The sequence below is a fragment of the Opisthocomus hoazin genome, chromosome 2 (genome assembly GCF_030867145.1).
Source record: "Opisthocomus hoazin isolate bOpiHoa1 chromosome 2, bOpiHoa1.hap1, whole genome shotgun sequence".
NCBI classification, from domain to species: Eukaryota; Metazoa; Chordata; class Aves; order Opisthocomiformes; family Opisthocomidae; genus Opisthocomus; species Opisthocomus hoazin.
In genome coordinates, this window is record NC_134415.1 from 120914046 (window position 1) to 121052078 (window position 138033).

At 42.7% G+C, this 138033-nt stretch overlaps 5 protein-coding genes across 9 annotated transcripts; 1 reads left to right on the top strand and 4 right to left on the bottom strand.

Annotated features, from left to right (window-relative positions):
- Positions 1–17358: 17358 nt before the first annotated feature.
- LOC104332041 (uncharacterized) lies at positions 17359–35329 on the top strand. Of its 3 annotated transcripts, none has more exons than XM_075414884.1 (24): positions 17359–17486; positions 18618–18710; positions 18805–18863; positions 18998–19090; positions 20726–20853; positions 22208–22354; positions 23176–23247; positions 24197–24364; positions 24457–24553; positions 25417–25634; positions 27278–27431; positions 28263–28471; positions 29696–29813; positions 30694–30899; positions 31533–31650; positions 31732–31898; positions 32021–32121; positions 32204–32325; positions 32446–32496; positions 32591–32774; positions 32857–32980; positions 33985–34081; positions 34294–34395; positions 34912–35329. In XM_075414884.1, the coding sequence occupies exons 2-23, from the start codon at positions 18682–18684 to the stop codon at positions 34374–34376; spliced, it is 2745 nt and encodes a 914-aa protein (XP_075270999.1). In that variant the 5' UTR covers positions 17359–17486; positions 18618–18681; the 3' UTR covers positions 34377–34395; positions 34912–35329. The 3 variants fall into 3 exon arrangements, with proteins under 3 accessions (XP_075270999.1, XP_075270998.1, XP_075270997.1); XM_075414883.1 differs by lacking the exon at positions 17359–17486 and adding an exon at positions 18174–18569 and having other exon boundaries at positions 18641–18710; XM_075414882.1 differs by lacking the exon at positions 17359–17486 and adding an exon at positions 18174–18534.
- A 3703-nt stretch (positions 35330–39032) lies between these two features.
- TTC32 (tetratricopeptide repeat domain 32) lies at positions 39033–41490 on the bottom strand. The gene is made up of 3 exons (XM_075414885.1): positions 41392–41490; positions 41152–41312; positions 39033–40249 (listed from the first exon to the last, which is right to left on the bottom strand). The coding sequence occupies exons 1-3, from the start codon at positions 41481–41483 to the stop codon at positions 40122–40124; spliced, it is 381 nt and encodes a 126-aa protein (XP_075271000.1). The 5' UTR covers positions 41484–41490; the 3' UTR covers positions 39033–40121.
- Positions 41491–43663: 2173 nt separating this feature from the next.
- Positions 43664–90460, bottom strand: WDR35 (WD repeat domain 35). 3 transcript variants are annotated; one of them, XM_075414887.1, is made up of 28 exons: positions 90286–90460; positions 89599–89716; positions 88803–88874; positions 86570–86662; positions 84913–85041; positions 84561–84694; positions 82952–83117; positions 82716–82855; positions 80405–80530; positions 76987–77172; positions 76369–76401; positions 73443–73503; positions 64023–64167; positions 62706–62775; positions 61904–61957; positions 59975–60084; positions 58190–58400; positions 57514–57594; positions 57247–57383; positions 53577–53780; positions 51582–51728; positions 50239–50371; positions 49388–49498; positions 48136–48300; positions 46934–47074; positions 45972–46128; positions 45080–45320; positions 43664–43980 (listed from the first exon to the last, which is right to left on the bottom strand). In XM_075414887.1, exons 1-28 carry the CDS (start codon positions 90307–90309, stop codon positions 43833–43835), a joined length of 3537 nt encoding a protein of 1178 aa, XP_075271002.1. In that variant the 5' UTR covers positions 90310–90460; the 3' UTR covers positions 43664–43832. The 3 variants fall into 3 exon arrangements, with proteins under 3 accessions (XP_075271002.1, XP_075271003.1, XP_075271004.1); XM_075414888.1 differs by lacking the exon at positions 76369–76401; XM_075414889.1 differs by lacking the exon at positions 57514–57594.
- Positions 90461–96797: 6337 nt separating this feature from the next.
- MATN3 (matrilin 3) lies at positions 96798–117530 on the bottom strand. The gene is made up of 9 exons (XM_075445141.1): positions 117487–117530; positions 117243–117307; positions 113998–114567; positions 109737–109859; positions 109173–109295; positions 107832–107954; positions 105461–105583; positions 99112–99219; positions 96798–97261 (listed from the first exon to the last, which is right to left on the bottom strand). The coding sequence occupies exons 1-9, from the start codon at positions 117528–117530 to the stop codon at positions 97206–97208; spliced, it is 1335 nt and encodes a 444-aa protein (XP_075301256.1). The 3' UTR covers positions 96798–97205.
- Positions 117531–118928: 1398 nt separating this feature from the next.
- Positions 118929–133390, bottom strand: LAPTM4A (lysosomal protein transmembrane 4 alpha). Its single transcript, XM_075414890.1, has 7 exons — positions 133186–133390; positions 125509–125629; positions 123217–123293; positions 122994–123116; positions 121684–121779; positions 120221–120319; positions 118929–119706 (listed from the first exon to the last, which is right to left on the bottom strand). The coding sequence occupies exons 1-7, from the start codon at positions 133282–133284 to the stop codon at positions 119632–119634; spliced, it is 690 nt and encodes a 229-aa protein (XP_075271005.1). The 5' UTR covers positions 133285–133390; the 3' UTR covers positions 118929–119631.
- Between the last annotated feature and the right edge of the window lie 4643 nt (positions 133391–138033).

The following is a 138033-nucleotide window of genomic DNA, read 5'->3' on the forward strand; positions in this document are numbered from 1 at the left end:
GACTCCACAGCCTCCCTGGGCAGCCTGTTCCAGTGCTCTGTCACCCTCAGAGGGAAGAAGTTCTTCCTCATGTTCAGACGGAACTTCCTGTGCCTCAGTTTGTGCCCATTGCCCCTTGTCCTGTCACTGGGCACCACTGAAAAGAGTCTGGCCCCATCCTCCTGACACCCACCCTTCAGATATTTGTAGGCATTTATAAGGTCCCCTCGCAGCCTTCTCTTCTTCACGCTGAACAAGCCCAGTTCCCTCAACCTCTCCTCGTAGGGGAGATGCTCCAGTCCCCTCACCATCCTTGTAGCCCTCCGCTGGACTCTCTCCAGTAGCTCTTCATCCTTCTTGAACTGGGGAGCCCAGAACTGGACACAGTACTCCAGATGAGGCCTCACCAGGGCAGTGTAGAGGGGAAAGAGAACCTCCCTGGTCCTACTGGCCACACTCTTCTTGATGCACCCCAGGATCCCATTGGCTTTCTTGGCAGCCAGGGCACACTGCTGGCTCATGGTTAACCTGTCGTCCACCAGGACACCCAGGTCCCCCTCCGCAGAGCTGCTCTCCAGCAGGTCCACCCCAAGCCTGTACTGGTGCATGAGGTTGTTCCTCCCCAGGTGCAGGACCCTGCACTTGCCCTTGTTGAACCTCATCAGGTTCTTCTCTGCCCAGCTTTCCAGCCTATCCAGGTCACGCTGAATGGCAGCACAGCCTGCTGGTGTATCTACCACACTTCCCAGTTTGGTGTCGTCAGCAAACTTGCTGAGGGTACATTCTAACTCTTCATCCAGGTCGTTGATGAAGAAGTTAAACAAGACTGGGCCCAGTACTGACCCGTGAGGGACACCACTTGTCACCAGCCTTCAACTAGACTCAGCGCCGCTGATGACAACCCTCTGAGTTCTGCCATTCAGCCAGTTCTCAATCCACTTCACCAACCACTCATCCAGCCCACACTTCCTCAGCTTCCCTAGGAGGATATCATGGGAGACTGTGTCGAAAGCCTTGCTGAAGTCAAGGTAGATAACATCCACGGCTCTCCCTTCGTCTACCCAGCCAGTCATGTCATCGTAGAAAGCTATCAGATTGGTCAGGCATGATTTCCCCTTGGTGAATCCATGCTGACTACTCCTGATAACCTGATTAACTAGGACTATGTTTATGATGTGTTTGGGGAAGGAGTACTAATGGGTATGGAGATTTTTATAAATCATATCACTTATGTTTTGCCATCTCTATGGAGGACATGTTTAGCTGCATAATAACTCACTGAGGTTTTGTCAGGATCAATTTACATTTGTCAGACACTCTGCAGTCTTCAAACAAAAGTCATAAATAATGGCACTGCACCAGTATTTCATCTTCTTAAATGTTATGATTTATAGCCCATAGAATGGGAAGAAGAGGCAGTGGGGTGATGTATTTCTCTCCCAGTTGCAAGCATTGATCTTCTTGGGAGAGGAATCAATGTACAAAACCCAGTAACATCTATCCCCAATACCAAAATAGAGATCGAAAAACCCCTCCAAGGTGCCTAAATGTCTGTATCTAATTTATGCATAATTTACAATGGTAATAGACTATATAAAAATGCATACAAATTTGTAGCCCTGCAGATCAGGGCAGATAGATAGTTTAACTACAAAATAATGAACATGAAGTGTCTCTTGTGAGCTGCCAGGTAGACATTTTGATTGCCCAGATTTCATTAAACTCAAAGCAGAAAGAGCTTGAAGTCTTCCAAACATTCTTTAACTCTATCAAGTGTGTCGGTGCTCTACAGCCGATGACAATATATTTCACCAGAGTTGCCAAAAAAATGTTTAATTTTAAGCGATGCCTGTATTGCATTACTTTTTACAAGTTGAGCCAGCATGTAGGGCACAATCAACTCCATAGAAGAAGAAATTCATCGCCAATGTTTTCTTTCCATTTGAAAAACCAATTTCACACAGCCATTCCTTAAAACAAGGAGAAAGACAATAAAAACAACAATAAAACCCCTGTTGTGTCCTTCCCTCCTCTAGCCCCCAAGCCAGCTTTGCTTTTCCCAACTTTGCCAATCAGACTCAAGCGAGTGAAGAGTTACAGAGAACGTCTGTGCTGCCAGGAGCTATTTCCAGTGGACTTTGATCAAATGATGCTGTAATCCCTAATGGGAAGCATACTTCATTTATAAGGTATTCTTTGGTGTCATTCCCAAGGAGCAGGCACACGGGTTTTCGAGCAGCAAAGCTCTTTCTCTGCAGAAAGCGCTACGTTTGCGAGAGGGTAGCGCTACCATGTTCAAGGCGGGCGTACAGGCCTGTCTGGAGCAGTGGGCTTTCGGAGTCAGTCATTGCTGCGGTCAGAAAAGGCAAGAGGTGGTCAGAGGCGAAGCCTTCATGCTAGAATTTCTTAAGCCACAGCCCTTTACCCAACAGCAGCGACTAGCACACGGCACTGTTATTCGTTCTTATCATTTCCAGTGAGGAACACGACAGCAGGCTGCTCTGACATTTGCACTTGGTTGCAACTTTGTTGAACTTAAGAGGCTCGGGTTATTCAGAACAGCATTTTATTTGCCCTGAAGTTGTATTCCAAGACCAAGGACAATTAGCTCACATTTTAACAAGGAAGCAATTGAAGAGCATGACGTTCATAAAAATGATTTATTGTGCTATTAAATTAGGATGAAAATCGTCAAAGTTCATAATAGCCAAAGAAAAACAAATATAAATTATCTTCGTACTCAGTTTGTACCCCGATGCTTATCAGCCTGAAACGCGTGTATTTACTCTCCAGTGCTGCTGTGCAATTTCTGTCATTGTATCTCACTGCTTGGAAAACTCTCATTTTCATTCTGTGCTGAATAGCAACCTTTTAAACTGAAAAGGTTTAAACAGCCCTATCTGCTTAACACTTCCTCTGAAAACAGGCTAAACCTCCAGAGTAAAGGCATTTTGGGTGCCCCGAGGCAAACTTGCTGGAGCCAGGTGTCTCACTGGACACGAGGAGAGCCTCTTGCCCAGCAGAACCCTCTGCTTCTTCCGTCTGCCCAGCTGTCTATGCATTTATGAAAATGTCTGCTATCAAAATATTTTCCTTGTGCTTGCACTTATTTTCATCAACCTTTCCACTGTTTTTAGACACAAACAAAAAGGATTTAAATGTTTTTACTGAAATGGCAGTTTCAGACTAACATGCTCAGCTCCCATTTTCTTCCCCAGTATATTTTAAAAAACCACAGGTACCTATTTATTATGAGATATAAATATGTTAATACCTCCACAAGAAAAGAAGCAGCAATGAGAACACTGAGTCCCAGTGGCAGCAGTATAGAACCAGAGATCAGAAGTCTTTCTACCCCTGGCTGCCTCTGTTACATGAGGAAAAAATGGTTTTTGTGCCTTAGTTTTGTCATTGAAATAAAAACTCATTAACTTCTTCATAGGACACAGCAAAACATATATAAAGAAGAATTATGTCAGTCAGACTGACGTAATTATGTCAGACTGACTCTTAGTCAGCCAAGGTTTTCCAAGCAATCGGGGTTTTCCTTTCATACCAATACACAGAAGCCCCTTTCAGCAGCCTTCTGCTCTTCACTAGCATCTTTCATAAGGATGCTTCCCGCAACTCACTGCCAGCCCCTCATGTTTTGACTAGAGAGCAGCCTTCAAAGCCTGACAAAAGCTGCATCCCTGCAAAAGGTCCGGTTTGCCCGGAGTTTAGGGACCCTGCCATGCTATCAGAGGTTTCAAGTCTGTTAGCCCTTCTTGATGTTACAAGGTGATGAGAAGATCCACCTGACTGAGAATTACAAATAAGCCCTCCTGAGCAGTAAAATTGTCAGGAAAATTCTGTCCCTGAAGTTAATAGGGAAGAGCCAATTCAGATAACCTGTGCTCCTGTCCAGGACCTAAATTTGAAGCATGTGGGCAAGCAGGTCTCTGAAAGTGAGTGCCTTGCTTATTAACCGCTGGAAAGATTCCTGGTTGAGATGTTTGAACTTCATGGCAGTGACGGAGATCATTCTACATTTAATTTAAAGGAATTGTTCATCAACTGACTACATGTTAGATTGATTTGCGAATTGGGACCTGTGTTTTAAAGTCATAAGAAATCTCTGTTACTCTGGACACTGTTTTTTTTACTATAACTTTAGATAAACATTTATTTACTAAAAATTTGAACTTTACAATTTGTGAGTAATTTTTATAAGTTCCTTAAAAAGGTTCATTCATGACTTGGAAACTCTCGTGCGTTATCACATGAGTGCAAAGAAGGCTAGTAAGACCTTAAGTACATCTGTTTTCTGGAAAATAAAATTAAAAAAAAAAAATAGTGTTTCCATTTCCCATTTCCTTGGTAAATGATCCTTACTTATTTGAAAAAGGAAAGCATTAAATGCTCTGCCTCTATGATGAGTTTTAAATAGATATTTTCAATGAATTATCCTGATTGAGCTGCCTGTCAAGATAATGGTACAAATTGCCCCTTCAATCTACATTTACAAACTGATTTGAACAGCTTCAGTAAAGACTCAGACAAAAGTTAAAGGAATCTGATGTAAATCAACAATGAGATTAGTGTTCAGATCTCCTTTAAGAGACAGGCTGTGCCGCAGCTGAACAGACTCAGGTTTCAGTTTCTTTTCTGTTTTGCTTTAATTTCCCTATTTCGGCTCTGTTTAAATTTTAAAAGTGTGAGTGACAGTCTAGAAATTGTGCTCTGAGACAGATAATGAAATATTTCCAGAACCTCAGGTACTGCATCTCAAAAGCTTGCATGCACCAAGTCAAGGACTGACATCTACGTGCTGAAAACATGTTCAGATGTTGAAACGCCTGAAAAATCAGGATTTTAAAAAATGGGGATTTTAGAATGCTTTACATGTGATATGGACTTAAAAGGCAAAAGTATTCTTGCTCTTATTAACAAGTGTCCATCTCATATAGAAAATGTTATTTTTAGCTTTTCACTTCCCTTCTATAAAAAAAAGGTTTTTCTTGCTGTGTTTAGTTTAGCTTTGATCACTACAGCAATCCCCATTTTATTTTGTTTGTAATTAAGAGGATTTAGGTGTTCTAGTACCTTTTAACAGCATGTTCCAATTGGGTTTTACCTTTCAATTACTCTACAGCCATTTTTAGAAGAAAAAGGAACAATGATAATTGGATATAAATTTGCAGTATTCATGTTCTGAAAAATGATTAGAAGCCTTGAAACATGTTGACATACCTCACTATTCTGTTTTGCTCTGTTTTAAATATCGGTGTATTTATTAAAGCTGGTTGGAAAATTTAATCATATATAATATTTTTGGTTTTCATCAGATTTGAATTCTTTCCAGGTTTTTCAAGACTCTCATCTTTCTACACGTCTCAGAAAATCTGTATTAAATGAGGTAGGATTTATTCCAAGTTATCCAGTGCATATCTTCAAAGAAGTATGTTATGTATATATCTTTTACAATAACTTATTATGTAAATAGTTATTAATACAGAATAGCTGGGAAAAGATTACTTTAAAAAAATGTTAGTCTTACAAAATGCTGCGTGAGAGAGATTTCAACAAACTCGGGGAATATCTTGAGTTATAGTTTTTGCAGTATTTTATATTCAGTGCTTTTAACTCTTGAGGTTATTTTCTACTTTTTTGTTGTGGATACGTGTTATCTGTTATTTTCCACAGCTAGATCTTAATTCCTGAAGGGCAGGATTTTTGCCTTTTTAACTTGCTGCGTGATACGTGTTTGTTCGGTGAAAACAATCTGGTTCGTACGTGTAGTGCAAAACCGTCCGCGCGGAGAATGTGGATGCTCAGACTCTGATCTCACAGCTCTGGGCACGGAGGACAGACGGCTGCAGTCACCCACAGCCCCGCTCGAGCCCGTGGCTCTGGTTCAGGACCCACACAAGGAGCTGCGGCAGGAGCAGGACCAGTTCAGCAACCTCCAACAACCAGTTCAAGGTCAGGAGGAGTTTTGGGTGCAAGGGCTTTAGTAATAACCTTATAGGTGGTTCTTAGACATTCAGACCTGAGGGTATCCCCTTCTGCCCCTAGCGTTAGGGACTTAACAGAGGAGAGTTTCGGAGCCCAGCCACTGTAAGTTCACAGTACGATTCCAGAAGAAAGACAGGCTTCATCACTTCCAGAGCAGAGCTGAGCTAAGATCAGACGCGATGTCCAGAGGAGGTGACCACTTTCTGTTGACTGTTGTGGGAGTGCAACCTGAGGAGGTGCTTACTTAGGCGCTTCAAGAAATTTCCTGCAGCTCGGCAGAACGGATCCAGGAATAGAAGTAGTGCAAGAAAAGTGGCACAGCTGGGTCACAGAATCTGCCAAAGATGCTTATTGTAAGACTGTTTATATAATTTAAGCCTGGAATGAAATTCTACTAGACATATGCTTCATTATTTTTTTTTACTCTCTGAACAGGTTTCCCATCAATCTCCATGGTGGCAACCCAAGGTAAAGCCCGGTCAAGCGCTGCGTGTAAACACACGTAAGTTAAAGTGCACCAGCAATTCTTCTGGAGTCAATGGGCTTGGCTTACTAAAGTGGGACTATTCGGCATGTTTGTAATGAGCAGAACTTCAAAATGGTGATGCCCAAGCAAAGGCCAAAGGCTTTGAAGGGAGCAAGGCAGGAAGCAGGAGCAGTTCGGTTCCTCTAGGTGAGAGGAGTGAGAAATGGTTATAATTACTGCCTGAAACTGTTCTTGCTAACCAAGGAGCTGCTAACTACCTGTCATCGCCTGAAGCTGCCCACATTCCAGAGGTAGGGGGGACCACGGCCAGTATTTATAGTGATTTCTCCCTCACCAAGGGAACTGAGCTGCTGAAGCTTCACGTGGGCTTATTCCAGAAGAGCGAATATTCTCAAACTTCTCAGAAAATTGCTCTGAAATTTTGTTTTATGCTGGTTTTAGGGGAGAGTGAAAGGGCAAATCATGTGAGAAAAAACAAAAGGCCCACTCCAGAGGTGCGAAGAAGGAAACAATGATGATCAAGGTCTCAAAGTCTGGCCAACACAGCTGAAACAGTTTTGATGCAGATCTTGGATTCAGTATGGTACTAAGTGCAAGTAAGGGCAATCTTGACTGAGCTAGTGTTAATTCCAGCTTTAGGCATGGCTGCTTCCGAAGGCATTTTCCCCAGGTTTTGCCGCATCACCAATTTCTACGGTGGGTTATCCCTGAGCATAGACTAGGCTCACCCTAGTAAAGCCTGCTCCCTTTTTTTCCCTGTGTTTTACTACTGCAATTACAGTATACTGAATATTCCCCTTGACCTCTTTTTATTGGTTTCTTTTCTTCATACATGTCACTTTTGGCCTTTCAGCAGCACAACTGTGTGGGCCACAACAACAACAGGAAAAACGCCGCTGACAGCTTGCTGTTTTCATCTGTGATTTAACATCAGTCCTGCCCAGGCTCTGAACTGTTCCACATTGCTCAGGAACCTAAATCAACTCACTAGGCAATCCCGCCTCGCGCTGCAGCAGGCATCCTCCTTGCTCAGGGCAACAGAAGAACGTGCTTAAGCACACCGAGGGGGATAGACTTAAGGACATACTGAAGTGTTTCTCTGATTTGCAGCCTGAGGAAAGCAGCTTTACAGTAACAACATGGATCTGCCTACTAGTTTGGTCAGTCCGGAATCAGCGGTAAAAACGAAGGCAAAATGAGGTCAGACACCACAGAAGTAATGAGTGTGTTAAGAGGTGAAGCAAGATCATGACTGAAGAATACAGGGAAAGCCTGTAAGTCGAGGACATGATCTAAACCACTTCCAAGAGACAGGATGGGGCAAAGCCAGGGATCGGAGGGAAAGTGGGATCAATGCAGAGTGCATTGCGCAGGGACGTATTGCGGGATGGGAGCAGGTACACCTGAAACAAGCTGTTGAGAAGGCAGAGGTCGAGGAAGACGGGATCAAGGCTGAGGATGAAGTCTAAGACGCAGGGGTGCAGGGACAAGTAGGGCTAGGAGCCAAGCACGGAAATGTGTTTACTCTAGTGAGGTTTAGCTTTCTGTGGTTGCATCCATACCATTAAATACTCTTAGCTCTTACTGCAGATCTCCTGCCTGCCTGTGCTAACCTCCAGACTGTACCTGGGAAATGTGAAGTGCACAAATTCACCCATATTGTATCATCGTGAGAGTTTCACTTTGCAGCCTTAATATCCTTCTAATACAAGAGGTTTCATGCCACATAGAAACTACCTTGTCCATGCACTTTTCTGGCAGCAGGGAAGATACGTTTGTCACTTGTTTGCAACAACTTGGTGTTGAAATATGACGGGGGGCCATGGGGGAGGAAGGCCATCGAGGGACGGATCCCACCTCAAGGCTACCAACACCTTTTTGAAGCATCTACAGTTTCTGTAACCCACCTTCCTCCAGCCTGAGGAAGGAAACTCAGCTTGACAAGCATGTTTCTCATCAGGCCATTGGGGTGTTTGTTAAGTGACAAAACCAAACAATCCTTTTTCATGGAGGGTTGTGTTGAAAAGTGACTTTGCTTTAATAAACTGGCCCGAGTCTCTCTCAGTCATGTCTGTGTTCTATGTGTGATCATTGCAGGGGAGGAAGGGGAGTCAAAGTGATTCAGCGCTTGGAGCCTCGTCCAAGACTCTGCACAGCTTGGATCACCGTCCTGTTGGGAAGCGGGAGGATGACAGGAGACTCTGCTAGCAGAATGACTCAGATTGTTTGTCCTTGTGCTTCATCCACTTTATGCTTCCTCTCACACCAACACTAGCAGCAACCAGCAGCTTTGAGACATTGGAGTTTTTGTGTAGCTCTTGCACGTTACTTTGCTTCAATTTTTCCTCTCAGTGTCGGACATTTTTTTTTCTCTTTGTGGTGGTTATGAAAGGTGTGCCTGTGAAAACAATACTGACAAAGGATTCAGTTCAGTTCATTGGGGAATACAGCAGGAATTACACTGAAGGTATCCAGCTATTTTAAAGTCATGGAATAACTTAGGTTGGAAGAGACCTCTGGAAGTCATCTGGTCAAAACTTGTGCTCAGAGCTTCAAACTTAGATCAGGTTGCTCAAGGCTTTGTTCAGTCTTGTTTTGAAAATCTTCACGGATGGAGATTGCACAGCCTCTCTGGGCAACTATGCCAGTGGTTAATCACTGATTGTAATGATTTACCCTTATATTCAGGCAGGATTTTTCCCTTGCTGCAGATTGTGACTATTGCCTCCTGTCCTTTTGCTATGAACATCTGAGAAGAATCCATTTCTATCTTCTCTGAAACCCTCCTGCAGGCAGCTGGACACAACTGTGAGATATCCCCTCCACCCTTGTTCCTCTGGCTGAGCAAACCCAGATCTCTCAGCCTCTCCTCCTACCTCATCCTGTGCTCCAGACACCAGCCAGCTTGGTGGCCTTGGTTGAACTCATTTCAGTTTGTCCATATCCTTCTTGTACCAAGGGGCCAAAACTGGACACAGTACTCTTGCAAACAACAAATAGAAAGGAATAATCATTTCCATCAACCTGCTGGCTATGCTTTGGCTGATACAGCCTAGTGCACAGTAGCCTCATTACCACAGGGGCACACTGTGGGCTTCTGTCCCATTTGGTGTCCACCAGGTCCCCTAGGTCCTTTTCTGCAAAGCTGCTTCCTAGCAGTCGGTGCCCAGCCAGTATGGTGTGTGGGGTTACTCCATCTGAGATGCAGGACTTTGCATTCCTTTTTGTTGACCTTCCTGAGATTCCCGTAGGCCCATTTCTTCAGCTTGCCACATCTCTCTGAATCGCAGTCAGATCTCCAGTGCACTCAGTGCTCTCCTCAGCTTGGCATCATCCACTGAGGTGCCTGCCATCCCATTGCCTGGGGCACTGGTGAAGGTGTTGAACACTCTCCATCCCAGTATGGGCAGCTGAGGAATGTCACTGAGCACTGACCACCAGCCAGACTTCAGCTCGTCAACCACTCGCCTCCAAGCCCCACAGTCCAGCCAGCTTTTCAGCCACCTTGTATTACACGTCTCCTGGGTTTGGCTACAGCTACGTTACCTCTCTTTCTTGCAGACATTAATGTTCCTCCATGGGGGAGGAAGCAGTTGGAAAAATTTGAGCACAGAGATCAGAGGCAGGAGAGCTGGGCTCTTTCCCAGTCTCTGCTGTGTGACCTCCGGTAAGTCACCCAAGCCACGGAGACCAGATGCTGCATGTTGTTTAAATAAGTCAACCTATCCCAAAGATTATAGATGCAGCTGCAGCTGGGGCAAAACTCTGCTTGTGTGACAGCTGAACTGACAGCACTGCCAACAACAGGAGCTGATGCCCAGAATTATTAAATAAATAAAAATCAAAATAAAATTTTAAAAAAGACTTCCCTAAAGATGTGTCACTCCAGCACTCAAACCTTAGGATAGTGTCTTAGTCTTAAGCTTAAGTCCTTCTGTCTACAAAATGGTGACAATATGACCTAAATTTGCATGCTGTCGGAGTGCCAGTGGTGCCACTTCAGCATCACATGTGAATTAAGAATAAAATAATGAAATCAGCTGTAAAACTTTTAGTGCCATAAAAATCCCCATGCAAGGTGATTTGCAGATGAGTAGCAAGCCGTGGCAGTGACTAGACGATCTCTGTGAGAGATGCAGCTTGCAGGGTGCTGCACTGCTATTGCCTTCACAACCTGCTGTACGTCGAGCATCAAATAATACTGGATAAGGAGAAACTTGTGTCCAGAGTCAAGATGCACTAAATTTGAATTATTCTAGATAGCTCTATCAGATGTCACAGGGGCTACACAGGGACACAAACTGATGAGAGCAGAGGCAGGGTCAGAAATCCACTGCAGAAAGAGAGGCAAAAGCCTCACAGCCATCTCATTGCTGAAAGGGCCATTTTCTCCCCACATAAAGGCTCAGAATATCATTTCCATCATCTCACGTTAGGATTCGAAGAGGGTGTCAGACACCTTCGTGCTTAGCTTGCGGTCAGGCATCCTTCTTTGCATGTGTTTTCTTCATGTACCTGTAACACAGGGGAACATCTTAGGTCCCAAACAAGCAGAGCAGACAGTATCTGGGACAGCGGAACAGTCCTTCTCTAAGCCCTTCTCCCATGTTACTGGCTTGCTTTCCTGACACCAGAAAACCTGGGCTGAGCCTGAAAATCCTTCAAGGTGCATTTGGTGGAGCTGCAAAGTAAGTTGTATGGCTACTCAGCAGTTTGCCACTGCCTGCAAACGTACCTACCTCCTCAGGCAGGGATGCTGGCTGCCCCAAGCCACAAAGAGCCCCGAGGAGCATGCTGCAGCAGGCTGGGAGGTGGGAAAAGGGGGGATCCAACCCTGCACAGCGGCGCTGGCGGCAGGGTCCCACTCCCTCGCCCCACCAAGGAAATTTCCTGCGTGAAGATCCCGGAGAAAAATCCGACAGCGTGGCCCGAGCCCAAAATTCCGCCCCGGAGGTAAAGGGAGACACCGAGTCCCGGTGAGGTGACCACGGCCAGAACATGCAGAGCTCCAGCTTGTTCACTGGGAGGAGAAGGGAGACACCTAATGGGAACAGGCCAAAAGGCACCCCCGGCACCAGCGCACCCGGGACGGGAAAGCACGGGTGGGAGGCGCAGACCTGCGACCTTGGCTGCGCTGGCCCAGGGCTGTGTGGAGTCATTTGGGAAGGGGTTGGACAGCAGCCCTGCACAGGTTCCGATGCCCACGCTGCCTCTTGCAGCCACGGTGGGGGCTGGCCAAGGGCAGCGCAGATGCAATTTCTGCGGCAAAGCTGCTCCTCGCCTGCTGCATGCAAGGAGCCCAGCTCCATGTGCGATCCTTCCCACACCCAACTCCTCGGCGCTGCTCCGAGGGGCAGCCCTGGCATATGGGCAAGGGGCTCGCAGGCTGTCCAAGCCCATGCCACAGATGGCCCACATCATGGATAGCCCATGCCATGGATGGCCCACATCGTGGATGGATAGCCCACATCATGGATAACCCACACCATGGGTGGCCCCCACCATGGATGGATAGCCCACACCATGGATAGCCCACATCATGGACAGCCCACGCCATGGATGGCCCATGCCATGGATGGATAGGCTGCACCACAGATAGCCCATGCCATGGATGTCCCACATCGTGGATGGATAGCCCACACCATGGAATGTCCCTACCATGGATGGCCCCCACGACGGATGGATATTCCACGCCATGGATGGCCTTACACCATGGATAGCCCATGCCACGGATGACTGTCCCGGCCAGCTGAGGGGCAACACTGCTGCTGTGGCACTGCCACTCTGCTGGAGGGTCCCAGCTGCACGAGGGCTGCAGTGCCAGGAGAGCAAAGAAAGAGAAGGAAAAGGACCCTCAAAGCTACAACTATTGCTCTTAAATCTACTCTTTGGCATATGGTCAGCCAAGGTAGCTGTTGCCCTACCCCTGCACCAAAAACGTCACAGCTGCAGGTGACAGCAGTATCATGCATAAGATCAATGTGGATAACCGGGGACAATCAGTGTCAAAATTGTTTCTGACAGCAACCCAACAGGCAAGGGAACAAAAGAGGACTCTGCATCTTGCTCTTTCCCTCGCTGTTGACCACGAGGGCCAGGTCCTGCTGAGAGGAAGGGAAGTCTGACAGGTCCCATGAAACACAGACAAAGACCCAATTCCTTTAGCGCAGCACCAGTTTAATTCACCAATTTCTGCCCATAGAAAGGGCACATGAGCTGCCAGTAATATGAGGCAGTGACTCCACAGGTCACCTTCCCTAACAGACCTGTGTTCACAGGGATCCTAAGCCTGGTGAGTTACAGCTCATCTCAAGTCACCCTGCAAACACTCACTTCTAGTTCCTCATAATTGTCCCCAGGAGCAAGCACTGGTCCCATTTTACAGATTTTACACCCCTCGAGGGAATGTGGGGGGCTGCAGCTCATCAGGGTGAAGGAAACAGCACACGCGCCCCCCCCCAACAGTGAAACGACAAGAACAATTAGGTGGTGAGGCTGAGCGGCAGATCACCTCTGCAGCGAAACAGGCAAGCATGGAGATCTCACCAGAGAAGAGAGCAGCCATGCAAACCACCGAGCGGAATCAGGAAGAAACCTCACAGATCACTGCTAATGACAGCTGCTCAGTAAGGAACAAAGTGCTTCATACTGGTCATGGGCCGAAGCCCATGGTTGTCCACGCTGGCCGTCATCTTAGACAGATGTACAGCGTTAGCTTGCCAGGGATTTCAAGATTTTGTAGTCCTAACGCCTGTTGCGGTAACCCGAGATAGGAAATAAAAAGCGACTTCTTGCCAGCATTCCTGGATGCGCTTCAGGGTGAGAGCTGTCTGCTCCTCTCCGGCCAAGCCGTGCCTATAACTGTGTGACTCTCGGGAAGCACACGAGCGTTTTTGTGGTGAAAATGTGACTCAGCACGTTCTGCACTCAGCTGGATCTTGGAGGCAGCCGTTGGTGTCTGCGACGGAGGTGAAATACCACCAACCGGCTGATGATAGCTGGCCTCCGTGGGAGGCAGCCGCCCGCCCAGGCTGCAGGCAGTGCCGGTGCGAGGACTGGTCGCAATGGGACCGAGGGACGCTGCGTTACGAAGCGGACAGAGAGCCGAGAAGCTGTGGAGAGAGATGGAGACGAAGAATATGGGTATTAGGGGTAGTCAGGGAAAAGGGTCTGGGAAAGGAAGGCGCACAGGGCTCCTCTGCAGAACAGGAGAGGGGAAGAACACATCAGGATGGGGCGGCTTAAGAGTGAGCAGGGAAACTACGTTGAAAATAGATCGGTATCTGTTGTGGCACTGACTGCCGTAAGCATATCAACAAAATATCTAACTCTTTAAAAGAGCCAAGGTGTTTTTCTCGGTTCTTGCTAGTGAAAGGCTGGGTGCCCTCAGCATGGGACACCCAAGGCAGCAGGCAGGGGAGAAACCAGTCTGGGCTCTGCATGGCCAGGGTCTGGAAAGGGTTTACTTGCATTTAAATCTTACTGAAATAAATGAGATTTAAGCAAGTCTTAACTGCTTAACTCAGTAGAGATGCTTTCTTGAATCAGGCCCTTCATCAGGAAATGTCAGTTAGACGCATTTCCTTCCCAAGACTTCTGCCTGTGAGGACAGTCTCCTCATCTCTGAGGTGCTCAAGTACATTAGTGACAAGGTTACATAGACACCTGGGCAGGGAGAGCTCTGAACCTCTCAGACCCCAGTTCTGCCACCAGTGCTCATGACAAATAGTGTATTTTTTTTCTCTGAATTAACCTTCAGCTACTTTAGCAAGACTGCTGCTGAATGCAGGACTGCTTCTCACGAGAAAGATGACAGAATCCCATCTTGGATTGCCAACTCCTTCACATCAGGACTTTACAGACAACTCTGAAGACCACCATGATCACTACAGAAATGCACAGTGGATGCTCCACCTTCTCCACCTGCGCAGAAAAAAAAAGTCACGTGCCTTCGGCGGAAAATAAACCCTTGCCGTCAAATACCAGAGCGAGGTGGGGGAAAATCCAGACAAATTAAATAGATGGATCAGATTCCAGCACGCCCCAAGGTCACTCCATGCGGGGTCTGCCGGAGGGAAGGTGGGAGCCGCGTTGTTCCTCCAGGGAGGAAGCCAAGCTACCAGTCCCTTGTCGATTAATCCTGGGGAGCGGGAGGTGGTGGAGAACACCCTGCCAATTGTAAATGTGGTGATGGGGCATTGGGGGCATATATACGCATCATTAGTCATCCGCAAGAATTTTGTTTTTGTAACCTCTGCATTTTTATCTGTCACTTCGAGCAATAAATATGCACTCCTGCCAGTGATTTGACATTACACTTGCTTTGGATGGCTGCCTTTCCCAAATATTAATAGTAACTCATTGTGGACACAGCATTGGTATTTAGTTAGATCAGACCAGCTTCTTTTAAAAAACAACTTTTCGTATAAAGAGAACAGATGTTTTTAATTTACACAAAGAACAAAAACAAAGTTCTATTGTTCAGTTACAGTGAACACAAACATTACAGGCACACAGAAATTAACACCAATAGCACGTTAAAACAGAATTAAAAGCCCATCATTATACAGGTCTGCTTATTTGTGCTTTTTCCACCACTTTAACGATTTAGTGGCATGCAATGATAGCAACTGCTGCTTTTTGGAATTCATATGAATTTGAGTGTGGCATATTTTAAAGTTAAAAATGACATAAATAAAAGTACACTTTATAAACACATATTATACAGACAATAATAATAATAATAATAACAGTTTTATATTAGCAAACAAGGAATGTAAACCCTCACAGCCCAGGGCATAAGCCAACTGCTAGCTCATGGGGCAGGAAGAAATTGCCTCTCTGGGCTGATTATTCTACAGTTGTTCCTTACAGGGTGTATTTTCCTCCACGCCACCTGCACACAACAATAAGGCCTCAGCCCTGTGAAACACAAAGTGTGCATGCAAAAACGAAGACAGCATTTCAGTTTCAGCACTGAGGTTATCTTCTGGTATGGTATGAAGTTAAACCGGAACTGTCCTTATGCGCTATTTATCCCCAGGGATTTAAAAGTGCTTTGAGTGCACTCACAAACTCCTGGCGCATGCGGGTAAGAGCAGAGCTCAGGCACAGCTCCATGCCAAGGTGATCAAGCCCTTTCCAGAACAGGAGTGCTACCCTGCAGGTGAAGGTCACTTGCAGCAACCTGTGTCTCACAGACACACACCCTGAGAAATCGTTTCCCAGACATAAAGCTTAGTCCCATCTCTCACCTGCTTGACCCACAACCTGGGTATCTCAGCTTACTCCAAGGCATAGTTCTTCCCATGGAGAAGCGTCTCTTCTAGCATATCCTTCCTGAAGATTTCCTAGTGGCTCTCTCTAGTTGGTTGTCACACCTTAGGCTGCCTTCCTGGGCAGCTATCTCTATGTTCAGAAATACTGACATACCAGTATTTCTATCTCTATTTCAGCTTCACCAGTCCTGGAGCTTCAAGAGGACAAGGAGGGCAGGGATTCCTTATCTTGTGTTCTCCCATCTCTATGTAAGCAAAGATCCTGCTTTTGGTACATTAAAACCAGACTTCACTCTATTTCCTTTCCTATTGTTCACTAGTGGTTTTTTTTGTCCAATAATGGGTGCCATTTTACTCTGTCCCACACTCTGACAAGTATCAAATTATGAGGCTTACTTAGGATCATCACATGGGACATCTAACGAAAAAAACCCACCTTTCTTGAATTTTAACCAGTTGGAAAAATAGTTATAATTAAAAGACTTGGGACAGAGAAATTACAAAGTCTTTTATTGTAGCATTCAGGTAACCTGAGGATTTCAGAGCCACAGAAAACCAGAAAGACAAACACCATGACTCAAAAGGCGGAAGCCTTTTTCCACCACTAAAAGCAAGCCTCACTGGGAGAGGTGCTATGTGTGTGCTGCTCCAAGTGGCCGGTTGTAAACTTTCAATCCCATTATATAACACAAAACCCAGCCCCAGACCCCTGCAGAAAAAAAAAGAGAAACAAAAACACTGTATTTGTACGCTACCTTTCAGCTCGAAAGAACCCAAGCCATGAATCATCTTATCCACCACAGACAGCCATCACTTCAACGTCGAAACGCAGCAGCTGTTTATTACCCTACAAGAACATTGAGATGGGTGCTCTTCTGCAGCCAAAAGAGCAAGGAAAACCGAGTAGATAAATACAATAACCTGGAATGCACAAGCTTATCCTCCCTACCTTTATAATGAGTACCAGAGGGACTTTAGGGACCCCAAGCAGACGATGCTTCCAGCCACCCAATGCTAACAATGCTTTCCGCAGCACTTAAGCAATCCTTGGAAGCCAAAAGCATTTGACCTGGACTTGCTTTGCTTTGCTTGGTTGACAGCGACACCAAGAGCTGGCTATCGCACACTGACCACAACTGCTATGTCACATCCAAAGTCGTTTCTGCCACATTTACAACCACGATCAATGCCAGAAACAGAGTAATCGCGATGCTCTGAGTTGTGCAAAGATCTGGAAACTCATCTCCTCACTGCTTGTGCAAAGAAGGCAGCTAATTGCATCGTGTACCTGTCCTGATGGTTGGCTGTTCATTAATAAATTGCAATCACTCTTTCTCTAACATGGCTTCCTCAGACCTTGACTCTCAGTATCTCAGAGAGATGCTACACAGCTCTTGGAAGTGGCTTATCAAAATTGGAACAGTTTGCTATCCAAATATACTGAAGTTTTCACTCAAAATTCAAGATCTGATTGTTACACCACACTCATCACTGTGGTATCTGAGCACCACCATTTCCAGCCAAATTCCAGCCCCAGCTGGATTCAATGAAGAGTCACTCTGAGTCCGGGGACGCAGAGTTAACACAGGTCAGGATCATGCAGCGAGTCCTGCGCAGGCTCATGAGAAGTTTGTTGCAGAAGTTGGACTTCAGCTCCTGTTGAATGCGAAAGGGTCTTGTGGCCAAAGGACATTACTCAGGAGACTGCTAAAGCCCCAGGGCTCCGCTCCAGAGCATTCACACAGGTATGCCACCAGCTCCCTATCGTATAAAATGTCTGGCAGGGAAGTAGTGTGGGTTCTGCTGTTCCTGCAGAGGTCCTCTGAGAGAGGGGGACAGAGGAGGACAGGACACTGGTTGCCCTGTGTCCTGTGAGTGGACGTGCCCTCTGGCTTTTTTTTATCCCGAAGCGGTGTGAAGTATACTGTAAAAACAATCTCATCTCTACAGTACAGCTCTGCTCTTGCATGTGAACCAAAGTCAGGTAAGAATGGTTGGGTAATGCCCCAAAATAGGGACAAAAAGGAGATTCAGCCCTGGGTTTCAATGGCTAAAATGTCAACGTAAATGTCCTGTACTTCTCACCCCACCACAGCTCATGAATGCCACACAAGCTGTATTTTTACCTCGCCAAACCTCTCAGCCATTCTGCTTCCTGGGGCACTTGGAGTCCCAGAGCCACAGCTCCCACCAGGCGCAATGACTTTCCCTTCCCAGGCAATCTGTTTGGCCATTTACAGACCTGCAACATGGTCTGACTGATCCAGAGATATCGGAGTACTTCTAAAAACAAGATGTTTTCACCAAAACACTCTCCAATAATCAAACAAATCAAAGGGCGACTTAACTGGATCCACAAAAGCGAAATGCGTAGCTGCCAAAGAACTGCTGTTATCTCTGGCATGGCTGGGTCACTGGGACATTTCACAGAAACAAAAATGTATTTCCTGTGTAGACCCAATTAAAATACCTCCGGGGAAATGTTTCATGTGCTCTTAAGACCTGAAGCCAAAGCTACCCAACTGGCTCGTAAGGAATGAGATTACTTCCCAGGGGTGGATGGAAAGCACCGAGCACCCTCTGCTGCACTCAGTAAAATCAGGCTCAGCAGCAGCGTCTGACCTTGTAAATACCTGGCAGGAGGGTGCTCTGCCCTCCCAGCCAGAGGCAGGCTGCCTCCCACCGCCAGCAGCGCAGATAACCTTGGAGGGCACTGCAGGATTCAGCCCCTCCACGACAGGATTCTGTCCCTCCACGACAGAAGCCACTGGCCTCTCCTGATTCACACACAAGGTTTGGAGAAGACGGCACAATCTCTGCTGTAACAGGTCAGCGATACCTTTCCTCCTGGCCCTGACCAAGTTCCCTTTCCACAGCTGAGTCAGCTTTCCTTCTAAAGGAGGAGGACTTTGCCGCCCATGAACAGGTCTCTGGGGACAGATGGAGGCTGTGGGTTACTCGCTGTGCAGGTAACGAGACTTTGGTTGCTGCCTCATTCATTTTCCATCTTGATCTTTTTTTCCTCTGTTCACCCCATCATTTGTCCATGTACTTATACTGCAGGATCTGGCTGGTTTTCTTGCTGTTCTGGCTGGGGCAAGGGAGGCAGATGGCTCCCCCAGGTTGGTGAAACATGATAAAAGGATAGCGGGGAGAGGCGAGGATGAGAACTCGGTTATTCTGCTTGTAACAAGATGCACCTCTTCTCTGCCCTCCGGTCCTGCTGGCTCATCTGCTCTATATGTGCTCCCACCAGGTTTTGCAGAGAGCTGTTGCCGCTCCAGGGTTTTTTGGATGAAACTGAATAAACTCTTGCTCCAGGGAAAGTTCTTCCAACTGGAAATCACTGGTGAGTCACAAGTGGCTGCCCCGAGTACCACGTAGGCTGGGGAATCACCTAAGTGATCACAGTGTCTGTGATCTGGATGCTGCTGCCAGCCGCGTGACAGTTGGTAACTGACCCCAAAGAACTTGCAGAACATTCTTGCCTCTCACACCTCAATTTGGCCAATACTCCTACCGATGAGTAAGGCTTGCATCTACAGCCACAGTCCCCTTTGCCCCTTACAACTAACATGCTGGGGAAAGGAGCAAGGATGGCCTGAGGAGGAAGGACTGACATTCGGCTTTCCTTCTGTCCTCTGCTGAGCCCTTACAGATGTTGAGCAAGGAAAACAAAGGCGACATTGCAGCTTGGATATGTCCTGGACAGCACAAATCACAACAGCAGTGTAGGCTGGGTAACACCCGGAAAACACACACTCTGTGAGGATTTATTTTTAATTTCCTTTTTATTTAACACCACAATGGCAGTTAAATACCCTATTTCTGCTTGAACAAAGGGTTTCCATTTTGCTGAGGAAAACAAAAAACTACTTCACCAAAATGAAAACCAGAAAATGTCCACATCAGATTGCAAAAAATATGTGATTTTACCCCAACCAGATTTCTTTCTGTTGAGATCAGTCCACTTTTTCTGGGTTTTGGGTTTTTTCAATTGATTTGGAGGCAGAACTGAAAAAGTCAAGCACAGCAAGGGTGTGAGGAGAAGTGATAGCATTTACAAGAGCAACTGATATCGCTGGAAAAAACAAACGAGCCTTCAGGCACAAAAAGGTTGTTTGTTTCTTCCAGCTCTATCAGATGGTCTCATAAAAGCTATTCCCTCTTCTTCCAAAATTCTTCTCACTTATCTCCTTAGTCTATCCTGGCTGCAAGAATACATCTACTGAAACAGCAGTTATTAGTACCGTTCAACATATAAAGATGACAGACGAATCTGGACATTACAATGGCAGCTAGTTAAACCCTATCTATTTGTACAGATTCTTGTTTCTAACCCAAGACTAAAATAGTTTCTTAATCAGAGGGCAGATAATTGACAAAATATGATTTTATTAACTCTACCAGCATCAAGAGTTGAGTGCAGCCAGCTCCCATCATGCCTGTAACTTGGCTCCCCCATAAGCTGAACAGCACGCAGTGCCTTGCTGAGCAGAGACGAGCAGCAAACTTGACCAATCGGTAGAAGTGCTCATCCATAAAATCGATCTGTGATTGCATCCTTTGACCAGAGTGAGCAGCAGATTATCACAACTTGAGGATTTTTAGAAATGGATGGGCTTAACAGCCCATAATTCTTTTCTAGAGAGTAAAATCAAGAAGGGAGAAATGTATGTGATGCCACAGAGAAACTCTCTGTCATAGTACTTCAAGGCAGCAGTGGCACAGCTTCTGGACACAAAGAAATGGGCATTAAAGTAAGCATAATGTAGGTGAGCTTGAGACATGCCAGGCTGTCTCATGCACTCTAACACGTATCAGCACAGCTTTGCCAGCTTCTTAACAGCACACGTTACTGGAGAGGACCCAACCCAAGTGGACCTCTTCTCAGAGGAGAGTTGCATGAGGGGACCTCAGCACCGCTCTGCCCTGTGACTTGCCCTGAGGTTTCCATCCCACACGTCATTCCCATTCTCTGTAGATCCTTATGCTGGCCCCGTTCTGCTGGATGAGAAACTAGCATCTCGCTGTGGCTATGTCCTGTCAGAAGACGTGTGGGGCAACCCCATCTTCCGTGCGTCAGTACTTGGCTGTCATGTGGCCAACGAGGTAAGACTGAGAGATGGGCTTGAAAACAACTCAGCACATCCTCTCCAAAAAGGCAAGATGGAGGTGTTATATGGCATTCTAATGGCATGCTTTGAGAACTCCAGAAATAGTGAACTCAAGGACTTAGTGTTGATGGTGTGTAGAAATGAACAGGCAATGGCTCTCCAGTACGAGGTTTGTTCAGTGTGACTGACATGGGATTTCCTCTCTCCATGAAATGACACTTAGCCTAATGCTGCTGACTAGCTGCCAGTTCTCAAGCATATCCGTGTAGCTGCTGATTTGCCAGAGAGTTTCTTGAAAGCCTCTCTGGAAAGAAGTAGGCATCTGCTTGAAAAAAGCAACATTTGCAGTGTGATTCTGGCAGATCATTTCCTGGCTTAATTTGTGTGGTAATGTGCCTGTTAACACATGCCTAGGAGTGTAGATCACACACATCTATTAGACCCAGATTTGTCTCATGTAACTTTAGCCATCTAAAAGATAATGTCTAGCCTAAACTAGTTGATTACGCTTCCACAATAGTCAATGGAGAGAAACAGGCATCTCCGGAAGGTGATTCACCCCTTCCTAAAACATGTGTAAAAGTGTAGCCTGGATTTCTAATTTTTAAACATTAGTTGAGATGAAATGTACCTAGAAACAGAACATATCAGAGTTGAAAATTCATTGCTTGTCCATGTTTAGTCTGGTTGGTTCTGGAAGCCCCACAGAAAAAATAAGGTAAAATTCTCTGGGCAGAGGTTATGCTAACAAGAACGGGGGGTGTACAGCGTGCTGTGCAATGACCAGGATTTCCAGACTTGAAATTTCTCTGGAAAGGTTTTGCCTTCTTCTGTAGAAAAACAGACATCCATGTCAGATAGAAGCACAGTACTTGGCTCCCGGAGAGCTGAAGGACCAAAAGGAGCGCTTATTGAAGCTGGTCAAGATAGACAATAAACAGCATTTGTAAAACAGATCTGAAATACCTACATCAAACTAAAAGCTCCAGTACTTTCTCTCCATGAGGAGGCACATAGCAGTCATGAACGAGAGGAACGTGAACCACATGGTGAGATTGGGCAGACCTTCCCCCGACTAGCTGCTCCTTAATACTGTGGCAAGAACAGTGCTGAGATGTGATCTGAGGCAAAGGCTGTAAGTACTGAGGCAACATCTCAGGCTCTGAAAGCCCCGGCACACAAACCACTTAAGACAGAGTGGTCTGCTGGAGGAACTGTCATTACAGCTCTCAATCTGTTCTTGTCTCTATGCAACACTCTCAGAAACAGGATGCTGGGCTGGGCGGTCCCATGCAGCCGTTCCTGGGACCTTCCACACTACCTGCCGAATCGCCTGCTTCTCTCCCCAGGCAGATGAGCTGTTTTCACTGACTGTGAACATCAAGGTCTCCTCATTTGCAAGCATGAGGGCAGCTGTGACCTACACCTACCCTATGTACTGCTCCTATTCTTCCTGGGCTTCAAGAGAAATTGTGTGTGAAGAAAACTACATGGAGGTAAAAGCTTTCCCACTGCAAGCTCCCTGCCAGGCACAGCAACCTCCACAAATTCCTGCCAGAAGTTGAATTTACACTATGTACCATGCGTAACAGTGACCTGCTGATATTCGGCAGAAGGTTTAACTGTAGGTGCTTATTAGTAACACATTTACATGTCATGGGTATTTCAAATGCAGTGAAATTCAGTTAACTGCACAGATGATATAAGTCAAGCCACTGCAACAAAATCGGAAACCAGGCAGGCCAGCCTGAGTACCTCTACGTTATGAAGTGCTGCAGCATCTGTCAGAACGTCATCCTTATATTTGAAATAACAAATCCTAGAGCTTGCAGAGCGGCACCCCTGCTGCGTCATGCAACTCGCAGGGCATCATTGTGAGACAGAACACGGGGATCCTGCATTTTCAGGTGTTCAGCCTGTGGGGGAAGAGGGAAACAGTCCTTTTAAAGCCAATAGCCTGCTTCCCTGTACACTGGTGGAGACACCCTGATGCCCCTGAAAGTGTCCAGAGCGGGATCTAGTTTACAACTTACCAGATATGAAACAGGACTTTTGATTTACCTGGTTATACACAAAGTATTCCCTCCCTGTACATGCACCACCACAAATGCTATGGCTTTAACTTTCATTTTAAGGCTACTGAAATCGCCACCATCAAGAACCTCTTCAGAAACAGTTTAATTACTTCCAGTAAATATAAATTGCTAAATCCTGACAGAGACTGGAGCAGAAATCTGCAAGCCCTCTCTCTGCTCCCCATGCTTGTAATAATGTTGAAAATTTGTTGTCTCCCAAAGAATCTCCTCTGTGTCCCCAGGTGTCAGTGAAGACCGATGTCCCTGCAGTTTCCAATGACTACACCGTAGCGTGGATGTCAGCACTGCCAGAGGTATGACGGGGAGTCTTTCCTAACAGTTCCTAGCCTGCTTCTTCTCACTAGTCTCACGAGTCATTTGTGGGGCACAGCTCCATCTCTGTCAAAAAAAAGGGAGATGGCAAAGACGCCATCAAGCGCTGAAAAATCCCTCAAGTTTTCTTAGAGCTCTAGACTGCAAGCAGACATTTAGGTGGGAGAACAGAGCCGTATGCTTGTTACATTAGTGAAAACTGAGTTCAAGACAAAGGTAGGCGGTTCTTCGCACAATGGGTAGTGCATCTATCAAACTCCTTGCCAAAAGGTGTTGTGGCTGCTGAAAGCTTGCTTGATCTGAAGGAGAGTCTGGAAAAGTTGACTGACGAGAAATCCAGTAAGACATACAAAATACAAAGAAGCTACAGATAGCTCAGGAGTCGCTGAGCTGAAAATTATTTGAGGCTGGAAAGTATTAGGGGGGAATATATATGCTTGTCTGCTTTTTCTCATGTCTTGCTCCTTGTGCCCAATTTTTCTTTCGACTATCCTCCCATACGGTGATCATTTCAGGAGACTCTGTTCTAGACCAGTACAGACATTTCTCTCTTCTTATCTTTGACTCAGTACAGTTACATACTATAAAAGGTAGTCTGTCATTTGGCCTCGGGACCGCTCCAGCAATCGACAGACATGAAGGCAATCATTTTGTTAACAGCACAGGCATTTAGTCCAATGGGATTTGTCCAAGGCCACCAGTCTAAGTTTCTTCCAGGGCTGCTATAAAACTATCTCTAAAAGTGCCTTAAAGAGCTACAGAATTCCTTCTCTTTATATACATCAAGGGTATTTCTTGCCTGGGGTGAACTAGTAGTGTACAGTGCCACTCCGGTTACTCCAGCTTCTAACAGGAAAACTGGTGCTACAACTAGTTTCTTAAGAGACTTTGGTAGACTTAGATCTGATGCAGCTCATTTCTCTCTTGCAGACTCAAAATGTTGCATACCAGCTATGGCAACTGATGTTTGTTTCTCCATCAGGGAGAAAGAGAATAACGGTAAGCGATGCAGCAAAACTGGGCTACAGCTTCAATAACACGCTGTCGCGAGTGTACCTCCGCGCGCCCTATCACAGCAACGAGTCTGACGTCAGCGCGGTGAGTTGTTGCTCTCAATCGGACACAAAACTGTGCTGTTTCCACCGCCTCTCTAGAACATCAGTCTTCTTTTTCTGCCTGCATCCCAACAGGTCAGTGGTGTAAATATGAACATGGTCACTTCCACTTCCATGTACAGGCAGCGGTGGCTGCTTTTGCTGATTGACACAACTGTCTCCTGTCCTGTTGGTAAGGATTTCTTCCTTGCTCACCAAAAATAACCGCCTAAGGAGTAGAAAACACAGTGTCCCCATTTCCCTGTGACCTAGTCTGTAAGAGAAGAGGTTTACAAGCTGCCCGCAGAGCAACGTGAGCTAAGAGTCGATGGCTTTAGTCCCTGCTGTGACGCTACATTACTTGGGTTCCCAGTGCAGTGTCGTGCCTTGTCGGTGGTTTCTCAAACTCCCACATTAGATGCAGGGAACTGGAGACAAGTAAAACTGCTGCACAAGGGCCAGGGAGCCTGTCCTAGACTCATCTCACAGCCTTGGCTCTCCCCTGTCACATAATTCCACACAGGGGATGCAGTTGTGCATTCTTGGGACTCACCTAGTCCTTTTCTCTGGAGAGGCAGAACTAGCCTGGCTTTTTGCAGAACAGTGCTGGCTGCACCTTCTGCCTTTCATAGATCAGTGTTAATTTGAACAACTGGTGAGGAAGCAGGAGGTTTTAAGTCCTTGTGATCTCAAAGACAGTATTTCAAGGTGCAGGTCCAAACAGGGGTTCTGTGCCCCACTGCTTTTGCCAATAAGGCAACACTCCTGGGATCAGAAGGACAACAGAACAGCTATCTGGGAACACGACCGTCAGTGCTTCCGAATAAATTAATTAGTCACCTGAAACTGGTGATTCAAGTCTACTTTGAGCACCAGGGTTTCTGGGACAAAACAGCCATCAGTTGGCAAATATCCTACCAGATGTTTCATTAGCGCAAGCAGCAGAGGTACCCTGGTGAAAAGCAGCCAGGGAGAGGCAGCCATTGCAGAGTGCGGACTCACTCCCTGCTAACTCCAGTCACATGATCTTCTGGAACTGTCTGCCTAACTCAACAGATGGCATCAGTTTCACTGATACTACGCTAACATGGACTGTGCCAAGTGTTATCCCCACATTAGTGGTTCAAGAATCCACCTTCCTGTCTAAAAACATTTTAATGGGAGTCGATGGTCGAGTCATAGTAAACCCGGAGGATAAGAACTACTTACTGGAGCACAACAAGACACACATCAGAATAACCATCCCTATTGGAGCAGAAGGAGGCAAGCTAAAGGTTAGTACAAACCTGGACACACTAACCCATTTGAGGGCCTGCACCATGGAAGATGTTTCTAAATCACGATCATTCCAAATCATTCCAAATAGGGATTGACTGCTGCTTAAAATACTTAGATACAAGAAATATTTCAACACCTTGATGTTACTTCACTGTGTTTTGAAAGCACTTACTCAGAAACTAAGTATCTCTGGTTACAAAACATGATAGAAGCAAGAAATTCTTCTTTACTAATAATCTATAAACTACACTAATAAAACAAGAGTGAAGGGATTCCTGAGCACTGGAGTTCAATTCTCCGTGTTGTTACATTATGAAAGTGGTCCTGGTAAACTCCTGGCCTGAGTCAAGGAGTAATTTCCCAGACAACTTCCACGCAGACAGCATGAGTTAGCATGAGACAGGTTCCCAACATGTAGTTTGGGTGCAGCCACCTGCTTTGGACAGAGTATATTCCTTGTCAATCTATAATTCACAGGTACGGAGGCAGTGTCAAAAGAAATGTTGTATAGAACAGAATAGAATGGTTGGGGTTGGAAGAGACCTTTAAAGGTCATCTAGTTCAACCCCCCTGCCATGGGCAGGAACATCTTTGACTAGATCAGATTGCTCAAAACTCTGTCTAAGCTGGCCTTGAACACTTAGAAAGGAGCTGGCAATATTCTCACAAGGCTCTTTACCAGTTCCACTTGTAAAGATGATATTGGTGTGATTTTTGACTTATCCCCTTTGGAAGTTCACTTTTTTTGTGTATCGGTGGACACTCACATCACTGTGTATTGTAACACCAAGAGGCTTGGTCTGAAGAACTGTTGGAAGTACTGACAAACTTTCAGAGTGAAACGGGACAGAATGAGAGACATGATTGGTAGTCCAGGGATTGTAACAAAATAAATGCAGATATGGTTACTTGCTAAACTTAATGAGGACCACCCCACCCCCCCCATGCCCCCAAACCTGGTATTTCCCCTCACTACAGGAAGGTGCTGGAGCGTGCCCAGAGAAGAGCAACAAGGCTGGTGAAGGGTGTGGAGAGCAAGTCTTATGAGGAGTGGCTGAGGGAGCTGGGGCTGTTTAGTCTGGAGAAGAGGAGGCTGAGCGGAAACCTTATCACTCTCTACAACTACCTGAAAGGAGGTTGTAGTGAGGCGAGTGTTGGTCTCTTCTCCCAAGTAACTAGCAATAGGACGAGAGACAATGGCCCCAAGTTGCATCAGGGCAGGTTTAGATTAGATATTAGGAAAAGCTTCTTTAGTGAAAGACTGTTCAGGCATTGGAACAGGCTGCCCAGGGAAGTGGTAGAGTCACCATCCCTGGAGCTATTCAAAAAATGTGCGGATATGGCACTTCAGGACATGGTTTAGCAGGCATGGTGGTGCTGAGTTGACAGTTGCACTTGATGACCTTAGAGGTTTTTTCCAACCTTCTGTGATTCCTTATGGAGAATCTCAGCAGTATTTGAGCCAAACATGGACCAGACAAATGGGCCAAGCAAACAAACAAACTCCCCTAGCAAAATCCATCCCAGACTGTACTAGAATATCATTTTCCCTTTCTAGTGTAAGAATTTTAACGATATTTAGTCATTCCTTTATTGAGCTATTGAGAATTAAGACTTAATCACAAATTTTACCTCCCAGAGCTCCATATCTGGTGGTCTATATGGAGTCATTTACAGTATTGACTTGTTCTTGGAGCACACATGGACAGATGCAGATTGGCAAACCACGAAGTATACTGTCATGAAATCCATCACCACACCTTTCATGCCACAAATACCAACTGTTATCAACAGTAAGTCTTCCTCTCACTGACTTTTACCAATCTCTTGCTTTTGCTGTGTTATCCATGGCCACACATCTACATACATCAGAAAGTTCTGAACTCCTACTTCCAATTCCCTAGCCAAAGTCAAGATTGAAGGTATTATAAAAACCCCAAACCTTCAGCCTTAATGGATGTACCATTTATCACCTGTCATTATGGGATGAAATTAAAATTATAAGTTGCTGACAAAAGCATAAACATTTCTTTCACACTAACATCCAGATTTTTCCAGTGAGCACTGGCTCAAAGGTTTTATCACACTGGGGAGAAGAATTGTCTGAGGACAGTGTTCATTGATGGCATTTTCTCCCCCAAACTGCCTGCATTTGTTGTGTTGGGACCATACTGAAATCATTATGCCATCCAGTGTTGCAGAAATGTTTTTTAACGATATTTTCCAATGCATTAAGACACTAAACATCTCTGAAGCTGTCTGATATAAAAAGAAAAAGGAGCCTCTTAGCATGTATTATGATAGATTTTCCATATTCTGTGTGGCTGAACTAGATTCTAGATTTCTTTATAGGAAAGCCATTGCACAACTTAGCACACCTCTAGAAAGTTACTGAACCCACTTTCTATAAAGTTGTATGTATTTGTTGTTAATCTTCTGCAGCTTGAAGCAATTCTCATGTACTCAGAGTATTTCAGATCTGACTAGAACACAAACACTCATTAATCAGAGTCATTAAAGAGATGGCTGTTGGCTAAATTTCCTGGAACTTGAATGGGAGGCCACCCCAACCGTCTTTGTTACTTGATCCACACCAGCAATAATTTGATGTTCTCTCCCTACAGATACTCTGCCAGAGGAAAGGCTATTTAATATTGCATTTGGACACTTTCTTCCTGATGTCTCTCTGGTGGCAATCGCAATAGGAAACGTGCCATTTACCCTAAGAGAAGCACAGCACCATGGCTTTAAGATTTATGAAACTCCTTTTTCTAATAGAACAAAAGGATTTATCCTGGAAGTCTCTTTTGATGATCCATATGTTCTAAAGGAGGTAAGATACAGCAAGTCACCTCAGCAGCTGAGAACAGGAGGTAGGGCAGTGCTTTTTGAGAACGTGGTCTGGCTTTTACTAACCAACAACTGTTCCTCGACCATAAAGGTGTCAATGAGTCTGAGCTCATCTGAATTAAGATTAGAGGCTTGTATGTCCCCACCTTGCTCTCCTGAGGTCTCTGGGAAACATTCAGCATCAAGTGTGATGAGATGGTATGACATACGAGTTCCTTTAGTGTCTGTCAGCATGGCTAACGCCCAAATGCACGCCCAGCAGGAAGAGGTTTGTCAAATAGCTATTAAATGCTGTCCCCTGAAAGAGGAGTGCCTTGTAAAAATACATCAATTATTGCAATCCTGCAAACACCAGTTATGAACATCCAGTAATTCCTGAAGCTACCGTTTATGCAGAGCCATTTGACCGCAGGCACAGGCCACGCACCTTGCGAGCACATACAGACAGGCTCAGGGTATTCTAAATGTAATTTTGTTAAGCTTCAGACCATTTGTAATCTAAATATTTCTAACAAGTATAAACTCACCGAGGGAATTCAACCTTTCATTTTAGCGGAAGGATGCAGAAATGCAAGTCCTCTACCACTGTTCCGACCAAAGCATGCAGAGCTGCGATGTTATTTTCTGTCACAGGGAACAACACTGTGAACGCACAGAATCAGGACTTGTGCAAATAATTTTCAGGCTGCAGTCAAAACAAAGTTAAATTGCATTAAGGATCAAAGCAAGCCAAAACTTTTCAGCAAAGTTAAGTATTTGTTTCAGGTTGAACAGCAGGATTTACTTTGGGGGCACTTTTAGTGAGGTAAAGTAGGATATTGAGAGGGATCTCTCACAGCATCTCCTCACACCTTCTGTCTTACTGATAACTCGCTCTCCTGGGTTCAGCCCATATTCTGAGTAAAGAAGAATAAATATTTGGATCCAGATCTCCCTCTACGAGCTCTTAGGAAACACCATTGTGTTCACTTCTGTCTCCATTTTCTGAACAGGCACTACATTCTCCACATTTATGCTTGGCCGAAAAAGCTGTTGAATCCAGTCCAGATTTCTGAATAGTTTTAGGCGAACTGAAGCGATGTTTTTGGAGACTATTTGCAGGGGAGAGGAGGGTGTTGGAATAATTATTTAGCGCTGCTCAGCATATACATTCCTGTCTGTGCTAGAAGCCATTGCTACTGCAGCCTTACACATCTCTCTTTTTCAGTATGTGAATAAAAATGAAACGAAATATACCCTCCTCATTAACTACACTATAAGTGTGGGTCCGGAGATGACACTCTATTACCATTCTGCAGAGGTGGAGTGTGTGATTGCTGATATCGGTAAGCTTTCCCCTGATATTAACTGGTTTGCATCAACAGCATGGATCAGATTTTCATTGAGATCGGCGAGAAAGGCTTGACGCTGAGGATGAGAGCTTTTGGGAAAACCCCACCCTTCAATAGCTCATTATTGGTAACATAGCCAAATTGCTGCTTTTCTGATGGCAGCTCTTCTGCATACTGGCAAGACAGTCTGCCCTCGAGACACTGAGAGCAATAAAAACTAGTGTGTAGAAGAAGTTGGCTTGCAAACTCAGCGAACAAGATGCCTCATAGCTTGAACATACATCTACTGGCAAAACTTTCAGACATTGCTACAAGTTTCAGTTTGTCCTCAGTGCGATTCTGCCTCTGCGTCCAGGGCAGGACTCAAACAAATTGCTGCAAACTCCAAAGACAGCATGTCTGTAAGGAGACAATCATCCACTGAGAGCGACACTTAGCAGGTTATCGAAACACTCAGGAGGTCTGATTGGTATTTTCTCAAACTTCTTACATTTTGGATGCCACAAAGGTGACAGAGTTTCCTCACTGTCCTATTTTATCTTTTAAATAGCTCTGGGTTCAATGCAAAGAAGGCTGACCAAAAAAATGTATTTTTTACATACATAGCTCTGCCTTGCCTTTCTGAAACAGAGAGTAGTCCTGGAAGCAAGCTGGCAGGCCACCACTAAAGCACGAGGATTCCCGATCCCACCATTTGCGAGCTGCTACATCCACAACACAGCCAAAGCCCTGCAGACGATGCCAGTATGCATGTAAAAGCACTGCTGCAGTGCCAGTGCAAAATTTACCCGTGACAGAAATCCCTGCCTGGGCCAAACATCACCGCTCAAACCTTCCTTCATTGCTCACTCTTCATCCCTCCTTCTTCCCGCAGAACTACCAGAAGCAGTTGGTTACTGTGACGAAGAAAACCTGTATCTAGCCATCCCTACCTCTGGCTTGCACCAGTATTGGAACCTGTATCTTGGTAACAAGCTCCTGAACCGGCACGTTGCGCTTACCAATGGGTATCTTGCAGCTACCAATTCTACCCACCTGATCTTGCAAATACCTCTGTTTGCTGTGGGAGTTATCTATGAGGTACACGAACCATACAGCAATGCCTTCTTTAAAGCATGTAGGACTGTTTGCTCCTACAGCCACAGTCCTACGGTGACAGTTTGTAGTGCTGCAGTATTAAATGTATTGGAAAACCTCCAGAGGGGAGGACTCCAAGCCAGCGCAAGTAGGACAAGAGGTATCGGGCATGGACCCTTCTGGTAATGCCATGCATTATGTAATATGCAGTGCTAAGTTGTCTCTAAAAGATATGCACCGAGTCTTCAAAAACAAACTCCTCAGCATATTTAGTAAGATGAGGTAAAATGTCCCATCTGCGCTGAGCCAGAAACAATATTTCAATATAGCTTTTATGAAAGAAGCTCTTTTAAAGGAACATTTTGTAGAAATGTTAAGACATGGCAGGGGAAAACTGATGCTGTAATAAACATCTGAACTATTCTACAATAATCAGTTGAAATTTACCTCTGTGACAGTGACCAATTAATTTATACCAGAAAACTTCTGCCCCCATGTTGCATCAAGCTCGAGTCTTCACACTGACTTAGCTCTTTTGACTTGTTGGTATTCAAGTGGCACAAGCTAAAGAGCAGAACTTTGCGCATACGGATCACATGCCTTAACAGGAGACCTTTTCCATCACCTCCTTCACAGGAAGCGTCCTTTCAGAAAATCAAAGCAAGGTTTGATGTTGCCCTAAGGAAAGTGAGAACTATGGAGACCTTACAGATGTTCTCCGTTAGCTGCAGTTTTAATTCTTCAGCATTTATAAGTAAGTTATACAAGTGATCAATCAATAAAAAGATCTGTGATTCTTTCCTTGAGGTCATAACCAGCCCTCTGATTTTCTCAGTATGCCACCCAGATGGTACTATAACGGTATCTGCCCAAATGAAGACAGTTCCTGCCATTGATATGAGTAAAACCAAACTAAGGGACAGCTCTTGCAAGCCTAGAGAGTATGATGAAGGACATGCCTTCTTCAAGTTCCATGTCACTACCTGTGGCACATCAGCAAGGGTAAGCCCATGGCCAGAGCAGGTGCCTCTGCTGGAAGTCTGTCTCTCCTGCACTTTCTCTTTTGTTCCCCTGCCCCAGCTCCTGCGAAGATTCAATCTTTAACGAGCTTCCCATATGCACAGTTTGAAGGTGATCACATTATTTATGAAAATGAAATCTCTTATGAAAAAGAGACTCTTCCAAGACGGAGTGTACCGACAGTCACAAGAGACCCAGACTACAGGTAGGAGCTACTGCTCACTGACACTGGTACCGCTGCCAGAAAGTGAAAGCCAACACAAAAGTTATCCTTTCTCCTATTACAGATTAACAGTCTCGTGCTACTACCAAGCAAAAGAGACACTAGTGCTAGGTGCCCTCTCTAGGGATCCATCCACATCATCTCCCTTTGGCTCTGGTACGATGGTACCAAGATCAGCTATTGGAGGTAGGCAATTCTCTTCCTCCATTTCTCATGTTTTCTGTGACATTTTCAGTTGTAAGTTCCCTTGTTACGACATGCCCTGCTTCCTACTACAGAACCTCACTAATATTTCCTTTTCTGCAGTATACAGAAGGGTAAGACAAGCCCTGAATGTAGTCTCAAGAGTGTCCAAAGGTAAGTCTCCTTCTAAGAATATCAGAAAATTTCTAAATCTGCTTTAATTTAAATAAAACTAAAAAACAACAAATTCCCCTGACATTTTCTTGAGATGAATCTTTTGTGGAATTCTATGAACCCAACGTGGCAATACTCAAGCATCCTGCGGAGCCTGTGTTTCTCGAGGTGGAGCTGAAAGATGAGAGCCCCAACGCTGAGTTATACCTGGAAAGCTGCTGGGTAACTGGGTCTCTAGACTTCAACAGCACCCCAAGATGGAACGTCACTGTGGATGGGCAAGTAGTTACTGAATGACCAATGCATTCATCAGCAAAGCCCTGATTTATTCTAGATCTGTTGATCTGCTCTCTCAAACAGGTGCCCGATTAACAGCAGTGAGTATGTTGCAGAGTTCTGCCCGGTGGCTGTTAGCCCCAGAGTAAGACATCCTTCCCACTTCAAAAGGCTAGCGGTAAGGACCCTGGCACTTCGAGTGGAAAAGGTAAGATGAAGTCAAAGGCTCACCTCCCACTCATGGACCTTCTCCCCTGAGCCTCTTAAGACCATTTAAAAAAATAGCCGATTTAAACACCTCGCAGACTGAAGACCTAGCCAGCATTCAACCCAAGTAGCCTCACTGGTGTGCAGCTTTAATGTAGCTCTCTTTTCAAATCTGCTCTGCAACTCAGTTTTGAGATTTGACTAACTGGAGTAAACAAAAGAGTTTGATACGTAAATATAATTTTTATATGGTGTTTCTGACTTCTTACAGGATCAGATTCATAGCTCTTCAACTCAAAATGTCTAGAACAGAAAGGTCAACTTATATGCCATAACATCCACATGAAGTTCAGCTCTGTTGTCTCCTATCTGTCCCAGCCAGGCAGCCATCTCCTCGGATGCCAGCCCAACGGGCAGGGAAGAAGAGGCACGCGGGTTTGGCCTTAAACTTTTGAGGTTCTGTCCTCTTCTAACAAGTCTAAAAAGAGCAAAGAGGACCCAGAACAGACACCCGAGGGTGCTTTGCTCTTACTGCACCCAGCTGAGCGGACTCCAGCACATGGACTGATACACGCCATGGCAGTACCCCTGCCTGGGCAGCTTAAGTAGCCACAATTTTTTTTGACTTGGCCTTTCATAAGCAGTTCAACTCACGAATTAGCTGCAAATGAACATGATGCAATTCTGGCTTGCGCTGCTTCCTAAGTGGGCAGCTGCTTCTAGCACCAGATGGAGTTTCTGTCTAGCTTTGATACATAGCCTCACTGCAGCTCATGAGGTTTTAACTTCGCGCGTCTCAGCCTCTCAGTTACCAAACTGCTCGAGGGCTTCTTTGACACCAAATTTGAAATTCAAAGCAGGTTCAGCTAGAAGGTGCCACATGCAAGCATTCAGACAAGCCTAAGTCTAATCAGCTGTAACTTCTGCAAAAGGTGGACAAAGGACAAAACCATGCCCTGCAAAGAGGGGTTTGATGTGGACCAGGTGGTTACTTTTTTCTTTCAGATGTACGTGCACTGTTCAGCAGCAGTCTGCTCTCCTGCCAACATACCACTTGGTGGTCCCTGCAGAGCCCAGTGCAGCTCAAGCGAGGAGAGGAAGGGTAGGTGTTCAGAAGAAAAGCAGCCATTGCAAAGAAGCACTCCTGACCTGATGTTTTTAAGGGGTTTAGGACCTCTGGTTTTGCATCTGACACGCCTTGAACACGGACTGTGTAACATGACCTCTAGTTCATACTTCAATACATTAGCACTTAGTGTGCAGCACGTATGCATTTGTGAAAAACTACACAAATACATTGTGTGTCATTCTCAGCCCTCCCAGGTCACCCTTCAGCCAACCTCCAGGGCTATGTGCTAGCTGGACCAGTTTGGATTGTTGATCCAGATCTACGATGACGCATGGAAACCTAATTTGGTAAGAACACCAGGCCCTGCGTACTCACCTAGAGAGGTCACCATGCTTTGTGGCACAAGCAATGCATAGCCTGTCCTTCAAGACCTTAGAATTGTAAGTTCTGGGACAAGAAGTAGGGAAAAGACAGGGTTTGCAGTCTCCTGGTCTAAGCTCGAGCCCATAAGTGAGGGAAGGAGAGCGACCTGCCAAGCCAAACACAGGTGGCATGGCTCTGGAGATGTCAGCAGTAAAGCAGGGCTTGTTGGAGTTGGGCTGTAGCAGGCAGTTTTGGAACCAGATGTTATTTCAACAGGTTTTCACCTGGACTGCCCCCAGTCTGAAAGAAAATGATCCAAAATTTTAAAAACAAACACTAAGGCACAAATCACTACTGTATTCCAAATTCTTTTGAAGGATCCAAATTCCCCAGACTGTCAGGGCTTATCCTATAGCTTCGTGTGCCTTTGGAGGACCGGAGCTACGCAGCTGTGCGCTCCAGCCTCACTCCTCGCTTCACTGCGCATGTGTCTCCCACAGCACCCAAAGGCTCTGCCGGGCTCGCTGCTCTCTCAACGGTGCAGCCGGACACAAGAGCTACCTCTTTCAGCGACCACCAGAACTATCCTGCCCGAAGTGAGAAGACCAGACTGTGGGACTCGGGACAGCACCATAACACTGGAAAGTGCTGGGGTCTGCTTACAGGATTAGTAAATGTTGTAACCTGCTGCCTCCCTGAAGCGGCTACAAAAGAAAACTTTGCAGAAAATAACCCAAGGCTCCAAAATAACACTTCTTGTTTCTTCCAGCTGCTGAAGTATGGACTTGCAGATCACTAAAATTATTCCAGCCCTGATTATGGCTGCTTCTTGCAATATTGCGTACAGTGGCTGCCAATCCTCCCACGTGAATGTAAAGTGCAAATCTGAAATGTCAAATAAAAATACATGCAAAGTAATGTCAGCGCAGAACACCTCCTTGCTAATGTGCAACATCAACCATCCAGCATACCAACACTGGCTTCAAAGAGCCAAGCAATCTTCCACAGCCAACGCAACGGCATGCTTTTTCTTCCCATTAATGCAGATTTTTGTCTGCAACATTGCATTGACCCCAGTTTCTTGGAAACCTGTTAGCTCCTCACTTTCCTCTCACCTGCCCCCGTATGCAAAAGGCTAACTCTACAAAACGGGACGAGACGGATGCTCTGAGTAAAAAGGACAATTCACGTGGTCATTTTGTTTTCTGTCCCCACAGAAAACATTTTTTAAAAATCAGTGACAAACCAGATGCGTGAGCCCCGTAATCACCCTCCGGCTGTGCCCGCACGGTAACTGCAGGTGTGCCCGCAGCAGGAGCGGGCGTCCAACAGCAGCGAAGAGGGGGCAATCGCACCGAAGCCGGCAGTTTTGCATGGCTCCCACAGCCCGGGGGTCCCCAGGCTGGCTGGGCAGGCACGCCGAGCAGCGCACACGCGTGGCACGCTTCCCACCACGCCTGTGATGACTGCTGAAGAAATGCAGTCTTCAAGTTGTATCTACCGCAGGGCTAAGCTCTGTGACAGTGAGCGGGAGGGTCCGGGGATGCCAGGAGCCCCTCGCAGGCGCCGGGGAGATGGCTCCTCTCTGCTGTATGAGCAGTGCACTCTGCTGCCCGCAGCTCACACTGCAGAGTCAAGCGAGCTTACTGCTCCCGTGCGTTCGCCGTTTTTAATGTTAGCAGTAACTCATCAGCATAGGTCAACTTTCTGTTCATCTAAAATGCAGTTCTTTTGCAATTTGTAAACTGGAATGAAGGTTAAACAACGATGGCGAAATGCTAGCTCTTCTTTCCCCAGTGCTCACGGGACACTGGTTGCACGCAGATGAGCACCAGGTCTGGTGGTGTGTCACTAATCTTTGCTTGCTTTGCAGTTGCGCAGAGTAGATTCAGGTGAACGCGTCTGAAGCCAGTAAGATTTCCCAGATCTTTCCCTTTTGCCCTGGAAAGCCAGGAAGCGGCCCAGCAGCGCTCCACGCCCATCCACCCACCCCCTGGCAGATGGGGAGATCTTTCTCTTGCGGGTAAACTGGAAGGGAAAGGGAGGTGAGACAAATTCCCATTTCAACAGGCGTTTCAGATTCCCACACTCTCACAGACAAGCCAGAGAAATTCCACGTCCTTGGTTTCCTCCTCCTACCTTGGTTGCTGTTTGTGGCAGATATTTTTCACACTGAATCCCACACGTGTTAGGGTCAGGCATTCGTTGCTCAGCTTTGAAGGTGTCTTTCCAAGCTACGATTCAGCCAGGACATTGCACGGTGTATTGCTCTGCATCTAGGCTCTCCTGGGATTACTCCCTTCCCTCAGGTGTTGCAGATGGAACTTCAGCACCTAACTCCTGTCCTACATGGCAGTTTTTAGGCCTATGGGCTTAAACTCTGTCTTGGATTAGGCTTTCAGGAATCACTCTGGTCATACCACTGCAGTTGAACAAACCTTCATTATTCAGCCAGTGTGGAGAAAAGGAATCAGGAAGGTGTGAGAGATTATGTTAAACGCACAGATACAGGCACGCAGAGGTCCCCAGACAAGCCTGCAAAGCACTAAGTTTTGGATCAGCCCTTTCCATAGTAATAGGAGTTCGGTTGAAACCTCCTGTTGTGATGACAGGGCTGGACTAGCTTCTCCTTGCTGGGAGATGAAGATACCCTTCATGTCCATTTCACATGCTCATTGAACAAGACAAAGACATGAACAGTGAAAAACCTAAATCGTCACGGGCTATAGGAAGCGATGCTGTGAACTGCATCCAATCCCTCCCTGCTCATGGACTAATGGGATCCTACAAGGAAAATCCTGGAAACAGCTAATCTTCACAAACTGACTAGAGTTCAACTCACACGATCACAACACGCTGTTAGGTGGGCCTCCACCTTGACCAGATCTCACGGCAAACCTTTTTCATAAAACGCAACCAGCACTTCCCTCATGCATGAAAGCCACAGGCTCAGGTTGAATCTGTTCTACTGATCCAGCCTCTGCCTCTATTAAAAGGATTAGGCAGACAGACAACAATCTGCTAACACAAAATAATATATTCTCCTCCTACTAGCAACCTTCAGATCTGAATGCTACTTTTGCCTCTTTCTGAATCCTTCCCTTTCTGACAGTCAGAGGAGAGTGCAACCTGCATAGCTGAGCTCGATTGATACAAAGGTGTTCATTCCCCATAAAATCTAAATAGTGCACCTTTCACTACTAATTTACTTTTTACCAAGGCCACCTACTAAACAGGACAGTGCATAGTGCAGTCCTCAGTTGCAACAGCCCAAGATTTTCAGGATTTTAATGCTGACTTACCTCTGTTGTCCAGTCAGAGGGAAAGCACGTGGAAGAGGAACATACTCTGGCCACTTCACGGCCCAGCGCTTTCACCTTGGAATGGCTCTCCTGTTCTGCACACTAAACATATATGAAACTTTTCGTACTGCTCTGTGCCCTGCTAACCTGGGATTTTGTCTTTTCCTACCTTTCTGCCACAGCAACAGAAAGGCCTTGCAACACTGCAGGTAGTGTGACGACAACTCCTCCCACGTTTCAGCAGGACAAACAGGGTGCTAGTGGAAAGCACAGGCTGATGATGCCATTCTCTGCTTTCCTCTCTGTGCAGCTAAGATTGTAGACACTGTTGTTGCAGGTACAGAAGAAGAAAAAAAAAAACATTCTGTAATGTTTTGAGGAAACCATGTAATTTTTTGTGAGTTTAGAGGTAAATCACCAGGTGAGCACACTGTTACTTGTTGCCAAATAAACCCCAGCTATAGGGAACAAACTAAATGTCAGGGCTGCCACCGAAGCGTGCATGGAGAATCAAGGGCTTTTGGAGAGCAGGTTTATGGGTAGGCAACCTTGGGAAAGTGGCTGTTAATTATTCACATATGACACATTTCCGACCAGAGTAGAGAGACAGTCAACGTACACCAGCAGCAACCACCTGCTGGGCTCATCGGGGAGTTACTAAACACATTCTCCTCTTCAAGGTTCTTTCTTCTATCGGTAACAGTACCCTTTCAACAACCGAGAGTGAAAGAACACCATAGAATGCTGTTTAATAATTTCACACTGAAAACCCCTGTTAGTCTTGTGATGTGAAGCCAGAGAACTAAGTCACTCATGTGCATGTGAAAGTGGAAAATGTGCGTGAGAACCTTACTGGCCAGAATTACCTTGAAAGAATTCCAGATTCTGCTGAAATGCACCATGATAGTTCATCTTTTTACAGGAGAGGGAAGGAAATACTGTGGAGAACCTGTGACAAAATTGCTCCCAGTCCAGTGAAATACTTCTGTGCCAACAACAAATGGATTAGAAGTAATTGAGCAACATGCACAAAACACCACCAGCTGGGAAGTAGCAGGGACACTATCACGAGCATCTTTGTTTCCCGAAGTACTTATTTGCTGTTAATTTTTATTGGTGTCCTATCATTTAAACAGGTGTTCTGTGCAGAACCACATCTGCGATCTCAAAGGGCTCTCGGCAAGGGTGCTGGAGAGGACATTCAGAGGCTGAAGTCTCTTTTCATGACTTACCCCAACGGGTTCCACCACCACCAGTGAGCCCTGCGCGTCTGCAGGCTCCAGCATTATCCACAGAGAAACTCACCGTAAGAACAGAACTGCCAGTAGCATAATTTATTAAAAAATAATAATTATAATGCTCATGCGTGCAATCAAAGAGTGTTTCTTCTATATTAGAACTTGTATTGCTATGAACCATGCAAGGGTGTTTCTTACCGATGTTTCATAGATTTCAGCAATGGTCCCTCCTACCACGTGAGAAATGAAGCTGCCTGGGTATTCACAGCCAGTTCAGTCAGGCAGATTTCACGTTCCATTTTTCAAGCAATTGATTTTTCAATAAAAAGGAGAAAGCCACAACTCCTACTGCGAACAGCCCAACCACATTCCCTACCATAAGCTCTTTACAGACAATCATGAGATAAAAAGTACACGCTCATTTTTATTCATTCAACTATTAACCTGTCCAATGCTTTTACAATGGGATTACAAAAAGTATGTTCTGCTCCCACCTGTTTAGGTAATGTAAAACTACCTCTGGGAGTGAACGAACGTAGGAAGGACTGGATTCTTCAACCACGTTCCTCCTGCAAGGTACAGACAGTGTTACCTCAAAAGATCTCATTGTTTTCAGTAAGTGTTTCGTAACACAGAAACACTCTGAAGTAAAAAGAAAATCGGTCACCACAGCACACAAAGGGCAACATCTTATGATTAACAACTGCACTTTTAGCTTAAATCAAATTTACATTTAAATGTGGACAACTACTACAATTTAAATCACTGTACTTCTCACAAGCACCAATCTTAAGCATTTAAATGCTTTATAGTTTGATTTTTCTTCCCCATGAAAGACTGCTTAAAACAATCTGTAAAAGAGTACAGAAACAGTTTTAATAAGAGAACTACAGACCTCATTTGCTGTTACTGTGCTTCCAACAGCTTTATGAAGTACCTCTGTACAAAATCCGTGCAAGTATCTCACATAGATCTAACATTATGCTTTTCCTCAACACTAGCAATATCCAAAAATAGTTTATTCTTCAATCATAATCCACTTTTAACTTCTTTACCCAAGAATGAGGTTTCTTCAGCAGGGCATAACAGATGTAAATACTCTGGTGTTTCATCCACCAATGACAAAAATCACGTGTTCAGCAAAACTTTTCCACACCACTAGCTGTGCTTTCAGTAACCCCGCTTTTGTTTTTCTTCTTTATCAAGATTAGCCTGTTTTAGACTCAGTGCAGCATCTTCAAACTGGGGGTTTAACTCTAATGCTTTCCTGAAATCTTTCATGGCCTCATCAAAGCATCCTGTCCCAAAAAAATAAAAAAAAGAAAGGAACAAAGAATTACCTCTCTGTAACTGCTCAAACTCACAAACCACAGCTGAAGAATGACTCCTGATATTATCACTAACAAAAACTAGCAGCTTTACTTACTGGGCCCACATTTTGGATTCTCCAGAGGCCCAAGTGGGAGGTCAAAGGTCTCCAGTGCAAGAACCCCACTACTTATTTTTGGACCTAAAATGGGCTCATAGCTCAGTTCAGCGAAGGAGCCGAAAGGTCCGTGCTCAGGCAACTAACCGATAGCCAGGCTGCCTTCAACCTGCAACGCAGGCGCACGGCTTCCCAGCCAAGGCCCCTGGTCAGGCTCCGTTCTCCTGGTGCTCGCTCGAGTCCCTCAACTTCTGTGTCTTGACTTCGCAACGGCCAAGCTCCAAGAAAAGGAACAGAGGGGTCACCTTATCAAACACTTGGGCAGTAACCTCCCGGGAGACGGCTGACAGCCCGCCATGAGCTGCGGAGGCCACGCTCGCTGTGGCTGCACCTGCTCCGGAGGTGCTTTGCCTTGGGTTTAACAGCAACGTTCGGGATCGGCTAGTTCTACCCCAATGCAAACTTTTCCAAAACTGAACCGGCGTCTTTCGCCCTTTTTCCTGGAATAGCGTCATTCCAAGGGGCACGGCAGAGCCAGGGGCATCCAGCTGCAGACACAGGCCCCGCTCTGAGCCGGAACACCCCGCCATTACTCGAGAAACCGTGTCTGGCCTCAGCTGCCTCTCTCCGGCCCGAGGCCCCGGCCCCGCCGCGCCAGGCAGGCCCCTCGCCCGGAGCCCCTGCCCGCTCCCCCCGCCGGCGGGACGCGCGGGGCAGGCCGTGCCGGCGCCAGGCCCTCCCCCGCCCCGGGTCACCCGGGGGAACGACCCGTACCCAGCCGGTAGAGCACCAGGCCCCGGTTGTAGTAGGGCACCTCGAAGGCGGGCTGGCACTCGATGGCGGCCGTGTAGTCCTCCACGGCGGCGGCGAACTCCACCCGCAGGTACCTGGCCTGGCCCCGGTCGTTGAGGGCGGTGGCGAGATCGCGGCCGGCGCTGAGAGGCAGAGGGAGGGCGGCCGTTAGGGCGGGCCCCGCCGCTCCCGCCCGCCCCCCCCCCCCGGGCCCCCACGCACCCCGCGCCGCGGGCGATGAAGCGGCTGTAGAGCTCCTCGGCCGCCGCCAGCCGCCGCGCCGCCAGCTGCGCCTGCGCCGCCTCCGGCTCCATGGCGGGCAGCCGAGGGCGGAACGCGGGGCGGGCGCGCCGCGACGTCACGGGCACGGCGGCGGCCCGGAAGGGGACGGACCGAGGGGCGTGCCCGGGTCCTGCCGGTGGAATGACGTCACGGGCACAACGCCGAATGACGTCACTAGCACAGCCCTCCAACACACATTTCTACGATGGAAAAAGATGCTCAAATACCAGGACGGGGGGCGGGGGGGGGAAATGTAGCGATGTTTAATATTTGTACACCAGGCGGGGTCTGTTCTCACCGAGCTCACCCAGAGGCGCTCGAGGCGGCAAAGGAGGGCGTGGAAGGGGCCTGGCACTCTCCTGACGCCAACACCAACGCCAAGGCTGGCGGGGCCCTGGGTAGATGAGGGGAGAGCCGTGGATGTTGTCTACCTTGACTTCAGCAAGGCTTTTGACACTGTCTCCCATAACGTCCTCCTAGGGCAGCTCAGGAAGTGTGGGCTGGATGAGTGGTCGGTGAAGTGGATAGAGAACTGGCTGAATGGCAGAACTCAGAGGGTTGTCATCAGCGGCGCTGAGTCTAGTTGGAGGCTTGTAGCTAGTGGTGTCCCCCAGGGGTCAGTACTGGGCCCAGTCTTGTTTAACTTCTTCATCAACGACGTGGATGAAGAGTTAGAATGTACCCTCAGCAGGTTTGCTGATGACACCAAATTGGGAGGTGTGGTAGATACACCAGAAGGCTGTGCTGCCATTCAGCGTGACCTGGATAGGCTGGAAAGTTGGGCAGAGAGGAACCTGATGAGGTTCAACAAAGGCAAGTGCAGGGTCCTGCACCTGGGGAGGAACAACCCCATGCATCAGTACAGGCTTGGGGTGGACCTGCTGGAGAGCAGCTCTGCAGAGAGGGACCTGGGTGTCCTGGTAGACGACAGGTTAACCATGAGCCAGCAGTGTGCCCTGGCTGCCAAGAAGGCCAATGGCATTAGAAGGAGTGTGGCCAGCAGGTCGAGGGAGGTTCTCCTTCCCCTCTACACTGCCCTAGGGAGGCCTCATCTGGAGTACTGTGTCCAGTTCTGGGCTCCCCAGTTCAAGAAAAATGAGTAGCTACTGGAGAGAGTCCAGCGCAGGGCTACGAGGATGGTGAGGGGACTGGAGCATCTCTCCTACGAGGAGAGGCTGAGGGAGCTGGGCTTGTTCAGCCTGAAGAAGAGAAGGCTGCGAGGGGACCTAATATATACTTATAAATATCTGAAGGGTGGGTGTCAGGAGGATGGGGCCAGACTCTTTTCAGTGGTGCCCAGTGAGAGGACAAGGGGCAATGGGCACAAACTGAAGCACAGGAAGTTCCGTCTGAACATGAGGAAGAACTTCTTCCCTCTGAGGGTGATGGAGCACTGGAACAGGCTGCCCAGGGAGGTTGTGGAGTCTCCTTCTCTGGAGATATTCAAGACCCGCCTGGACAGGGTCCTCTGCAGCCTGCTGTAGGTGACCCTGCTTGGGCAGGAGGGTTGGACTAGATAACCCACAGAGGTCCCTTCCAACCCCTACCATTCTGTGATTCTGGGGCCCGGGGAAGGGGGTCCAGGCGTGACACCGAGCGGCTGGGTCAAGTGGCATTCCTCAAGCCTCCGCGCAGGAGGGCGATGGCCCAGCTCCCGAATTCGGTCTGCAGATGTCAGCTGCTCACTTCGAGCCACTTGAAAAAAACCAGCTCATGACCAGACTCCAGATTGGAGGCTCGCAGAGGTTTCCTCAACTGGATGACGACATCGCTGAGGCTCAGGAACGCCGACACAGACTGACGGCACCAGCTGCTGCATGTCCGCGAGCCCTTTACTGCTACAGTGAGTTTAAATATGCCTGGAGAAAGAAAACGGCACAGATGGGTGCCTAAACTGGTGAAACAGCAGCAGAAAAATGTATACGACAATATTATCACAAGTACTGAGGCGCTGTGTCAGCTCAGGAATTCCTTCCTTCAAAAAGCTGTGAATTTTGAGCAAACCCAGTCATTTCCTATGGAATTACGAAAATGAAAAATGGAGCTTGGTCAGAGTAAAACATGATAACCTCCATTCAGTCCACATGAAAACTAGGCTCAATGGGCAATTGGAAAGAATGCTGTTACCTTAAAGCTTTATAAAAAATGTAACAAAAAAAAAATTGAGTCTATTAACGCAGTCATTTCATCACATAAATGGAACCAATAAAGGTTTCTCTGGTGGGTTTTGGGTTTGTTTTTTTAATGTTTCTAGTAGTGGCACTATCTGTTACAGTACAGTACCTGAGTTGTATTTTAAAAATACAGTACATCGGTAACATTTTAGAGAGTATTTTTAGGAGGCGTAACAGATACGAGGATGAACAGTCCTTTATCCTCTGCTACGCTGTACCGTGGCACAGAGGGCAGAAGCTGTAATTGCTTGCTGCTTTGGCTTTCACGCAGTGCTTACATACACTGCACATCCAGAATCGATACTCCAGGATAGGGTCTCCTGTTGCAACACATACTGAAACGTTCTCATCTCCACTATTTAGAAAAAAAAAAAAAAAAAAAAGAGTAATTAAAGCTGAAAGAATAAAACCATATTTAACCATATTTTTTAAATGGCAATGAAGACCTGTTTTGTAGAAATTTGCAAAACAGCACGAATACCTAATTGTGTGCCTACAGCCAGTTACAAAACTTGTGATGCTCATCTGTAAAATATTGCTGCTCTGTTCAGATGTGCGCCACTTTCCGATTAGAAGTTACTAAATCACGTAATGCTTCACTGTTAACATAGCCAAGTATATAAATCCTCACACAACAGAATGCACAGCCCCAGAACCATGTAGTCAACAAATCAGGACCAGCAGATCCAAAAGATTATGTGAAAAGAAGCAGTGAAGGCCATGTAAAGGTAAGGTCCAATTAAACACCTGCACTTCTATTACATTTATTGCTCTGAAGAGTCAACATGAAAGCCACTGGTGAGATTCTGTGCATCTGCACAGTGAAATCAAACAAGACAGATTAAAATCCTATTCGTTAAAAAGAAAATTGATTCACAATCAATTTCCATGCTCACAAATTCCACGCTGTTAGAAGGAAACATATGCCAAAGACACCACTGTGGGTGCAGCCACTCCAAGGACTTATCCCTTAAGCGTGCCCTTCATATTCTAATTCTTTCACTTGACATATTCATCTTCTCACACCATGTAGGTTTAGGTAATTCACAAAAGACTGTAGACTAACTGGTAAATACTGGTTAAACATCCACCTGTTGACATTTGCATCACACCACAATGGCGATGCAAACAGTAACATTATTACTTTCATGGCATTTGATACCTTATCGAAGGTCCTAAAACTCCTGTGCTCTGACCGCATGCATTTTTAATTAAGATGAAGTTGCATCTCTATGCCCAGTTCCTCGAACACAGTCAGTGTCTATTCTCCCAAATAAAACAGTGTTGTATTACCCCTTCTGCCAACTGGCTAACACCTGCATCATTCTTCCCCAATATTTGGTTTAAGCAGCAAAGCACCTAATTAACTTCGTCACACAAAACCTGCTAAAACCCAAAATACAGGTAATAGCAGAAAAAAATGCTAGCATTATTACAGTGTCATATAAACCCACCTCTCAAGAACATCATCCAGATCAGACTTTTTGTTGTACTTTGGACAGTGTCTTGTGAATATCTCTAGAGCAAGGTCTTCATACTGTTGCCTCTGCTCTGGCCTAAGAGTTTCCAGGGATTCCAGTTTAACAAAGGCTTTTGAACAAATATCAAATGCTCTGTTTGCACATGCACAGAGTGCCAAAAGGGAATAGATCTCAACTGCAGGGATAATATCTTCATAATCTCGCAAATGAAGAGCTAAGAAATTAAAAAAAAAAAAAAAATCCAAGGAAATTATTACATGTCTTGTCAGAAGTGCAAGCATCTATATGAAATATTTGCTACTAGTAGGCAGTATTAATCTTACAAATTGGACTCAACGAACCAAAGCCTTTCCATTGGCATGACTATGAAGCATGCATGGTTCAACACTTTTTCAAAATAAGTAAAAATAAGGGGATTTGACTGGGAAATTAAGAGTGTCATTTTGAGACACCTTTTTTTTTAAACGTCAGAGGTATTTGAAATGGACCTTCATTACTTGGACAAACTATAGGGCATTATTTGCTTCTCCAACTCCCACAAACTTTTGATGAAGCTCTACAGGGAGAACTGATGTGAATTCAGGCATGCCTTATAATTTGAAGAGAACAGAACAGTCAACAGTACATCTACAGAGATTGTCCAATTTAACCACGTAATATTTGCTAAATTAGATTTGCACTGTCTCCAAGAAAATACTTTCCAGGTATCTTGACTACAGCCATACTCAATTCATTACATGGTTTTCTTTTCAATCTAGCAAGAACACAAAAATGTGCCAACTATAAATGAAGTTATGTGCTGTGCAAGTATGTAAAATGTAAAATTAGAACAGTTTCTTTACAGGGTTAAAAATTTAAGTCCTACCTGTTTTAAGTGCTGCTTCTACAGAACCTTTATAGAGCTGTCTTTGTGCAAGTATGAAAAAATGGTAAGCCTCAGCTCCTCGCCAAGCATTGTCTGCAAAGCGATTAGTTGAAGAACGAACATCTTCTTCCAGCAAACCAGCCAAAGCTGAAGCAGTCTGAAAACAAAGCAGTATCACAAGTAATTTTTATATGAAACTGATATAGCAGGAAATGGGGATGTATGAAAAGAACTATTCTGTACTTGGTGATTACACCACTGCCTGTGTGAACAACGGAAAATATAAATACATGGACCTAAAGTGAACATTGTTAGGCATTTTATACAGTGCACAGGCAGAACATATGGTACAGATTTTCAAAGATAAATATCATATACATGGGTACAAATATATTCTGTGCACATCTGCAGACTGGTTCATAGTTTGGATTAATAATACACTTCAGCACCAGGTCTCTTAAGGCTTTGTTTAAACTATTTCATTTGTGTATATGAAGACGAAAGTGTGAGAAGAAAAAAAAAATTATTCTGTTTGCTTCCCCCATATCTGGAGCAGTCTCCCTGCTAAATTATAGCCAACAGAGCTTAGTCTAATCACAGATCTCTTTTTGGGATTGATACTTACTCCTAAATGACAGGAAAGTGAGAGTCTCACAGAAAAAAAAGAATGTGGAGTTTATTAGTATGATTTTCATTGTTACAGTGAAAACATTAAGAAAAAACACATTAAGCTTTGGAAGATTAAATACATATGATTTAAATGTTTTAAAAGATGACTTATGTTTCCATGGAAGACTTGCTTTAAGCAAAGCTTTGTTCTTAGCAGGAAAAAGGTTATTAAAAAAAACCATAATAGCCTCACATGAAGATAGCTTTATTTATTCTGACTAGGTAGCACATACCAGAATTCAGAAAGGAAAAAAAAAACCAAAACGCCACACAATAAAAACCCGACACTCTACCTCTGAACTTTTTCCTTTAATTTTTCCCCTTTGTGCATTTTGCATTTGTTCATGGCACTGTTCCATAAGTAAGGCTGATAATACATAAAGCTTTTTAACTCGCAATGGCTTTGTCCTTTTCTTTGCCTCTTCATCTGCAATCTTAAAACACAAAACCAAGGAATTTAATGTAGATTTTAAAAACACACATATATATATATATATGTTTCTTTTATATGTATATGTTCTTCTATATGTATATATAAAAGAAGAGTCACTTCATTCTCTTGGACAATTGCATGCTCATACAAACCTAGGAAATCATGCCAAAAAAACAATTCTGCATTTGAAGGTAATAATTTAGACTGCAAACAACTATAAATGAAAATGTCAAAGTGAAGAATGCATGCTATTCTGTATTTATTTAGCTAACAAGTATATAAAGCCAGATTCTCAGAAAGGATAAATCAGTGTAACCATGTATAAATCTATTGACTCAATATAAAATTAAACTAAAAAATAGCAATTTTTAAACACTGAAGTTTAAGAAATACATAGCTTTCAATAAAGTCTAGTGGTTTTCCCAGAAAAGAATAACATCTTTTGAAAGTAAAATACATATATATTTTACTATAAATATTTGGTGTAAAAATTACGTATCACTCTTACAGACTTAAAAAGCTATGTACAGAAATCTCTGCAGCCAAACCAAATCTAAGCAATATCTTTATCTTAAAAGCACACCACAGCAGTTCCTAACTGAAGGTACCAAGAAATACCGAAATTTAACTTCTAGTTAATGACATTGCTATTCTTAAAAATAAAGGAGATAACTAATCCACATACCAATACAAAATAACATGGACGTTGCACCCAGGCCAGTCTACTATACTCCTTCACTAGGCAATGCAGGGCAACATGACCTTTTCTGAGGTATAGATCATCTCACTCTGAAGTGAAAGTCTCAATATAAATCAGATGGTTTGTGTCCTTAAAGCCTCCTCTCCACTAGCTACAGAGGACACCAGGGTAACTATTTCAGATACAGATACCTGAGCTGAGAAGTTGGATTCATCTTTGCAGCATCTTGTGTAATGACATTTGCTTATTGCCTGGACATTATTAACACTAAAATAACCCCAGAGAAATAAAAAGTAGCATGGAAATAATAAGAGCCAGTCCAAAACCCCAGTTATTTGACATAAAAATAAAACCTGCAATACCTTGAACATGAGCTTAGCAGCTTCAAAGAAATAATTGGCTTTACGATAGAGTTCTATAGCATCAAGGATTTTATTCTTTTCCAGTAAATGACTTGCATATCTGGCTAACAAGGATCCAATCTCTTTCATATTGTGATTTTTAGCCAGCTCCACAGCTTTATTCCACTAGAAATGAAAGCAGACAATTATCAACCTTATTTTTTCAAATACATTCCCAGAACAAGCTGGTTATCCATGAACAGTCACAACATTTGTGGTCAATACTTCATCACCATTTAGAACCAGGCTACTATAAAATTAAAGTAAAGAACAAGAGAATACAAATGCTAACATCATTGCCAGTCATGTGATACAGCAGGCCTGTGAAATAAATGCTGGACTTCTATCCAAAACCACATACAAAGCAGTTGCTGCTGCTTTGGTAAAAGCTTTGCAAAATCACTTCATTGCTGCTCATAGCTGGATGTGTGGATTTCAACACTTCCGATATTACTAAAATCCAGACTGTCAAAAGCATGGCTAAAAGAGGACTTTAGCCCATAAGCTCAAGGCACAAACAATGATACTTCACTTATCCTTCTATGCACCTCATTTTGTCTGTGAATTTTCCTCATCTTCAACATTTTGGCTACTGTGTTTGCCCCAGATCAAAAGTTCAGCAGGACTGAGAAACTTGGCTGAATCTCCTACCTAATAGCCCTTCAGATCCATAAACTAGGAAACTGTTCAAGTAAAGCCAGCACTAGCCAGTCCCACCATTCCCATACGTCAAGTTCCTCACAGCCATCCTCCCTTACCTGTGTTGACACAAATGCTTGCACAGGTAAGTCATACTGAGGAACAGCTCTAGCTGTAAACATACAGATCATTTTTCAGATCAGTTCTTTTCCAGCTACACCCTAACACAATGACAAATATATTTGCATCTGTATAAGGAAGGAGTGGGATGTGGAAAATGAGCAGCCAGAAGCTCTCCAATCTTCCTCCCATTCCATCAGGAGGCAGCGCAGCCCGGCTCTACAAAGGTCACAGATGTCTGTACACTGAGCATGCTTACCACACACACATGCTGTCCCTCCAATGGTCCAGTCCCGATTTCAGATAACTGGTTTAAGCACTGAAGCATGAATTTTCCAGAAATCACAACAGATCATCAGACACTTAACAAGAACTTGTATTTAACTGGGCATTAGGATAGAAATCTCACTGTTAATCTGCTTTACCAATACCAATTTATCTACTGCTGTTTTACCTGGTTGAGATGTACACAGGTATCTACCGCATCCTTTGGTCGATTACATTTCAGAAAGGCCGACACAGCTTGTTCACACATCCCCACTCTCACAAACATATAAGCTATATCCTGCAAAAAGCATCAGCACAATGTTAAATTCACTTCAAGGTTTTTAGTACATTGCATAGCAACTGCAATACTATTATATTGTTAATTTAATTCCAAAGAAGTTGGGGGAAAGGGATTGCTTGCTTCATGGATTCTGTGAAGACAACACGCAGTGTTGTAAATCTTTAGAACAGTATGCTACTTCCACACACTACTTCTAAATTAAAAAAAAAAAACACAACTATTTTAAAAAATTTATTTCAAATCAAATCATAACTGGACTGTGTTCTTACTATTTAGAGTATTTCACAAAACTTCACTATTACAAAGAGGTTAAAAGGAAGCGTGATGTCTTGCTTTGTTCAAGCAACTGAAAATGGCATTAAACAAGCATGTTCTGCATTTTTCAAGCATATCATAGTTTTAAATTAGCTATTAGTCAGTAGGTCATTTAAGGCTAAACCACCAACTCTCCATCCTTTCCAGTAGAGTATCTCCAATTGCCGTTGTACATTAGCATTCCCACCAGAGCTATCATGTAAGGCGTTAAACCAGGGACAGCAACCAGAAAGAATCGGGGGGAAAACAACCCCAGTGTAGAACAACAACAGTAATACTGGAGATCAGTATCCAAGTAGTACCATTATGCTTGTGAGTATGCCATATACTGCATTCTTTCTCTCTTAACCCTCCCAAGATGGGAAATTTTAAATAAATAGTTGAGCATAAGGCAATGAAAAATAAAGGTGCTTTTTGCTTACAGGAAGCAATTTATTATTCTCTGGAAGTGAGTTAGCTAGATTCTCCAGTCCTTGGTAGTCCTCTAGCATGTAGTAACACTCAGCTAAACGTTCCTGGTTTCGTCCTTGTACATAATACTGTACAGCATTTAACCTAATAAGAAAAAAAAGATATATGTTGGCTTCTGATATATAAACACAAGTGAAACTTCTCATTGTGTAAGCCTTTTGCATTTATAAATTTAAAGTGACATTATTTTAAACAGGTAACTTTGCTTGAGAGAGCTTTTGTAGGTAGAATTTCACTGTTTTTCTAAAATGCACTAAAAGTTTTAATTTTCAGAGATCATGATATGGAAGTAGTAGCAAGAATGATTCTCTGACTAGCATAAGGTTAGGAAGTCGAGGGATCTTAAAACTGTATTCCCACATCTGCACAGATCATGGCTGATAACGGACAACAACTTACAACCAACTTTCAGAAAAGGGCTTTACTGTTGTACATCCGTATTTTAAAACACAAGCACCAAGATCTGCAAGACCCTTCTCCGAAGTTACTTAAGGCATCTAAAACTTTCAAAATCTAATCACAAGTTTTCAAGTGCTTTGAGACCCAAGTTCTTTGTGATAATATAGTCTGGGTAATCGCAACACACAGTGGAACTGTGGAGCTCCAAGACAGAGTGTTCTGGATGCTAGAAGTTTTCATGGGCTTAGAATGCAACAAGAAAAGTTCATGGAAGAAAATTTCTCTGCTAGTTATTAACTACGAAGATGTCTCTTCTGGCTCAGGAAATATCTGACTGCAAAATGTGGTCTGGAGAAATACCATTCTGGAGAAATACCGTTACATACATGCACTGTTCCTAAAATCTTCCTTGGGTGCCCAGTTTGGGCAATAGCTGGAGACAGATCCAGGTCAGAGAGAACTCTAGAACTTTTCAAATACTTGTGAGTTTAAGCATTCTAGAAAGCTTGTGGTTAGTTTTGAAATTCACTGATATTTAATAATTCTCTCCTACTTTTAACTGATTTTTTTTTTCTTTAATACATTCTATATCCAGCCTAATACAACTGCATAGGTATTTCTCTTCTCCTTCTCTCCTTTGAAGCAGGCAGACTTCTGGCAAAACTAAGCTTTTTATCACCTTCATTCTTTAGCTAGTTGAAAAACAGCTCTCTGTTTATGGGTAGACGCAGCGATGGAACCATGAAGGCCTGAGCTAAATCTCATCATGCCCAAATTATCCCATGTATTGCATCCTGACATTGCTGACGTCTGCCTCACGTCATAAGTTGTCTTGTCATCAGCTTTATAATTTCCTTTGTACTTTCCTTCTTACTAGTTCCTCTACAGAACATACCATTTCTGACGGTCTGCAAAATAATCTCCAATAGCATTGTGTGCTTGTTCAACAAGGGCATCGTCTGAAGCACCCGTGCCAGTTTTCAGTAGCTGCAATACTCGAAACCAATCTCCCAGTTTTATCCGTAGTCCAATGGCAAGATCTCTAGTAGAAACAGAAAATAGCAGGGAAAAGTCAAAGATAATAACATAGCTAACAAAAGTCTTGAGAAAAGCATCCAAAAGTATTTTCATGTTCACAACCTATGTCACAGGTATCACAGTGATCCCGGATATCTTGTTTACAATTTAAACAGTATTCCATAAAAGCAAATACTCAGAGAGCTTACAGGTTACACATGCACTTCTTTATTAGCCATACTCCATTGTGAGGAGTTAAATGAGCAGCTGGTGAGACAGCTGGGCTGATGCTACTTCAGGTTTCCTCTTATTCTGCAAAAGGCTAAAAGCAGAAGGGAGATGAGGGGAAGGGTCAAGGAGCAAGGAATATGAAGAATGGAAGCTAAAGCTGGGATGTAATGAAATGTATTTCAGACACTTCTCTTTCACATTCAAGATGACTTTGGATGAGGGAGAAAGGACTCAGAACTAGTCTTTCCTTTTTATTATTCGTGCATACATATGACCCACTGTGTGTCTGTCTGGCATGTTTTTTCCACCGTATACAAAAATTCTATATTACTTCATATAGAATTAATTCTGTAGGTGCACAGAAAATAAATGGGAGATCTATACACTTCTTTTGAAAATGCCCTAAACTTACAAGTGAGTTAAGGAAGGCAACAGCAAGTCAGTGCAGTCAGCTAAATAAGAGCATCTATCTAAAACAATCTAAAATTATATTTGAAAAATAGATTTATTTCAGCCTGATTTATGGTAGGTCCTTATCAAGATATTTCTAGTGGTCAGGAGACACATAAGGTCAATACAGAATTCCCATATTCTTGTATCAGGAGAATAAGATGCTCTACTGTTGAAGAAACCACTATAAAAAACCTAAGTCTGTAACTTCTGCAATCCTAGAATGGCCAAATTTCTCTTTAGCCATGTGGAAAGGAAAATGCCGTATCTAAAAATCAGTGCTGCAGTGCAGCTGAAGTGCTTATGAGGCAGTCCCCCTCTCCAAATCTGCATACTTCCATCAGCTAATTAATTAGGTGCAAGACAGTTTTCCATTATCAGGCTCTGCCATGCATCTCTTCCCCAGCTCCTGCCTTCCCCCTGCCCTCCTTACTGGTGAAGAGGAAGCTGTCTCATTCTTACAGCATGAAAGAAGAAAATTTTTTTTCCATCATTCCGTACTTTTTTTTCATGAGTCCATTAATCAAAGCTTAAAAATTTCACACGTGCGTCAGTGATTCACACTTCTCCATGTTTGACCACCACCCACAGGCTACACCATACAACTGCTGCTTATTATTTCTCACTATCCCTTTTCAGTAAAGACAGTGCTCTAGCTAATTACTTAGCCTTAATTTATATTTCCTAGTAATATTGTAATTTTGCTTTGTTTGTTTTCATTCCTGAGCAAAAATTCAATTGATTGTTCCACAATTTCACCAGAGTCCTTTCTGTCTCTCCAGAGATTACAGCTCATTAAAAACTCTGTTGTTTGTATGTGTAATTGGAAAGAATGTGTACTTGGCTACTAGCTAAGAGCAACAGCACATAAATTAAACATTAGTTAAGATTGTTTGTACTTTTGGAATCCCAGTTGAAATACCGACAAAATACTTGTGCAAAAGTATCTGTGAAACACAGCACTACCTAAAGCAGCTGAGGTTTTGCAAACAGTTTGGAATGTGCTGATTTACATACAGAATTGGATGTCTATGGATGCCACAAAAATTCTCTCCATCTGATCCTTTTCCATCTTTCCAGAAACCGGTAAAGAGTCTTTCATGCTAAAACAGCCATTCTTTACTAAGGCAAGCATTTTTTTTTTCCAGACTATTTTTCTTTATTTGCTGATGAGATGACTACATGCAATTACCTTCTGTCCATATCCAGATACATTCTTTCAGCTTCTTCAAATCTGCTAAAATAGGCTGCCACTTCTGCTTGCTTCATTGACTCGCTCTGCAGGTTGCCTAGACGCTTCACAAATTTAATACCTTGATAATCTTTGCAACGTACAAAAGCTTGTTCAGCAGTCTGCAGATCCAGCTTCTGAAGAGCAGCTTCAGCCAGGAGACGCCTACATGAAAAACAAACATAACAGATGGAAAAGCAGCTACAAAGTAAATTGAATGAGGATCCATTTAATCAGTAATTATTTAAAGAAGACATTAAAGTTATTGCAACTGTACTGTTTACTAACTGATCTTAATTCAGTTGTACGTTTGTTCCCAGTACGTTCTGTGATCTATCCAGTATTTGCTCAGGGAAAGATGTTCAAATAATTACTAATATTCTTTTGTTCAGCTGTTCAAATGGACACTGGCTTGGGAGAAATGGGGTGGGTTTGCATGTCCCAGCCATCCTATGTGAAAAGTGTTGCTGGTCTCAACACAGTTCCATTCAGATATTTCTACCTACGCATGTATCGTAACTTTAAGCCCTGATGGCAGCCTCAGTCTGAAGGCCTCCAACTAAATTGGCCATGAAGAATAAGTGATCCTTCTAATCCATCTGGATGCTCCTTGTCTGGTTAGGACAGCAGCCTAGGAGAGCAGGGCAGTTTGGGAAACCTTGTACTGCCCCATTGGTTAGTTTGGCAAATAGAGAATTTCTGCCTTCAGGCCAACCTACGTCCATCAGGTACTTGAACGAGCTCTAGAATTTTCTGCAAAAATAAGGCTAGGTAAAATGGCTGATTGACATTGTGAAACAAAGTCAGTGCAGTAGAACACTGACAAACACAATAATATTATTGCTGTATTCAGTAACCTAAGCCATGCTTAGGCAGTATCAGCTCAGCATTTTTGAAACAATTTGAGAAGGTTAGTATCACTTCAACTCAAGTGCTCATCACTGACATCAGTGAAACCAAGAGAAAAACAGCATGGCAAATTTAATCGATCTGCGACACACTTCATCCTGTTTGTTGTGTTTTAGCAGTAAGGGCACCTTACCTGTTCTGATCTAGAATATATCTGCTTTATATCCAGCACTGCTAAGCTATCTCTTCTGTATCAGTATATGACATATCGTATGTTTCCCTGAATAATGAAAATTAAGTTCACGGCAATTTTGGAGCAAGGTGAACAGCTGTTGACATATATTTTGTGATTTTCTAATATAAACTTTTTACTGAGACACAGACTTTCAAAACTAAGTCATTTTATTTTAAATAATTTTATATTAAATAAATAGATGGTACTAGCCAAAAGCCTGAACGACTTCAAAACTCCAGAAGTCTTCAGCTAGTTCAAGACATTAATAAAAATGGAGACTTGTGAAACTAACATTTTACCCTACATACTCAAACTAAAAAGTTACAGTACTATTGTAGAAACTTTCAACATCAAATCCTGTTTTTCAGAATGTACACTCTGGAGACGAAAGCACAACCGGATAGAAAGGAATGCTTTTTGGGACAAACTTTTAAAGCAAGTTGTCTCAGCCAGTCTTTCAGCAATTCTAAACTCCCTCTGAACTGTCAGAATCAACAGAGAACTCTCAACCCTCCTTGATGCAAGCCAAACATCGAACACTGCAAGAAATCAGTTAGCTTCAACACAGAGCCAAAATTACTGAAGAAAAGGTACGGATAGAGAAACAATCTCCAGAGAGTTAAAGAGAATTGGCATCATTCAGCAAGTAACTTGTCAATGAAGTTTTAGCTTCTGCTACTGACTTTTCATTAAATTATCTACTGAGGCATTTACTCTTCCAGCCCATATGACACGGGATATTAAACAGATTTCCAGAACTCCTGTTTTCACAGGTTGACTCTTACATGTTTGCTGTGCAGGCTTTTCAAGTTTAGTTTAATAGCTAAGCCCATGTTTAGTTTAAACACGCCAACATCTTCTTATCTCAGATTACTTCCAAAAGGCTGCATCGTAACATAATTAACATACCTACCCCTTCTCATTTCTGTCCTTTATGGCCTATCCAAAGTGCTACAAGGTTAGTCATAGAATCATAGAATGGTAAGGGTTGGAAGGGACCTTAAAGATCATCCGATTCCAATCCCCCTGCCATGAGCAGGGACATCTTCCCCTAGACCAGTTTGCTCAGAGCTCCATCCAACCCGGCCTTGAACATTTCCAGGGAGGGGGAAGCTACAGCTTCTCTGGGCAACCTGTTCCAGTGTTTCACCACCCTCATGATGAAGAATTTCTTCCTAATATCTAATCTAAATCTGCCCTCTTTTAGTTTACAGCCATTCCCGCTTGCCCCATCATTACACACCCTTGTGAAAAGCCCCTCTCTATCCTTCCTGTAGACCCCTTCAGGTACTGGAAGGCTGCTAGAAGGTCTCCCCAGAGCCTTCTCTTCTCCAGCCTGAACAGCCCCAACTCTCTTAGCCTGTCCTTGTAGGAGAGGTACTCCAGCCCTCTGATCATCTTTGTGGCCCTCCTCTGGACCCACTCCAACATATCCAGTTGGGGGCTCCAGAGCTGGACACAGGACTCCAGGCAGGGTCTCACGAGAGTGGAGTAAAGGGGCAGAATCCCCTCCCTTGACCTGCTGGCCACACTTCTCTTGATGCAGCCCAGGGTACGGTTGGCTTTCTGGGCTCCAAGCGCACATTGCTGGCTCATGTTGAGCTTCTCATCCACCAGTACCCCCAAGTCCTTCTCCTCAGGGCTGCTCTCGAGCCACTCTCCGCCCTGTGTTTGGGATTGCTTAGTCAATTGCTCTTACCTCATTACCATTCTAATGTGTTCTTTTTACTGGGCTTTCAGCTCTTTGTCATCAAGGTTCAATATAAAATACACAAATAAATAAATACCCTCTCAGGTTATGACCAACTTGGATTTTAATTTAACCAATTTAAAGTTAGCTTTCTGCCAGCTTTTTCATGTTCTTCAGATTCGCCCCTAAAAGCAGACAGCACTGCGTTTAGGGGCTCATACAGCATGGAACAAAAAGGTGTCCTGAGCCTGTACCCTTCACCCACTACCGCGACACACACAGCATGCTTTCCATTCTAAGTACTACAACAATCATAAAATCATGGAGTTCCCATTTAACAACAGCCCACTTTTGTGGGTTCAAGAACTAGAAGCCTGATGAAGCACTGGCCCCAAGTTCTTTTTTAAGATAGTTGCTGAGGAGCCTGGAACAGTTGCTCAGCATCTCCTGAAACATGAATTCTCAAATGCTCAGAAACAAAAAACTCACTGTCTTGCATATGGAGAAATCATAACGCCACACAGCCCGACACTGCCCAAAAAAGAAGTGGGGAGCCAGGCTAGCAGGGGACTGCAAGGCGCTCTCTGGCCTTCCCCCGATGCTGTAATACTCCTTGGAGGTGATTCAACCCAATGAAGAGACCTTCTCAGTCAGAATAGCAGCCCTTCAGATTGCAGCTGAGCACCTATTACCTTCCCCCCCCTCCCCGCCCCCCTTAAATGATTCTATTTAACATGTATACTGCTTTGGCTGGTTTTGAATTGAGGTTTTGTACTCTAATGCTAGATCTGTCTGAACAGGAAAAGAATACAAAAGAACACAAAATTAAACAAAGTAGGAATATAAAGAGATTTTACCAAAGTCTGGGATGTGGATTGTCTTCTATGAATTGGGAAGATTCCTCAATGCCAACTTTTTCAATCAATGCCCGACTGTCTCGTAATGACCGAATCTCGAAATTGATGATGTAATCTTTGTTAGGATGTTCAGGATTCTAACATAATGAATAAAGAAATATAATTTTATTCTGTCACCCTTTTTTTCCCCCCACAAAACATATCTACTGTTCAAATCACTAAGACAGACACCAGCTTTTCCTACAAAATAAAACTAATTATACTTACCTTTAAAATTTCATCCAGAAGAACAGATTTTATTTCTAAATCTTCAAAGTTGCAAATATACCCAGAAGTTTGTATAGGTTCCTTTAAATTAAATGTTACAAAGGAATGAATTTGCATTCTGTCTGATTAAATCCTAACCAAATCCATTAGGTATACATAAAGAGACTTTTTTCTTCTCCACATTAGGATTTAATTGCATTCCCAACAGGAAACAAATACTAAAGTCATTAACATTATTGACAATTCCATATACAGACACAATTAAAAATCCTCATGTTTTCTATAACTAAATTATGAGAAAGAGACAAAGGAAAGAACACCTGCCAATATTTAGATTCAACTGAACTGTGTTTTACAGATATCTTTACTAAAATTGTGTTTATATCTTCCAAAGTATTCAAAAAATATGCTCTTGAAAATATGTCATACGTTTAAGAAAAATATGACAGCATTTTTATCTTTCCAGGACTGATAGTTCATTATATTTATTTGTTCCAAAACAACACTCCCACATTAGTGTTGACAAGATTCTCAGATTTCCAAAAGCTAGTTTATTTATATAAACTCTTGCCTGATTGAACGGTGAGCACAAGAACAATACTATTCAACACAGAGTCATTAACTTATTCATAAAATAAATTTGTAGAATGAGTAGCCTACGCATGTTAATATTTACCTCTGGATCCAAGTTTCTGAAAACGTACATTCTTGTTTTCTCCATCATTGCAAACAAGTCTGGGTTATCTTTGGCCCATTTCATATCCCAGACATCTTTGCGTTCCAGTTTCAGCTGCTCGCCAATCACCTGCTGTCCAGTACTGTCGACTACCCGTGTATCCAAGTCAAAGAAAGTCAAAACCCCTGAAAGGTCTATGATAGCAACACGACTGCAGAAAAACAAAAGGAATTAAAAATAAGACAGCTAAATAATACTATTCAAGGTTGTAAATCCAAAATAGTTCCCTCAACTGGCACACTGAGGCCAAATTTCCCCTCTAATCTAATACCAGTATAATTCCATAGATTCAGTGAGACGCATGGGATTTTTGTTTATCTGCACAGCAGAGACTAGAGATAGGGAAAGAAGTTTTCCATCTGCTCATACAGGATCTGACCCTGGAAAGGCTCTGAAACACGCCCATTTTTCATCCAGCATTTTGAAGATCCTTAGTACTTCAGATGTCAAGTTGAGTAAGTTACAGGTTCTGCCCCTCACCAAACTTTTCTTGACAGAGTCTAAAATTAACAACTGAACAGAATTGTTTCTCATTATTTACTAGGAGGCAATGAAGCAGATTCTTAAATTAAAAAGACAGTGAGGTGATGCAGACTGTTAATCTCTAAAACAGGATTTCTTGTATCTCTACAAAGGGTATTCTTTATTTTTTTTCCAGACTATATGAAGTATAATCTAATTAATCTTTAAAGTAATTTAAAATATGGGAAAAATACAATTTCTAAAGGGTTAAGTTTGAAAAATTTCCAGTTACATACATCTTCAGTGAATCATAGTAGCCTGTATTTACTACAAGGCCATTTTAAAAGCATTTCTAAATATTTAAAGGTATTTAGACACCCTTAATCCCTACTAAAATTTCAAAAGCAATTTAGAAAATTAACTTCAAAATACTTGTGGATCTGAGCGTTTTTCACTAGCACAAAGTCCTGTAGGAAGGAAACAGCTTGGGTTCAAAACAGAATTAGTATGTCTCTGACTAGATCACATTGCCTTTTAAGTGAAGCAATCTATTTTTGGTCTATAACTAAAAAGGTGAGTGATCTACAGACGCATTATGAATTTTGTTTGAAATTATAAAGTTATTTTGAAGTGATTAAAGTTGTCTTACAAGTCCTCTTTAGTCAGTATATTTTTGCCTTTTCTGCCAAGACACTCACTCACTCTTTTGCAAAAAAATAGCTGTTAAGTAGAAAGCAACTTCACTGCTGGCACAGCTGAAGCTTAGGAAAACCAGTCTTGCTAGAAGTATTGCCACCAGCTACAGCTTGTAACAATGGAAAATTAACACAGGGTGAACAAAGTTTTCAGGCATTAGAAGGACACAGAAGTAGAAAGAAGCCTTAGAGATATCAAATTTCAGGTTATGACATAATTTTGTCAATTCATGTCATGATCACAGGACACATGTTTGGTTCATCTAATAAAACAAAAGGTATTTTCATGTGTGTTTCCTTAAACTTCCCACGCACACCCTAAAGAGTTTAAAACATAAGACAGCTTTATTAACACAGTCTCTCATAGCAATCTGATGACTGGCCAGATATAATTCATTAGTAATAAATAAATGGTTAAGCAATCATTAATAATAACTAAAACTAATAGTTTATATTAAAGTAAAATTAATACATAGTTATTATAGAATCATAGAATTAGTATTTTCACAAATCGTAGTGGTTTATTTTAAAATCAGCTACCTGCATTAGAAGCAGATCTGTAACTTACCTGGAGTTGCAGTTCAAAGACAGCTGATATGCACGACAGTTCAGGGTATACTTCTGTACTATAGCAACGCTAGGAAGACTGTATCTCTGAATAGTGCCAGATTCTCTTCCCTAGAGAAAAGCAGTGCGTGCTTATTGAGAAAACTTTTCCATCAATAAACTGTTTAAAAAAGTTTTATTTATATGCTGTCCTAGACAAAAGAGGTTTTGGGTAAGTGACAGAGCAGAAGTGGACAGAGGGAAATGTCATCACCCTAAAAGTTCTGAATTCTACTATTTAAACAAGATTTACAGATCTGCTTAAATCAGGGATGTTAAAACAAAAAGCCATAATCCACATTCAGCCCACAGAACAGTTTCAGGAGCCTGACAATTTCTCGTGAACGTTCAGACATGGTCTACTGTCCCAAAAAAGGAGAACTGTGAAAAGATCCCTGTCCCACGCTGGTAAAACCCCTCAAAGAGTGCCATATGACAGTACCAGCTCAGGCCCGACAGCAGTACAGCTGTGCTCATCCAGTGCTGTCTGCATGCTAACAAGTCTCACCAATTACTTCAAGACCCGAGCTAGCTTTGACAGTAAATGCTGTAAAATAGACTGGTTATTCAAAGGCTTGAGTAACAGTAAACAAATCTATGTACCAGTGTGGTTTATCTTTATTTTGTGGAATGACACACCCATGCTCTGTGTCAAGACACCATCAGGCCAACAGTCTAAAATGAGTTTAACATCCCTGGACTGAAACGATCACTGCCACTATTTTCTGATGGTGCTTCTATAGACTGAAGAACTTATCCAGCTTATTTTACCTACTGTCTAACCCTTGTGCTGAAAATGAGTCGATATTAAACTTTAAAGGTCCAAACTTTATACCTTTTTTTTTTCCCCCCACACCAAAGCCACCCCTAAGATCCTCAGCATAAATCACCTTTCATCTTTGACTTCTTACATCTGTATACACTATACATTGAAAAGCAGATTTGGTCTGAAGTGTCAGAAAATCTAACTACTGTAATATGTATTTCGCTCCAGCACCTTTATCCAGAGCTACTCTCAAACGCATTTCCTCTCATTCCCTTCCTTGTAGCCAATGTCACTGATTAATTAGACTCTTAATTTTATTTTCTCACCGTTATTCTTCAAGCACAAACAGAATCCCATAGTCACCTACTAACCATCACACTTTTTTCGTTCATGTTTTTTCCCTGCGACTCACTGGATTTTGTAAAATCCAGTCAAAGAATATAACAAAAAAAAAAAAAAATCACTGCATTAGGAATATGGGAAAACATCAAGATCTTTGCGGGGAAGGTGGATAAAATGAAGAAATAGTGTTCTTTTTCTATCCTTGTTCTGCTTGGTTAGTTTGTTTTAAAGCCCACTGGTATGTCTGTTCATCTAATGAGCTCTCTCTTTTCAGATCAATAAAAAAAATGCACCAGCTGTTTGGCATGATACAATACCTCCTACATAATAAACATGTATAATCCACAAATGTATCCATATGTATATAGCATACTACATATGTGTGATATTATCTGTCATCATACATTACACCATTAATATGTAAATAGACAAGTATCTTTGTGCATTTACATACAGCCTAGAAGAGGCTTCCCAGAACTCAGATTATAGAATTAAGTCCTGATCTGGACTTTATCAAACCCTACGTACAAGTACTAACACAGGCAACTAGTCTGTACTTAAATCGTAAGCACTTAGTGAATGAGCCCTCCTGAAGAAATAGTCCAGGTTAATTGAAGAACCTGTTAAAGTTATTTTTTAAGACGTCTAGAAAAATATTTCATCTGTATAAATTCTAAATGCAGAAATGCTTTTAAATTATGACTGCTTATGAGCACTTGCAAAAGAATCTCCTACCTACAAGCATAAGAGGCAATTTGGAGTTATTTTAATCATGTAACTTACCACAAGTAGTATCTTATCAGATGCTGTTATTGCACAAATAGGATCTCTTGTTCCCTGAAAGTACACAAGCAATATCAATATCAGTTTTAAATAAAATAGTAAGAATGCACTGCTAAATAAACAAGTTTTTATTTAAATATACAAGAATGTTGCTAAGTATCCACAGGAAAAGGGGTGATCAAACCTTGTCAGTATACAGCAAATGGATGATTTATGGTATTAGTAGCCTTTTTTATGGGAATCGTGACAATAATTATATTAACAGCTTCCTTTCTTCTCCTGCCCCTCCTCCAGAAAAATAAGAAATCCAGAATGTAGCAGACGTTTAACAGAAAACACAAGAAGGCCTTGACTTGTGAGGCCTGTAATTACCTTCAGGTATATTGGTAAATACAAAAGTGAGCACGTGTGCGCACACACACACAAAGTGAAAAAGGTCAAAAGTACTAGAAAAGATTACATGGGTTATTGAGTATCAGCAAGCTTATACTTCGCTGAAGCAAGGGGAGCTGCTTTTCACCAAGACGACAGCAGGTGTCTGCATACTGCACCACAGAATGTACTTTTTTTGTGCTTCATACAGTTTGGTGTATATTTCCAGTAATACATAATGCCACAGTAACAAACTACTAACCAGAAGGAAGAAAAATAACACTTTTGTACAAAAGGTGGAAGTAAAAGAAAATTTAAGTGTGACCATTTCTATTAATGAAAATTAATGAAAATAAATAAAGCAATGCTAACTACTTCTCTTTCAAGCGACCAGCGACACCACAATAAACTAGTTAAAAACATCACTCACTTCAATAGTTCTGCTGAAGTCAAGGTGTCCATCTGCAGACCCTGAAGGGGTGTCATCAATATGATAAATCCTGTAGAAAAGTTAGAAGAAAAAGTGAGTCCAAAGAAAGGATTATTTTTGATAGGATACAGATTATCTTCAATCCTTGGAGAAGAAACCAGTGCAATTGGAAGAGAGAACAAAAGCTAAGCTAACTCTTATGTTCCAGTAGTACCCCCTTTGATGACTCTGCTTTGTATTGATATAAAGATAAGGTACTTGTTTTCACTTTCCCAGCCCTGATGGTCTATTCCCCTATGATCTATAAACTTTCATTCCGCAGCAAGAAGTTTCTGCAAAGCAACCACCCCAGCTGTCTCTTTTCAAATATGCACTTCCATATATCCTCACAGTCTTCTCCATAGGTGAAGAGCTTCACCTCCATATCCATAAAACTTATGTATTGCTGTATTCAATACTATACCATAATTTGTCTTTTGCCTTAAAAAGTGGCATTAGGAGGGATTCTAGAATGCTAAAGTCATGGTTTATGCTGAATTACAACTATTGACTTTTTCAGTATTTCTATCAAATTTACAATCTTGTCCAAGGCTAGGACATTCAGGTACTACAGCAATATAGTTAGTATACCATGTAAAAATAATTACTCATTATTATGGACATATGGTGACAGGAGATGGTAGATTTCTAGAAATATGCTATAATGTCTCTATGGAAGAAAACATAAAATAACACAAAAGAAAATCATAACAAAGTTGCAAGCTTGCGGAGGTGAGAGAAAAGTTAATGCCACTAATGAGCACTTGAGAAGGAAATATTCTGAAGGCATGATGATGTTGACTTTGGCCTGTTTAGTTTGAGACTATAAAAGTCCATACGGGATTAGATGTCAAAGATACAATCAGACACAAGTGTATTTAGAGAAGAACTAGCTGGATAGACTATGTCCTTGCAGCCATTGACACACAAGAAGAAGTTAAAGTGATCAGCAAGAATATAGCTGCCTAGAAACTAAGAGCATGGAGGAGAAACAGGGGAGGGGGAAAAAAAGCATCATGACACACATCTCTAAGGGAAGCACGTAGTGAGCAAATGGAGACACTGCGCAAGAACTAATCCAAAAAAGTTTAAGTGATTTGGATAACAGACATACATTTGTTACGAAAACCTATTCTTCAGTGTCTAATCTTACAGGCCTGCACGTCAACAAATCTGAGCAGAAAAATCAGATTTGTCCATATTTTAGGCATGGGAAAATCCACCTTTATCAACGATACCAATGCAAAGGAAGAAAAATGACAAAGCCTGAAGACAAACCTTTCCCTGCCTTCTTTCCTGGTCCGTGCTACCTGATTAATTTCCATTGCTGTGAGCTTCTTGGCCACACGATACTGCCAGACGTAAAATGTTTCTTTTGAAGCTGCTATCACATGCGTTTTGGTCATTGTGACAAATAACGGCCCTGTTAGGAAACCCAAATGGTTGTAAAATTAGTGCGACAAGTATCGGACTAGATGCTGATTTGTAAACTTTTTCCCAGATGGATGAAACCATATCTGCATAGGTTAAAAGAAAAAAAAAAAAAAAAAACAAAAAACACAAAACAAAAACCACACCACATGGAACCTAGCATCAGTTTTCATTAATTGCTAAAAAATGCCCCTGGGGCCTTGTGGCCTTGTTCAGAAGAACAGGGAAATTCTTTACAAGTTCTCATTTTAAAATTAACACTTTTCTCCTTATTATTTCAGCAAATTTCCATACACTAATGCCGAAGACATCAAATACATATAGACAAATTTTCAGGTTAATGATCAGTTCAGGAATATCTCAAATCTCTAACAAGTTGTATAAAGTAACTCCATATGTGACATATTTGTAATTACTCAAATATAAATAAAAGGAAGACCAGTCAAAAGTTTACAATCTAGAAGAGAGTCTTTGATTAGCACCACTTAAAAACATGTAACAAATTCTGAGTTAGACTAGACCTCAAAATGCTGTTTGTATCTTAGTTAATAGCTGGGCCAAATAGCAACTTTTAATCTGCATGGCAGCAAATTAAATATTTAGCAAAATGTGCACTTAGTGTTACTTTATTGCATCCAAAGATCACAGTGTAGGAAGATAGGGCTCTTTCTTTACTTTAGCCTTAAGCCTATTTAGAATATGTGGATAAATTGAGTATCTCATTCCTGCTGTCAATGTTAAATATATACATACATATATATATATATGTATGCACTCAAACCATTACATTACTCTTTACAACAAACTGGTGACTTTTTTTTTCCTTCTACAATCCTTTGTCTCGTCTTTCTGAGAATCAGTGAACGCACATAAAAAGACATAGAATAATGCAGAAACCTATTAAGTAAACCCTCCAATGTCTTCAAAGTCTACAAGTAAATCAGTATGCTACCAGACAAAGCCAGCAAATTTAGAAGAATTGTGTAGCCCAGCCTGTTAGTGAAACACCGAGTCATACAGATAAGACACTGTGAGCACAAAATCTGATTATTTTACAGTGAATCTCAATTCACAGTAAAAGCTCTGGAGGGTGCTATGAGCCTGTCACAGAGAAGAGCAGTGCTATGAGAGACAGATGGGGGAAGACTGGTCAAATAGATTTTATTTCTTTGAAACCAAGAGGATTATATAAGCTACCTGATGGCTTTAGAATACTTTTTTATATAAATGTAAATACTGGGTAAGAAGTCTCAGTGCTGATGCTTAACATGTAAGCAGTACAGCTGTTTACATTATATGCAACTCAGTGTATTTTATATACTTATAAACATATCTATTTCAATAATTAGTCACATACAACTGAAGGATACAGTCTCATCTGTTTCATTAACAGCATTAATAAATTCTATGTGTTTGCTCTGTTCTTTTATTACCTTGCAGCTGTACACGCCATAATAATCAATGCTTTTAAGAATGGAACATGAGAATCTCCTGACCTGTGAGGGAATAAGACTTCCTCTTGCTCAAATCACAAAATTTTAGTGCTAAGCCTCATATTTGGACTTAGCTTAGTCAATGTTTAAACACTTTACTCCAAGACAATGTTAAACCAAGCCCACTCCTGAAAGCCATGGGCATTCCTCAGACTCACCAGGCAACTCCGCATTTGACCTACAGCTTCCACAGAGCCTTAACTTACTCATTTGTGCGCACCTCAAAGTACCCCAATGTGGGAAAAAAGGATGTTCACATAAGCTCTGTTGCGATCCAGAAACAAGATGGCAACACATCTATGCTCTATCCAGACGAATACAATCACTTAGGCACTTTATGAACATGCCTAAGACTTAAACTGATTGTTGCTGTCAAAAAAACCCCACACACCAACCCGACACATTTCCCTGCCACTTCTTTTATATCAGCTGTAGCAGCAGGCTTGACCACAGAGTAAACTGGATCTGTTCATTCATCTAGCTGACCTCAAAATTAAATAAATATAAGATTAGTTTAAGTTGCATTAAAGAAAAGAAAAAAAAAAAAAAAAAAATCACAAATGATGGAGAAGGCAGGAATGAGCAGCCAGCATGGAGGGCAGGGCCTTCCCTTCTTTGCAACAGCAGGCTAAACGATGGCTGGATTTAAGCCAAACATGAAATCACAGGGACATGGATACACAGCACACAGACACAATCATCAGGATCAGATCCATTCAAAAACACATCTGGAAGAGCAGTATCTATATGTGGGAACCAGTGCTTTTGCAAAAATACCTATATAGCTTAAACAATTGCATAAAAATAGGACATATGGGATTTTTTCTAGAATTGTTTCAGCATTTTATACTGGACAGCCATTAAGCAACTAAACACACACACACAAAAAAAAAAAATACAAACAGAAAATTCTGTGGAAAACAAAACTAAAATCCAAGTCTAGACTGACATTAGGAAGCATTTCTTTACTGAGAGAGTGGCCAAACACTGGAACAGGCTTCCTAGAGAGGTGTTTGATGCCCCAAGCCTGTCAGTGTTTAGGAGGCATTTGGACAATGCCCTTAATAACATCCTTTAGTTTTTGGTCAGCCCTTATGCGGTCAGGCAGTCGGACTAGACGATTGTTGTAGGTCTCTTCCAACTGAACTATCCATTCTATTCCATTGCCCTGTCGCACCTCAGAGCCTTAATCACTGGGCTACATTCAGCTCCTAAAATGCTTTCCTTCTTGCTGTGTAGCAGCATAGCTTCAACACAACGAAAGGACACCCCAGCCACTCCAGGTTTGGGTTGTTGCTGGGGCAGAGAAGGAAGGGATTTGTCCTTTCCTGGGAAAGATGCTCATTTCAATCTCTTCAGGATGAGGAAGATCTAAAATCCCTTTCCAGGCAGCTGGTTTAACTAGTTAGTTTTTTTTAGTGTTGGGAAGTATTATCATCTTATACAGTGGCCTTGATTTTAGCAGCAAGTGCTGCTCACTTGGGCATCAGTGCCCTTCACAGAATGTGTGCTCTGACTACCAAGCAGACAGAAAAGGGAGCACCTGAAGTCAGAAGGAGGCAAGCGATTGGACTCTCCTCTGCTCAGCGTTTCCACTGTATAGCAGCTTTTCATGCTAAACATGTGGACTTCTTAGTTTGTCTTTTGCAGATAGCTAACTTCAGTATTAATGTCTTAATACTGAACTTTCAGACCTTGAAAATATGTATAGAAAACATTTAAACAGGTGCCTTGCAGTGACCAAATACTGAAAAGGATTAAACTCACCATCCCATCAAAACAACGCCAACATGTGAAACAACTGCCCGTTTAAGTTTTCTCGGGCCCATCCTTCTCTTCTCACCTCATTTCTCATCACTGTTCCTTCATAAAACCTCCTCCCTGCAGGAGAAAAAACTATTTCTTAGATATCCAGGTATCTCGAATAACCTTCTATGATATCTGTATTTCATCCACGCTCACTTCACCTCACTTCAAAGCAGTTAGAAAACACCTGCTTTCATGTCTAATCTTCCTTAAAAAAATCGTAGATGGAAAACAACCTTAATGCATGACTATATTACTTCACTGCATGAAAAAGCTGAGACACTTTCCAATATATGAAATAGGATATACGAACACAAGAGAGACAAGTAATCCCACCTAAATCTCACAGAAAGGAAGCAATCTGACAGACACAAGACTAAACTGTTGTTTTCATGCAAGCCTGTTGCAGGCTGTTCCTGAGAAACTGGGACAAACTTAGTCTGATCAATGACATCTACCTAATTTTAGAGCTTGATTCAAATGTCTCGAGAAGTGTTAGCTCAAACAGAAGAAAATGTCACACAGCAGCAGGGAGAAGTGAACCACACGTGGGCAACTCATGAATGACCACAGTTCTCAGAATACAAAGAAATACTAAAAATCAGTTATAGTTTACTTTATAGTGACCAACTTTAAGTAACAGCAATTCAAGTGCTGTTTCATGTGTAGTTCAGTCATACTTGTTAAGATGTCCAGGAGGGAGGCGAGACGCCTGGGCATGACTCCAGCACTCTCCCTTTAATCCACCCGTAAGTTGATCAGGCTGTTGTCTTCATTTCGCTGGGCGCTAACACACATGAAAGACAACTCAACATTTCACTATGTCAGCGCTCCTAAACCCATGCAAGATGATGATATAATCCAGCCTGAGTGACATTTTCCTAGCAGATACCATCTGCTGTGTTTCCATTAAAAAGATATTATATAACGAGATATTTAACCTTCTGTAGATTATATTTAGTTATTCACGAAAGGACTTTGACAGAAAGCCTGTGAGCCCATGAACAAAGCATAGAAGAAACCGTGTTGGTTAATTTTTGCACCTTTGTAGGATGGAACATCACAATGCTAGACAATGGAGAAAAGACTAATTTACGGGCCAGCAAACACTAGCTATTGTGAAGGACCCTAAAAACAAGGCATAGGAAGCACAGGAACTAAAATGCCCTTGAACAAAATAAAGAGCAACATGAGGAAGAACTTTAAGGTATACCCATCCATCAATGTCTAAAGAAACTTGACGTGATGGCTTTTCACCAGATAATGACCGATTAATCCTTTTTTGCCATCGTTAGCAGAGGCAAGCATTAGAAAACTAATGACATAATTAAGAATTCAACAGAATAAAGCAAATAAGCACTTTTTTTTTTCCAAGCCTTTCTTGAATTATTGGCTTAGAGCCCAACAACATAAGATTTGCATCTCCTGGGGGTGAATCAAACATTGCACACTGTCACAATTGCTTTGTCATTTGGAGATTAATAGCACTTTGTTGAAACAATTTTATAAAATGTTATAAATTGACAATTCATACAAATTGTGCCCTAACACAGATTCTCAGATGCATTATTCAAATGCTCGATCAGCTACTTAGCATCCCTAGATTAACAAGCTTTTCTCGCCACTACAAATTTGCTACCAGGTCAAAGCCCAAGCGACCTGCAGGGCACCAAAGTCTCAAGGACACGTAAAATCTTTATGCTCAGCAGAGTGCCACATGATTACTATCCCAACAAGGGGCAGTCTGGTAAAATCCACAGATATTGTGTGTTCAATTTGCAGTAATTACAGCCAAAAAATATAGTTTAGATTCATGAGTGAAGAGTGCCCACGTAAGAACAGGCGGGAGAGCACAGATTCCGAGTGGTCTGTCAAGGAACATCCTACTATATAAGAAGGCATTTTTCATAAGCATTCATGAAAATCAAATAGCATAACAACCCAAGTGTTTTTAAACAACTCTGAAAGATGGCACTTAGAAGTCTTAAACAAGAATAAAAGTTCAAAACAAAAACTACCTAATCAATTTGTTTTCTGGACAGAATTCAATGACACAATTTATCGCCTTACTAAAAGGGAATAGCCTAGAAAACTGTCTTGGTAGAAAAAAAGAAGTGAAAAATATATTACCTGTCTGTGAAATTCTAAGTCAATAACACCCCTCCAATTATACTGAGTAAGAGATGTATTAATTTTACTTTTGTACGGCTTATGTCTTAAACTGTTAATGATTACTCTCACCCAATAATTGATTTAAGGCTGATTTTTTTCATCTACAAACAGGACAAAAGGATAATGATTTTGTTAGAAATTATGCACCAACTGGAATCTTAAAAGAACTTACAGAAAGGTTTTCTGCCTTTAAGGTTTTACAAGGTCTTCTCTCTTTATTGACCTCAGCAAGGCCAGCCAGCTGCTTCAGTTCAGCATCCTGTCAAACTGGAACTATTATACTTTCTACTGCCAAGAAGCTCCAACTGTGATAAACAGCATGATATACTGCATATTGAGACCTTCACTATGTACAAGTGTCTACACCTCACAAAAACTGACCTTATGTTATAAATATTTCAAGTTGTTCTATAAAGTTGCATCTTCAAAGGTTACAAAAAAGGAAAGCAACTATGATAAAACCAGCACAGTGTGTTCCAAAAGTGCTGCATTTATGGGCGTTTGCTTTTCACTTTCACCTTCAATCCCTTCTGTAAGTTTGGTGGGCTAACTTTAAAGGAGTCTTACAGTATGCATGTATTTAAAAAAAAGGTTGAATCTTTGGCTGTGTTTACTATACAGCAATGAAAGACTTGCTTGTTATGTTTGAACTACTGAGACTACAGACATTTTTCAGAACTGGAAAACGCAAATATTCCTAACCTCAAGTATTTCCCATCTATGAGGCTGAAGGCTATAACGCCTAGCGTCTTCACAAATGAACTCACACTAGGAAAGTGCATCGTAAATCTATGCACTAAACTGATCCTCTGACACTGGAGGGAACAAAAGCAGACTGCAGAAAGCTTAATTAAGATAGAGGAAGAGAAGCTTTTCTAGATTGTTTAATCTCTTCATCACAATTCAAATACAGTTGGAACAACAGCAGCATTTTTCAATTAAACAGCATTTCTCTTTAACTGTTTTCAGTCACTGGAAAACATTCTTTTCTTGTGTACAAACAGCTGTAGGAGACAGGTCTTAATGGGGGAATCATAATGAAACCGATCCCTTTGTTTATAATGTAAATAAATAAAACTATCACAGATAGATTTAGGAAGCTCATATAAAGAGAACACTAGAAAAATGCAAAGAAAAGAGTTTAAATGCAAAGCTAATTTTGACCATTTGAGTGGGATTCGTCTCACCTAATTTTAGACATCTGACAGAGATGAGCTGGTTGCCCTGGCATTCTTTGTATGCAATGGAGAGCAAAAAGACCCCTTTCAGGAATGATTCACTGAACTTATTTTAGATGTCAAATGTAGAAATTAGATGAACTACGTCCTGTAAGTCCCCAAATCCTCCTCCCACTGCCCCAACCCACCTGTCAAGCAGGTCCAGGAGACTAGTATCCACATACAGTGTGGACCTCTAATCAGGAGGAGGGATGGGACCTGGAGGACCCAACAGACACCCCACCTGCACCAGTACCACCCACCACATCATCTTACTTCCGTGCTCAGGTTTGGGTTTCGTTGTTTGGGTTTTTTTCCCCTCCACCCATTGCAAAAGTCTTGGTATTGAATTTCCTGGGCACTTTATTCCTTAAGATTCTGATGTTCCACGCTTGTTGTAAGAGGTGGCAAAAGGCCATCAAATTGACATAAACAGAAATTATGAGAGTAAAAAGTACCACAATATTTCATACACATTCCACTGGACAAAGGAGTCAAACTCATTCATCAGAGCAGGACAGCCTTCGTTTTAATTACGATCTACAATACAGGGCATGAATTTCACAGTATGTATTTGACACTCAGCTGATTTCTTCCTGCTGTCACTGAAAAACTGAACAATGTTAGAAAATGACACAAACTTAGTTAATATGTAATAAAACTGTTTCATAGTACTGGTTAAGAAAATAATCATCTTTATGATCTTAACTATTTCTACTCTTTGATTTTTTTCCTACCTCTATTCTTCTGTGAATTGTTGTTACTTGTGTTATAGTTCTTCACCTTACTTTCCTCATCATTTCTATCTTGCTAAACTTTGCCAGACACTTTTCCTGTCTATTTTATCAGACAGAATGGCTGTTTGTTTATTATTTAATACTAAAAGCAAAGATTAGCACTAGGGCTTGGAACTAACTTCTCTAATGAGATTAATATAGACAGAAGAGTAACCTTTTGCAGAGAGGATGAAACAATGGCTCTAGGAGGCATTTTGCATCGAAAAGAGTTCACGAGGTTTCTTGTCATAATAGCTACATCTCTTTTTGGCACAGGCAGGGAAAAAGATTTTGGTTTTGTTTGTTTAAATATTAAACCTAATTTCTGCAGAATCAGAGCATGTAAGTTCCAAAGCTATATTCACAGTCACCTTTACATTAATAAAACAAGAGAGGAGGAATTCTTCCAGGTTTACAACAAGCAATCTGTTTTTATCCATAACCTGTTCCATTACGGCTATGCTCCTTTGCTGTATCACTCATGCACAGAATTTTTCTTTTCCTAAGTATTTTAATGTGCTCAGAAAGTGCTATACCACTGAGCACAACAGTGGTATAGGATATCCCATCTTTCTAACATAGTGGAATCACATTAGACGTCTACTGCCAAATACACCTTCTACTTATCATCATTTTAGCGAAGAGCTTCTAACAATAAGTATGTACTTTTCATGTAAATAACTATATTCTCCTCTCTCATTCAAAGGCAAATAAATATTTTTGCTAGAACTTCATTACAAATGATTCAGCCTTTCAGCAAAACAGAAAAGTTAACCAAAGAATCAAGCTTCAAAAAGAAAACTTCAAATGGGGTTCACAGTTGTCTATTGTGAATCCAAATTCAGATTTATTTGGATAACAAACCAAAAATAAAGCAAAAACCTGAACAAATAGAAGTGAATTAATTAATCAAAAAGATGATTAATTTGTTAGTTTGTCCCCACTTCCTTTATTTGTTTGAAGGGAGAAATCGATGATCTTCATTCTCTAGCAAAACTCCCAGAAAATAGTGGTTTGCAATTACTTGACAACATTCTGTACCACGCCTGCAGCAAACGAGCAGTAGGGAAAGCCTGGAATTCAGATCTATTTAGGATTTGGGGATATTTTCATACTTCTGTTATAATCCACTGTTTTTTCAGTATTTTTCATTTATAATCTGAAACTATTTAGATAAAACAATTGCAGGGAAGATCACAAGGAAAAGATATTGTCAACTCTGAAGTATGAGAAACTGATCTTTAAGATATTTGGGAAGCTGCAACATGTTATCTATAAATTAAAGTCCAGATCAAAGTATTTCGACTGCTCTGATAAACAGGACCATCTTCAAAAAAGTACATTTTCTTAAAAAGGAGTTGAATTACCACTGTTGTGAAGGAAAATCTGAATCACCAAGAACGTCCATTACAAATAAAAGGAAAAGTAACAATTTTAAATCCTGTTTTAAGTAGTTTGCATTAACTGGAAGAATCAGTTTAGCCAATTTCTACAATAAATAGACTGGTTTTATAAGCCACAATTTTTATTAACAGAGTAATTAATAGGTCATTTCCAACACAACACAGTTCCCAAGACGGGAACCCCTGATTGCATGCTATCTACGTTTAGGGAGAGTCCAAGCAGATGTGAGAAGCCAATATACAATCACAGTTACAACCACGCACAGAACGGAAAGTCACAACATTTGGATGCAGGGGGTGTTACCACACAGTGACTGTTTCATTGAACAGACTTGCATAAGAAATTCGTTATAAAGACTAGAAAAATTCCAACAGAGTAAGACTATTGCAAGTTGCTTACCCACATCAATATATTTTGGGTCCAAGGGAGTGCCAATAGAATTGCAGAGAACCAGCACATACTGTATGGAGATAAAAGCAAGTGTCATTACTACCACATTTTTTGTTAATTCGTAAGTGTACAAGGTTTTCTGTGAAAGTGTATCGCATAACTCACATTTCACACAATCTAATGCTGATCAGCAACGGAAAACAGAGGGACCATGACTGCAGTAAATATAAAGCAGCATGAGCATGAGAGTGATGAGATATTTGCAAATTAGCAGTATAACCAAAGCCAAGCACGTAACAGGAAAATGACCAGCTGCTCTAAGCGAAGGAGCAAAACCACCAGCCAAAACGCAGTACGCAGGAGGTACCACCAGCAGGGTCCACAGATAACACGTGGGGCAAGACAGCCAGTGTCTCACCCCCTGCTCGGTGGGGCACACACTGTACTGTGATTATTTACTAGCATGATACACCAGCAATTTCTCAGTGACTCAACTCTCACCTTGCTGTTCACGCAAAGGATAGTCTAATAAACTGCATAAGAGCCCCTCACTAGCTCCCAGAAGTTAGGACCCTTGTTCTATCCTTTGCGGACCTTGATCTCCCTGAACTTCCAGGAGGGCTACAATGAAGGGAGAACTGTGAGTAAGACTATCCTTCCGCCCTGCAGTACTGCAGATACTACAAAACCGATGAGTTCTGTTGGTTTTGCTCTTCTTGTAATCCTACTCAGGAAGGCTCTGATAGCACAGATACCTCAGATTGGCCTATTAAACTCAGGAAGATGCAAATAAATAAAAATTGATTTAGACACCAGTGCTTCATTGCTGTTGCCGATGTATTTATTCTTCCAGACCTAAACCAAGGATTAAATAACTTTATGATGATCGCACAAGAAAGTAAGAATGTCTTGAATGAGAAGTGTGGAAATTAAGTAGCAACTTTTACTGTAAAGTCTTGAGATTAAAAAAAAAAAAAAAATATATAGGGCTGCCAAAACGTAAATTGTCTAAGAGCTGTTACCCTGACTCTTCACGAAATGGAAGATAATTAGTTCTTCACCGCTCTTCCACCTCCTGAATAATTCATGAAATCACGGTAGCAGACTGCAGCAGCTGTACAGCTTACCCCTTTAAACTGACAGATTGACAACTTATTGATCACATTAGAATGGCAGAATTTAGGTTTTCAGCTGCTGTATGAACTTCATCTCTCAGAAAAAGTTCTCAACAAGGATTTCTTTTCATTAAATAATTTATTTTTCTGGTTCTGCCACCAATAAACACCTCTCAAAAACACTATTTTTATTTCTTTGTTCATGATTTAAACTTTCCACCAGCATTCTCAAATTTCTCTTTTCCAAAAAAGATATTGAGCCTCCAACTCTGTAGGAAACCACACTTGGCTTTTTAAACTATTTACTGTTTGTTTCCATTATGCTTATATTAATTCTTCTCTGGTGAATTATCCCAACATTCACTCTTTAATCAATTTCTTTTTTATGCCCTTTTTACTTCTTTCTGAGACTCTGACTCAGTAGAGCAGAGCCTGCCAAAGGGTGACGGAGTAACGGTATCTAAGACAGAGGCTGCGTGAGCTACACAGCAGGGAGCCAGGAGCAGGGAGTTTGCATTGTTCAATTTGATCGAAACAGAAAGCTCAAGCCTTGCTATGGGTATCAACGTTAAGTTCTTCATAACTTAGTGACACTCACATCTGCTTGCAATACCTTTAAACTGTTCCTGCTGAAATTAGTCTTTTTTTACCACACCAGCTATTGCTGTACATTTTGCTGTCTTGAAATCACAATCCCCATGCATCAGTACAGGCTTGGGGCAGACCTGCTGGAGAGCAGCTCTGCAGAGAGGGACCTGGGAGTGCTGGTGGATGACAGGTTGACCATGAGCCAGCAGTGTGCCTGGCTGCCAAGAAAGCCAATAGGATCCTGGAGTGCATTAAGAAGAGTGTGGCCAGCAGGTCGAGAGAGGTTCTCCTTCCCCTCTACTCTGCCCTAGTGAGGGCTCATCTGGAGTACTGTGTCCAGTTCTGGGCTCCCCACTTCAAGACAGATGAGGAGCTACTGGAGAGAGTCCAGCGGAGGGCTATAAGGATGGTGAGGGGACTGGAGCACCTCCCTATGAGGAAAGGCTGAGGAAGTTGGGCTTGTTCAGCCTGAAGAGAAGGCTGAGAGGGGACCTTCTAAATGCCTACAAATATCTCAAGGGTGGGTGTCAGGAGGATGGCGCCAAACTCTTCTCAGTGGTGCCCAGCAACAGGACAAGGGGCAATGGGCACAAATTGAAGCAGAGGAAGTTCCGTCTGAACATGAGGAAGAACTTCTTCCCTCTGAGGGTGACGGAGCCCTGGAACAGGCTGCCCAGGGAGGTTGTGGAGTCTCCTTCTCTGGAGATATTCAAGACCCGCCTGGACAAGGTCCTGTGCAGCCTGCTGTAGGTGACCCTGCTTGGGCAGGGGGGTTGGACTAGATGACCCACAGAGGTCCCTTCCGACCCCTAATATTCTGTGATTCTGTGAATCCTAAGGACCAAAAACCTATTGCAAAACAAATCTGTTTTTCAGAAAAAACACTCTTAATGAACTGCTACCCAAAGGATAAGCTTGGTCACTTCACTTCCTAAAAGCTGACCCCCCACAGTGTAAATAATTACACTAGAGCCATTCTGAAAGAATTGAAAGATGCTTATTATCTGTAATTTTGAGATGCTAAAATTAAATCTTAATTATGCTCCAGAAAGTTACACTAAGACCCTCCACTGTTTGTTTCCTATTTTAAAAATAAAACCCAGAAAAATCTCATTTTATTGCACTTAGCGTCACCAAATGGTTTTGGCCATGTATACCACATTTTCAATCCATATGACAGTACACCATTTACTGCATAGTCAAGCAAAGCAGCACTAAAGCAGTTTTTTTACCGTTGCACCAATTGACTCCGTCTCATTCTCCTCCTTTGTAAGCAATGTACAAGTGATACAGAAAGTAACTCAGAAGTGAACACAGCAAGAGAAACTGCGTGTTAGCATTGTGCTAACCGAATGTACATTAACCAAAGGATACACTTATCATACCATTTGTCATGATATTTACAATAAACAAACGGAGTAGTTTGTAGTAATGTGTGATTTATATCACCTAAACAATTCCTCCTATTATTTTTTTCACTTGTGACTGATTAAATATTCATTACCATTCTGATACTCCCCTGCTTTTAGCCTTTCTCTGGAGAACTATTCTAAATATTTCTAAAGAAACGGTTATCTTAAAGGCTGAAGTTTTCATTAGGCTACTAATGGCTACAAGGAGTTCAAATATAGAGGTAGCTACTTGGTTCTGCACATTTTTGCTATTACTTTGTTATTTGTTGGGGTTCTTTGTTTTTAAACAGTGAGCCCATTCAAGTCCCATTCTGTCAAATGACAACTGAATGACACACTGAGACAGATGCAAAATTATACATTTCATCTGATTCTGGCTGTAAAGCACTGACATGTGGAACAGAGTGTTTCAAGTGAAAATTAACAGACAGACTTTACCTGCGGTTGATTTTCATCTGCTTTAGTTGCTAAAACACAGAAGTCTCCATAAGTTGTTATGGAAATCAAGCTCTTGACATATTTCACATACTTCTCATTGTTTTTTGTGTCCCAAAAGACTACACAGTGTTCTGGACGATCGGGTCGGGTATACGCATAAACAACTGTATTGGAGCAGTAACCCCACTGCCAAGAGAGACAATTTTGATAGAACCTATCAGAAATCATAAAAATTCAGTAATAAATTGTTCACACCTATGAGAGAAAGTGTTTATTTCATATACACAATCAGCATTCAATACTCTTTATCTGTGAAGTGATGAACTGATTTATTAGAAGCATGCAAATACAGCTCCAGTAATAAGGTATGTGCATAATATTAAATCGGCAAAAGAAGCCTTCCCATCATGCAGAATAACCTATCGCAATCAGAACTGGGGGATCAACCGCAAAATGTGCGAAGACCTCACTTCCCTTTTCTCCCCCTCCTTGTTCAGTGGGTACACAGAAATACCCACTGTGAGGATGGGCTTTGCCATGGACATGCTTGCTCTGTGACTATTGATTTGGAAACCCAAAGTTCATTTCCCAAGGGAAATACAGGAAATGCCTCAAACAGCGGCATCAATTCCTGAAGCAGACAAAAATCAGCAATTATATCAGAGCACTATAATAACTCACATCACCTCATCCATATTAGTAAATTGAGAAAAACCCTCCCTTCCTCCAGAAGAACGTAACTATTCATGTAACAAGTAGGAGAAAGGGCAAAAAAGCAAAAGAAATGGAATATCCAAACACTGCAAAAAACCATGAAGACGTATTTTATTGCATTCAACTGTTTTAAATTATAGAAATTAATAAAGCAAACCCTTTCTAACTCATCAGCATTAGAAAATAGTACGGAAAGGAGATGAAGCTGACAAAGAAATGAGATATAAAGGAAGTAACATAAGAATGATGATGCAACTGTAGAAAAACTAATAGAATTCTCTGCATCAGCATTTACTAGAGAGAGAGAAGAATGCTTGTTAAGAGAGCTCGCCAGAAAGGTTCCTGCACTCTACAGGGAAAGAAACCGAAACAATAAACTAAAGTTTCAGCAAAAGAACTTTTAGAACAGATCCATGAAATGAATAGCAATAAACCGTCAGAACCAAATGGTTTTCACTCAAGTAGAGTTCTGTGGGAATCCAAACACAATGCTGTGGAGCACAGCCAGAGGAACAGGAGCGGGCAGATGCAAAAAGCGTTATGATTCTGGGAATCACAGATCAGTAAATCCAGCTTTCGCACAAGGTAGAGATGTAAAATAAAGTAATATAATAAATAATGGAATTAGACGGACATGGATAAATACAACACACTGGACAGTCAACATATTTTTAGCCCTGGAAGTTGTACCTCATTCGTTTATTATTATCATTTATCATTATTATCTTTCAGACAGGCAACAGGCATGCGAATGAAGATGACTCAACTGATATGACCTATTTAGATTTTCAAGAAAATCAAGCTCATTTTGGATACAGGAAGAAAAATAAAAAGATTGGAATAAAGGTAGTTTTTGACCACCGAGAGCGCTACCCACAGGATCCTTCCCAGAGATGCAAACTGGAACTTACACTATTTTGAATACTGAAAATTTATACGAAAGGAGTAAGTTACAAGATAATAAGCCAGTAAACTGTAAATCATGTTTGTCAAATCTAAAACCGTTTTCAAGAAGTGGCAAAGGACCTGAGAATGCTGGATGATAAAGATATTAAGTGAAATCCAACATAGACCTGAACAAGGCAATACACACCAGAAGAAATATAACTAGAGCTATAGACTCTACATTAGTATTACAACTCCAAAAGTTTACCATGTAAACTATGAATAGCTTAAAAAAGATCATCTCAATTCATAGTTTTTACTGTTACATTAATTTAGAACCCCCTTTCTCTTATTATGGTAAAACTTGAAAAATACAGGAAACTGTATTATTCAGTAGATTGGTAACGTGATACTAACACTTCATCTCCACGTCATTAATTCCAATCCAGCCTAAGTCAATGACAGCTTTGAATCACTACCATTTAATGACTGTCACCTTTTAGAATATCTAATTCCTAAAAGGGAGTTACCGATATAATTGCAAAGAACACAGTGGTAGTAATGTGCATTATTTATTGAAGGACAACACATACCATTCACCATAAAAATATTTAACATTGAAACTGAGTATACTACCAACAGGATGAGCTTATTTGCTGCAGAAATAAATTAGTTTGAGCACATTTTTTTCCACTTTAAATATGCAAAAGGAAAAAAAAAAAAGAAAAAAGACAAAAAGAGAGGTTACTCATGCAGTTTCTAAAACTAAGGTTTCAAGATATTACTCATGTGCAAACTGTGCCAGATCTTGAAATACACATGGTCTCACGGATACTGATAAGTTTGAAAAAAAGCAATAGGCGTGTGTTCCAGCTGTTACACATTTCCCAGAATAAACATTAGGTAGCATTTCCTGAAAGACTAGTTTCGAGCTCAAACTTCCAAAGTCTTTTCCAGCAGATTTACAACAAACTCTTTGAGATTGCTTTCTAGCAGATTTGTGTTTATAACTCCCTGACTAATGACTTTTCACAACCGAGTGGAACAATACATTTCCATATATCTGCAGCATGTCCTTCACATTACACTCTCTCTCTTTAATCACACTGGTTACACACTGATGATTAATGAACATATCCTATGCTGGGGGGGGAAAAAAAAGCATACAATACTGTATACTGGACAGTAATTGCTATTTTTTGTTAAACTGTAAATTTAAGTAAAATAGTCCTAACTCTTCAGACAAAAACACCATATAGTAGACAAGCTAAAAACATTATTTAGAATCAGCTGAATACACACTTGTGAAAAGTATATTGGGAATTGAAATGTAAGTAGGAAGTAAGCCTATCGGGTTGCATTCATTTCCACTGTTCAGGTTTCTACACAACTCTCCTGGTTCAAACTAATAATCCACCACCAAAAATATGACAGTAAAAGTAAGGCTCAAACAATTCCCATCATATCACTTAGACCACTCAATTTAACCAAACAGCAATGAAAACACTGGAGTCTTACCTCCATATCAGCTTCAATTACTACGAAATTTAGAATCAAGCACAATTCTGCCAATATAAACAAAGCCTACATTTCCTTTTTACGAAAGCAGAATCACAAATTCATTATAAAAGCAATGGCTAAGTCATTCCGCCATCAAGACAGACACATTCCCATAGAACTTCAAGTCAGTAGTGTTGACAAAACAGCAATCCTAAGTATTGATACATATATTAGAGAAAGTTACTTTCTCAACCCACTCAGAAAGAAAATAAATAACAGGAAACTTACTAATACAGTGAAGTACCACATTACTACTTACCTTGTAATCTGGACGAATGTTTGCAAAATATATGTAAGAATCGACAGCTAGAGCAATTTTCAGTCCACTTCCCTCCCAAGACAAGGCAGATATCTGTTTGCCAGGAACTTTCAGCGTGCGCAAATGCTTGTTTAGAACAAGAAAAGAAAAACATTCTGAATTTATCATACAAAAATCACTCTAATATACATAAACAGTTTTGATAGTTGATAAAAGCCAAGCATAGATCATCTTTATAGTATCCCAAATTACAATACAGATGCAAACAAAAGGAGAGATATTTAACATGTATTCCGATGAAGTGTTGTTTTGCCTCAATTCTCTTTTTGTCAGAGAGAAAGAAAAAATAGGACTCAGTGACAGCTCAAACTTACAAAAATAAATAACAGATGGAGAATGACAGTATAAACATTTTTTCCTTTAGTTAGTTATGAACTTCATAATTTCAGTCGCTACTAAAATAAACACAACAGTAGTACTGATACCTGACATAGAATCACAGAGTGGTTTGTGTTGGAAGGGACCTTATTTATCATGTAGTTCCAACCCCCTCCCATAGGCAGGGACACCTTCTGCTAGACCAGGTTGCTCAAAGCCTCATCCAACCTGGCCTTGAACACTTCCAAATGCCTCAGAAGTTTCACTTATGCTGGAATTGCATTAGTTGATGTACAACACCCTTAACTACAGCTGATAGTTTAAAATATTAAAAACATATACCTAATCTACATCAAGAGCATACAATGAATCAGCTCAGAGGTACACAGTTTGCAGTGGGGCAATGAACATTTTCCTCTTCTCTATTCCCTTTCCAAAAGAAGTCTAACAAACACAGTTAGATGTCCATTTACAACTTAAGAGCTAGCAAAGAAATGCACTTTCCATCTTTTTTTTAAATGTTTATTTTGCTGTAGAATTTTAAGTTGAATTGAAGGAAACTATTGAAACAAATGTTTTCAAAAACTATAACCTTAGTCCCTCCAAACACTTGTTTGTGGGAAGCTTTTTGTTTGCAAATAGTATAGATGTACGTAATAAAAGATACATTGATGGACTATTTACTGTAAGATTTTTGAATAATCTTAGGCTTTTAAAAAATGCAACTTTTTACTAAGCAGAACACTGATACTTATGCTTAGATCTAACTTTCCTTTTGAGGGCATAACTTTGTGCCTAAATAAACTGTTATCAATTAACTTACACAGTTAGCACCCATTTTCATGCCTCTGATCAGATGCAAATACCAAGTCCAAATACCAGTCACTTACATTATTCACAGAAGATACTATCTTCCAAAAAGTTAAGTCTGTACCTGAACATCAGAACTAGTACAAAACAATGTTAAAATCTGAAGAATTTATTTCCAAACACTAGATATAAAATCTGGAACCTCTGTTTCAGTTAATCTGAAGGACATCAGCAACTAGAGACACAAAACCTTTGGTTCCATTTAATACTTTCAACTACAAAAACCCCTACAGATGATGTTGGATCTTAACCCCTTTCACTTGCACAGCTCACAGCTCCATCCTCACCACTTACCCTCAGGGCTGACAAGTACTTTCTCACACTCTGATACCTAACACTAACTGATTTCCAGATATATTACTAGGAGGGAAAGTGAAATTACCTTGCAAGGCAAGAGTAGCACCATGAACAAAAACATACAGGAAAGCTGTTAAATGTTCAATAGTTGACAGACATCTTATAAAAAAGACAGGCAGTACGAAAAACATTTACAAAACGATATCCCTAACAGACAAATGAAGTCTAGAAACAGTTTACCTTTTCTGTGGTTTCTGAGCCATTGCTTTTACTGATACCAGATGCCGTTTTTTCAGTTTTACTGATACCATAGAAATCGAGGGGAGGATTCACTGCCTTATTTTGAACTCCTCATTGACAGATGCCTAGGTCTCTTAGACAGCCAGTGGAGAAAGACCAGTACTGCCACATTTGATACACAGATGTTAAATGAGCATCTTAACTGCTGCCTAAGCATTCCGAACCGCTTATTGACTACAGTCCGAACTCAGGTATCCGAATTAGGTGTTCAAAGCTAGACTCTATACATATCCCATTATCAAGTGTTTTGAGACGCACTCGGATTTTCACGTTGGCCACTAACTTGCTGTTCTAACAGAGTACCTGGTCCTGTGTCATCCTTCCAGATCCAGGTGGAGATCCTAGATACCCATATTAAACACACTAAACACCTGTATTTTGGCATCCAAATTACAACAGCAATGACCACATAGGCAAAACCTACTATGACAAAAGAACATTTAAGTTATATATTAAATATATTTACCTCACCAAACGGAGTATAGAATTGCACAATGTTTACATCTTGAGAAGTTGCTTTTAGGGAGCCTGCCACCGCCAATACACTTCCACAGTGGTTCCACTGAATGCATACCACATTCATACCAGTGTCAATCAAAACAGGATCTAGTTTTTAAGAAAGAAACGTTAAGAATATAAACACAAGTAGATGTTTTGGGTCAAGAGTAGCTCAGTAATTAGCACCCCACATTTTGTACCTACTGTGGTCATTCTCATCTCTCATTATCTGGCATCTTCCATTGTCATAACAGACAGCAAGACAAGGACAATCGGGTTCAATGTAGCCTTCTGTACCATGATACCAATGTATTCCAGCAATACTGAATGCTCCAGTTAAGTTCACCAAACAACTCAGTTTCATTTTCACCTAGACAAGATTGGTTAATTATTTAAAGTCACATACAACATGCTATTTAGAAGAACAGTTTATATCTCTGTTGATACCTTGCAGAAGACCAGATGTCTATACAATTTTTTTTTGTCTCAAGAAAAATTTTCACATTTTCAAAACTTTAAGTTTGAAAAATTCCTCATTCAAAGCACGATCAGATATATGAAAACCTATATTTTAGCTACAAAGAAGTGCTTTAATGTTGGCATTCTTATTCTTTGAAAAGTAACTTCAAAACAAAGAAAACAAAATAAAAAACCCACCAGACACACACATGAGCACACACACAAGGAAGCCCACTGGAACCTTGCAAAAAATAAAAATAATTTTAAACTGTTCCTGGCCACAAGATTTTTGTTTTTTTTTCAAAAATAAACCTGCTGACAGCTTTTTCTTGATAAAAGTCTCTTGAATAATACATAAAAATAATTGGAAAAAATAAGTGTCCAATTTAGAACACCAATTAATATAAGTTTACTTTTGTAATAATTAGCCCTGTCCATATGGTAATACAGGCAAGGCCATTTTCTGAATAAGAGTGCACCTGGATCACTTCGAGGAGGAGGGCTACCACAGAACTTATGGAAGGGAGAGAAAGCACACAACTATGCATACTGTCGATAAAAGGTCGGGGGCGGGGGGGTGCAAAATCAACTTATTTAAAGAATTTCAGTAATTCACAGTACATGCTAGAAACACCATGACTCACACAGTGGGAAGAAAGAAAGATACAGTGAGGGATTAAAGAAAAGAAAATGGGAAGAGTAACAGATATTTTCTTAGGAAAGGGAAGGGAAGGAAAAGGAGGGACGAGAAAATTCACCATAATAAGCATCTAGAAGTTAAGAAAATGGTTCCAAATACATTGCTCTCTTCAAATTCACCATTTGACTTCTGTTTAGCATTTTGTCATAGTCATATTCCAATATTGCAAATAAGTAGATAAAAATAAATAAATAAACCAAAGTTGTGGGAATGCAGCAATATTATAGTTACTTCCTTTCTTTTTTCTACTTATTACCAGGTTTTCTTTGAAGCATGTAACTTTCCTTATGTAATAAAGAATGACAGGAGCAACAGGAATGCAAATTGCTTTATTCTAAAAGCACACTAGTACTTCTACCATGAGATTTGTTTAATTTCATTAGTATCACCATATATGTTTTTACATTTTTAATAACTACTGCAAGGCAAAAAGGCAGTAGCTGATGTAATATTCATTTAGCTACCAAGAAATAAATATTTATATTAAAAAGCTGCAGCTGCATAAGTCTTGAATAAAAACTTTGCACACAAGACCTTGTCTGGTTCTCAGTACTGAGGGCCACCAACTAAACAAACGAAGATGAAATAATTTAAGAGGAAGTAAGTTTTATGCCTGTTGAAGTCAATACCTTTATGTTACCACCATAAACTTACAATAAAATTTCCCTGATTGTCATAAATGTGAATCTCTCCATTTGCCATTCCAAAGAGTAACACTTTGCTATCAGAGGACCAGGCCACGTGGCACAGGTGGGTACCCTTCAGGTCTTTTCCCCAGATGCGATTGCCTGTAACAGAACATTATTGTACTTAATAAACCTACCACAAAATTTAAAAAAGGATGCAATTTACCAACGTAAAAACTGAAACCACTAAAGGAAGTCAAAGCAGCAATTAGAAAGTAACTATTAATTGCATTTATGTAGAGAAACAGAGCCACTATGTACATAATACTAAAAACAAAAGCTATGTAACACCACAACAATTAGTAGAGCTTAAATTTTACCATCCACTGATCCAACAATCACAGCTCCATCTTCATATACAATGCAAATCTTTTGTCCATCAGCATTCCAGCTCATACTTCGAACAACAGATTTATTTCTGTTGTTAATCATCTCTTCATACCAAGCACCTGTCAGTAGTGAACAAAAAAATGAGTTATACTTCTGATTTAATAATCCTCTAGCAGATTCAAGATACATGCTAATCACCGAATTCAAAGAGTAAAATTATTCTCAATTAAAAAGATATGCAAATAGGATAATAATGACATTTCTTAGCAATATGAATTCCTGAAGTTGTTAAAAAAAAACAACAAACATAAATAAAACACAATACAGACACACACAAAGTTTCTAAAAGTTACCAAGCAATCAAATTAGGTGTTCAGTGAAATGCAGAAACCTGAGAATGGTCTGCTTATAAGTAAACATGAGATAGCAGTTTACATATGACTTTGCAATGCAATACACAACAACAAGCTACAGAAGCAGTAAGTTTTGAAAGGAATTAATACCAAAAGTTGTCCTGCCCTTTCAGTAAAATCCTAGCAAGATTACGCTTAAGCATCCCCCAGACTACACAAACATAGTAATTGTGAAACCCAGGGTTCAGATGTGAGCTACTTATTTCCAAATGAGGAACCAGAGAGTGGAGCCAAAGCCTGAGAGGGGCCCTACAGGAAGAGATCTGTGCGTATGTAATTTCAAAACTGACAAGAATACACTAGGAAACATAAACGAAGGGAACAACCGTCTTTGATAGGAATACATATTAAGCATTTACTGGCTCTTTTCCAAAACTAAGAGATGATTTATGTGACAGTAACCACCATGTACCAGGCAGAAAGACTAATCAAGTGATATACTTTATTCCTGAAACCAGAAGCTGAGCTGAGATTTTATTTGTTTCCATTTTTCATTAAAAAAATCTCCAAAAGAAAAAGAAAACCCTTTCTTTCCCACATGTGTTGGAAAGTGGTTAATGTGACTAAGAGGTTTGCTGGCTTTCCAATGAATTTAAATGTACCAAAGTACATGTATGTGTGAAAAGGTCAAGAACAATAAAAGCCAATTACAGCAATACACTGATTAGTCATATTAGTTCACTGCCTTAATTAAACATTTCTGAACATAGTTTTTATGAAAGTATTTAATTGATGTTCTAAGCACGGTTGCTAAGTTCTTGTAGTCCTACCAGTATGTCTGTGCTTGATGCACTTTACAGAGTTATTTAAATATTATAATGATACCCAAAACAGAACCTACACAAAGAAGCACTGTTTCTTCTTTTTTTTTTTCCCCCTCAATATCCCATTTTCCTCCAAGGGAATAAAGTGACAGAGATAAGAAAATAAGAAATCTAGAGCAGTTTACCTAGCATACGGCTACGAACTGATACCGTCTCCTAAGGTAGCTCTGCAGGAGAAATGCCTTTTTATGTGTGACTACAATACAAAACTTGTAATACTTGTTCTGTTTTGTACAATACAGACAAGTATTACAATAAAAACTTGGAAATTGTTTTAAATCTATTCTGAGCTTTACAGTCTGCAAAATAAAACATCTGAAAAGAACTGTAAAAATTGCCGGAGTGGCGAGGAGGGGAGACTTCTCACAACACAGGATATTATCTTAACTCAAATTTGTCCTGTAGAATACCTTTATACAGCATCCACACAATGATGAGTCCATTTTGATCGCTGGTAGTCAGTTTTTGATACTGTTCATTCCATGTAACCACTTGTACAGAACCTAAAAAATTATACACTTTTTTTTATTTACACTATTTAAATAAGTTAATACAAACCACCACATCGAACTTAATGAACCTGGAGCTTTTCAGAAATTTGCACTGCTGACTTTGATTTACTTTCAGACATTCCTTCTATATCACTCGTTTCCTCTTTCAAAATTCTGCTAAATGGCTCCTTTTGCTTCTGCATTCACCCACTTGAGTAATATCCTCTCCAAATTCTGCACAGAATATTACTTCAATACGCAAAATCCAAATCATAGTTTGGTGGTTTCTGACCGCCTCTGACATCTTAGTCTGGGAAGCTGACAAAACTTTACTGTCATAAGAAGTTTTGGGGTTTTTTTCCTCTTAGTAGTTTGATCCTCAGTAGTGCTGCACTTTTAAAACAAAATCTCCCTCTACCAAAAAGAGCACTCCGCACACAATTCCTTCAGACCCTCAAGTCTCATGTGGGATCCTAATCATAAATATTTGACTCGACCTCGAACATCTTCAAACTGTTTCCAAGCAGCATCCTGTTTCATCAGTTCAACACTGGATATGAACTTGGCCACTTCAAGCATCATACTCTTTCATGCCCCCACCGCTAGTCATCCACTTCCTCTGGATCTTTTCCATTTTTCAGCATTTCAGTCATGAACTTCATCAACAGATGCCATCAAAGATAACCCGAATGTCAGGGATTTTTGAAGGTAACAGTAATCTGTTTCAGAATTGAAGACATTCATTCAAAACATCCACTAAATCAATCCCTCACAATTCATATTTTCGATCGTATTTAACCAGGCCTCTAAAACAACCTGACTGTTGACAGGTTTCAACTGCAAATCCTCATTAAAAAGACCGTTTCTTTAAATAATGTAAGGATTTTGGCATTCTCTTCATATCCATTGTCCAAGGATGATGAGCATGTAACATTTCTCACACAAGAGTTTAATTCATCCCTGTCTAATTTCCCTGCATTCAATGTTTACTTTCATACTTTCCTTCTCTAGCCTGTTTTCTAACCTCTCTAAATTTTGTCTGTAGACTATATTGCAGTCTACATATGTACACAGTCTGTAATTTGTCAATAAAGGGAAAACTAAGTTATATTTAAGACAGAGATCAGGTTTACTGAACTAACTTCAATTTCTGCAGAAGAAAATGTAAAACTACCAAAACATATAAGGAAATCTTATAGACACTATCAAAAAAAACCCAGACTCATCCACGTATGTGTTGCTAGAAAAAAATGCTTAATGTGGCTCTTAGTCTCATTTCTCATTTTAGCTTATTGTACAGAGTTTAAAACTTTATATATACAGTGCAAGAGAAAACTGTTCTCCTTTTTCTTTTTTAAAAAGGAAAAAAACACAGTAGAACCTCATTGTCTCTCTAACTCAGCAACTGCAGCATCAACTGCCCATCACTTTAGCTTTCCTCTTCTGCTATAAAGCATTCTTTATCTGACATCTACCAGGGCAGCATGTGAACAAATGTATGGGAGCAAATATATTCCAGGCCTATGCAACTGATTAAGACTTCCAGGTTAACCATGCTGAAGTCAGAGATAACAAATACCACACCAGCAGCACTGCATGATTTAAAAAAAAAAAAAAAAGGAAAAAAATCCCTCTAATACGACACACACATACAATAGCATCATCCACTTAAATAAAAATAAACAATTCCTTCTTAGGATAATGAACGGGGACCAAATAATTTGGAAGAAACAAAGCCTGAGGTAATACTAAACACAGGTTAGGCCATAATGCCAAAGTTCACAGACTTAACCTTGCAAAATCCATAAGCAAACTTTAAATCGTAACGGGAGGCAAGGCAGAGCTTGCTTTGTGCAGCACACATTCTGCGTCACAGATATCGTATCAGCCAAGAGAACTGAGGTAAGCCTAGATCACTTTAATTCTTAACCCAGTAATTCAGTCACAGATCATGAAAAGTTGATTGTAGGTCTTTCATCAGACAACTTAGCAAAATAGGTAGCCAAGCTGTTACAGACCTGAGTTGAACACTGACAATCTTTATTTCAGGCTTATAATAAGAAATTGTAAAAAAATTACTCTATCAACTTCGTCAAATCTTGTATTTCTTTTATTCTAATCCAAAGTACATTAAATGCTCAAAGACACTTACCACTATGACCTTCAAGAGTTTGATTCACAGAAAGATTGCTAGGAGCTGCAAGTCCCTTTATTTTTGCTTCATCTAAAAATAACAAAAATAAATGTAATGAAGCATACATTATTACTGTGTCTCTACCAGTACTGCAGCTCTAAAAGTATGTAAATTGTAACTGCAGGATGAATTTTCCTCCTCAGTTCAATGTGTTTGCTATTCACATCCATCATCCAAATTCATACACTCTTTATGATCTAGCAGTTTTTCAGCAAAATCAACAAAACAAACAAAAAAAGAACCACAACAACAAAAACCATAGCTATCACATTTTGTTACATTCAGAAAATGGTTTAGAAGAATCTGAGTATCGAGTTTCACTTTTCTTTGAATGTATTTATTTTAAAAAAATACACAGCTTTCTCTCTAAAATAATGAAAATGGTAGACAACATTAAAAAAAAAATTAAATAAGTTCCAAGATAAACTGCAAGCCTATACAAAAAGAACAGTAATGAAAGTATGCCCTGAAAAAAAAAAAAAAAGCAGCACTGAAGAAAACTTCAGTCGATAACAGGTTGACAAAGTACCTGGGTGCCCTGTAAAACAAGCTGGAGGAAAACAGTGTTCAAAAGGAAGTGACAGCACATTCGATGTTTATGAAAATACGTTAACTACGTACAGATCTAAAACACATGCGATATTGTCAAGTAACTTGTGGAAAGTGTTATGCTTTCAGAATTCTAACGTGGTGGATTCTGTTGTTTGTTTTTTTTTTTTTTTTAAAAAAAAAAAAAAGCAAAGGTCTCATTTACCTGTCTGTGTTTCTAATTTTAAAACTTTCAGTAATCCATTCTCTCCACCGCAGGCTATGAAACCTTGATCCTTATTCCAGGAAATACATCTTAATCGAACATTACCAGGAATTGTAATCTGAAAAAGAAATATTGTCTACCTCTACATAGTTCTAAAAATCATGTTTTATTTCAAAATACTCTATTTGAACGTATCAAAGACACCTATAATAGCACACAAGATAATTTTCTTTCTATCAACAGATCAGTACACGTACAAAGAGACAGAAGACAATCAGAATTACATGCACCAGTAAAACCGTGCAACGCAACACTCAAGAGGGAAACCTAACATAGGCAGTAAATAATAACAGCAGGGCATCTTCAAAGGCACGCAGAGTAGGTGCTAGGAGCAACAGGAGGACCACAGCGTGCACAGGGCTTGGCCACCAGCCGGTCTCCCGCCGAAGAGCCACGTCCAATCCCTCCCGGGGCAGCAGGGGCTTGGGAGACCGCTGAAGACCACAGAAACCCCAGGCCCAGGCCCGGGCCGCGGGGGAGCAGGCAGGACAGCGCAGGGCCGCACTCCGGGCAGGGACAGCGGTCCCCCAAGGGTCCCCTCAGCGCCCCGAGGCCTCCGCGCTCCCAATTCCCGGGGGGGGAAGCGGGAACTCCGCCTGTCCGCCCCCCGCCGCGCCCCAGGAGCACCTTCTTGCACAGGTAGATGAACATCCTGCAGAAGCGGGCGGCAGCCGAGGGGTCCCAACCCGCACCGCTCCCACGGCGGGCCCGGCACGGCCTCCCCGGTAACCGGGCCGCCCCGGTAACCGCGTCACCCTGGCTACCGCCGCCGGAAGTCCGCGCGGGGCGCGCGCCCCTCTCCTTCCGGGAGCGGGAGAAGAAAGACGCCATTCATTCGCTGCCGCCCGCCCTCTGGCACAGGCGCTCCCGCCCCTTTCGGGCGGAGCCAAGCTCTGGCCCCGCCCCCAGAGGCGACGGGTGAGGCGGCGGCGGTGGTTAGGCGCCGTCCCGCACTGCGCAGGCGCGTTAGCCGGCCGGGGCGGCGGAGGGGGTCGGCGCTTGGTTGTAGACGAAGGAAAATCCGAAAGCTTGTAGGTCCCGACGTGTTTGCACGCGGTGGTTTTAACGCGACTTAGATCAAGGCGTCCTCAGAGCTACCTCGGGGTCTCTGAGCTAACAGGTGGCCGCGGCTGAGGCTGCAGGCGCCGGAGGCCGTTCCCGTTCCCTCAGGAGGGGCTGGCGGCCTGCAGCCGGGTCGGGTCAGTGGCTGGCGTACGCGGGTCAGTAATGCCTTGGTTCCGTGGGTTACAGAGGGCGAGCAAGCCCCGGAGCGCTCGGACACCGAGCCGGGCAGAGGGCAGGGGGAAGGATCGAGCCTGGATCTGTGCCCGGGTGCGGGGGGCTTCAGGAGCTGCCTGGCTCTGCAGCAAGCTGTGCTGGACCCAGCTGCGAAGTAAATATTTTCCATACCAAAGCTGTTTTCTAGCTAATCGACAGAAAAGGGGAACTTGGGAGATGTACAGAAGGTGGTCTGTCCTATGTCTTCCGCATCCTGTGCTAGAAACTCGCCTGCTTGGTGCTGGAGAAGCACCGTGGCTCCCAGGGCATTCCCCTCGCTTTCGTGGCGGCTGAGCACTTCACCGCGCAGTAATTATCCACAACGCAAACACTGAAATATAAGCAATTTGTTCAGTGTCAAAGGAGGGTCATGACAAAGCCAAGTTCTCAGACCTGTCTCTTGTCAAGTTTAGCGCATTCCCCTCTTCTCAGAGAGGCTCTCTGGAAATGCAGAGAAATAGAACCAGCCATGGGTTATCGTCACACCACTTACTGAAGTTACAAGAACATGCAACAGTGAGGAGCACTGGGCATCTACCTTTTTCACTGGTGCCAACTTAGAAGCACACACGTAAGACAGAACTATAAAGCAAAGCTGGCTAAACCCTTGTAAGCATTTTAGAGCTGAATAGAATAACTAAAGGTAATTTAGAAAATGCCTGTGATCAGGTAGCTGGACTAGATTATCGTTGTATGTCCCTTCCAACTGAAATATTCTGTTCTATGCAGGATAAAAATAATAGGACAAGGGGTAATGGCTTTAGACTGAAAGATGGTAGCTTTAGAGTAGATAAAAGGAAGAAATTCTTCACTATGAGGGTGGTGAGGCACTGGCACAGGTTGCCCAGCTAAGCTATGGATGCCCCCTCCCTGGCAGTGTTCAAGGCCAGTTTGGACGGGGCTTTGAGCAACCTGGTCTAGTGGAAGATGTCCCATGGCAGGGGGGTTGGAAGTAGGTGATCTTTAAGGTCCCTTCCAACCCAAACTGTTCTATGATTCTATGAAAATATTGTTTGTATTTTCAACCTTTTCGCCAGGAACTTAGTCAGCTCTATCCTTTGGCACGATTATTTTTTTATTTTTGGAGTTTTAAAATTTTTTTATACATTGTTTTTAGCCTCTTTACAGGCTTGCCTAATATATCATACAGAGGTAAGGCAGTGAAATTTAATGACCTGTGACAAACACAAGGTCAATTTGGATGATATATAGGTCTTGTCTGACCCTGAACTTCCAACTGAGGAGTTGGACTCGATCTGTGGGTTAGAATTAAGGGACAGGCTCACACGGGTGACATTACGGTGGGTGTATACTACAGGCCACCTGACCAGGAGGAGGAGGTTGATGAGGCCTTCTACAGGCAGCTGCAAGCAGCCTCACAGTCACAGGCCCTGGTTCTCATGGGGGACTTCAACCACCCTGACATCAGCTGGGAAGACCATACAGCTAGGCAGGCGCAATCCAGGAGGTTCCTACAGAGCATCGATGATAACTTTCTGATGCAAGTGGTGGAGGAACCAACAAGGAAAGGTGCGCTGCTGGACCTCGTGTTAACAAACAAGGAGGGACTGGTGGAGGATGTGAAGGTTGGAGGTGGACTTGGCTGCAGTGACCATGAAATGGTCGAGTTCAGGATCCTGCGTGGAGGAAGCAGGGCGATAAGCAGGATCAAAACCCTGGACCTCAGGAGGGCTGACTTTGGCCTCTTCAAGGAGCTACTGGGAGGAATCCCGTGGGCCAGGGCTCTCGAAGAAAGGGGGGTCCATGAGTGCTGGTCGCTTTTTAAACAACACTTCTTCCATGCTCAGGAGCAATGCATCCCCCTGAGAAAGAAATTTAGCAAAGGAGGCAGGAGACCTGCATGGTTAAACAAGGAGCTTCTAGCGGAGATCAGGCAGAAGAGAAAGGTGCATGGAATGTGGAAAGAGGGACAGGCCACTTGGGAAGAGTACAGAAACGTGGTGAGAGCATGCAGAGATGCGACGAGGAAGGCCAAGGCTCACCTGGAATTGAAGCTGGCAAGGGATGTCAAAAACAACAAGAAGGGCTTCTTCAACTACATCAGCAGCAAAAGGAAGGCTAGGGACAACGTGGGGCCGCTGCTGAATGAGGCGGGTGTCCTGGTGACGGAGGATGCGGAGAAGGCAGAGCTACTGAATGCCTTCTTTGCTTCAGTCTTCAGTGCCAAGACTGGCCCTCAGGAATCCCAGGCCCCGGAGGTAAGAGAAGAAGCCTACAAAGAGGACGACTTTCCCTTGGTCGAGGAGGACTGTGTGAGGGATCACTTAAGTGATCTGGATGTCCACAAATCCATGGGCCCCGATGGAATGCACCCACGAGTGCTGAGGGAGCTGGCAGATGTCATTGCTGAGCCACTCTCCATCATCTTTGAGAGGTCCTGGAGGACAGGAGAGGTGCCCGAGGACTGGAGAAAGGCCAATGTCACTCCAATCTTCACAAAGGGCAAGAAGGGGGACCCAGGGAACTACAGGCCGGTCAGCCTCACCTCCATCCCAGGAAAGGTGATGGAGCAGCTTATCCTGGAGGCCATCATGAAGCAAGTGGAAGAAAAGAAGGTTATCAGGAGTAGTCAGCATGGATTCACCAAGGGGAAATCATGCCTGACCAATCTGATAGCTTTCTACGATGACATGACTGGCTGGGTAGACGAAGGGAGAGCCGTGGATGTTATCTACCTTGACTTCAGCAAGGCTTTCGACACAGTCTCCCATGATATCCTCCTGGGGAAGCTGAGGAAGTGTGGGCTGGATGAGTGGTCGGTGAAGTGGATAGAGAACTGGCTGAATGGCAGAACTCAGAGGGTTGTCATCAGCGGCGCTGAGTCTAGTTGGAGGCTGGTAACAAGTGGTGTCCCTCAGGGGTCAGTACTGGGCCCAGTCTTGTTTAACTTCTTCATCGACGACCTGGATGAAGAGTTAGAATGTACCCTCAGGAAGTTTGCTGACGACACCAAACTGGGAGGTGTGGTAGATACACCAGAAGGCTGTGCTGCCATTCAGCGTGACCTGGATAGGCTGGAGAGCTGGGCAGAGAGGAACCTGATGAGGTTCAACAAGGGCAAGTGCAGGGTCCTGCACCTGGGGAGGAACAACCTCATGCACCAGTACAGGCTTGGGGTGGACCTGCTGGAGAGCAGCTCTGTGGAGAGGGACCTGGGTGTCCTGGTGGATGACAGGTTAACCGTGAGCCAGCAGTGTGCCCTGGCTGCCAAGAAGGCCAATGGGATCCTGGGGTGCATCAAGAAGAGTGTGGCCAGCAGGACAAGGGAGGTTCTCCTTCCCCTCTACACTGCCCTGGTGAGGCCTCATCTGGAGTACTGTGTCCAGTTCTGGGCTCCCCAGTTCAAGAAGGATGAAGAGCTACTGGAGAGAGTCCAGCGGAGGGCTACAAGGATGGTGAGGGGACTGGAGCATCTCCCCTACGAGGAGAGGTTGAGGGAACTGGGCTTGTTCAGCCTGAAGAAGAGAAGGCTGCGAGGGGACCTTATAAATGCCTACAAATATCTGAAGGGTGGGTGTCAGGAGGATGGGGCCAAGCTCTTTTCAGTGGTGCCCAGTGACAGGACAAGGGGCAATGGGCACAAACTGAGGCACAGGAAGTTCCGTCTGAACATGAGGAGGAACTTCTTCTCTCTGAGGGTGACGGAGCACTGGAACAGGCTGCCCAGGGAGGTTGTGGAGTCTCCTTCTCTGGAGATATTCAAGACCCGCCTGGACAAGGTCCTGTGCAGCCTGCTGTAGGTGACCCTGCTTCGGCGGGGGGGTTGGACTAGATGACCCACAGAGGTCCCTTCCAACCCCTACTGTTCTGTGTGTGTGATTCTGTGTGTGAAGAAGAGAAGGCTGCGAGGGGACCTTATAAATGCCTACAAATATCTGAAGGGTGGGTGTCAGGAGGATGGGGCCAAGCTCTTTTCAGTGGTGCCCAGTGACAGGACAAGGGGCAATGGGCACAAACTGAGGCACACGAAGTTCCATCTGAACATGAGGAGGAACTTCTTCTCTCTGAGGGTGACGGAGCACTGGAACAGGCTACCCAGGGAGGTTGTAGAGTCTCCTTCTCTGGAGATATTCAAGACCTGCCTGGACAAGGTCCTGTGCAGCCTACTGTAGGTGACCCTGCTTCGGCAGGGGGGTTGGACTAGATGACCCACAGAGGTCCCTTCCAACCCCTACTATCCTGTGATTCTGTGATTCTGTGATCTTTATGGGTCCCTTCCAACTGGAGATATTCTATGATTTATTAATTGATCAATTTTGGAAGCAATCTAATTGTTTTGTCTTGAAGTTCTACTGCCCCAATAATTAAAACTGTATAATTACTCATTACACCAAGTGCATCTGTATTTAAAATAAAAATGGTCAGTCAATGGGACATGCTGGTATGTCCTATTTTAAAGAAATTGCTTATATCACCTTGGAATTTTACCTGGTGCTCACAAAGTGAGACAAGACAATTGCTCAGAGGAATTGAATGTAAATACTATCATTTGTAACAAGAAAGGGAGTTATGAATACTAATACATGAAACGAAGCCTGCCCAGCTGACAGCTTGCAAGACACATCTGGCCTTCAGGACAATTTTCCACCATCGTATACAATTACACATCATATCTGACAACTGGCCTGAGTGTAAATGGGACTGATGTCACCCACTCCCAGTTGCCAAGGAGTTGAAAAGTCTTGCATTAGATTTACAACTTGTTTATTCTTACCAGTTACGGAGGCCAAGGCATACTTCTGGCCCTATAAATCCTCGTATAATACCCATGTCTAAGCAGAGGACATGAAAGTAAGCAAAGTAAAGTGGTGTATATAAAACTCCGTGACTTCCAGAAAAATATGCATACACAGCACTTGCAGGAAGCAAGAGTAGCATAGCTAGGTTGTCCCGCACTAATTGAACTATGGCAAATTCATATCAGTGGGGGCACATCATAAAATATCAACCACAGACCAATCCAGCAGTCTTGGAGAGTTTATAGTCTCATTTTTAGCCCTTGCTGAAGCTGCATCCCGTGTTCACCTGTGCCATTTAGTATTATATTGTAACTTAACGTTACTGTATAGACATACCTGAAGTCTCACTCGTATGTGCAGTGAACGTGATAGCTGAACTTTGGCCCATCGATTTTCATTGCAATTGTTTGTATCTATCATGTGCAGGGCATGAAGCAAACAGAGATATCGTTATATGTTCTTGATATGCCAGCTACTGATAACAGTATTTTGTGTAATTATATTGCAAAGCTTTACAAAATATGTTGGATTTTTCAATTCTTAAAAAAAAAAATCATAGTTTTGACTTCATTTAAATGTAGTTTCTGAAGCATTTGGATTATTATAAATGCCAAGTGTGCAAAACGAATGGATTCCTTTAACAATTAATTTTTTAAGTTGTTAGCTTGTGTGTTTTATCGTACAAGCCCAATTGACACAAGTAGTCTCAGTAAAGTCTGTGGAATGACAACAATAATGACTGACTAATAACATAAGTAAATCTTGCAGGATAAAATCCTTAAGTTGGAGGATGTCCTTCATCCTGCTGAGTGTTAACAACATTATTAATACTTGAAATTACTATTAAACCTTTTTTCTGTATTAACAAGGACTTGTAAGTTTTAAAATCAAATGGTTCTTTCTCCAGCTATGTGACTTGGGGGTAGTATCCTGTTTAATTATGTGGATTTCTTCCATTTATGCCTCCTTTGAGGTTTTGTTTCCTTGCTTTTGCTAAACACTTTATTTCATCACACACATCCTTGAAGTTGTATAAAAAAAACCCTTCCAACATCAGTGTGCTGATCATACTTTATTTTATTAAAATAAGTTACATGACCCCAGATGCTTTCCCATTTAATGGACAGGTGACATAGGCACGCTTTTTACTCTGCCTTGCCATTTCACAGTTTTATATAATATGATATACTGTATCCATTTTTTCTGTATTTACGTTTTTAAATAAGAGAATAAAAATGCAGTTACTGCAGAAAAGCAGTACCTGCTGTACTACTTGTAGTACAAACTGAAGCACAGCAGGTATAGGTAGATTTACGGTTATAAAGTAACTGTACGTGAAGATCCTCAGGGTCACTGTATTTTCAAGACTGTTGACAAGTCTTCTTGACATTTACCACTAATAACAAACCACCTGCTGTTTTGTAAGCTGTGCAACAAAATAAAGCTTGCTGAGCACAATAAAAAGGATTGCTTCTGAAAGATTATTTTAGAATTAAGTACAATGATAGCTCAGACAACCTGCTGTCTGCCTTGATACGCCTGCAGCTTCTCAGACACTTCATCTAGTGGTCAGTTGTTAAGGACAATATGACAGATGGCTATAAGGTTTGGTTTATTTATCATCTTCCTCATTGCTGCATTTTTCAACAAACAGCCTGTTTTCTAAACGAGGTAAACATGTGCTTGAACTAGAGATTCCAAAACATTTTAGAGATCTGTCAAGGTCTGGCAATTTCCCAAACGATCTCAACAACCCTAATTTCTTAGATGGAGTTGGGCCAAGTGACATTCAGGGCTGAGGAGCAGAAGGTGATTGTCTCTGCTGCTTGTTCCAGGTCACCTTGAAAGGATGCTAGGGATACAAGTTCCCCAACAAAGAAGAACTTCGAAAGCAAGCCTCAGTTCTTCGTAATATATTCCTAACTTGGAACCACCACAATTTCTTGCTTAACATTAGCTCTTTGAGACAGAAAGATTGCTCTCTGAAGGACGTGCCCCTATTGACATGCCATTACAGCTTTACTTATCTTGGTGTTCAGTTTTAACTACTTAGATTCCCTGGAATTATATATTGTAAGCCAAGGAAAATCAGATTCTTCCCTTCGCCTTTCCCACGCAGATAAACGCCAAGCACACTGCAAGAAGAGGGATTTGCAATTAGATCTTACAAAAATAACTTTGAATTTATTCAAGAACTGGGAGGGTCTGGTGTCCTTGGCAGACGTTTTCATTTGGCTTTCAGACATTAGCAAACTGAAAAATTCATTTTTCTGATGAGTTCACATGTGAAACTTACTAGTTTCTTCTCCTTCTTTGATTAATCCTAAATACCCCAGTCTTCCTTGATTTTGAAGCCCCAGGGATCAGGATGACAACCACAGACACAGTACTTCTCTAAATCAGTTCCTCTTTGAACAAGAGCACCTTTTACAGAAACAATCATGCAGTCTCAGAAATTTCCAGTGATGAAAATCTTGGTAAATTCTCACAGCAATCAACCACTTTCATTTCTAAAAATTGTGCCTTATGTTGAATCACAGCTTGCTCAACTTTAACTTCCAGTTATTAGTTCCTGCCATGCCATCTGAAGGCATTTATTCCAGCATTCAGGTTTGCTGTGGTACCACAGCATTCACCGCTTTCTCTTTTTTTTTGTTTTTTTTTTCTCTCTCACATGTTTGCAAAATGTCTAATCCAGGGGCCAACCACATTTCTCTTCCCTGCCACAGGCGCCGTGCTGCAGCAAATGGAGCCGGCAAACTCCAGCGCAGCGTAGCTGGCACCTGCCAGCCTGCACCTCGGATGTCCCGCGGACCCCAGCTTTGCCCAGTGCCTCCAGCCTCGGCCCCCTGCCTCGCAGCAATCCCTTCTCGTACATCCCAGCAGCTGGATATGAACAGGCTAGCGCACTTGCGTGGAGAAGAAGAAGAAGGTGCATGAAAACTGCGTGGGGGAGTGCCTGTCTGCAGAGTTGGGATGCAGAGGGATACTGCAGCACAGTCAGACTGTTGTCTCACTGCCTGTTCTGGGTGTCTTCAAAATTTTGGGACATACACACACTACTAATAGGAGGCCTCAAAACTGAGCATTTGTTGTAGCAATAAAAGTCGTCTGGAAGAAGCACCAACAGAGAAGTGTCTTATGTTCAACATGGCATATATAACCTAGGTGATGTGGGCATGTGCATTTTGTCTGTATTTTGATAGTAAAGCCCTCTAATGAAATGTGGAAGCGTCATGGTATTTGCAACAACCAAGATTTTGCTCCATAACTTTTCTAAAATTACCAGGAAAATACTTTGTCGTGAGGTGTGTTCCTTCCCTCACTAACATCAAAGCAGCTCCCTCTAAAATACCAGTAAAGCACTGAATGCAGATCATGTAAGAAAAAGGAAATCATGTACGAGAAAGGATATATTTTGTGGACAAAGCTTCAAGACGTGAGGTGACTGAGTCCTGCAAGGCAGCTATGGCTTCACACTTGCAGGATTCTTCAGTTGTTACGAGGCTGCTCGTTATGGCTCCTAAGAGAGAAAACAGCATTTAGAATATTTATGACAATTACTGAGCATCGAAATCCCAGGACAATGCTTGATTCTGCAACGGGAGGTGACTCATGTGGTGAGATGACAGCAAGCACTGCAGCGTAGGGCAATCGGGAAGTAGGGACGGCAATGAACAGGGGCTGGTGTGCAGCCAGAGGTACGAGTGTCACAGTCCAGAAACAGGACAGGCAAGAGAGAGCTTGACTCTAACCGAGGAGGAGGCAGAGCAGGGAGTTCCTCGCCTGCCTACCCCATCAACTGTAATCGCTAGACTAGACTGAATCTTCCCTTCACCTGTTATCTCTGCCTGTCATCCAGAATATCCCCCATCCCAAGAGGTAGGGCACTCTGGAAGCAAAATGTGTGTATTCAGGTGCTGCAGACTGAGAAGAACGTGCAGTCCAGATCTCCGTCTTGGAAGTAGTACTTTGACCATCAGACTACCCACCCAGGAAGGCCACTGGCATCACTGTAAACAGAATCTGTTCAATTAGCTGTATTTAAGGCCATGACTAACTTCTTGGGCTTCTCTTCAGAAGAATCATAGAATAATAAAATGGTTTGAATTGGAAGGGACCTTACAGACCATCTAGTTCCAACCCTCCTGCCAGGGACACCTTCCACCAGACCAGGTTGCTCAAAGCCCCGTCCAATCTGGCCTTGAACACTGCCAGGGAGGGGGCAGCCACAGCTTCTCTGGGCAACCTGCTCCAGTGCCTCACCATCCCCGTAGTAAAGGTTTTCTTCCTCATCACTAAATGTATCTAAATAGAATCTAAATCCATCTATCTATACAAAATCAAGGTTGCTGCCCTGTCAAAGCTGGGTTGTAAGGGCATTTGGGCTACCCATCACTCCTGAACACAGCACTTCTGAGAATGCATTAGTCCAGAGTGAAGCCTCCAGCAGTTTTGCAAACAAAGCAGGAAGGCACATAGTGATTTCAGGCACATAAAGAGTCCGTCAGTGTCAGAAATGAGTTGGTTTGTGTCGGTTTCTGAGATGTGGGTGGAACTTAGATACCTAAGTCTCAGCTTGGGAAGGAATTAGAAGAATTGAATTTACCACTTGGTAAATAATACAAAAATGAAAGCAGGAACACATGTATTAATTTAAAATACAAAGCAATAAGGTTCAGCTAAATCATCAGTGTGTGTCACCCCACAAGTACTCTTGGTTTGTAGCACTGGCAATACGCATGCATAGGGAGCATCACTGTGAACAGAAGTCCATTCCAGTATCACATGAACTTGGATGTCAGGAACAACATCCAAATAGGCCCAAATGAATTGAAAATCTAGTAGGAAGGCACAGCAATATTAATGGAGGAGCCAGTTAGTATGACAGAGAAGTCACCGATCTCTTACGAAAGAAGAAGTGAGCATTGCCATACGCCACAGTGGTTCCACTGAATCTGTTCCTAGGTCTTGCCCTCAGTCTTCCAGGGAACCAGCCTCAGTTGCCCTCAAAATTCCTTTTTCTCCACAATCCACCACAAAACCAGAGATGATCACAAAGGGCTCGGATAGACGATAGTTATTATTGTGGTATAATAACGTCAGGCATCAGCTGATGGCTGTGAGTTCATGGCTACATGGACGGCAAATTAACCTCACCTACTTCATAAAGAAAATAGGAGCTAAGGGAAGCTGCACCACTTGCTGCAGGCTAAGAACAAATATATCTACAGCTACTGAAGCACAGGTACTGCAGTGAGATTACGGTCTACATCTGAGACCAGAATAATAAGCTTCCAAAGGCAGAGCCTTCTTAAAAGAGGGCCTACAATTATGAAATACCCTTTCAACAAGTCATCAAGAGGTATTACTTGTATGTAACACCTGTCTCTTGACATACGTGTTTTTCTGTTGTTTGCAAAGGCAATGACAGCAGATTATTTAATTATTTTTTCTGTAGATATACAAATGCATAGCTGATCAATGCCAAACAACTTATGTGAGCATTATAACAATAAAACAATAGAAATATTATACCTGGATACAATTTTTCTTTTTTTTCTGAATTCTTTTGGTGTCATTTTTTGCTTAACAATCATGCCATTGATACTTCCATTTTGCAGGGAAACTGCAAAATCTATGAACAGATTCATTTCTAGCAGTGCAGAAATTCTTTTTTCTTAGAGCCAATGTTGAAACTGGTGTCTCTTTGATTCCACTGAACCGGTATTTGTTCAGCTCCCTTCTTTGGAACGTTCTACCGGCTTTATGGTCAATGTACAAAGAAGAGCTGTTCAAGAGTCAGCTGGAGGTAGGCCAGTTCAAAACACCACACCAACATGGCTGGTTTCCAGCCAATTGCCAGTTAATTTTTTATGTTTGCATTTAAATTCTCCAGTGACAGATACAGATCCTCCTTGGATTATGTCTGTTTTAACAAAATTACTTTTCCAACCAACTTTGGCAACTGCCCAAGGGTACCCTGAAGTCTTCTACAGTCCTTCTGTGAAATTTAGAGTCTTCCAGTGTTTGATATTCAAAATCTTGGACACTCCTGTGGCCACTGGGATGCCCAACAAGTCATACGGAACATGCTAGAGTTGTGTTTTTACGCTGCATTTATGTTTAAATCCAGACCTACAAAAAAATTACTATTTTTTCAGATGGTCTTTGGCTATATCCACCTATTTTATAACTTTCCTCTTACACAGGGTCCTTAGTGACTTAATGTAATGTCAAGTTATTCCTGCTCTGAACCAGAGATCGGACTAGGTACCTCTTGAGGTCCCATCCAGCCCAATCACAGAATCACAGAATCACAGAATAGTAGGGGTTGGAAGGGACCTCTGTGGGTCATCTAGTCCAACCCCCCTGCCCAAGCAGGGTCACCTACAGCAGGCTGCACAGGACCGCGTCCAGGCGGGTCTTGAATATCTCCAGAGAAGGAGACTCCACAACCTCCCTGGGCAGCCTGTTCCAGTGCTCCGTCACCCTCAGAGGGAAGAAGCCCTTCCTCATGTTCAGACGGAACTTCGTGTGCCTCAGTTTGTGCCCATTGCCCCTTGTCCTGTCACTGGGCACCACTGAAAAGAGCTTGGCCCCATCCTCCTGACACCCACCCTTCAGATATTTGTAAGCATTTATAAGGTCCCCTCGCAGCCTTCTCTTCTTCAGGCTGAACAAGCCCAGTTCCCTCAACCTCTCCTTGTAGGAGAGATGTTCCAGTCCCCTCATCATCCTCGTAGCCCTCCGCTGGACTCTCTCCAGTAGCTCTTCATCTTTCTTGAAGTGGGGAGCCCAGAACTGGACACAGTACTCCAGATGAGGCCTCACTAGGGCAGTGTAGAGGGGAAGGAGAACCTCCCTCGTCCTGCTGGCCACACTCTTCTTGATGTACCCCAGGATCCCATTGGCTTTCTTGGCAGCCAGGGCACACTGCTGGCTCATGGTTAACCTGTCGTCCACCAGGACGCCCAGGTCCCTCTCTGCAGAGCTGCTCTCCAGCAGGTCCACCCCAAGCCTGTACTGGTGCATGAGGTTGTTCCTCCCCAGGTGCAGGACCCTGCATTTGCCTTTGTTGAACCTCATCAGGTTCCTCTCTGCCCAGCTTTCCAGCCTATCCAGGTCACGCTGAATGGCAGCACAGCCTGCTGGTGTATCTACCACACTTCCCAGTTTGGTGTCGTCAGCAAACTTGCTGAGGGTACATTCTAACTCTTCATCCAGGTCGTTGATGAAGATGTTAAACAAGACTGGGCCCAGTACTGACCCCTGGGGGACACCACTTGTTACCAGCCTCCAACTAGACTCAGCGCCGCTGATGACAACCCTCTGAGTTCTGCCATTCAGCCAGTTCTCTATCCACTTCACCGACCACTCATCCAGCCCACACTTCCTCAGCTTCCCTAGGAGGATATCATGGGAGACTGTGTCGAAAGCCTTGCTGAAGTCAAGGTAGACAACATCCACGGCTCTCCCTTCGTCTACCCAGCCAGTCATGTCATTGTAGAAAGCTATCAGATTGGTCAGGCATGATTTCCCCTTGGTGAATCCATGCTGACTACTCCTGATAACCTTCTTTTCTTCCACTTGCTTGATGATCGCCTCCAGGATAAGCTGCTCCATCACCTTTCCTGGGATGGAGGTGAGGCTGACCGGCCTGTAGTTCCCTGGGTCCTCCTTCTTGCCCTTTTTGAAGATTGGAGTGACATTGGCCTTTCTCCAGTCCTCGGGCACCTCTCCTGTCCTCCAGGACCTCTCAAAGATGATGGAGAATGGCTCAGCAATGACATCTGCCAGCTCCCTCAGCACTCGTGGGTGCATTCCATCGGGGCCCATGGATTTGTGGACGTCCAGATCACTTAAGCGATCCCTCACACAGTCCTCCTCGACCAAGGGAAAGTCGTCCTCTTTGTAGGCTTCTTCTCTTACCTCCGGGGCCTGAGATTCCTGAGGGCCAGTCTTGGCACTGAAGACTGAAGCAAAGAAGGCATTCAGTAGCTCTGCCTTCTCCGCATCCTCCGTCACCAGGACACCCGCCTCATTCAGCAGCGGCCCCACGTTGTCCCTAGCCTTCCTTTTGCTGCTGATGTAGTTGAAGAAGCCCTTCTTGTTGTTTTTGACATCCCTTGCCAGCATCAATTCCAGGTGAGCCTTGGCCTTCCTCGTCGCATCTCTGCATGCTCTCACCACGTTTCTGTACTCTTCCCAAGTGGCCTGCCCCTCTTTCCACATTCCATGCACCTTTCTCTTCTGCCTGATCTCCATTAGAAGCTCCTTGTTTAACCATGCAGGTCTCCTGCCTCCTTTGCTAGATTTCTTTCTCAGGGGGATGCATTGCTCCTGAGCATGGAAGAAGTGTTGTTTAAAGAGCGACCAGCACTCATGGACTCCCCTGCCTTCGAGAGCCCTGGCCCACGGGATTCCTCCCAGTAGCTCCTTGAAGAGGCCAAAGTCAGCCCTCCTGAGGTCCAGGGTTTTGATCCTGCTTATCGCCCTGCTTCCTCCACGCAGGATCCTGAACTCGACCATTTCATGGTCACTGCAGCCGAGTCTACCTCCAACCTTCACATCCTCCACCAGTCCCTCCTTGTTTGTTAATACAAGGTCCAGCAGAGCGCCTTTCCTTGTTGGTTCCTCCACCACTTGCATCAGAAAGTTATCATCGATGCTCTGTAGGAACCTCCTGGATTGCGCCTGCCTAGCTGTATGGTCTTCCCAGCTGATGTCAGGGTGGTTGAAGTCCCCCATGAGAACCAGGGCCTGTGACTGTGAGGCTGCTTGCAGCTGCCTGTAGAAGGCCTCATCAACCTCCTCCTCCTGGTCAGGTGGCCTGTAGTACACACCCACCGTAATGTCACCTTTATGAGCCTGTCCCTTAATTCTAACCCACAAGCTTTCAACTTGTTCCTCATTTGCCCCCAGGCCAAGCTCAATGCATTCTACTTGCTCCCTCACATATAGAGCAACTCCCCCACCTCTCCTTGTTGGTCTGTCTTTCGCAACTCTGCTTATGACTCTACATCAAATAGTACAGAGGTTCTGCCAACAGTTGATGCAATTATTGCCCATCTGCAGGGAAAAACAATTGGTGAGTTGATGCCTGCCCCACTCATCTTGGAGGAGTGGACAAGAAGATGGCTTAGCACTGCAGTAGTTCTTCTGCCACCAGTTCTGTTCCCCTCTGGCCCCCCACCATCCTCCAAATGCTGGTACAGAATCGACTCCATGCCCCAGAACCCTGCCTTGCCACCCCCCCCCCCCCAGTTATTCCCATTTCATAAGGAAATGCAGATTATAACAGATTAGTTTTTTTACATACAGTGAAGTCCTTAAATGTGTGGTGATAGTTACGTGTCAAATGTAGTTTTGAATACAATAACTGCTATAACTAAACAAGAAGGTTCAAATTAGCTCAAAACATTACTGGACACAGGCAGAAAAGAATGAAAGGAGGAGGACTGTCTCCTGCGTGGTGGTATGCAGTTTCCACAACACTGCAAAGTGTGTGACTGCATGACTAACCCCAGCTGTTCTCTCTTCAATTATTTCTCAGTTCTGGGTTTGCTGAATATTGCATATTTTGTTTAAATACAGTGAAGGCCTCAGTTATAAGATGATAAAGAAAGACCAAATGGTAAGCAGTTACTAGCATTATTGCTTATAAAGTGCTTTGTATCTCTGAATATTGCTCAAAGCAGAGAAGGCAGAGTGACACAGAACTGTCTTATACGGGGTGATAGGGAACAGCAATCTGCTCTTACTTGAGCAAGTCTTCTTATCTGGGTTCAGGGTGTAGCCTTGGTAGCAGTCGCAGGTGTAGAACAGATCATCCCTCACGCAGACCTGCTCACAGTCGTGCCGTCCAGGTGCACACATGTCAACAGCTGAGGAAGGCGTTTGAGAAGAGAAGAATATTGATCGATACCCAATCTTCAGCCTTTTCAGCTGGTGTCAGCAATTCCCATTTGCATATATATCTTCATTTGGATTCAAACCAGGACATTTTTATTGCATGTCAGCACGCTATTAGCCATGGCAGGGTACACAGAGTGTGTTTCTGTCTCGCTATCAAAATTAATATCACAAAATTAATACGATTTTTGCAACACTGGTAACGCTTTTTTGCAGTTGTGACAGATTGCAAAAGGAACTGAACTAGCAGTGACCCAGTTACAAAATCATTATTCAAAGGCATTTCAGAGAACAAATATCTGGATTTTAAGAGAGTACTTGGCATTATTTCAGCTCTGAGTTGGATGAGACGCTGTTTTACAGAATGAAAAGACCATAAACAGAAGAGTACACATGGCTGCTAAAAAAGAGACGTGGCACCCGCTGTCAGTTACAAAGTGGGTACTTTATGTGTGAGGCTGATGTTTTCTGCCAAATTTAACACATCAACTCTGAAAGGACATGGTGGAAAGGAGCTCCTGTATTTGGATATATTTGCAATAGGGAGGTTCAGAAAGGAACAAGCGAGTGAAGAAAGAAAGACAAGAGCCCCTCCTGGACCTAGACTACGTTCATGATATCACAAAGACCTGGACAGCTGAGACATCATTCGCTGCTGACTGCAAAATGAGATTCAGAAAGAAGAAAAAAAGAAAGCATATCGGGGAAATAATCTGAAATTTGACTATGCAGGGGGAGAACCAGTGCTATGAAAGGGGATTTGGGATTGGACTCACAAAGGGGCTGCCTAACTGAACTCACATTAGAATCGTAGAATCATAGAATCATAGAAAGTTTTGGGTCAGAAGGGACCCCTAGAGGTCATCTAGTCCAACCCCCCCGCAGCGAGCAGGGACACCACTAACAAGATCAGGTTGCTCAGAGCCCTGTCCAACCTGGTCTTGAATGTTTCCAGGGATGGGGCCTCCACTACCTCTCTGGGCAACCCGTTCCAGTGTTTCACAACCCTCATTGTAAAGAATTTCTTCCTTATATTCAGCCTAAATCTACCCTGTTTTAGTTTAAAACCATTACCCCTTGTCCTGTCACTGCTGTCTCTACTAAAAAGATTGTCCCCATCTTTCCTATAGGCTCCCTTTAAGTACTGAAATGCTGCAATCAGGTCTCCCTCCTTCTCTTCTCCAGGCTGAACAAGCCCAACTCTCTCAGCCTGTCCTCATAGGAGAGGTGCTCCAGCCCTCGGATCATTTTTGTAGCCCTACATTCCCCCACAGGTGTTTATTGCCTCTGTATAACACCAGCTGAGAGTTAATCTTAGGAACTGTATTTACAAAATCAGCTCCTAAACTAGGCAGGAAGGAGAATACTGAGGCCTTCTAGCTTTGCCTTTTTGAGACGTGAGAGCTATGACTTAATTGGAGAGATTTGCCGAGGAACCTCCTGGAACTGGAGGCCTAGGTTCAGCGCTTTGTCACTCAAAACGTAGTAAGGAGAGGGATTATGATTCAAGTGGAAGAAAGGATTTTGCCTAAATAAATCATCAGTGAGACATCCAAAGAAATGAAGAGTGAAGACAAATCTTAATCAAGTGAAAATAATATAGAATACTTATTAATTTGTAGGTACTATATACTTGTATGTACATGCTTAAATATCAGCTACGTCTATGCTCCTACTTTCCACAAGAGATCAGCACTGGGAAAGAACATTTCCCTCCATCCTCTAGAGCTCTAAGGCTGGAGCAGTGTTTAAGGTCCAAAGACATCCACCAGAAAGAGTGATCACACTCGTGAAGATACAGACGGTAATTTCTCTCCCAGCACAGTCCTGGCTTTTCTTCGTCTCACTCCCTTGTGCTGCTTTGCCGAAGAGTTTTCTGACGCAGGTAGTGCACATCACATATTCCATCAAATATATTATCCTTCTCCTCTCTCAGGTGGATATGGCAATTTGTGCTGCATGGGTGTGAAAATACTGTGAAGACCTCAGGGAAATGCCAAGTGGCATTTTAATTATACCAATTATGAGCTTCACACAACTGTAGAAGAGTCATGGGTCTCAAATTATTACTGAACACATGACGAAATAAAGTTGCACTGTGTTTTTAGGAGTTGTACAGAAACTCTTTGATAATTTATCAGAAAAATAACATAAATTAACCTGATTTTTAAAAGCTGCTTGCTTTTAGCTAAATACAATATTTCCTTGATCAGGTCTTACCCGAGCAAGTCTTCTTATCTGGATTCAGAGTGTAGCCTTCAAAGCAGCCACAGCTGTAGGATCCATCATTACTCAGACAGACTTGTGCACAGTCATGCCTTCCAGGTGCGCATGCGTCCGTGGCTGTGGTGAACCATGTTTTGGAGAAAAAAAAAAACTATTAATCCCTCCCAGACACTCAAGCATTTTAAATACTTCAACATTTATAAATACAATTTAATTAGGATTCAAATTGTGATTCAGTCAGTGCCCTACTACATTACTGTATTCTGCTGCAGATAGCTGACTTCAGTTACTAATTATTTAGTGGAGGAGGCAGGAATCTGGACTCCAAGACATTGCTATACCACACCTCACGCGATGCTGGTTTTCATCAGCAATTCTAACAGTCCTGAACATCCCCAGTAAGGATGAAGCTAAACCACCGTACTGAGGTGACCTGCCACACGTCAAGGCAGAAGCTCTTTCTTGCAGTTGTAGCAGTAACTATGGTGAATCGAAATTTAACTTCATGCTGTCATCCATGAGCTGAAGGCAGGCATAAAAAGCCAGGTGCAACACGTAGAAATGCTACGGAATGGCAAAGAGATATAAAGCCTAGGGAGAACAACAGCAAACAAACAAAAAAGCAGGAGCACTAGAAGATTATGCTCTCTCTTCAGAAACAAGAAGAGTGAGAACTTTGGTGAGAAGAATTCTTACTTGCTGTCAAAGGGAGGGATGCACGTATGCAGTAGCAGTCGTAAAATAGCTACCCTAAGGCTGGTGCTGCTCAGAACTTCTGGATTTAAAGAAACAACTCCAGAGAAATATTTTGCGGAAAAAACTTTTTAGAATAGGCTAGCTTTTCAGGGTGACAATTCAAGAAGCTGCTGCCAGTGTACAGCTGGGGTTGCTATATCTCAGATCCCTGCACAGCTTGGAAGAAGAAACAGCAAGCTGTAAAAAAAATTAGTTTGGATAGGAGAGATGAAGAAGATGGGAAAATCATCACTTTTTAAGTTCTCTACGGACTACTGGCACTCTTTCTCCAATGGAAACACAGTGCTGGTGGGCATCTCTGGAATAGGTTCATCCTCTTCCGGGGACTAAGTGATGTTTATGAAGTACTGTGAAGACCATAAAATGGTAGGTAAATGCCAAACTGCATTTTTGTAATCAACAAGTTTAAAGAAAATTGCAGTTTTCCTGTTACTGGAACCAAGGGGAGTCTCCAGGTGAATTCTCATTTTAAGAGTTGATGTCTGTAAGAAATTTTTTTAGATATAATGAAGGTAACTCACAGAAAACATGTCCATGTCTCCATGAGTTTCATATATTAAAGTAAGCTTTAATTCTTACCTGAGCAAGTCTTCTTATCTGGATTCAGGGTGTAGCCTTCATAGCACTCGCAGGCATAGGATCCGTTGTTACTTACACAGATCTGATCACACTCGTGCCTCCCAGGTGCACACATGTCCACAGCTGCAAGGCGTACATTAGAGAAACAATTCATTGTTAGTAAAACATAGTTTGGGATGGAGTGCATATTCACATTTTCAAATACACTTTGATTTGGAATCAGCTGAGAAACGGCAATAGTAATTGAAGGAATTAGAATTAAGTGGTAGGAGAAAATAGCTATACAGTGTCTGCATCTGAAGACTTTGTTTTGGCATCTGGCCCTAATGAATGGACCTGTAGGTATAATAAAAAGGATGGTGATGGAATCAAACTACTTCTCACCATTAGTTACAGCAGACTATTATATATTATTTATTATTTATTATTCAATTCATTATTATTGAAGGAGATACAGAAGTTCACTGTTTCAACAGAAGTACACAAGTAGCTTCTCAAATCCACTTCTGGTGTTAAAAAGTTTTTTTTTTTTCTAGTTGAACATATTTACCGAAGGAGTAATACCTGAGCAGGTTCTCTTATCTGGATTGAGAGTGTAGCCTTCATAGCAATCACAGAGGTAGGATCCGCCGTTACTCACACAGACCTGCTGGCAGTCGTGGGTCCCAAGGGCACACACATTCGAAGCTACGAAGGGCATTTACACAAAAGGCATTTCAGTCATCCCAAAGGAAAGAAAGAGTCATTAATAATTTATGCTTACAAAAGTACACCTTGCACTGTTTGCTGGATAAGTGATAGTGAATGTCAGTGCGGTGTCACCATCACAAAACGTTATAGGCACCTTTTGCATCATTCCGTAGCCAGAAGAATGACGTCATAAATGACACTGGGACAACTGCACTGAAACAACTCACCACCTGAGGTGGCAGAATCAATCACAGAATCAGAGAATCAGTAAGGTTGGAAAAGACATCTAAGGTCATCAAGTCCAACCATCAACCCAACACCACCATGCCTGCTAAACAAGGTCCCGAAATGCCACATCTACACGTTTTTGAACACCTCCAGAGATGGTGACTCCACCACTTCCCTGGGCAGCCTGTTCCAATGCTTGACTACTCATTCAGTAAAGAAATTTTTCCTAACATCCAATCTAAACCTCCCCTGATGCAACTTCAAGCCATTTCCTCTCATCCTATCGCTAGTTACTTGGGAGAACAGACCAACACCCACCTCAATACAACCACCTTTCAGGTAGTTGTAGAGAAAGACAAGATGAAAAGGATGCAACGGGGAGAGAGAAATCTTAAGCATTTAGTAACGTGACACTGGAAGTGAGAACTTAGCAATGAAAAGGACATTCTGGCTTTTTGTATCCAGTTCCTTTCTATTACGACCAACCAGTTTCAATAATACCAAGATGTGTAAGTCACAGGCAGATTACTAACTTGTGCTCACTGGCATACCACCTGATTTATGCATTCCTACTACATTGTAAAAAAAAAACTCATGTAAACTGAATTGCAATAGATAGCACAATAAAATAAATTTTAACAAAAAACCAAAACCAAAACAAAACAAAACCTGCAACAGAAAGAGCATCAAGACCGGGAGGAAGAGGCAAATGACTCAGAGGCACTAGGATAACACACTGCCTTCTCAGGGATGAGAAGTGTCTGCGTAATGATGGCCCAGATGTATCAGCCAGCAAAGAAGCGCGCCAGTGCAAGATGAGTATGTGAGGGCTACACCTGCCTTCTTGTTTCGTCAGGTTTAGAAAGTCAAGACCAAAAGAGGATACAGAGCAAATTTTCTACAGTAGGTAGCTTTACAGGCATGTGAACCTCCTAATTGAAGGGACAGTACAGAAATAACGTCCAAACTGCAGACAACTGAGAAACTGAAACTGCAAACTACGAAATGAGAGTCAGTTTTCAGGGACCAGCTAATTCCCCAACAAACAAACAGTAAGGCCATCTCATCAGCCTGAGATATCAGAAGCCAGCGGTACAAAAAGCAGCGCGATGGGTGCCAGCGGATGTGAGTGTGTCGTGGTGACAGCGCAGACAAAATGACTGCTGCAGTGCTGCAGTGCACTACGTATGTTGACAGTCTTGTCCTTCACTGATGGCCTAGCTACATAACTAATTAACTTTGAGGAAGAACTTCTTCCCTCTGAGGGTGACGGAACACTGGAACAGGCTGCCCGGGGGGCTGTGGAGTCTCCTTCTCTGGAGATATTCAAGACCCACCTGGACGCGGTCCTGTGCAGCCTGCTGTAGGTGACCCTGCTTCAGCAGGAGGGTTGGACTAGATGACCCACAGAGGTGCCTTCCAACCCCTACCATTCTGTGATTCTGTGATTCTGACCATTTTTTCTCAAGTGCATTTAGCTTTGCATCTGTTGCTTCTTTGGGCACCTCAAGATGCTTCTGTTTCTCTCCATAGACAGTAAAGGAAACCTAGATACTCACTTAAATTCAGGTGATTTTTAGATGACTAAATTTAGATGACATGAAAAAGGGAAGGTGAGAGGGAAGGAGGGAGAAAAAAAACAGGTGGAGGGAAAAATGGGGAAAGAAAGAAAAGAAATAAGGGAGAAAATGAAAAGGAAAATGAGAAGAATGGAAAGAGAAGTGTTATTACCTGAGATGTTATTTACATGAGTAGTTACAACGGGGATATCGACTACTGGTAAAATAAAACTCCAAAGCAATAGTAGTGAGGTAAGAAATGAGAAGCAAAAATGCTTGAATCTTCTTGTGTATCTCTGAAGGCAAGGCAACATTACCCATTTTCTAAAACATGGGAGATTTAGATGTCCCCTATCAGGCTGATAGAAAGTGTGTCTTGTATTTCCATTGGCACAAACAAATCTCAAACCAACACAGCGTTCTTTCATTCTGCTACACCCTTGGGAATAACACATTTCATCTCTGTGACTTCAGAACAGAATCTGTGGGTGATACTTTCAGCCATAACTGAGAAGCTCAGACTCAACTGGTCAGATTTTTGTGGTAGGAAAGTCAAACTTCCACTGACTCGGACACCAATTCAAGGCTAGGATTTTCCATCTCCAGGATGGTCTCATGTTGAATGATGCTCTCAATGCATCAAGAACTTGATCTTAGCCAATGGTTTTGCCCCTGAACATTAGTTTTCCTGTTTTCAGTTCACCCTACAAATAAATTTATTTGCCTTGGCCAAAGCAAAGAAAATGCCAACTGTCACTGGTGAGCCTAGATTTCTGACCAAAAAGTGCTCTGGAGCTGGAAAAGTCCCAGTTTACCCACACTGTTTTACAAGACCCCCTTAGATTCATTTGGTTTGTAGGAACCTTTTGAACAACTATTCCCCCTACTCCATTTTTGTCCACGAATCCCACAGATTCTGGCTAACTGCATGCAGGAAACTCAGAGTTACACTGGCACCGTATATGTCTGAGCTCTCTTGGTTTATCCTCCAGCTTAGTAGGGGCAGAGTTCCTATGCTTCAGCACAACAAACAGTACGTTTACTCCTCAAAACAAGCAATTATTCTTTGGTGCTATGAAAGGACTTGCTTTGCCAAGAACATAGGTGGAAAACTAGCGCTGTGTTCACAGCGCACATGCCTGTCCAGCTAGGTGGGCACTGCTACCCACTTCCCGCTACCGGCGCGAGGATGTGCTCACGGTGTCAAGCCAAACCTCAAGGCATTTCCTCTGTTAACTACTGGGCAAAGTGTCCTGTCTACAGATGGTCCCACACAGTTATTTCATACCTGGAAAAAGAGGTCTATTCACTCTAAATGTGTTCAAAAGGTATGGTGGTAATTTTTAGTAAGGATCTGAAAGAACGAAGTAACACATTGCCAACCAAGTTCCCAAGGCAATGGCTGTTATTTTAATTCTCTTACAGTGTTTACACCTGATTTTACCCACTATTTGCTGGAGACTTATTTTACAAATAATTTCCTTAGAAATTTACTAGAAAAACCTACTTAATACAAGCTTTTTGACCAAAAGTCATCATTTGATTTTTGTGAGTAGGCCTGGGTCATAGCTATCTATATCTAAACACTCCAGATACATGACCTTTTTTTTCTGTAAATGACAACAGCAACCCACACTGGCCTAGCATCGTTAGTGGAGTTGTAGCCCACACCAAACACACATCCAGCATTTTTCCAAGACCTGCCCTGAAAGAACGAATATAGCTCAACCTATTCCCCACTCCCCTGTCTAAATCAAGCTGCAGAGAACCAGAGAAAGGTGCGAGTCCGGCACGCTGAAAGAGCCCAGCAATGCCTGCAGAGCGAAAGCCCATCCTGAGATGACCTGCTGTTGTGTTCGGACCCTTCATCCTGCACCAAACTCCTCAAGCTAGCGTGGCGGTTCACCTGCCGCACCGGTTTTCCTGCTCTGAATCTCTAAGGAGCCCTTCAGGTCCACAGTTCCACCCTCCCTGCTTCCCAGCCAGATGGGGGAAGAAACGAGCAGACTGCACAGCTCCAGCGTGCGCTCTCGCCGAGTCAGTCAATATGAATCCCAGACAGTTTGCCCTGCTTTGTCTTGCACTAAGTAGGACCAGCTGTACAAGGAGGTCCATGGAAATCTGGTCGGTTACTTGCATGGTAAGGTCACTATTCAAAATGAAAAATGCAAGGTCATTACTTGGCCTCCTCTGAATAAAAGGGTTGGGTTGTTTGCCCAGCGGGTGGCAAAGGAAATATTGAAATGTGATACATAACACTTCTCAAAAACTTCTTTCTTAGGGAGTGGAGGCACAGTAGGAGCCACAAGGAGCCAAATCACACTACCCTCTTGGACTGACCACCTTACCACAGAAAGTCTCTCTGAATTTGGATGTCAGCTTTTCGATCACACCATAGGTCTCCACATAAAAGACGTGTTCATCCAGTGGTTCGCTGGCCATGATCCTCAGGGACTGCATGTCTGCCCGGTCTACCCCAACTGCATAGATCTCAATGCCAGCTGCCCGGGCGCTTGCTGCCACATCTTGAACCTGGTCTTGCGGTCTTCCATCTGTCACAACAATGACAACCTTGGGGATGTTGAAGGTTGCTGGCCGGGTGCCCATTTCCTCAGTGAAGACTTCATCCATGGCAGTTTGGATGGCAAGGCCGGTCATTGTGCCAGCAGACAAGGGCTCAATACGAGATATCGCCTCCTTCATGGATGCTTTGTCAAAGTAGGTCCGGAGGGGAAACTCTACCTTGACAGTGCTGGCGTAATTCATGACTGCTACACGGGTTGTTCTTTCACCAACGTCCAAAGTATCAATCATTTCTGACAAAAAGACTTTCACTTTCTCAAACTCTTCAGGTCGGACGCTCCGGGAACTGTCTATGATGAAGACGAGGTCTAGGGGCCGGTTCTTGCAGGCAGTGTCTGTCAAGAAGGAAGGAAAACTCTTCAGTCACCTCCTACACCGGACTGGATCTCTCACCCTAGGGCAGCGAGAGCTGTCACGGCAAACTACTCCTACCAGATAAATGTTGGCATTCTTGATTCTACAGGAAGAGGCTTAAAATTATAGTGAGAAACACATTAGAAATTCTGAAATATTAATTTTGACAAGTAATAAATAATCGAACACTTCTAGGCATTAACAGATAGGTCCACATTTGAGCCCACAAAATGTCTAATTATCCTTGAAACAAAGCACTGTAGTTCACATCTAACAGCCAACACAGAAGCGCAGCAGTAACATATAAATGTACCTACTTTTTATTTTTATAAAGCCTGAACTCTGAATTACATTTTTATAAGCTACAGTAGTAAAATGGTAAAACAACTGCCTACATCGCATAGTGAACAGATCCGAACAATTTTTTTTCAGGTAGTAACAATATAGATTGCTGGTTAGGAATTATTTCTTGTTTGTAATCCACAATCCAAAGCACACAACAAGAAATACAGGCCAACAGGAAAAGATGCAAATGATGCTGTGCTAAAGGCTTCTTTAGAAGTTGTGACTGTTTAAAGGCTTCTAGAGCAGAGAAAAAAATGAACTTACTACTTACGAAGTAACTTTACATGTGAAAATGAACATTTACAAAAATATTTCTAGCTTCTAAAATTCCTCGCTGGCAGATAAATCTAGACTGAAGCAGAGAAGGCATAGCTCAGATCAGAGACAAGCGTCACTTCTAGGAAGGCAAAAAATGAGCAGCAGCAGGCACCCTGCGCTGGGCGCTCTGTCCCGGAATCCCGAGCCGACGTTGACGACACCACGAACTTAGTTTATACCATCGAGGTATGGATTTCTGCTGCTGGGTTATGAAAAACAGACAACCCAAAGGCACAATATTGCTACAAAAGAGACATTCCTGCTCAACGGTGCATTAAATAGCAAGATGTGAGTCATTCAGTTTGAATATGCTCCCTGAGGAGCTGTTTGGGGAACCTGATGCACCCTTCCCAGCTACTGTCAGGTTGACTTCTATTATTCCCCTTCCATTTAAAAAAAACAAAAATTCTTCACAAGTCTCTTAAAAGTAGAGATGAAAATGGCACTTTATCTTTTTTTTCAATGCATTAAAAAATTTTTTTCTTTTGTGCAGGTGAAAAGGGAGAGAAAAACCCAAATGGCACGGATACATCTTCCTTCAGGGAACACAGCAGCAGAGTAACGGGCTGGGAGAATCCCGGATCCCTGGACACACATTCCGCGTGACTCCACACGCATCCCGCAACTCAGTTTTTGCACAAGGCCTTCGAAGAACGGCTTTGCGCCCTTCGGAAAGCTGAGAAGCAGGAGGAAACGCCGGAGCATGCACGCGCAGCTTAAGCCATGAAAAGGCAGAGAGACACAATGTTTGCCCTACAAAAAGAAAAAAGCCCAAATCCCAGATGCGTAGGCAGAATGATCTGTTTAGGATTGGGAAAACAAAACAAAAAGCGCTTTTCAGCAGCCTGCTCCCTCTGTGAGCCCGAAAGCGATGTCCTGGGCCGCGCGGGCAGGTAGGTTTCAGCCAGCAGCGAGGCCAGGTCCGCGCGGACAGCGGCAGCCGGGGGCGGGCAGGGCCGCGGGGTACGGTACCTGCCCCGGCGAGGCGCGGGCGGAGCGGGGAGCCCCGGGCCGCGGGCGGCAGCGGCAGCAGCGGGAGCAGCAGCGGCAGCAGCGGCAGCAGGGCCGGGCAGCAGCCGGGGGAGCGGAGCGCCCGCCGCATGGTGCCGCCGGCCCTGCCCCGCCGCCCGCCGCACCGCGCTTAAAGCTGCCGGCGCCATGGGGGGGGCAGAGGGGGACGGACACCGAGGCGGCATCGGCTGCCCCCGCCGCCGCCTCCCCGGGGGGGGCCGTCCCAGACCGGGCCACAGGGAAGGGCTGCGGGGGCTGGATCCGAGCTTTGGGAACTTGCTGCGCGGCGAGGGCTCGGTTCCAGCCTGGGAGGGCGCGGGGGTTGAAACACAAGCTGGCCCTTCCCCCCGGCGCTGGCAGTGTTTGATCCCAGTCTGCCAACTCGGCGCTGCCAGGCGCAAGGGTCTATAGATGTATTTGAGGAGCTACTGGAGAGTCCAGCGCAGGGATGCGAGTTTCGTGAGGGGACTGGAGCACCTCTCCTACGAGGAGAGGCTGAGGGAGCTGGGCTTGTTCAGCCTGAAGAAGAGAAGGCTGCGAGGGGACCTTCTAAATGCTTATAAATATCTCAAGGGTGGGTGTCAGGAGGATGGGGCCAAACTCTTTTCAGTGGAGCCCAGCAACAGGACAAGGGGCAATGGGCACAAACGGAAGCACAGGAAGTTCCGTCTGAACACGAGGAAGAACTTCTTCCCTCTGAGGGTGACAGAGCACTGGAACAGGCTGCCCGGGGAGGCTGTGGAGTCTCCTTCTCTGGAGATATTCAAGACCCGCCTGGACAAGGTCCTGTGCAGCCTGCTGTAGGTGACCCTGCTTGGGCAGGAGGGTTGGACTAGATGACCCACAGAGGTCCCTTCCAACCCCTACCATTCTGTGATTCTGTGATATCCAGGGCTGTGTGTACAAAAAAACAGTGAGAGAAAAAGCTGGCCTTGCAATCAGCGAGGCACAGGGCCCTGCCTTCACTGTTGTCACATCTGACCTGGAGCATTCTGCCCAGTGCCAGAACTGCAGATCCTGACGGTTCCTGGGGGAAGCTGCAGCAAGCTTAAACAGAAAACGTATTTTAGGGCACAAATTCACTATGATCTGTAGCCCAGTCTGTCAGAAAGCTTTGCTGAACCCGCAGTCAGCATGTTGGACTGCAGGACCGTCTCTCCTCACCTCCATCAGGGGAACAGAAACAGACCCACCAGCAGTGCGGTCTTGGGCTGGCATTGACTCACCTCAGCAGGTACCACCTTGACTGCACAGGAGAAGAGGCCACCATCACGCTGGCGAAGCCTACAAACGGGATGAGGGACCACCACCCTTCACGCACAGGAAGGCCACCAGACAGGGGTCCAGTGGGGCACAACGGTTTCACCCCCAAGACAGAGCTGCAGCTTTGAGCAACAACAGGCACACGCATGCAGCACATAGTTCAGGCAGTGCCTGCTGCTGCCAAATACTGCTCACCCACAGGGTCACACACCCACACTTTGGGAAGCCTCAACACCCACCCCTTGGCTGGAGCCCTCTGCCCGTACCCAACACCTGCAGGTTCCTCTGGTGTCCACTCGTGGTCAGCCAGCTGTGAAGGAGCAGGCTTGGGCTTCCTTCTGCAGCACACACTGAACCTCCTGCAGCGCAGGCAGACCCAGGCCGCAGCCTGTGAGCATCCCAGCACTGCCCGGCCCTTCCAGCTGTGCGCTTCCTCGACCATTTCAGTTTGCTGTAGCCTTTCAGCTCCCCTCCAGAAGTCACACTGAAGCAGTCTTCACCAGTGTCTACAGGAAACCTGCTTCTGGAGTCCCTCTGGGAGCCCAGATAGCTGCAGCTCCTTGGAGCCAGGGGCAGTGGCTGTGACACCTGGGTGCACAGGGTAGCTGGAAGGGCACAGCATGTTCTCGCAGCACAGGTTAAGGTGCTCTCACAGATGGCATCTTTGTAAAGAGAAAACTAAGGAACCCATTACTGACAGTGTGATAATGACAGAGGGCACTTTTAAACACATCGGGGGACAGGCAGGATGTACGTACTTCAACAGATAAGAATAACCAACCACCTGTACGCTGTAGTAATTCAAGTCCTTTTCCCCAGAGTTTAATCCCAGATCCCTTTCATCTTCCAACACAGAAAGTAATTTTTTCTTCAGATACATTAGCAGATCATTAAATTACCTTTTACTTCTTACCACAGACGAGGAATAGCAGAAAGTTGCTGTTTGTAGTTGGGATTTTTTTGGTTTGTTTTTTTGGGGTTTTTGGTTTTTTTTGGGTTTTTTTTTTTTTTTGAAGAACATTTCTGAAGTGATGGCATCTGTCCAACAACTTTGGACATTTTCCAATGTAAATAATGTTGTAGTCCTACAGGGTGTCTGTCCTGCTCTTAACACCTGAGCACATCTGACATCAGATCTGCCCCGAGGGCTAGAAGCCTCCAGTACAATTCCCTTCCCCAGCTCATGCGCAGTATCAACCAGCCAAGCACTTGAGCTGTGAAGGCTGCAATAACAGCTCATACATTAAAGCGAATCCGTGTTCTCCACCCACAACAGGACTTTTGCTGAAGAACAGATCAACCATCAAACAACCCGTAGGAAGCCAGTGTTCACTAAGCTGCACCTAGGTGGGACTAGCTGCAGCGCACAGAAAACCCAACAAACAGATCAACCATGGCCCACGGGTAAACATTTTGTAAAAGATTTTATTTGAGTCTCATTTATCACAAAGAGGAAAATACATATAAGATTAGAAGCATGCAACCATCTTCCACATTTCTATTTTTTTCTTGCATTTGCAGCACATTGTAACACAACTCCTGTGCCAACCTCACTTCCTGAAAAATACGGTGTTTCAAGACATAGGATAACCAAAAAAACACAATAAAGGTAAGATAACATATGAGAAAAGTGCAAAGTAAAAAAGTCACGTATATACCACATTAAAACCCCCTCTCCCTCCAAAAAATGGATAAAGGCAAACCGTCATTTTGCTGCATGATCAGATTGTCTTTATGAACTACTTTACAAAAAAATTAATATAAATTAAGGGCACGATCCTGCAGACACTTATAATTGTAGCCAACTTCAATCATAGATTGGCTCAGTTGGTATTATTAAAAGCCACAAGTTAGCTACACGCATAAGTTCTTGCAGTATAAGGCCCTAAGGCAATAAAATGTTTAAGAGCATTAAGGAGAACAAAAATTAAAGCGAACAAAATCACTCCCAGGTGTGTTTTGCTTAGTAAGTTTATATCAAACATATTTTAAACAGAACAGTTTGCTCCTAAAGCCCTGAATATTTCTATTACTTAAGCAGTTTTGCAAGATTAAAAGACAAAACCCCCAGGAAGCTGGTACAGGTGTTTATTAACACGAAAATTGCTTCAGGCAGGTATGTACGGAGGTGGAGGTTCCTTCTCAGGCATCTTCACTGCCATTTCATAGGTTGGCAGAACATACTAAAAAGAAGACATTTTGAAGAGATTAATGCAGAAGGTTTGGAGAGAAAAAAAACACACACAGAACACCACCATACACGCCCCATCAGCAACTTAATCTGTGTTGCAGGCAAGTGTTTTTACGACGAACTTGCTGCTGTTTCTAGCAAGCTAGCGAGGAAGTGAAAGAAGCTGCAGCAGTAGTTTACTGCTCCACTGAACCTAACCCTGGGTCACTCCTTCCACCCCACTGCCTCTTGGTTTTGCGAAGCAGCAAGGAAGGTTTTGACTGGTGCAACCAGAAAGCTCCACTCTACTGCAAGAATAACATTCAAAGACTTTTCTCTACAAAACCTCCTATTTTGTGCGCTCTAAGAATGGAACTAAGAAATAACCCACCGCAACACTAGCTGCTTTAACTTTTTAAATCTTTCCAGACTTTGTTTAAACAGCTTGTAAACATATATGGATATAGTGGTTTTCTACTTCAAAATTAAACGATGCTGGTTCCTTTTATCTCAAAAAGAGGTTTTACCTGTGGAGGAGCTTCAAATGCAGGGTACACAGCTATCTCTGGCAAATTTCTGTTGCTGATATATTTATAGCAGTTCCATACGCAGTTAATTAGATATGCCTGAAAGAACAGAGATTTCTCTTTTTAAAAGACCTCATATGCATTAGCTGATTTGGAAGCTGGATTACATTCGTATGACAAGAAGGAGCATAAACCAACTTCGCCGACACAGATCTGAGGAATGGTTGCTGTCTCACAGATTTAGCCACGTACCCACGTTCCCCATTTAGCTTTGCTACCGCAGTGACTCAGAGAGGATGAACCACACAGGTTTTAGCAAAAGAATTCACAGATCCAGTCAACTAACCTCTCTACCTGCCTCAGCAGTGCTAATCAAATTAATCCCCAACTGGCTTCTGTGGATATCAGTCCAAACTTGCCAGGAGGAGGAGGAGGAGCCAACAGCAGGATCCCACTCATCCCTGAGTCAGCATTACTATTTGTCCAACTACCAGTGCAAAGAAGAGGGCACAAACACACAACTAGAGTGACAAGGAGAAGACGGCAGAGAAAAGTAGCCTGAACTTGAGGTCAACACTAACTGCTGTAGAAAGACATACTATTGTGCTCTCATGAGAATTAGATTTTTTTATTATTAATCTGTATAACATTAATCTCTGAGCTTTTCATTGCCAAGTTAGCACATGGTTATACACACAGTACCAAATTTCCCAAGCAATACAAAAATATAATGTATTAGGCTTCCACTCCTCCCAGTCAGACATTCCTCCTGGATAAACTATAGAAAATGAGCAAAATATTTTCATTACTTGATTTTTTTCTAAACTCAGTCTGAATGCAATAAAGCAATATTGTCATGACCAATGTATATTATCAACTCATTTCTTTAATATGCTTTGCCTGCACAAGTTTTTGTAATTCAGATCAATGCCTCTGCATTACTTCCTTTTTTTTAAGATCTGAACTGGTAATATCACCCTTCAGTAGGAAGAAAGGCACAGCTCTGAATTAACCTACACATTTCCTCCTTCCATCATCTTCCTTCTAAAGCATGCACCCCGATTTGTTAGACACAGTGAGAGATTTTAGAAGTTTTGTTTAGAAAACCTGTATGCAGTAACTCAATAGTTTCACTACAAGCTTAATTACTAAATTTAATCTCCACATACGCAAAAAGATGGCATTTGAAGCCTTTGTGGATTCCTACTTCCTATTCTAGAAGGGCAGAGCTGCATAAGCATGCCCCCATTGCACACAAATAAGTTAGTTGGAAACACCAGTACACAAAATACAAGACTTAAGTCACACCGTAATTGAACACCCTAACAATTCTGCTCAAAGAAATTCTTAACTCAGCATCAAGAAGTCAGCCAAGTAATTAATTCAGCACTGAGAATTAACTCCGATTGATAGCATCTTAACATAGTAACTCATGAAACAGACATGCTTAAGTTTTCACTTACCTTTAAAATGATAAATAAGGCAAAGAACACCAGAACAATAAACAAGAGACAGCTGGAGTCCAAGGCAAGCAGATCATCTTTGTAAGGGAAATCCGGCTAGTTAAAAAAAAAAAAATGTAAGGGAGAAAAAAGGAGGAGATATGCACGAACACTGCACAGTCACGAGTAGGACAGGACATCCAAACTTCATACCGAATGAAATAGACTCTTGCATAAACTACTCCACCCAAAACAACAAAAAGTTCCATTTCTCACTAGTTTCTTCTTCATCCTCCCACAAAGCACAGTATTTGTCCTGCCTCTGTCCTGCAAGAACAGGTCACTACGAAAGAGACACCCCTATACAGAAGCCTTGGACTGTTTATGTCCCTAGTCACTTCCTCAATCTCATGCTAACGCAGATTTTATACTTGTACAGCATTAGTAGTTACGGTCCTCTACTTGATAACTCTTTAATGACTTGGTATTAATTACGTCCTGTCACTCTAACCAGTAACGTACGTGTGCACAGAGCAGAAGGGAAAAAAGTTGCCCCAAACTTCAGAAGAGCCAAAACAAAGAGCTTCTGCAAATTTCAGACTCTTTTCCTTCCCTCATCACAGTAACAAAGCCTCTCTCCCACACAATCCAATTTTTTTTGTTTACCTCTGTTTTAAAAGGATTTTTTTCTTAACATCTATGTGACCCTAAACACTAGCCAGAAAAACCTTGTGAACTCTGCTAACTGACAGTATGTCCTATCCATTGAGTCTTCCCGCAGTTAAAACACAGGCAGTGTTAATGACAAGTCCATTACCATTTCCTTAGAAGACACTGTTGCAAAATGGTTAAGAGCCATATAGAACATACAAACAAATCCTTAGAATCTCAGATTCCATCCCCAAATGCCTTAGGACACCACATCATATAAATCCTTAGCTATACTCTTCTTCCCCTCCCCCACCAAATAAGGGTCAATGTGTTTTTCAGCTGCAGTAGCAAACCTGCCACAGAACCACATCGCTTACAGGGTTACGAACTCCCTTGAGTGCAGCCGTAGCAGAAACAATTTAAACCAACAACTCCCACCACAATTCTTTCTTTTCTCTGCCTGGCTCTCCCTTGATGGAGCAATGACACCTTCGGCCCTTCCACCTCTAATAAGCATTCATTCCCATAACCACGCTAGCAGTCATCTCCTATGACAGCCGCAGCCCGAATTCCTCTTTCATACACGTAAAGGAAGGTAACCATAGCTCAGCCACTTACCCAATTAAACCAAAGTTTAATTTCAAATGTAAAATACCAACTTGCGCTGAACAAACACTTACCAACTGATCCAAGTAATCCTTGATTCTGGGCAAGTAGGTTAGAGAACTGATGGCAACCAGACAACTGAGCACAAAGTCAAAGAGTTGGTAACAGAAAAATGGTATCAGCCAGCCTACACGATGCTAAGAGGGAAAAGAAAAAAGAAAAAAGCAGCAGCCTGTAAGGTATTTTGTTAAAAATTCAAGCAGCAAGTTTAAAACCGTGTACTATAAGTATACTTACAGCAATTGCACCATACACCATCATTGCGCTGATTGTGAACATGAGAAGGGAGATAGCAAATAGAACGCAGGCATTTTCTGCATTAAAAGAAAAACAATAAGCATCAGTCATTTCCTGAAGTAGCCACACTGCAGCTGACAGGTACACAAGCTCTATTCATTACTGTGATCTGTTCTCACTCAACCGTTTCATCTGTGCAGCAGCACAATTGAGTAACTCGGACCTCCTCCTAATGGAAAAAGATGTGGTTCAAGCAAGGCGTTTGGAAAAATCCCTCTGCCTTAATCAAAAGCCTGAATAAAGCTCAGACACACCAATTAGAAGCCTGACAGTTTGACGGAAATGCAACATAATGATGCCGATTTGCAATATATGTCAGTGCTAAAAGTATGTGGGTGATTAACTTTACTACTGGAAAGAATTTTAAGTGAAGTACAGTATCAGCCTTTACACTTCTAAATGCTTTGATTACGTGATTCGGTCACTGGCAGTGGGAGCAGCGCTGCTCCTCCAGTAACACCAAGGGAAACAGGAAATCGCTATGTGGAAGGTGTCCCATTATTTACACGGAAAGGCAGCGGAACAGAAGCCAAATGGTAGCAGAATCCAGGACAATCATGGAAACTGAATGATAAAGATTCTCCTTGTGCATCACAGTCACTGACGACAGATGCACAGCTGCTTTCCACGAGTTAGCTTACACTCGTTCTCCTACAGCAAGCATAGTTTACATTTTCAAACACAGAGGAAGAAGCCAGCTTGAGAGCCTATAGGTGTGATAAGCTAATGTTTTTAGCAATACTGAAGCCAAACTGCTGTGGTTCCCGTGCTTGAAACGGATGAACTAAGCATCTAACTTTCTAGTCTGCCACCCACTTGAAAAGACACACCGTAGAAGCACTTACATGCCCAATTCAGGATGAGATAATAGTATCTACATACACTGATGGCACTGAGGAGGTCCTCCCATGTCTGCAATGCACTGTGTTGATCAGAAAGCTCCAAGCACTCAGCAATAACCAACAAGTGGGGTTTTCTTCTGAAGATTTGTTACGCACAATATCCACACGCACAATCAAAACCATGATACCCCTTCAGGCACACAAAACCCTGTAGCCCATATTCCAACATGGGAAATAAGAATCTTGAAGTCAAAAGCATGCAATAGTCATTTTACACTAGAGTGTGGAGACAGCGCCTCCAGAAGCATCTCTCAGTCATGTAAGCTTAAGGCTACCAAGTACACCAGTATTTGTTACAAAACGTATGACATTTTACAGATATCTGTTGTAATTTTACTTAATATATTGGCTTTATGAAGAGAGTGGGAATAAGGACCAAATACATTTCATTACTCACAAGTGTGAGTTACAGTCACAGATCAGAACTGACAGATCCTCAACTCAGCTCATGAACAACTAATATGAAGACTGCAAACCAGAACTCTCATAATCAAGATTTGTGCTGTACTACTTATCTTCACTCCAGTCTGGATCTGACCCTCCCTAAATTTTACTGTAATACAACAGACTTAGATGAGACACATTAGAAGTGCCAGACTCAGCATATTTTGGCACATTTAAAAACTACAAAAATAAAGTATGTGGACAAGTTTACATGTCATACTACAGTTAAGAAACCTGGTCATTACAGACAAAAGTTTGACACTGATTACACTTGTACACATCATACACTTCATCTACAACAGAGTGGAAGTAGGTTTAGCTCTGCTCATGATGCTTTCCCTTCTGTTTCTTCTGCATGTCAAACTTGTTAGATAAATACTTCTGTTTCACTCAAGTACTTGGCATCCCAGTTCTTCCACTGTTCTTAGAAAAACTGCATGATTTTCCTCTTAGTAAACTCCTACGCAATAGCTGTAAGCTCTTTCCTTAAATCTGTGAGTATCAGCAAAAAATTCAAACAATAAAATCTTTACAAAGTTTTCTGCTTTTTGTTTTACTGACACAGCAAGGATACTAAATGTTTATAGAGAAAGTGAATTAAAGATGTTGCACACATACTTCAACACTCAAAGCATTAGAAGGCCAAGAAATCTTTCAAAGTCTTAAACTGTAAGATGCTTATGAGTAATAAGAAATAAAAATATTCCACACAAGTGTTTTTTTCCTTTCTTGTAGAAAACCTCAATCCCGGAATAATTAAAAGAGAAATTCAGGAAACAAGACAACCATATTTAAAAGCTGCATGCGTTATACTTTAGCATACGGCAAAAACACCATGATACCGCAAGCTTTATTTTCTAATCGAACAGCAGAGTTATACACCTACCAGCCATTCTCTCAGAAGCATAGTAATTTCCGATGACTTCATACTGGATATCAACAGTTGGCACCATATTTGGATGAGTCACTTCTACTGTCAACAAGATGCCCATCAGCAAGTTCACCACCTGAGAAAGATCAGTTACCTAAAGGTTATTTACACTGCAACAGCTATGATCTTTTTAAGGACAGACTTAAATCTTTTATTTCAGTTAGAAATAAACTTTTTGGTTTGCCCATATGTGGGAGAAAGAAAAAAAAAAAAGAACCCAACTTACAATTACATTTCAAGCTGATTACTACCAAAAAAAAAAAAAACAAACAGAAGCACTGGACATGTGCTAGGTTTAACAAATCACAAGTAAGTAACTTTGCAAATTAAGAGGATGAATAGAGTTTGTAAGGACTCAAATGACATCATTAAACTGATGCTGCATGATAAATGCACAGATTTGTGAACCTGAAAACTGGAAAGTTGAGAGACCAGGAAGGAAAAGGTACAACAACGGACACAACGAGGAACATTTGGGAAAGAGTTTCTACTTTCTACAACAAACTGAAAGGCAGAGTTGATTTAATGCACAAATAAGATACTGCACCCTACTCTTTCAAATAGTGCCGGGGGGCAAGCAGCGCAAGGGGATGTGCAAGCATCACACAGTAAACACTGTGTACGAGGGGAAACTTCCACTACAGCTCTAGTCCTCAAATGGAGCTTGCTTCTTGGATTCTCCCATGTTACAGTTTTAATACAAGCAGGGGAGAACTGGTTCCCTCCCCTTCCTAGGTCATCTATTAAAATCTCATCAGTCCTTATCAGAAAGGCTACACAAACACAGGTAAAGTTAAATAAGTCACATACAAAGACTGAACCCCCAAATTTGTAAGCATTCAGCAATGGCTACGTGCCTACCAGTCCTTCTCCTCACACTGCCACTGAAGACTGCTTCCCCATTTTGGTACATACCAGAAATGCTTTCAGCAACAGTAAGAGCTCAAAGAGTCAAAAGCAGCTTAAGCCTTTGCAAAACTGCCTTCGCAAAACTGCCTTCACAGCATTTATAACCTGTTGAGGATTTACAATGGCCTAGTTTCTCTTACTAATAATATCTGGAGAGACATGCCAAAGAAAAAGGGTGCATAACAAAAAAAGTCCTGATGGTATTTTCAAGCTGCAGTTTCCCAATCAGTACTCAGTACAGTCATCACCACCGGCAGAAGCTTTACAAACAGCCTCAAAACAAAACAAAAAAAAAAAAAAAAACAACTGCTTTGCAGTTTCTCACAATTTTGGAATATTTGCCAGACATTTCTTCTTTTACTGGCCTTGTTCCAGGAGTCAATGACAGTAATAGTGGCAAGTCTATGCTGAATTACTGAAGTTTTCAGTAAGGAAAGAAGGCTTTTCAAAATTTAAAAGGACTTTCAGCTTTTAAGACTCACAGTTCCTACAAGCTGCCTTTTTTTTTTTTTTTTTTTAAAAAAGGGTTTTGTTAGGGGATTTTTCCCCCCCTAGGATTTAGAGATATGACAGCGATAAGCTCGCTTATACCTTCTGCTAAAAAGAACCCTTTAATGAAATCAAAGCTGATCATTTTGTAGAAATGCTATTGTCACCGAAAATCCAGGAATAAAACCTTGTAACACCAATGTAGTGTTAAAAGGCAGGCATTCTTTATTGCAGTGCTGGATGCACGGGGGATAATTCCACCAAACATGCATACCTTATACTTTCCTTATGCAGTTTATATAGATCAAAAATACACATATTCATTAGGTTTCCCAATCCACCTATACATATGCATAACCTATCCCTTTCATATTAAAATCAGTTCCAATAAGTCATTTCCATAGACTCCTCCCAGCTGCGCTTGCGCAGTGCCTCCTAGTGGTGGTCGTCGGGGGTCCAAGATGAAGGCTCATCCTCTTCATCACAGTTCCTGCGCAAACTCAGTTCTCTTCTGGCTCCCATCCACACAGTAGGGTCGTCTTGACCGGTTCTAGGTGACTTCCAGCCCCTACCAAAAACTAACCCCTTTGTATGGAGATGCAAGACTCTCTGCTTCAGTTACTTTACACAATAGATAGGTACTATAAATGCACCTGCAACTATTAGGTAATGCTATTTCTATTAAAAATCCCCTTCACTACTATTCTTTAACATTAATGGTTACCTAGAGACTAGACCCTCTGTTCCCAGACCTAATGTCCAGATGGGCAGGGCTGTACAAGGGACATAGCAGCATTGTTCATGTTTATGGTTAACTGATTCTATCATATCATACATCTTATATTACACGAGCTTATTAAAAATTCCAGCTACTTTCAGTCACTTGTATCCTCCAGTTTATACCTTGGAATGTAGAATATAACAACTAGTACAGCTGGCAGTAAAATACTAAGTTTAGCCTTGAAATGAGCAGATTTTCCCCCTCTCAAGACACTTCCCACAGGGAAAACTGTCGAGTTGCTCATATGCCATTTGTCTAAATTTTTAATTTTGCTTCAACATTATTTAATGTATAGAATACCATATTATCTTACTACTCCTGTTTCATCCTTCTCTACCCTGGCTTTCTGCGCTCAATGTATTTTCAAGCCTTCTATTTCCTCCTCTCCGTGAGTGAACCAGGGCTATCAACCTATACTTTGGAAAATAACTTCTTGCTCTATACTTGTTTTAAAAAGCCTATGTCAAGGTTCAGATCTCAGTTGAAACATTGAGCTCTACTTCATAAAAGACAGAGGGACATGTTCAATTATATATAAATCTTTTATTGTTTAGACACAGTCATCATTTTAACTTAAATACTGATAAAGTTCAGGACAAAAGACAATATTACTTCAAATATTGAGTTTAACTGCCATGATAGCCTATCTGCCTCAAGATAAAGAAGAAGCAGCACATGAATTAATATAGAAGTACTGAAGAACTTGAATGCCTTGGAACTGTGAGACAGTGATCCTACAACTGTCACTTTTTTATTTTCGTCCTATCCATGGTCCTAATTTAGCATACAAAAGTCCTTAATAATTTCACAAGTTACTGGGTGCAGCTCAAAGTATTTAAGCTTTATTTTCTCAACCTGCAATGGTGTGCAAGGACAACAGGAAATTAGAGAGCCATTCAAAATCCAATCTGTCAGGATCAGTGAGACAGAACAAAAGTACTAACTTAAAAAAAACAAACAACAACAAACCCAAACCTCTACCAATTAACACACTCCAGGGTTTCCAGTATTGCATTACTGCTATTTGTGCATTGTATCACAGCACTGAGCCATTCATCATGTTCAACATATGGATTTCAATTCAGAGTTACCAACAACTCCAAATTAGGTGTCCTAAGCACAAAGCCAGAGCCTAGATTTTAACTACTGCCATTCTTTTTTCACAGAAGCTTGATATCAGCAAGACCACAAGGCTTGTTTCAACTTGATAGTCAACATGACTGGCAGCAAGAGTATGGTTTGGATTGCAAGGCATCATCAGAGCTTACAAGAATATACTCACTGTGAATAAAATATATGTTCACAAATGCTCTACATCGAGAAGTAGTAAAAAAAAAAAACCACAAAAACATAGCACAGGTAAGCCTCAGTACAACCTGAAGATTAAAAGCACCACCCCCCACAGAAACTCACCAACCCTGACAAGCCAGCACTCAGTGGGCAGTGCACCGTTCTGAGGTGTTACCTCAGAAATCCCAGCAGTCCCCAGCCTAGTCTTTTGTTAGGAAGTCAAAAAAATAATTAAAAATACAACATGCATGTTCAAATTCTTATTCAAAAGATGGTTCCATTACGATGAAAAAACTTCATTTAGTTTGTAGTAGTTTAAGAAGTGTATTTTACTCTTATAATTGAGATAACTGAGCTTAATGGAAGTTCACTGTAGCTTACATCAAAATCAAAAAAAATCCAACATCTGATAGAAGAAAAAGTCAGCAAGTAGAAAGTCAGCATTCACTACTAACTGGTAACAGAAGTATAAGCTCCCCATATGATCAGAACTGAAAAGACTGTGGAACTATTAACAAGCATTAGCTTTTTAATTAGTGAGTTTTATCTCCATGGTGTACATTTAATGCCTAATCATGTAAGTGCTTCATCTCTCTAGAGGCCCAGGTTTCCCCAAGCACTGACTGACTAGAAGTCTTGGACAGAAACAAGAATTCCTACTTATGATTTATTTCCTTTTATGAGTGAGAAAGAAGAGGGAAAGTGTCTTGCACTACTACAATTTCTCATTTTCCTCTCTCTTTTCCAGTATTTTTCATTAAAGAAACAAACCAAGATGGGGGTTTTGTTTCCTTATACTGAAATAATAAAAGCCTGAAAAAGAATAATTTTAAATAGGGTACTTCAGAGCTTCTGGCACTGTCAAGAATAGACTGATACCAGTTACACTCCTTTGTTTCTGGAAATCTTGTTCCGTGAACAAATGACCCCAGGGATCATCCTGACCCTCCTGATAACCAGTAGCAGTTGCATCATTTTGACTCCACTGCTGAAGTTTGCTGCCAGAATGAAACAGCCACTCCCTCCAAAACAATGCTATTGCTTTTAGACTGTTTATTGAACTCTGATCTGATTCTTGCCCATGCAGTGTTCACGCTTCCGGTTGCTGGAAAGCACTGTGCCTAATAAGAAAGTTCACAGGAAGAAACAAACTTCAAAGCCACACGTTTGCAATTACAGAGCTAGGAATAGGTGGTTTCTTTCCCTTCCTACACAGCACAGTAGTGGGTGTTGCAGAGTAAACCAAACTATATTAGTCCTGGAACTCAAGTACAAGTCCGCTAGAAATGTTCTTAACTCACCTTTTTGCCAATACAGTTTTATCTATTTATCAGAAACAGTGGCAGCATACAGACTGAAGCATGCTTAAAAGACACAGTTTGATCACACAGACATTTTAGAAGATAGTGTCCTTGTTCTCTCTAGACTCACAGAAGTACACAACAAGGACAGTGATATAACTGTTTTAGTAAGGAGGTAAGTCAATTAGATACAAGATTTAAGAGTATACAAATAAGCAAGGAATAGGAAAATGCCTACAGAAATGGTTACATAAGAACAACACACATGTATTAAATGGCCAAAACTCTTATCTTACTAAAACATCTGGAGTAGATTGCTACGAGACTCCATTTTATGCTTGGTATCAAATTCCTTCAGGACTGCGCAGCATGAGAACACAGTGTATCCACTGAGCATTTCAGTAACACAAAGCTATTGTTGAACTAAGTAGTCTCTGCCACAAAAAAGCTACCTCCCTCGGAAAAAAAAAAAAAAAAACACCAAACAAAAAACCCACCCCACACAAAGTTATTGCTATTTGTCCCACTGTAATTTACATACACAGATCACTAAATTGATTTAGAAATACTTATCACAAGCTAGTGTCTGAAAGACTTAAGTTGTGATATATTTAAATGGTGCATTAACATGTCTAAACAACCTGACATACCCTAGGCCATTTAATGTGTTGTTGTTTTTTTTTTTAAGTTTATCAGCAGAAAGATAAGTTTAATTTTCACTGTCCAAATTGTACTTTGCCTTCAAAAGGTATGTATTACAGTTGAATTCCAATTTAAAGCATTAGGCAAGACCACCTAAGACTTCACAGTGAGACCTCATTTCAGCTCAAACAGCTAACAGTTGACAGACTGAAAAGAGTTATCGTCCCACCTGACACCTGGGAAGAAATGGATAAAAATTTTAAATGCATAATTTAAGAAAATGTTTGACATAGTTTATAGAAAAACACAGTTATGAATTCCTTCACCTGCACCCTGCTACCCTGAACTCAACTACATTTTTCCCTCTGGCAGCCTGAATCCGTTGCAATTACGCAGGATCAAAGGAACACTATGCCTCGGACAACATTCCGCCTCCGAAGCCATCGGCCTCATCAATGACCGGCAAACTTTTCACCGCCCATAAGCACTACAGGTATTTGTGCAGATTCAGCAAGGAGGAAGTGGTGCTGCATCCAGGCAACAAGATGAAACAGAAGCACAGCAAGAGAGGTAGAAGCTGGAAGTACTGCTGGTCTGTGCCAGGGAATGCACATCGCTGCCCACCGCCCCTGACCAGCTCCTGGGTTTCTAGGTAACTCCTGTGATGAGACAATGAAAGGAGGGGGGGCCATAAGGTGCGTTTGTTCCACAACGAGGATGGGTCTCCTTACTGTTAACAATTTATGCTTTCACTTCAGGTACCAGAAGCATATTCTTGATCTCCTTTCATCAGCACAGGGTAGAGCTTCTGGAAGTTTTGCAGATTTCCAGAACAAGTTCTCTGTTCAACACTGCAACGGACCTTACTTTTCTATTTTGCATGAACTAATAGTAGAACTTCATCAACACCAAGACATTTTTACCAGTTTATTTTTGAAAAAGAGACATCCCTTTCTTAGGGTTTTGTTACACTCCCCACCCCCTAACCTGGCTTTGTCTTCTGTTCCTCTCTCCTGCTGATTTAATTGTTTGCCTGTACATTTTTTTGTCCATGGAACGACCAAGATGGGGAAGAAAAAAAAAACCAAAAAGGATCTCCCTATCCTTACTGAAGATAAACCATAAACTCTCCAAACTTAAATCCCCATGCCTGTAAAAGCAGCTTCTGTGCATGGCTCCTTCACATCAAGGCATAAAAATTCTACACACTTTCTATTTTTACAATCTGAGGAAGGGTGAAGGAGAACGCAGGCTTTCGTCAGAGCTTCAGGAGAACAGAAAAGCTATGATGCAACGTTTTTAAAGTACCCTCATAGGCAGTAAAAATGTGAGGGTAAGCGGATGATAAGGAAGTGACTTCAGTGAAGGGGAACTCAGTTCTCCTTTAAGGGAACTAAGGGAAGTTAAAGCTCCAGGCCTTAACTTGCTGATACTGTTTTCACATTTCCACTTTAGTTCAAAACCATGTTTAAAATTTCAGCTTCACCACCACAGCTCTCTCTCAGAGAAAAAGCACCCACCAGTCAGAAAACACAAAGTATTTTGGAAACTAAACCTGTTTCTATTGCTCCTCAACCGCTCTGTCGAGAACACAGATTACCGAGTAACCAGGAACTTCCCTTTCCCCACAGCTCTTCAACAGGCAGAAGCCATTTTCACTCTGCAGACCCTTGCCTTCCTCTCAGAGGTCACACGCTCCTCAGGGGAACAACATCTTACCATCCTATTCCCTCCGTGTCCCCCCAGACGTTAGCACCTCCGCCTTCAGTATTGAGACACGTAACAGACCCAACATCTCCAATCTAAGAGAAGGAACGGGAACGGTAACAGAACCCCTCGGAGACCCGGATTAAAAGGCCTTTCCTTTACTTTGTTTCTCTAACCCGGAGAGGAGAGGCCGCCAGGGGACAAGTGGGTTTGGCGAGCCCCACACCGATCCCGGGAAGGAAGCGGGGACCGAACCACCCCGGGTGACTCCAGAAACTCGCGCAGCTTCCCCCGCACGGAGCAGCGCAGAGGACGATCGTGACGGCTGGCACGACAGCAGCCGAGTCCCGACACAGGACAGCACCACCCGCCCCCGCCCGCGCATGCGCTGCCCACTCCGCGCCCACCGCTCCCAGGCTGGCCAGTGGCCGAACTCCCGCGCACGCGCGCTGCGCACGACCCCAATCACCGCCCCCTCAGCGGCGCCGGCTGCCCCCCGCGCCGGTCTCTCACCATGTACCAGGTGCCCAGGATAATGGTGCCGGTCCGCACATGGCAGCAGCCGCAACAGCGGGAGCTGTAGAAGCGGTCACGAGTCCGCTTGAACGTCATGGTGGCAGCGGCGACGCCGACGTCCCGCCTCGAGGCCCGCCGCCGGCCCTCTCTAGCCGCTTCGCCTCCAGCTGGGGGCCGTGAAACCCCCGCGCACGCGTCACAGCCGCCCTGACCAATCAGGCGCCGACAGCGGAGGCGTAGGGGTGTGCCTGCGGAGGGCGTGCGCGTTGCCGCGGCAACAGGCGATTGGCGGCGCCGCGGGCCAATCGCAGCGCGGTTGGGTGCAACGCCCCGTTGTTCACCTGCGGCGGCGGGGCGGGGCTCACCTGAGGCCAGGGCCTCGCCCCCTCTGTCTGCCATGTTGGGGCGGAGCCCGTTCCTCCCGCCGCGCTGCCTGGAATGGCGGATCCCGCGCCGTGTCCAGCCGCAGCCCGTTCTGCCAAGGAAAACTGGAGTCGCTGTCTCCTTGGTAGAGCCCGAAGTGGCCTGCTTTGAGATAATACCAACATCCTGCGGCTGTCGCTGAAATTCAGCCAGTACCGTAGAGGGTTTAGTTCGCTTAAGCCCTTTTGCTGTTTTTTTTTGATGAATTCCTTGGGTTAAATTATTAACACTCTGTGTGTGGTGTTAAGAGGATGTGTAATAAGAGGGTAAATGGAAGAGGTGAGATTTAGTCCACGATGCTTTACTTTTTTGTGAGTCAAAATGAGTGTGAGTGGGTAATAGTGATAATACTGCATCCGTCCCACTGAGAATTGCGAGTGCTGCCAGATGCATGTGTTAATTAGAAATAGTGTGTGTAAATCCAAGTGCTGCCCTCATGCGCAGGTGTGGTCAGGGGTGGTGGCACCCTTGGACGGATGATCCATCCCCGCACAGAGCGGGGCCTACAAAGTTCCGCTGACCCGAGGGCACTGGTGATGTTTGCAGGCCTGAGCTGTTGATACACACACACGCACAGTTTATTTTAACCTGGTGCAGCTACAAGTATTTCCTGCTTGGCTGTGTACAGCCAGTTTGAGGCACTCATAGATTCGCAAATATTTGCTGTGCGTATATACACCGACATGTATGTCATTTGTCAGTACTAATACCTAGTTTTTTCACTCTGAACAATGAGAAGATAATGGAGGTGACTGTACTCGTCCTTTTGATACATTCCAGATCCTACAATTAACACGTTTTGTTGTTTTAACTACTTAGTCTGTTTTTAAACATGGGCTGTGGCTGAGTTGTTGGAAATGTTTACTTAAAGGCTTTAAAAAAGGCTTTTAAAACTGACCTTTTTATTTTAAATCCCCTGTGTTCCATAATTGGTGTTTTTCTTCCTTAGGGCATATTTCATTTTTGAATAAACATGTTGTAAGTGCTGCTAAGACTGCTTTAATGATCCTATTATAAACTATTGTTTGTTTCTTCAGTGATCCTAATGTTCTCAGCCCTGTGCACAGATGCTTAATTATCAACACTCTGATTTAATGTAGCAAAACCCTGGACTAATTTTAATCAATATACTTGCATGCATGTAAATAAATAGAAAAGGAATGTGATTTTGTTGTAATCACTCATTTAAAAAATCAGTTTTCTTACAGATGGCGCGTTGGGAAGCCTAAGCCAACTGTTTCTGCAGCGTGCACGCCTGAATTGGTTACATTGTTCCTGCGGAGTTGAGAGCAGCTCTCCCTCTTGTTGGTCTGTGCGTGAAAGAGGAATTCACAGGGCCAGAGTGAGTCAGAACAGCAAGCACGAGCCTCTCACTTGAGTTAGGGCATACACTTGGAAACACCTGGATTCCATTCTCAATTCAAACCGTTTGTGAGGGCAAGTGCTCCAACTGAGATCTTGCAGTTGGACACTTCACCTTCACTAGCATTGCTAGCAGCTCTCATGTCAGGCTCAGATCTTCAGGGCTATTTTCATGAGATGAAAGAAATCTTAATTAAGTGTTCATATCTTTGTCAGCCAGGCTCAGAATAAAAATTGATGCAATTCCCTTGAGCTTCACTGCTTGTTATACCCTGCAGACAACAAAGATACTGGGAAGAATAATGTGAATGTCATTTAACATCACAAAGCGGCTTTCCACAGCGGGATAGACTGATGTGGAACTGTTGAGCAGGCGTAAAAAAACTCTCCACTTTCTTCTCCCCTCAAAAAAAGAAAAGGGGGAGGAAGATTAAAAGAGTATTTTGAGAATGATTGCATTGTTTCCTGTAGTACTTGGGGGAAGAGAGGATAGGTTAATGATTTTAGTCCTACCCTCTGTGAAAAGATTCCAGTTCTTCCATGCCGCAAGCAGCCCAGATGACCTCAAGCAAGACACTTCATTCTCTCTGATCCTTAATTCTCTCCTTTTTGATAGTTCAGAGGAGGATTTGTGAGGCTAAATGTAAGAAAAATTCTGAAGGGCTCAGCTTACAGTCACAGCAGCCAGAGCAAAATCTCAGAGAGACAGAGAGGACTGGTGATAAACTTTTCTTCCCAAACAGCAAAAAGACCTTGGCATTGCAGAAGCAAATCGTCCACTTCCACAACAGTAAGAGCAGAAAGCCCTACATATATCTGCAAGTCAGAAGCAGCTTCAAAAGAATGATTGATTTGGATTCCTTTACCAGCATGACACTGAACTCCTCCCCTCTCAGCAGGGAGGGAGGGAAGGAGTTTCGGTATCATGGTGTTCTTCATTAGCCAGACTAGTTAGGTATTTCAAAATCTACGGTTAGACAGAAGATCTGAACTCCTGTCTTGAGAGGGCATGGCAATGTTTTAACAAACATGAATTACTATTTTTGAATAATCATATTTGAAAATAATACATGTGACAACAGAACAGCTAGGATCATGTGAACGAGAGGATGTCACCGAAAATCCGTGAATAAAACCTCATAGCACCAATGTAGTGTTAAAAGGCAGGCGTTCTTTATTGCAGTGCTGGATGCATGGGGGATAATTCCACCGAACATGCATACCTCATACCTTTTCCATGCAGTTTCTATAGATCAAAAATATACATATTTATTTTATTCATGCATATTCAGTGTTATTCTCTTTGGCGACTGGTGTAAACTTTTCTCGCTTCTTACGTAGATTGTTGTGCAGACTCAGTTACCCTTTTCTATTGTTCCTTTTTGAGTAGGTGGTATTACTTGAGTAGGGGGTCAGTGAGTCGGTGGTCGCGATCTCCCCCTGCCGGAATTACCTTTTACCTGTTAGACTCCCAATCTTGGCAAACGTGGTCAGTTTCTTCAGTCCGCTTCACAGAACCACACTCCATCATTTCTCTTGACAGAAACACGATTACCTACCATTGTTACCGTTAATAGTTCCTTAGAGACTAGACCCTCTGTTCCCAGACCTAATCTCCAGGTGGGTCAGGCTGTACAAGGGACATAGCAACATTGTTCATGTTTATGGTTAACTGATTCTATCACCCTGGTTACAAGGCCAAGTTGCATTTCCTTTCAGCTTGTTGAAAAATTAAGTTCACCACCTGCAAGATGTCAAAACAATACAGCGCTAAGACTGTTTTATGCTGATTTCTGTAATTCCACAGCTTCTCCCTTTCGTGCTATTCTTCAGTCTATCCTTGTCTAAAAGATGTTGGTTTAGACTTAGACTGTAATCATTACTTCTCTGCCTGCACTGAACCATTGCCAGGTTGCTTATGAAAGATGAGGTGTCATTCTGCTTCAGCATATGCTGTGTGTGTGTGAGGGGATGAGGGGAAGCTTACAGAGCATGAGCTGGTAATCGTAGGTAACCCCCATGGGAAGAGTTCATATCACTTTACAATTAAAACATTGTGCTGTCTGACGTTGGTGAAACTGAGGCACAGCAAGGTGAACTGATTTGACCAACGCCACAAATACCAGTGAAATCGATAGGAGCATCTAGCAAGTCTCCTTCTTTGCCAGGGAACAAAAGGTGCAGCGCAGGACGTGTTGGAGCTCTTCCATCCCAAATGGAAGGCACTTGACTATGAGGAGTCAGCTTGTATAATTTTTTCCTATAACTTTGTGTGTGTGTCTGCTACTTCACATTATCAAATAAAAAAAAGAGGAAAGGTGACTCTGTTTCTCAGACTTGGTTATTTTCCACACTAAACAACCATTTTTAAATTAAAAACAAAAAAACAAGGTTTTTCAACATCCCAGAAAAACTAATGTCTTTACATAGATACTGTAGTATATCAGAATTTAGAAAAATCAGTAGAACTGGTGCAGAAGATGTGAAAATTATCTGCACTGAGAGCATGGACTGACTTTTTGCTTCTTTAAAACAGATAAGCATGTACTGGAGTAAAAGCAAAGCATTAACATATCAATGAGGGAGGAAAAAGACCTCAAATAAATTAGTCAGGAGGGAAACTTTCCTGCTGGTGACTCACACAGTGAAATCCGAGATATCCTGAAGTCAGCATTAATGAATTTTAACCAGCTTTTTTCTCCAAGATGGATTCTGCTAGAAAAAAACAAGCTAATCTGGAGATTCAGTGGTTTTGTGTAAAAGAGATAAGAATGTAATAAGAATGTATCACAATGAGTTTTGTGGTTATTGGATTTTACTTTTGTTTATCGAATTAATCAACATCACTTTGGGATTCCTAATGCAATGTTCCAAGCTTCTGTACTTTTTGTTCTAGTTGATTGGTGTTAACAATATGCATTATCTCTTACCAGCAATTTAACTCAGTTCCAAACCTTTTAACTCATAACAGATGGATCAGAAAGTCGGGGTTAGAAAAGCATTTAAAATATGACAGCATGATGTAAAACTTTTATTAGCACAAGACTGTGTTTCTGGGTT

What these genes read in the sequence shown, in the direction of transcription:
- LOC104332041 (XM_075414884.1), top strand. Translation starts at nt 18,682, where the DNA reads ATGGAGGCTGTGGGTTACTCGCTGTGCAG. An exon ending in GTGAAGAAAACTACATGGAG is followed by an intron (nt 22,355 to 23,175) that starts GTAAAAGCTTTC and finishes CTGTGTCCCCAG; the next exon opens with GTGTCAGTGAAGACCGATGT. An exon ending in GGATGTCAGCACTGCCAGAG is followed by an intron (nt 23,248 to 24,196) that starts GTATGACGGGGA and finishes TCTCTCTTGCAG; the next exon opens with ACTCAAAATGTTGCATACCA.
- TTC32 (XM_075414885.1), bottom strand. Translation starts at nt 41,483, where the DNA reads ATGGAGCCGGAGGCGGCGCAGGCGCAGCTGGCGGCGCGGCGGCTGGCG. An exon ending in TTCATCGCCCGCGGCGCGGG is followed by an intron (nt 41,313 to 41,391) that starts GTGCGTGGGGGC and finishes TCTGCCTCTCAG; the next exon opens with CGCCGGCCGCGATCTCGCCA. An exon ending in CCTGGTGCTCTACCGGCTGG is followed by an intron (nt 40,250 to 41,151) that starts GTACGGGTCGTT and finishes TTTTTGGGACAG; the next exon opens with GATGCTTTGATGAGGCCATG.
- WDR35 (XM_075414887.1), bottom strand. Translation starts at nt 90,309, where the DNA reads ATGTTCATCTACCTGTGCAAGAAG. An exon ending in GATTGTTGGATCAGTGGATG is followed by an intron (nt 84,695 to 84,912) that starts GTAAAATTTAAG and finishes GTTCTGTTACAG; the next exon opens with GCAATCGCATCTGGGGAAAA. An exon ending in CTGCTAAGCTCATGTTCAAG is followed by an intron (nt 47,075 to 48,135) that starts GTATTGCAGGTT and finishes TTGTGTTTTAAG; the next exon opens with ATTGCAGATGAAGAGGCAAA.
- MATN3 (XM_075445141.1), bottom strand. Translation starts at nt 117,530, where the DNA reads ATGGTGGCCTCTTCTCCTGTGCAGTCAAGGTGGTACCTGCTGAG. An exon ending in CACTGGGCAGAATGCTCCAG is followed by an intron (nt 114,568 to 117,242) that starts GTCAGATGTGAC and finishes CCTTCTTGACAG; the next exon opens with ACACTGCCTGCAAGAACCGG. An exon ending in AGATAAGAGAACCTGCTCAG is followed by an intron (nt 109,296 to 109,736) that starts GTATTACTCCTT and finishes TACGCCTTGCAG; the next exon opens with CTGTGGACATGTGTGCACCT.
- LAPTM4A (XM_075414890.1), bottom strand. Translation starts at nt 133,284, where the DNA reads ATGACGTTCAAGCGGACTCGTGACCGCTTCTACAGCTCCCGCTGTTGC. An exon ending in TCCTGGGCACCTGGTACATG is followed by an intron (nt 125,630 to 133,185) that starts GTGAGAGACCGG and finishes GATCTTTCTCAG; the next exon opens with GTGGTGAACTTGCTGATGGG. An exon ending in CCTTATTTATCATTTTAAAG is followed by an intron (nt 120,320 to 121,683) that starts GTAAGTGAAAAC and finishes CTGTTCTTTCAG; the next exon opens with GCATATCTAATTAACTGCGT.